We start from the raw sequence: 115,656 nt of genomic DNA on the forward strand, positions 1-115,656 counted from the left end.
CAAGTACATTTACTCAAGTACTGTACTTAAGTACAATTTTGAGGTATCTTTTACTTTCAGTATTTTCAATACTTTTACTCGACTACATCTCACACATTTTACTTTTTAGTCAATTACAATTATTTGACAGCTTTAGTTACTAGTTACTTTTCAGATTTAGATTATCACAAAAAATGTTTTCCACTTCAGCCCTATATATATATATTTCCGCCATTTGAAAATATCCGATCTACAAGCTCACAATGCGTCGCGCCGCAACGCATTGTGAGCTTGTAGATCTGCCATTTTCAAAAGATGCGTATACATTTTGAACTTGTGAAATGGGACATTCTGCACAATGAGTGCATTTTGATACCAATACTTTTGTACTTTTGAATTAAAAGTAAACTTTCAATTCCGGACTTTTGCAGAGTAAAGTAACAGAGAATTGATACTTTTACTTGAGTAAAAGATTTGAGTACTTTTTCCACCACTGGTCCAAACCCACTTAAGTTTTCAAATGGGATATTTCAGAATGTGCTCACGCTGCACGTTGCAAAATGTACCATGTAACAAAGAACAAAGAGACAAGAAATTCCTTGATCAATGTCATTAGTATTGTCATATACGGATATTGACAACAGTGCAACAGAAAGCAGTCAAAATAACGTGTTTCTCGTCGGTGTTAAGTGTTCTAGCATCCGTCTCTCAAGACATATCCCATCTACATATTCATCAGCATTAAAGAACAAAAACAATCCAATAACTACAGAATTTCTTCATACACTTGGATACATTGAGGATACTGAAAGATGTCACCAACAAAAGGTATGCAAACATTTTGTTTTGACAATACTTAGTTGTGTTTGCCTAAGGAATTCAATTCAATACAGTTACTGCATGTGTTTTACTCCCCGTCAAAACCACGATTCACGTTTACACAAGATCTAAATGGTTTTTCATTCTATAATAATAGTGTTGTTGATGACTCCAGCATCATGCACAGATTGTTTACCGGTTTATTTTTTTACAATATATATATATTGCATAAGAAGGATAGAGTAAAAGGAAGATTCTTTCCTTCATTTCTTAAGTGATCCACTGTTGTTTTACACATCTAACATTACTTGGTTCCATCTCATGATGATCTTGTCTCCTGCGCTCCGCAAAGCTTTAAAACAAAACATATTCAAACACATGACACTCCCCTGCCGTTATACAACCCTCCTCTGGTTTTATAAAAACAAACTAAACATTACATCATTTCATATAAAAAAATATTGCAAAAACACTAAAAACAGTTCCGCACAAAACCACAATCGGCATCATTCTACATTTTGTTCACATAAAACCATGGGATACCCTTTCAATAAAGGAAATATAACACTGATTTTCTTAATACTGACTTGCTCATTTCTGTAAAAACTAAAGACTGAATATGCTCATGCTGCTGTCTATGATTTAGCTTCATTGCAGCATGGAGTGTTAATAGTGAATAATCACCATTGATTTTGCTGACCTACAACTTACTATGATCTTTCACATCACAACAGCTCATTGACCTCAAAGTAAAAACCAACAGACCTCATTATGACGACAAAAACATAATAGCACATGCTTTTATAAGACTCTTGATCCATAACTGTAGCACGGAGTGGTCCAGGACGACACTGTAACTGTGGACATCGGACACACTGTATCCACACCTCTGCACAGCACAGTCCATGCCGACCTCTTGTAATGTGCAGTAGCTGTGCTTTGCCGTCCAGGTCAGTGGTTCTCAAACTTTTCAGGCCGTGACCCCCAAAAGAATCCTATTTGTACTGGGGACCCCCCACCCAACCTGATAAGCACTTGGAATTGTAAGAGTTGAGGCATCGAATTTTGTTTGACTCGGGTTCCACAGATAAATATTGTGAAAATAGCAGATCTACAAGCTTGTAGATCAGCTATTTTCAAAATGTTTGCCTCTTTCTTTGTTATTTATTTGACCATTTGGCCATTGTTTTGACCAGTTCTTATAGTATAGTTTGTTGATTACTTTTGATGCAGCAATGGTCTTTTTACTTTTCTTTCTTTTTTATTGAGGTATTAAAAAGATCTTAAAAGTCCTTAAATTATCACTTCATTGTCATCTTGGAACCCCCTCAAAATCATGTGGGGACCCCCCCTGGGGCTCCCGACCCACAGGTTGAGAACCACTGGTCTAGATTAAGTACAGTGTTTCTTTTTACAGCGCAGTGCAACAGTGCAATGTGGAAAACCTTTTCATTTTTTTCCTAATACTAAATATCAAAGATTTGCTTCGTGTGTAAGCCATGGTCCCCTCAGTTCACTCACATTTGAGACTTGTGCTCTATTTGTTCCACGGCGGACAACTAGAACATAAAACATGCAGGTCCACGTGACGTGGTCAAGAGGAATTCCTGGAAAAAAAACCTGAAGACATGTAATAGCACGTAATGCCTGAACATACCTTAAGTCTTTTGCACTGAACTGTCTGTCTTACTGTTCCTTCTGGTGGTCGCAGTCAGCTTCTCCCATAAAAAAAAGGCTATATCCCCTGTCTCATAGAAGAGTCTCAAGAAGAGTACGATCTATTAAAAAAACAAAACTGGTAGGAGTGCACTGGGACAAAAGCAACTCATGGCGGTAGTGTAGTGTAGTGATTCTTAGTAGTAGTGCTGTTTGTTGTGAGTGTGCACGGACGGACGCACACACACTCACACAGAGTTCCACGTCCCTTGTCTAGTTTCTGTGGTTACACTCGCCCGACCTTGGCGTCGCCAATGGCACCCCACACATCAAAGACAAATTCATCCGGGAAGGCAAAGTCTCCCAGGGTCTCGTCTAGAGCCTCTGCAAATTCATCAGGGTTCTTTTTGTCCTTCCCGAGCTCAACCATGGTGGCCGCTGGCAGAGAGACAAGACAGGGAAACAGGCCAAAGAACATGAAGCCAAAGCATAATGAAATTGTGCTTGTTAAGAGTCATAATTTTCTTTCTAGTGATCTACAGCAGTGGCTCCCAGCTCAAGACCCAAAAGAGAAATTACACGCTTGACCGGGACCCAAACTAGTGAAAATAGCAGATCTACAAGCTCACAAGTGAGCTTGTAGATCTGCTATTTTCACTACTTCTTAAAGGAGTAAGTAGTTCACCCAAAAAAGGACTTATTTTCTATCAATTACACACCCCATGTAGCCTTGAATTCATGGAGATTTTTTAGTTTTTGACGCATTCCTAAGCCAATAATTTGATGACCTGCATCCAACTGGAGACTACGCTGGTCAAATTATTGGTCAGGAATGCGACAAAAACAAAAACATCTCCATGAATTCAAGGCTTCATGGGGTGTGTAATTGATAGAAAATAAGTACTTTTTTGCTTTAAAGTTAGAAAGAAGATAGAAGTAGTATGGAAATTAGATTTCTTACTACTTAGGCCTACTTATTGATGAAAAGTTGTAATTGTTTTGTTTACATTTTTTTCAATCTTTTGTAATAATATACATAAAATGTTTTAAATGTACGAAACGGGAAAAAGGAAATATTTACTCGCGACCCACAAAAATACAAGAAAACAGTGATCAACAGTGTCACACACATACAGACTTACCAAGCTCACTGTCTCTGATGCCCATATAGCTCTCCAGGAGGTCGTCCACTTTTTCAATGGCTTTCTCCTCGAATGCAGAGGGCTAGAGAAAAGGAAAAGAAAAAAAAACTCAGATACAATATAAAGTAAAATGGCATATATTGGCCGATCATCACTTCACAACAGAATAATAAGCCTTGGCACACACTCACCAACTCCTCCACAGTGGCGGGACCCTTGGAGCGGAGGCGCAGCGTTCCCCTGCCTGTCCCTAGCTGAACGCCTGATCCCGCCCTGGAGCCTCCAGACCTCTGGCCGATCATGTCTATAAAACAACACAGATGCGTCAGCTCAGAAGACCTGCATCCGTATTCTGAGGGGAACATTAGCCAAAAATAGCCGATCTACAAGCTCACAGATCGGTTATTTTTGGCACAGAGGTTTTGTGTAGAGGGAGAAGAGCAGACCACGTACAGAGCCAAAGGTAAATTTTAACTAAGTATTGAGTGGTTAAATGTCTGATAATACACATCAACATGAATCCATCCGACATATTAACAGATAATCTGTATTAACAAACAAAAAATCACCCCCAGTGTGAAGTGAGCGGTGTTATTTAAAAACAACAGTGGTCATCACAGTAATGGAAGCTGACTTTAAAAAAAAGTAATTTTTTTGAAGTGCGTGGTGCTATTTATAGGTTATTAATTACATAGACAAATTTTCACGACGGAGAATTTCACGACGGTGAAATAATAACCACTTTCACAACGGTCCCAAACCCACTTATAGGAGCGGCTACACCGCTCAAAAACATACATTTACACAACACAGACGTTAGGGCTGTTGAACAAGTCTATGAAACTATCCACGAAATCTATGAAAAATTAGAATCTATACAAATGTAGTGGGGGGGGTCCCTGCTTCATTTCTCTCTCTCTCAGCTAAGGGGCTAATGGCCTGAAAATAATTGAAGACCCCTGCCCTATAGCACTGTCACGTTCCAAGCCTCATACATTTTTTGAAATGTTATTAACCCATTGTGGGGGGGAAACCCTTTTTGTAACTTTTGTAAGGACGGGACGTCCTTTTGTAAGGACGGGAGAAAGTCCTTTCAGGGCGGGAACCCCTTTTCAGAAAAGGGGTTCCTTTTCTGAAAAGTTTTTTTTCCGAAAACGTAGGTCAGGATTTAGAAGGCGTTTTTAGAATCGGCCTCAGGTCTAAATGGGTTAATGTTGACATTTGTTGACAAATACCGGTCAGTGATTTTATAGCTTTTTAAAAAAGAAATAAGGGACAGAAGCGTGACTCTAATAACCACTTTCACCCCTGGCATCCTAAGATTTTTCTAAATTCTTAAACATTCTTCGAAAATAGCATATCTGCTTATCTGACAATAGTGCTAAAGTGGTTAAGACGACTCAGAGAGATTCCCCCTCGCACTTACTTACCGAACGCCTTGAGAGGCTCCACCAGTTTGATGGTAAAGTCCTTCCCCTTGGGCAGTTCCTTCAGCATTTTGGCCACCTCGTAGTGTCGACAGCCTATCAGGCCATGGCCATTGATGGACTCGATCATATCGCCCACATTGATGACCTGGATCTGGTGGATGATACTGCCCACTCGGATTCTCTAAAACAGGAGAGAGCTCCATTATGTGAACTTACAGTTGAATTGGAACTCCCCATTGGAATACAGTTCTCTGCTGTATAATCACAAATCACACTCGGCTACACTATGAGGATTTGGTTAGCAACATTCATTCAGTTTTCTGCCCTACAACAAAGATATTATACCATGGTTACGGGTGCACACACACTCCCGCTTTGTGTTAAAATCATCTATGGCCATGATAAAATCACGATATACATTATACAACAGCCGCCTCTCATGTATTATTGATTATTACACGGCTTGGTTGATTCTGATTGGTCGATCACTGAATTCAGCGGTGTGTTATTTCTGGGTAATGACCGCTGAGCTCAATAACAGGTGTGCTGTCTAATAATCAAAGGCTCAGAGCACCTGCTGCGCTGCTCGATTTTGTGCTGTATCCAACATGGCAGTCATGTAAACAAACGGACTATGTCATTTACAGCTAAACATTGGTCTCAACTCAAGCATATTTTTGAAAACATTTGAAGCGAGAAATAGACATTGCAGTAACCAAAAATGTATTCCATTTTTGATCTGTTGTTTTCCGAGTCGACCGAGTTGCACTGGACGGACAGCAGCACCTGGCATAAATTAATGTAATACTTTCATTACTGTAAGCAATGAAATACTTCGTTTTGTTGTTACTTTTGGGTACATTTATTAAAGGGATATTTCACTTGGGTCATTTTATCATCTACTCAGGCTTTTGGGAGCACCCCGGACAGTTTTTAATGTTGCTGTATTTAGTATTTGATATTCATTTTATCAGACACACCCCCTTCCTATACAAACCCATTGTAACTTCAAACTCCATTTTAACCATGTTAGATTCATCTAAAACACCAGTCCTTGGTTCTGGTGACTGATATTGTCCTTCTAATACATGCGGAGACCGTGTTTTTTCAATTACTTTGTTCATTTATTTTTAATATTGTTTTTGGAAAATGAAAAAAGTTTAATACAATAAAACAATGAAATTAAATAAATGAAAAAAGTATTAGGAGGGCAGGATGAGTCACCAGAACCAAGGACGGTGTTTTTGATGAATCTAACATGTTAAAAATGGAGTTTGAAGTTATAATGGGTTTGTATAGGAAGGGGGCGTGTTTGATTTAATTAATATTATCAAATATCTAAATACTGAATCAAGCAACTTAAAAACTGTCTGGGGGGCTCACAAAAGCCTGAGTAGACGATAAAATTACCCAAAATTTTTTTGAAAGTGAAATATCCCTTTAAGTAGCCGTGTAATAAGCGGGGCTTCGCGTCGGGTTTAATCACACAATGACCAGCTCGCTGTCAATTATCCCTTGCTTAACCACTTGAACTCTAGCGTCTCTATTCTGGGCATGTAGTACGTTGAAAACAGGTCAACATTCGACAAAGAACATTTGGTGTAGAGGGAAAAAAGGAGATATACTGTATATATAGTACGGTATATAAGATTTAAGTGGTTAGGGAGTAGTTAACTCAAAAATGTTTATGTCATCATTATTTGCCCACCCCCATGGCAGTGGCAACACTTATAGGGTGTCTTTGTTCACAAAACAACTTTGTTTAGTAGCAGCTTTTTCCAAGTTCCAATACAACTGAAGTCAACAGTGACCTTTCCTTCCAAAAATAGCAAACAATTGTCAGTGGAATCAACTTATATTTCAACATTTGATCAGTGAATTTTCACCCTCTTGGGGCACCTGAAGCCTGACAGCGCGTCGCAGGTTTGAATCCCGATCCCGGCGACCGTTGCTGCGTGTCACTCAGCGTCTCTCTCTCCCTGTCTCTCTACACTATGTACTATCGATAGGCAGAAAAGCCCCAAAAATATCTTTAAAAAAAAAAAAAGTGGTCTCTTGGGAAGTGGACTGAAAGACAAAACTGCAAACAAACTCTGTGATTGTTTTGTGGACAAATTGATCCATGTTTCCACTGGCATAAGGGTGAGTAGATAAAGACAAGAATTTCATTTTTAGTTGTGAACAACTTTAACCACGTAGGCCCTTGTGAACATGTGAAAAGTTGTGAAAATAGACGATGCGATGTGATTGTGAGTTTTAGTTATTTTGGAATTTTGGAATTTTGGGGAATATTCTTGAAAACATTTTCCTATATTGACATACCCGAAACGGGGACGCCCGGTTGAAAATGCCAAAATAAACACATCACTTAGTGCCCTCTTTAAATAATCATAGCACATAAGGTTCTGTGTCACTGTCACTGGCTGCTGTTGCCACAGGTAATGGCTTTCCTTCCACACGAGCCAGCAACAAACAATGTGCACTGTTGAATAATGCTCACCTTAATGAATGCATAGCCAGCTCCGTTATCAGTGATGGTCAACCCTAGAGCGTCTTCCCCTTTAAAAACCTCGATTTCCTTCTTCTGGCCTTTTATGTGGGCAAAAATAAAGTCCTCCAGCCCAATTTGACCTCCCAGCAGTTTCTCCATGTCCACCTTGTGGGTGTTCAATGTGCAGAACATAACCTTGAAAATGGAAGAACACAGAGAAATCAAAGTGTTGTTAGGAGCTGCGTATAAAAAAAACCCATAACACATCAACTGAAGCAAACATACAGAATGGAAACCGGAACACTCGCCCCATTTTTTTCATGGACCGCTCGCCGTCAAGGTCTTGTATTCTGGTATTCGTTTTACTGAGGTTAAGTTCAGGAATAAGGTTAGGTTTTGGAATAGTTTTACTGAGGTTACGTTTGGGAATAAGGTTAGGTTTAGGCATAGTTTTACTGAGGTTTAGGAATACCTGGAGGCTACCGTTCCGAGGTTGCCCTAACCCTGTTTTGGGGCGAGTGTTCTTGTATTGATATAGATCATATGAAAAATGAATACCATACGACCACACTCCACACACTCACCTCTGACGGAGGGATCCCAAAGGCCTCCCCGATTTTGGCGTAGAGCTCCCGCACATTGCTGAAGCCCTCGATGCGGCCCGTGGGGCTGCCGTGAGCCAGCTGGGTGTGGAAGATGAGGCGAGGTCGCAGACTGCTATGTGGAGGCGGCAGGCCCTCGGGCGTGGCACCCTCTCCCAGGCCGACCACACCTCCATCCAGACCGTCTGCAACACTGAGACCCGCACGGATCGGCTCCGCTTCCTCGTTCTCTACCAACGGGGATGCCTTCTTCCTTCTGCCCAGACCCAGAGGCATAGTAAACCTACAGTTTCAGAGACTAGGGGAGACAGGGGGAGAGGAGGAGGTGCACTGTGGTGGTTGTTGGGCCAGAGGTTTGACGTTTTCCCAGCCAATTCTGGCACTGTGCAGATGAGATGATGCCGCAGTCTTTCGGTCCAGATTTAAAGGTTTGTCGAACAAAACGGGCAATTCTGAATCCAAGTGTGTGCAACACTTACATAGCTAGATCTGAGGAGCTCTCCAGCCTGACATGGGTGGGTGTCTCCTCTGTGAAACAGTGAAAGGTAGAAGGCAAGGCAATTTTATTTGTATAGCACATTTCAACAAGGCAATTCAATGTGCTTTATTTACACAGAACATCAAGCAAAGGAAACACAATTATAATAGGGAGATATAGAAGGGAGATAATTCATTACTTTCACCCAGCTGACAGCTATGATTTTGATAGATATAATCGCTTGAAGCTACCCTACAGCCTAAATCAAGACAGAGGAAATGTGTGCTAACGTCATCATCCTATTAAAAGACATTGTTTACATTAATATAATCATAGTGTATCGACACCTAGTAAGTCAGGTTAGCCATATTGCGTCAACATTAGTCCTTCACAAACAACCAGTATGTTTCAAAGTTGGTAACACACATTACAATACTTACTACTCTGAATTACAAGCCATCTAGTTGCTATGGCGTTAGCTTCAAGTTCAAATTATTGACAGTCCATCCGACTTGATTTCATTAACGTTGCTATTCAGAAAAAAAAAACTAAAATAACGTGGGCTATAAAAGCTCACATTGCTCATATTAGTTAACTAACATTATGACTAGTTGAGCTAATTGTGAAGTGGAGGCCAATGATTCATTCTTACCAGGACAGGAGTTAGCCAAGCAGCTAGCTAGTTGGTAGACCTATAAACGTGACTTCTGAATAGAGAACCAATTAAACGCGTTTAGGGAAAACAGCAGTTATTGTTGGTACATTTGTAATCTTTCTATAACACTTTTAAGTGCATAATTCGCCTAGTTGTTTCTATGAGAAGTTGTAAAAAGGAGGAGAGAGGTAGGAATCTATCGGTATGTTCTCTGCTTCAGCTGCTGTCAGTCTGGCTGGGTGGAACACATTACAGCCTGCATCCCATCGCCTGAGAGTACGCTCGCTCTGCGATTGGCTAGTTGTTGCTAGGCAGCTGTCACGATTGACATAAAGTGAACGTTCTGATGCAAGAGCAAGAAAGATAATATAAAATGAATTCATTAAACATTGTCCAAATGTATAATCTGTCTGTTCTGTGAAGCTACGTTAACAAATGTTTGTTTAAAGAAATGATAGTTCCACTGACTTGTAGATCTGCTATTTTTGAGTAGCCAACGTATTGTATAATATAGTCAAAATGATTGTGACGGCGCTACATCAACTACTTTTACTGGGGACCCCCTAGAACCCCTGGGGGTCTCCGAACCCCAAATTGAGAAACAATTATCTAGATAAGCTACTACGAACCGCCAGCTGATGCCGGGCAACCAACCAACTAGCCAATCACAGTGCTCCTCAGACCGTCCCTCGGGGCTATGGGATTTGGATTCAACCGTTGGTTTGATGGTACATTCTTTAAAAAGGTGCACACCTCCTCCTAGCGTACAGGCAATGGTCCTCTGTCAAAATGTATTGTATCAAATATGATTATTTTTGTTACTGCCTAGAGAAGCCTTAAGAATAGTTGTAGCCTAGTTAAAATAGAATGAAAACAAAATGTGTCGATAGAATTAAGGCTTCTAATGTGCACTCATTAGCAACCCATGGTTGCATGTGAACATTATTTTGTCTAAAAACACCAAAGTAATGTATGGCCTCTTACCCATTAAAACCAGGAAAGCATCTGTGTCATTTTAGCGTTGTCTATTCAAAAATAGCAGATCAACATTTTTGAAAAGATCTTGAAAGTGTGAGAACTGCTGATTTAGAAGGCATTTGTAGGATCGGCCTCAGGTCTTAATGGGTTAAAAGGTGAGAAAACAAAGTTGTCTTCACAGCACACACACAGGTCACTGCTGGAAGGATTTCCTTTTTGTCATGTGTTAAAAAAAACAATAATGTACATTCAAAGTCAAAAAGTATGGTAGTGTCTATTAACTCAGTTTATTACATATTTGTCTGTCTTTTTCATTTCTTGGGCGTTATTTGTCACAACTTAGGAAACATTTATTCAAAAATCTGTAATTGAATAATGAAAGCTATGAAGGTTTGAAGCAAAAATATATTGGATACCACCTTTTAAGCATAAAACATTTCAAAACACAAACAATAGGCAAAAAACAAAATAATGCTTACACTTTAACATAAAAAGGGAAACATTTGCAAAAAAGCAAACGTCCTTTTCAAAACAAAAAAGTAAACATCACAGAGATTACACATCTCTACATTCATGGGTAAACCATGTTCAGGTCAGTTATAAAACCTAAAACTCCATTAGGAGTGAAATTGTGAGGCCAAATAGTGACTGTCAGGGTTCTCTTTTTACCCCCTCTCTGACATTCAGACAAGATAGTATAATGAAGTACTTCAAACATGGTCGACACCAGATATTGCTAGGGATGGGACGATAATCGTCATTGTTTATCGTGATAAAAAAACGCTCACAATAATTGTATCGCAGAGATTTTAATTTCCGTCATACACTAGGATGAAGTAGCTTTTGTTGAGCTGCAAATTCAGCACCACTTAAACCCTCTATACTTGATCAAACGGACCTGTAAAGAGCACATTTGGTATGCTCTTATTTCACTCTACACAAATAAATTAGGCAAAAATAGCAAATCTACAAGCTCACAACCTTGTGAGCTTGTAGATCGGGGGGGTTTAAGTGGTAAGTGGTGCCATTTTAAGTTTTAAGCATATTTTGATTATCGCAATCGTTAATTGCAAATTATTTTTGCCACAATAATCACGATATGTAATTTTCATATCATCCCATTCCTAATTATGACTGTGCCTGGTAGCAGAGACAACAGCGGAAAACAGTTGATTAATCGGATCAGAAAGGTGTACAGCCAGACAGAATCTAACATTGAACTCAACGTTTACCTGGGCTCAAGCTCTGAAACTCTCTACCCATATCCAAATAGCTAGAGACAAAACTAATCTACGGTAAAAGTAAGGTAAAGGTTTGTGAAAGAATAAACAAAGAACTTAGCTAATTTCACAGCTTTAAAAATTACTGGTTAAAGCTTTGCTTGGAACCAGATTCTTACATAAAAACAAAATGGGGAAAAAAGTGTGATCTAAAAATTGCACTGGCTTTTTATAAGTGCAAATGAAAAGTCAGGGCATGACAGTAGCTAACCAGATACTAATGCATAGACTAAATAATCTTTAAAGGATCCCTGGCTAATAAGCCTTATATGCCTTAATACATTATAATTGCCCTCTAAACTAAAATGTAACTGTTTTATTATTAGTTATATAGGGCAATTATGATGTATTAAGGCATTATAAAGCTTATTAGCCAAGGATCCTTTTAATGTCCCTCGTTCGATTCTAGCTTGAGACCTGTGTTGCATGTCTGTTGACTCTGTTCCCCTCTGTGCCTTAGATGCGGTCCTAAATGAAAAAGTTACATATGGTAACTATGCAACTTCAAGTAAAGGAGCATGAACTAACATATGTTTATAATTTGCAAAAGAGGTTAACACCCATGCACTTATATACATACTTTTAGATGCACGCACGCACACACACAGCCCCACACACACACACACACACACACACACACACTTGTGTGTTATAATTAGACAATGTTATTTGGCACAAAATTAGTTTCCCACCATTTGACATACTGTAAGCAAATCAGGTTGTCTGCTGTGTATTCCTACATAAACCATGCCAGCTATTGTGAAATAATAAAAATATTAACATGTTTTGAAAGATGTACCACGTTTAAAATTCATCCCTCTCACTTAGAGGTATAATGAGAACTGTTTTCCTCAAAATAAAATAAAAAAAAACTAAACCATAGGCTAAAGTTAATTCCAATGCTGACCCAGGTTCAAATCCGACCACTTTGCTGCATGTCAATTGCTCTCGCTCCCATCTTTCCTATCTCTCTGCTCACTATCACGATACAGCAGAAATGCTGTACCGTTTTCTTTTTTAAATTCTTAAAATTTGGGACGTTTCTGGGCGTCAGCCTTTAGGAGCAGGGCCCAACTTAGAATGTTGCCTTTCCAAACTGCACCTGAAAAACTAGTACTCGTTATACCTGTAAGATGGAAGACAATTGTCTGAATTCTTAGCCCGCTATGTCTTAGGTTTCTGCCCAGTACTGGAGTCACATACTTCTCACTGCATAGTAATACTGGTAACCAAAAACATATACTGAATAATAATAATATGTGTCGCTACATTCAGACGTGTGTCACTGCACCTGAGGTATCGTTTAAAAGTTGTTGTGTTTCTACAACCATTGCATTGGAAGCACTTTCAAAACAGTGTGAGGGCCAGGTTGGACTGGCCGTAGATTAAATGTTCAAGCTCTGCAGATTTCGCTTAAAACTTGACAACCATCACCAGTGTCATTTTAAAGGCTAAAACCAAGCCTTTCTTGAAGCCAAACTACAAGAGATCACATGGATGGTTACGAGAGGCTTCTGTACATAAGCTCCCCTTGTATCTGACACATACATGTAATTACTGTGACAGAACCAAAGTTCAATGCACATGCACAACTTCACTGCCACTTCCCTAGTTTCAGAGTCTCATGAGACTGTAGTAAAGTGACTTGATAAGATTTGGTAAAGAATGTCGACTTAGTACTTCAAATAACGCTATATAAATCCAACTAGAACACGTCTGTCTCGGCTTAGGGCAAGTCAACGCAAGACAGACAAGAGTGGCATTAGGAATGTGGGCTGACTATCTCTGTGTTTGTTAGACGTTTTTCCTTTTTTCTCTAAACCTGGGTGTTTTTGTTTTTATTCATGGCGGAAGGATCTCTCTCAAAGCATCACGAGTGCTTTGGCCCAACTTGTCAGGGAATTTTACTGTAAAGTCCAGGACCATGTCGCCCCTCTTCTCAGGACACTTGGATAAGGGCAGCCCTTCCCCCACTACGCGCTTCTTCATCCCAGGTTTGATCACGTCCCTGGAGGGCACCGTGATCGTTCTGCCGTCCAATGTGGGGGCACTGACTGTGCAGCCACACAATGCCTGGTGGGGAAAAGACAACAAAAAGGCCGAGACCATTAGGATGATGATGAACCATTGATGACCGTTTGGATAACTCTTATCACGCATCATATGCAGTGGAGGAAAGTAACTGATGTACTCAAGTACTGTACTTCAGTACATTACTGTACTGTAATTTTGAGGTATTTTACTTTACTGGAGTATTTCCAATTTTCAATACTTGTACGCTCACTCCAAAACATGATTTACGATCGTCGGTCTATCGGGACATAACTCGAATGGCGCTGAGTCGGCTCAAATTAACTTCACAACGTTCGGCACGGCGACTCGCTCACTATACTTTATCGGCAAAAAAAGCAGCAGCGGCAAGTCCTGTATAGTTCCATAGCGTTAGGGACACTAGGGAAATACAAGAACGCTCGCCCCAAAACACGCTCGCCCGTGTCAAATCTGACGACCTGAGAACGGTCGCCACCAGGTATTCCTAAACGCAACCTCAGTAAACTAAGCCTAAACCTAACTTTATTCCTAAACGTAAGCTCAGTAAAACTATGCCTAAACCTAACCTTATTCCTAGACTTATCCTCAGTAAAATGAATTCCCGGACCGCTCGGGCGAGTGTGTTTTGGGGAGGGAATTCCAGTTACCTGACTAGGGTTTATGGGTCATTTTTAACAGCGACACATTTATGAACATACTATAGTCTGAATAGAACGGTATAATCTAAAATCAGGGCCATCTGTTCACTTACATCTCTGAGAGATATTTTTGCGGGGTAAATGATATCCGAGCCCTCTCGCCGGAACACTGGATGGGGTTTGTCTTTCACCACAAACACCACATCTGCGGGTATGTTGTTGGCCGTCTCATCGCCCTCCCTGGGGAAGGTGATCTTAGTGCCCTCCTTCCAGCCGCGCTTGATGTCCACCGTCAAGATCTTGTCCTCGCTGCGCACGGTGCAGCCATCCGGATTCAGACGCTTGCGGGAAATCTTCATTTTCTTGGTGCAGCCGGAGAAGACCTCCTCCAAGCTCACCTTCAGCTCGTGGACGACCGGTGGGTCCTTCTTTCTCTCGCGGCCCCTGTGGGGGCCTCCGGGCTGGGACTTGAAAGACCTCTGAAAGCCCCCCATGGGTCCCATGCCCTGCTGCATGCCCTGCATGCCCTGCATGCCGCCGAATGCCGCGAAGGGGTCGTCGATGTCCATGTTGTGATCCCCGTTTCGTGCAAAGAATTGATCGAAGGGGCTACGGCCACCGAAGAACTCGGCGAACATGGCGTGAGGGTCTCCGTGGAAGGTGTAGTTGTAGCTTTGACCATTGTGTCCTTCGGGGCCACCACCGCCGCCGGTAGAACCCTTTAGTCCTAATGGGAAGGAGAACACAACAAGCCAGTGTCAGAGGTTTGGGACATATGCACAAAAAAGTCGAAATGGTCATGCAAGGTGATATCCTGATAAATATAAGGTATGGCTTGACGTTGGAATAGCAGAGCACACTTCCTGAAATACATCAGTATATTGTCATCATCATACATGAAGACATACAAGTTAGTAGCAAAAGCCATCCCATTGATTAAATGCCTTATTTTAATCCATTAAAACCAGGAAAGCATCAGTGTCGTTTTAGATTTGAGCTATATAAATATATATCGTCTCTGTCGGTGGAAGCCACATATGTCCAAAACTGTTACTTTTCAGGATTCAAATTTCGAGCTTGCGGATCTGCTACTTTTGATGCTTTTGTGTGACACTATAGTATGATCAAGTAAGGAATACATTTTAAAAAAAACACACAAAAAGTTAAAATATGGAGATAAGAGATTCATTTCTGCCCAAAAGCAACAATAAACAGCAACAGGTTTTTCACAAAACTGTCAGGATTTAGAAGACATTTTTAGAATCGGCCTGAGGTCTTAATGGTTAAATGGGACGCTTATCAACTTTTTAACCTGCTCAACCAGAGTCCAACAGGGGTTTGAAGTGAACACAGCAGGCAAAGCAGGATGCTTCCAGTATGTTCTCTCTTGCTGAAGCTATTGTGACACGATCTGCAGTTTTTGATTGTTGAAGCACAATGAACTGATAAAGACAGCCCTTTTAAATGGCTATATTAAGATAACGTTAGCGATTAAGTTACACCATAACCACAAGAATACAGGATAGGTAGGCACTAAGGACATCTGGGCACCTCAATGTAAAATTGGCTGTTTTGTCCAAAATGTAATTAAGTTATAATAATGGAAAATGGTCATAAGTAAGGTAAAGTATACATGATGTGAACATGCACGGTACATCATTATCAGACTGAATTTTATCTTTCAACTTCTTGTTGATGCCCCAACATGACTGGAAATACAGGTATTTGTAGCAATTGTAGAAATATTATACGTTAATTGTCTAATATCTAAGCATTTTCTTGTGTAGCTTAACTTAGTGTAACCATTTTTCAATATATATATATTTTTTGTTTACATTTTGGACAAAATAGTCAATAGTTACATCGAGGTGCCCAGATGTGCCTAGTAGTAGTAGTAGTGCGCACTTACCTCGTTCATCATAAACCACAACAACACTCACTCACGGATCATCTACGGAAAGTAGTATTGTAACCAGTAATTATTACCTTCTTCTCCGTATCGATCATAGACCTCCTTCTTCTTGGCATCACTGAGGACATCGTAGGCCTCGGCGATCTCTTTGAATTTATCCTCCGCTCCGGCAGACTTGTTCTTGTCAGGATGATAACGGAGGGCCTGCTTTCTGTACGCCTTCTTTATCTCCTCTTCAGTCGCGCCTTTAGCTATCCCCAACACTTTGTAATAATCCTTACCCATTATTTACAACGACCTTGAGTTCTATGTTTTCATATAAAGATCATCGTTGGGTGTCGACGCAAATCCGGTTGCTTGTTTATAAATAAAAGCACGTCCCCCCCGTGATGTTGAAATGCAGCTGTCAGTCTGTCTGGCTGAAGTTAGCTTGACACTAGCATGCTATGAAGCTACACCAGCAGAGGTTACCACTGGCACTTACTTTACACGCTATAACATGCATAAATAAAGCTGTTGACGTTACGATCTACTGGTAATATGGTATGATGAGACGATCAGCGTCAATATTCCGAGTATACAGGTAGATATCGTTGTTGTTCTGTTTAGGACAGATGCTAGTACTAAGTGGCCAGTTGGCCAACCAACCATATGCAGGGAAACTTCTGGAAGAGGCTCGGCTGATGTGAGTCATGATGATGTTGGAACCTCCTCCCTGTTGTCATCAAAGTCCCATAGTCCGGAGGGACGATCGCGCAGTCATTGGTTAGTCCAGTCAGTGCTATTATAAACCGTACGTAGAGTTATAATATATTGATTATAATAACTCTATGGTCCAGTGGTTCTCAACCTGGGGGTCGGGACCATTTTGACCCTTTATTACACATATCCTGAACCCAAACCAGAAAATGGAGAAAATAGAAAAGAGCACAACTTTTGAAAGGAAACAACACACAGAGACAAATACATTTCCCCCCATACAATTTGGACCCTAGGAATTCAATAAGGTCAGTGGCGCTGGAAGTCATTTATTTCTTTAAATTTTCTTTCACCTTTTTCAACAAATATTTTATTCCCCATAGTTAAATACATCATTGTTTTAATATATATGTGTGTATATAGACTTTTTTATTTTTTTAAGCATCACTGCCTTCACAGGAAGACAATTATATCCACCAGAGGGCAACATCTCATTTCTACAACCACTTGAGAGATCTTCAGAGTTCAAGCGCAAGTCCTGGTTTATCTTTCCAGATAATCAGACCTATGGCTATAGGCTATATCACTTTTGAAGTGATGAGAGGGATAAGTTGACCCTCTAGGCTGAATATATCAGATAAATAATTTAAGCATGTGTAATAATCAGTAATATTGTATGTTTTCACTCATCCAAGACTCTCAAATGGTCTTTAGTCATTGTCATTGTGTTCTTTTGCCTGCTGCTGGCTTGGATTGTTCCCACTTCGTATAGCCAAAAAACAAAAAGAACAAAACAAACAGTCTATCTGAAGTCTGTATTTGTGTTTACATGCTGGAGAAAGAAAAAAGACATCTGTGACCGTCTCATGCATAGTGTTTCCATCCTACCCACCACTGTAAAAAGCTTCTAACTATCAGCATCACAATGCAGTATCATGGATCAACACGTTTGACTACGTATACAAACGCTTAAAAAACAACGTGCGTTGAAATGAATACGTTTGTCTTTGTTGTGGAGGTCAGGGAGAGGAAGGAAAATAGTTATGGGGCCATAGGACACAGGTGGCTTGGGGGAGGGGAATGTGCTGGTATGTGAAGGTTTGGCTGTCTTTCATCCAGTGGATCAAGGCTTTTAGATGGGGCCCATTGCTCTGTACTGTATATGTGACAGAGTGAGGAGCCGAGCAGACGGGACAGGAGAGGTGTCTTGGGTCTTATGAGAACACATTGGGATCTGTCACTGGGTACGGCTGTGTGTCGCTTACCAAGGTTACCAAGCTTGCACAGTGCAAATCAGGCAATTTATATTTAGCCTTGTGAATGGCGCGCTATGGATTATGTCTTGGGGCCTCTCGGGTTTCGTCTTCAGTGGATTTGGGGTGTTGGGAGCAGAGCTCCCGGACATTGGGACGCTGCTTTTCAGGTGAGAGGCAGGCTGAACATATCTTTCTGGACAATCTCTGACACACGGTCTCTGTCTGTCACACATACTAGCATTGGAGAAGGTGTTCATGGTCTCACGGATATTTACCATTCTGCTTCTGTAAGGACTCAGATATTTGGAGTCTAGTCCAGACTGTGGAAAAGACGTTCAAGGAGGACATAGCAGTTGAACTGTCTGGCAGGGCTGTGTCGAGGGTGAGTTGGGAGCGGCTACCCCACAACAACAGAGGACGAGAGATACAGCAGAGATTTGCCGGTGCATGAGAGCATAATTTTTCACCCACTGGAGTCATGGATGTTCTTGCATTAGATGCGAAGAACCAGGGTACTGGTGAAGCTGAGAAGAAGGCTTCAAGCAGGCCCAGGCCAAAACCTCCCAAAAAGGCCAAAAGGATAGTATACTTTGAGGTGGAGATCTTGGACGCCAAGACAAAAGAGAAGCTTGTCTTGTGGGACAAAGTGAGTGTTGAAAGTTGAAAGTGGGTTTCAAATTGGACTGCATAGCCTAACGATTTTTTTTAAAGAAGTGACAGATAATGTTCACGTAACTGACACATTTACGAGCCATTCACTTGACACTTGGGTCACATCCATAGTAACCGATAGGGTACAAGCGGTGTACATAATGGCATGCAGTTGGAAGGAGCTTCTGGGAAGCTCATATTTTATTGTAGTTTATCGCCTCTCATCGTGTCTTTTTTTGGAAAATTCAAAGTCACGTGACGTGAGTGCTTCAAATTAGCTCAGGTAAAGTCAGTGGTTAGTTTGTGAAGAATACAGAGAGAGAGAGAGAGAGAGAGAGAGAGAGAGAGAGAGAGAGAGAGAGAGAGAGAGAGAGAGAGAGAGAGAGAGAGAAAGGATTTATGTTTGTACTCAAGTACTAGTGAGTCATCACTTTGAGGGAGGAGGGGTAATTTTACCTCTAATCATCTCTTGCTTGGCCAAGTGTGACCATTAACAGCTTGGTTTCTGTTGAGGTAGTGTTTCAGTTATTACAGTTGGACAGGATTGTTTCTTTCTCTCCAGTTACAGTACAGTACAGTATGTATCTGTTCCACTAGGCCAATAGGCAGCCAGAGGACACATGCTTTGAACTAGATAGCCAGTGTGAATATATAAAAAACATTTAAAAATAAATGTAAAAAAAGATTTATGGATCACATCTGAAATGCATGACAGGCAAATTCCCAAAGAAATTGAAACATGATTCGCTATGGTGAAATGTAATACTTGTAGTTGCTATTCCACTAGTTGTCTCTCTACTCATGTAACCTATTACCACTCATGCCCTTATGCTTCGTTGTACGACCAATAGCAAACATAGCTGATCTACAAGCTCACAGCTATAAGCTCACAGTTTATGAGCTTATAAATCTGCTATTTTTGCAATATTTGAAAATGTTCACCAATAATGACATGCCAATGGTCACCTATAATGATGCCAAAAAATAGGGTGTTATTGCATTGTTGTGTTAAAATATTAGTGATTGCACAAACATACATATTGGATAGCTTGGCCTGTGGATGAACAACCTCTTTGTGTACAGGTGGAGCCAACTGCTACCATTTTAGATATCAAGGCATTGTTCCACAAGTCATGTGAGTATGTTCTCAAGATAACAGCATTCAATTTAGCTTAGACAATCCTTTAGTCTTTCCTTTGTTTTTTGTAACAAAACAAAATTGAACCGTGCATCAAAAGTTAAGCCTACCGCCCCCCTTTGTTTTTGTTTTTTTTAAAGATCCTATGTGGTATCCAGCCAGACAGTCTTTGCGTCTGGATCCCAGTAAGTCTGTAATATCTCCATAATGCTCAAAGCCACAGATTCTGTTGGAATCACAAGTCAGGGAGTGAACAGAGTTATCTTAACTGCATGGTTTTTGCATTTTCTCATTTCCCTAGAGGCCAAATGTCTGAGGGATGAAGAAATTCTCGGGGAACTTCCGGTCGGAACCACAACCAGCTTTTACTTCTGCGACCTGGGGCCCCAAGTCTCATATGCAACTGTAAGTGCACCTGGACATAAGTGGGTCGCAGAGTTCAAAAACAAGTTCGTTTTTAAGAATTCCATAAAAAAAGTATAAAGAAATCCATTAATTAGAGGTGAAAAAATATATAGTAGTGAAAATAGCCGATCTACAAGCTCACAACACGTTGCGTTGCGACGTGTTGTGAGCTTGTTATTTTCACTAGTTTGGGTCCCGGGGGGACATAAAATGTCTCTTTTGGGTCTCGAGCTAAAACGTTTGGGAACCACCGCTGTACACAATAGTTTTGGTATTGAGAATCGTAACTTCTTAAATATGAACAGACATGCTCAGTTTCCTCACTCACTCAATCAGCCTCAGTCTTGCATATAAATATCCACCCGGGGTGACAGATATGTGACTCTATTCAAGGACACATAATCTCGTGCCCCCATTGCTCTCACAGGTGTCTATCCCTCTGACCACTCAATCACCGTCCTACTGGTGGTGACGTTTCACCAACACTTCACCCATTTTCAACCCTATCTTCGTACAATCGGTCCTCACTAATTATGAGATGTGGCTCCATAGCTGTTCTACTGGCTTGCTCATGTCTCAGAGGTGGGCTGTATCAAAATGACACAACAAAGCATAACCCCCCCCCCCTTTGTGTTTTTCATTTTAAAACATTGTATTAAGTATATATTATTTGTTTATGTTCCCTCATAAAGGATGTATATGGATACATGAATGAAGTGAATTTAGTTACTTTAGTTCATCCCTTTTTTGTATAGGTGAAGGGTTTTTACACACACACACACACACACACACGCACACGCGCGCACACACACACACACACACACACACACACACACACACACACACACACACACACACACACACACACACACACACACACACACACACACACACACACACACACACACACACACACACACACACACACACACACAAATAAAAATAAAAATAAAATGTCTGTTAACGACATGTTTTGACTCAATAAAGCATAAAAAAAAAGAGGTGGGCTGTAGACAGTCCAGAAACCGACCTACCAATGACATCATCAGAAACCGGCCTACCAATGACATCATCAGCGCATGCTGAAATAGAATCCATTGCTCTTGCATCAATAAAAAAAAAGAAGAAGTTTGAAATCTTGTTCGAAATTACCACATAAATATGATAATTTGGTCCCATACGTGAAATTTGTCCTCTGCATTTACCCATTCTAACTATTAGGAGGAGCAGTGTGTGCTATTTATACAGTGCTCGGGGAATAGTTAGGGGTTAAGTGTCTTGCTCAGGGACACTTTGACACATAGGCTGGGGCTGGCGCGCCAACCCGAGGGCCTTTTGTTTACCGGGTGGCCTCTCTGAATCACTGCAGCGTTGGCCACCCATGATGATGTCATCGGTAGGCACCAGTGGTGTAAAGTAACTAAGTACATGTAGGGGAGATTGGGGTCAAAAGTAATACTATTTACATTTTCCTTCATAATTCACAGAATACTTGAAATATACTAGTCCTACTAGTACTAGTTTGTTATAAGACACATATAATGTATATGTGACCTAATTAATAATACAATTTATAAGCTTTTACTAGTAAGGACAAGACTAAAATATTACTTTTAATGCAATAAGTCAGAGTGTTACAATTGCCCTACAAGCTCACATGCGACGTGCTGTGAGCTTGTAGATCTGCTATTTTCAAAAGATTTTTATACATTTTGAAACGGGATATTCTGCATGACGAGTACTTTTACTTTTTTCAAAATGTTAAGTACATTTTGATACCAATACTTTTGAACTTTTACTCAAGTACATTTTGAATACCAGACTTTTACTTGTGAGTATTTCTGCAATAGGGTATTGATACTTTTACTTAAATAAAACATGTGAGTAGGCTACTTCTTCCATCACCGGTAGGCACATTTTACAGCCATCCACTTCTGCGGCGCATTGTTGAAGACCCACATGTGGAGATGATATTGAATAAAGGCAAAATGTTCTTTAAGCCCTACTTTATACTTTGTCATATTATGACGGTGTCACACAAAATTGTGACACCGTATTTAAAACATTTTTGAATATTTCTGGAAATTTCGGAATATTTAATGTAAAATCTTGGCCTATAAAACAACATGCCCAAAATAGGGACACCTGGTTGAAAGTGGCTAATAATGCAACTCTCATAAAAGTGTTGGCATTGAATGGGCCCGCATTGGTTGGCATTGAACAGGGCAGGAAACCGTTGTCCAGGCATAGCGGAGATCAGCACTAGCAATGGTGGAAAGTAACTAAGTACATGTACTCAAGTACTGTACTTGAGTAAAATTTTTAGGTATTTTTACTTTACTGGAGTACTTCCAATTTTCCAAATGTTTACTTCTACACTACATCTCAAAGGCATGCAAATATTGTACTTTTACTCCACTATAATTATTTGAAAACTTAGTTACTTTGCAGATTTTTATTCTTATTACAAAACATACATTAACCACTTCAGCCCTAAATATACTTTAGATAATATATATCTACAAGCTTGTAGAGGTCTGCAATTTTTGAAAGATTTTTATATATTTGAAAACTTGTGAAACGGGACATTCTGCACAATGAGTAGGCCTACCTTCTACTTTTGGTACTTTAAGTAAATATTTATACCAATACTTTTGTACTTTTACTCAAGCAAATTTCGAATTCCAGACTTTTACTTGTAAACAGGGTATTTCTACATTGCAGTATTGATACTTTTACATACTGTAAGTAAAAAGTGTTAGTACTTTTTCCACCACTGGTAGCCATCAGTCAGCTGTGCTGATCCAGGGCTCTGGCAGAGGTGCTGATTCAGAGATCTATTCCATCGCCACCAAGCCCACCGTCAGCTGTGCAGCCTTGCTTGATCATATCACTTGTGGCATGCAGGAATGTCATGCTCTCTCTCTCACTGGCAGGCTCTCTCTCTGGCAGTCGTTCCATGTTATTATTACACAGAAGTTTCTGCAGCAGCCTCCAGTGTGTTCATTTAATTCTGAAAGTGTACAAATGAGAAGTTAAAGGGGGTGTGCCGTGTAAGTGACAGTGGCGTGCACAGACATTTTGAGGGGCAGGTGCTCAAGTAAATTATACTTTTTTTTTGTTTACTTGGTCTGCTCTTTTTCCCCTCTACACCTATACCTCTTTGCCAAAACTAAAGTTCTCCTCAGAAAAGAGATGCTAGGTTTCGAGTGGTTATGGTAAAAAGAAAAATCATATCACATAAAGATTTGGCGGACCCCCTATCGGAATATAGAGCGGTACATTTTGTTTAACAAAAAAAGCTTGAACAGACTTTACTTTTAATTAAAAGCAACTCCTCCTTATGGAGTGGGAAGTACGTTATTACACTTTGCTGTGTAATAATAACAAAGAGATGGTGGTCTTTAATGTTATATTTGGCTTTCCTTTCCTGTGCAGGTGTTCTTCACAGAATGTACCGGGCCTCTGATCATCTATCTGATGTTCTACCTCCGTATGCCATTCATCTACCCTCCGAAATATGACTTCACCAGCAGCAAACATTGGGTCGTACAGTAAGTGTCAGCCTCCGCTATTCCAAGGATGTGGTGTAATTCTGTCACTGTGTATCACCCTGACCCCTGGCTTTGCACATATGTCCCCTTGAACAGCAACGGTAGTGAAGCACATTGCCACACACTGTTGACTCTGAACCCGGGCCAAGTGTAATGGACTGCCAATGTATTAATCAAAAGCCAAACATGTAACGCTGATGGTTCTGAACTGTGGTGTCACATTTCCCCCTCGCTGCAGCTTGGCCTGCATCTGTCACTCCTTCCACTACATCAAGAGGATTCTAGAGACCATGTTCGTCCACCGCATCTCCCACGGCTCCATGCCTCTCAGAAATATTTTCAAGGTAAAAAAGAAAGTCTGACTCGTTTGCTGACCTTTGGACTGTGACTGTGGTTATTTACGGCTGTAACGCGACACTGCGTTACAATTCTCAGAACACTCAAATGTTGAATTCTATATATACCTACTACTTGTAAATATACTACTATATTTACTTATTCATGTAAATAGATACTTACACAGTAACACATACTGCGCAGTGAGCACATAGACATGGATAATATTTAGAAGTAGGACCTAGTATGCACACAGCAGCTTCAAGCATCTCAAATTGTGCTATGACTAATACTTTTCTATTTTTCTTTACCTTCTACTTTTTATTGTTGCTATTCTGATTTATTTTATTGCTGCTACAATGTTGAGGAACCAAAACCAAAGAATTGTACTCTTGGGTACTCGTATACAGTATAAGATGTAACACACACACACACACACACACACACACACACACACACACACACACACACACACACACACACACACACACACACACACACACACACACACACACACACACACACACACACACACACACACACACACACACACACACACTTTAATCTAGAATATGGATATGAATATGGCACCTTGACTTAATATATTGCCTCCTGTGTTGCAGAACTGTGGCTTTTACTGGTGCTTTGCAGCTTGGATGGCATACTACATTAACCACCCACTCTACACCACACCCTGTAAGTGAAGATGAGGTCAAGTCACTCTTAAGTTGAATTTCGATATCCTCATGAACCTTTTATGACCTGCTCGTAATATATTCACAGTTTATGGGCAACAACAAGTGAAAACAGCGCTCTACATTTTCCTGGTAAGTCTGACATGGGTTGTAGTAATTATGCTTTCATACACAGTAAAATCCTCAGTGTTAATATGTCCATTTATGACTCTGAGAATGTACAAATGTAACCAACACTGGACACTTACGGGACCATTTACTTGTGTACATTCTCTGAGTCAAATTCTCTGTAACGGGCCATATTTGTATGTGTGTCTGTCTGCACAGTTCTGCCAGCTGGGGAATTTCTCCATAAATGTTGCCATTCGTAATCTCAAACAAGCGGGTGAGCCCCCTGTCCTTGCATTTGTAACAACACAAATAGGTCATCCTCTGATGACTAAAAACAATACACGCATTCAAGGGAACACTCATTCATCATTTCTGTTTATCTATTATCGCAGGTTCAAAAGCCAAGAAGATTCCATACCCGACAAAAAATCCATTTACGTGGATTTTCTTCTTGGTGTCTTGTCCAAACTACACATACGAGGTGAGAAACCATTCCTGCATCTCATGCCGTTCTCTAAAAAGCAATAATAAAATGTCCACTGCAGTGGACTTCATTAATGTGAAGGGGAATATCCAACATAGCCTATCCTGCTGTTATAGTGCAATCCAATGGCCTACATTTTATCACTGGAATTTCAAATGCAATGTTAACACCATATCTGCTGGTTGCTGTGCTAATATATTACCGTATGTTGGCTTCTACTGTACTATGCGTTGTGTGTGTGCGTTGTGTGTGTGTGTGTGTGTGTGTGTGTGTGTGTGTGTGTGTGTGTGTGTGTGTGTGTGTGTGTGTGTAACCTTCATGCTCACAGCTGGGCTCATGGATAAGCTTCTCAGTGATGACCCAGTGTGTTCCTGTGGCATTCTTCACCATCGTGGCCTTCGTCCAGATGACCATATGGGCCAGAGGCAAACACCGTGGCTACCTAAAGGAGTTCCGCGACTACCCTACCCTGCGCTCTTCCATACTCCCCTTTGTCCTGTAGACCAGTGCAGAGAAGAACGCCGGTCACAGCCCACCCACACACCCGTATCATGGCCCCTCAAGGGGGGGTCAGTCCATTACAGCCGGCTCAGCAAGGGATCCTCCTATTCTGCTTGGAATTCGGAATGCGCGTCCTGGAATTACAGACAGATGGGAATTATGAGGAGGCTGCATGCCATTTACTTACTTGCCACTCCATAATGAAGGAGTTGCTGGAACGTCTCCATTACAGAACCTCAGATGGTTGGACTGGGGGTCGCGGCGCTGAGGAACCTTATAGACTTTAATTTAAATGCAGTACAGTCTTAATGTAATGAAATCTACTGGATGTGGATGTGGCGTCGAGGAGCTTTTCTTTCTTTTTTTTCTTACTCTGCTATACTTTATCAATTGTTTAGCCACTTAACCCATTAAAACCGGGAAAGCATCTGTGTCATTTTAGATTTTAGCTATATTTTTTATATAGAGCAACATAGGTTTTTAGGATTTAGAAGGCATTTCGGGCAGAAACCTCTTATCTCCATTGTGTTTTTTCGTAAATGAACGGCCGACTTGATCATACTACAGCATCGCATCAAAAGTAGCAGATCTGTGCGTTTTGAGCTTGTAGATCTGCTAATTTTGATGGTTTTGAATCTGAATCCTGAAAAGTAACAGATTTGGACATATGAGGTTTCCACCCGACAGAGATGATTTATAGAATCGGCCTCAGGTCTTAATGGGTTAAACCCTATTTTATACTTGGACTATTTGGAAATAGCTGATCTACAAGCTCACATAGGATCGCCATGGATGCGTTGTGAGCTTGTTGGAGATTGGCTATTTTCAAACAATTGTGAACATTTTTACAAATCTTGAAAATATGTGAACATTTTTGAAAAATGTTGATGAAAAATAGGGATGCCAAGGTTTAAAGTGGTTATAGATTATGACTGTTTCAGTAATCACATTTTGTTTTATAGTTTAGGGCAATCATATTATTAAGCATGAAATCTTCTCACCAAGCCAGGCACCAAAAAAAACAACTCAGTAACCATTTCCTCCACTACCAGTTCACTCTCTTTACATTGTACGTACAGTATAGGATGTGTTTTCTCTTGGTTCTGGTAATGGGAGACAGCATTGATTGTTCACTGTGTCACATTGTTATTTTGAATGTACTGTAGTATTTCTCCTTATTTTGGGCAAACAAAAAACATCTAAAATAGTGAAAATCCGATCTGCTATGCGATAAGTTTTGAGCTTGCAGATCGGCTATTTTCACTATGTCATGCGACAATGTATATAGGGCTTAAGTGGTTATTTTGGAGTTGGAAACCATAAGTACTCGTAAATGTATCTTAGATTGTTAACTGATTAGCACTGAAGCGAACTGTCACCACTTGTCACAACCTCAAGTGTGTGCTGCAATAAATACCACACGCGTGAGTGAAAAGAGACAAGTGCTTTTATTGGTGGTGACCCTGGAAGTAACATTAACATAAATACAAACATTACAGATATTCAGTACAGTATAATGGAATGTTACACTTCAAAATGGCTGGCTTAGATCACAACACAAATGCAAAACAGACACCAGACAAATCAAGAGATGATCACAACAACACAGAATATTGCATTTGATCAAAATGTCCAATCTGTAAAAAAAAAAGAAAGGACATTGTGTTGCTATATTGAGTTTGAGAACAATATAATTCAGTATAACAATATTTCTAATGATTATTTGTTTCCCATAACTACATATAGATTCCATGAACCTGCATATTATTTACTGGTCTGAATTTGTGCCAAAACCATATTAAGTTGGGACACAATCATTTGAAAATAAGACGAGAAAATTAACGACAAACAACATATTGCCTTGTCAGTAGGTAGTAGTATATCAAATGGGTTATGTGTCAACATCAGCCAGATATCGATGGTACAATTCGACACTGGTAGCTACTAGTGAGATGAGAGAAGTCACAAGGTTCTACTGTGACTTCTGATGGATGAGACAGGCAGCCCAACCCAACATAAGATCTAATTTAGACTTAACCCATTTAAGGCCTGGAAAGCCTATATGTTATACCTTTCAATGCGGGAAAGATATCGTCATTTTAGATATCGTCGCTGTCCATATTCTACGTTTTTGTGTTTTTTCGTAATGAATGCCCTACTTGATCATACTACAGCGTCACACAAAACCATCAAAAGTGAAGCGACACGTTTTGAGCGTGTAGATCTGCTACTTTTGCTATTTTTGAATTTGAATCCTAAAAGTCACAGTTTTGGACATATGAGGTTTCCGCCCGACAGAGACGATATATAGCAACATATATATTTTTAAGTTTTTCAGAAAATTTAGGCCTTTAGAAGGCGTTTTTAGAATCAGCCTCCGGACTTAATGGTTTAATTGTACGCCAATGTTGCTTGCTGAATGAGTTTCAGCTCAAAATCAGATTTTCGGTGAGCAACAGTGTCATACAACAATATAACTCATGCTTTAATCAACATAGTGTCTCATTTTAAAGTCTCCTTACGAGAGAAAAAAAACGTTACCTTTTAACTGTTCCTGAATAAACAGGAGAGAGTGCTGCCAGAGAACCAGTTTAGGTTAAGGAGCAACAACGTAATGTTGAGAGCAGTCACAACACAGAGCCCACTTCTGATTGGTCTACTACTGTCTGTGACGTCACTGCAGCCACAGCAGTATGTGGTCATCATCAGTCTGTGGGTCCATTAGTCCACAGGCGGTCCAGTTGGTGCAAGGTTAGTCCCTTACAGAGGTCGCACCAGGCCTCCTGTTCCTCTAGCAGAAAGGTCCATGTCAAAACCAATCTGGGAAGCCATTCGTGAAGAAAAAAAAAAGGGAAAATATTTGTTTCCTTTGTTTTTGCCTCTGGGTGCACCACCTCCTTTCTTGTGTAGAGACAGGAACTTGGTTGGTCTCCTCTCCTTTCTTAGTCCACTTCCTCCCGGGTGCATGTTTAGGGCAGTGGTGCTGACAGATTCAGCTGTTAGCGGAATCTGTCTTGGGAGAGATTATGTAAAAACAAACCCAGAGCATCGACAACTGTTCCATCATCGATGCATCGATGGGCATGGCAAAAATAAATGAAATGAACACCCTTCCTCAAAGACCACAATGAGAGAGGTAGGACTAACCTTCTATCAATTGTCACTTTCACAGCCAAAGAGAATGCCACTCCATGTCCATAGTTGACATGGAGATGAGTGGTGTGATGAGACTTCCCCCAGAAGGCAGCCTATACTGCATGTACACATTGTGTCAATGCAGCCGCGTTCTGAACGTTCAGGTGAATGCTTGTGTTGAATCGTAAACTCCTCATAGGTCTTCGTCTTCCAGGAAATGGGTCCTCTGCAGCACCTTCACGTGGCGCTCGTAGATTTTGAGAGCGGGGCCGAGGCGGATGGACAAACCGGTCAACACGTCACTGCGTTGCATTAGGAGAAGAGACTTCCCATCTATTTCCTGTTGGGCACAGAGGGAGAGAATATAAATAGACTGATATGTGTAAAGAGACTGTCCACATTTTACTACCGTACACATTTAACTACTGTACACATTTAACTACAGTACATATTTAACTACTGTCCACATTTAACAACAGTCATTGGTGGAAAAAGTGTTCAAATGTTTTTACTTAAGTAAAAGTAGCAATACGGCAATGTAGAAATACTTAAGTAAAAGTCTGGAATTCTAAATTTACTTGAGTAAAAAGTACAAAAGTATTGGTATCAAAATGTACTTAAAGTACCAAAAGTAAAAAGTACTCATTATGCAGAGTGTCCCACTTCACAAATTTTCAAATGTATAAAAATATTTTGAAAATAGCAGATCTACAAGCTTGTAGATCGGCTATTTTCAAATGGCAGAAATGTATGTATATAGGGGTTGAGGTGGTTAATGTATGTTTTGTAATAATAATCAAAATCTACAAAGTAACTAGTAACTAGTAATAATTGTAGTGGAGGTAAAGTATAATATTTGCCTCTGAGATGTAGTGGAGGAAGTATAACTAATGAAAACTGGAAATACTCCAGTAAAGTAAAAAATACCTCACAATTGTACTTAAGTACAGTACTTGAGTAAATGTACTTATATACACCACTGACAACAGTACACACCTAATGTAGGTCAGGGGATCACATTCGCTACGATTATGCAACAAGTACCAGAACTGGCAGATCAGCACATCGGTTACACATCTCCAGTGAATGGGGGGCTCCACCTTGTGGCAGCTTACGGTTAGTGCACTGACCTGTGTTCGAAATGCCAACGCCTGCTCTGGAAAGCCTGCAGCAGAGAAATAACTGGCTACATCAGCCACACTCCACTGCAATAAGTTCTGGTTCATGTTCTCTTTCTTCACAGAGCTGGAGGTAGAAGAAAGAGAGAGAGAGAAAGAGAGAGAGAGAGAAAAAAGAATCAGAATATGACCAGAGAATATGATTTTATTCTCACCAAATAAAGTCTCCCTTTGTTGTTGTTGTTGCCTTGTCAACCTTGTTGCCTTGTCAACCTTTTACAGGCAATTAGTTCTCCTAAATGATTAGCTAAATGTGCAACATTGTTTTCTCACTCAACAGTGAACAAACCAACATACAGTTACTATCTGCACATTTCTAAAGTGACAATTTAAGGACTTTGAAGACCTTAATACTAAATTGGCCAAAAATATCACAATATTTTTCCGTGGAACCGAGTCAAACTAAATGTAATGCCTACAATTCCAAGTGCTTGTCAGGGTGGGGGGTCCCTAGTTCAAATATGATTATTTTGGGGGGTCGCCGCCTGAAAGGTTTGGGAATCCTTGAAATATGTTGCATGGCTATTTATGTAAAAGACAGCGGTTGCTACTGATGCAGAGTACATGAGAAGGGAAGATAATATATGCTGGCATGGATCTACTAAGATGGTGAAACTCTAGTGGACAACGGCTCTCCATGCTCCACCAGAGTTTAGGCTGTAACTACAGAACACTCACACATCGCCATTTTTGCCACCGTTCAGGAAAACGTCCTCAGCTGGGATGAGTGAGTCCAAATCTAGCTTCTTTTTCGATTTAACACCTAAAAGCAGAAAAACATTATTAGCTATACCGAATATGGGTTAGATATATATATAAATAGAATAGTACTGATTTAAGGGACATAATGCAGTGGTCTGGGAGGCCTGACTCTGAAAATCATGCATTATAACTGAACGCGTCTTAACAATTTGATCACCCAGTGCTAATGTAATGCAGGTGCATAGTTTGGACATCATGTCATGTAATTTCATCCTTGCCTGCGTCATCTTACATCTCCACATGGTGGCAGTGCAGTACACAGCAGCTACGGTGCAACAATACAGCTAGTTGCTTGTATGCTTTTCATTACTGAACACACAATCATGTTACTTATGGCTCTGAAGATTTTGGATGTAATCCAATAATGTTGTTTTGGAGACACTAGAATTGTTGGCTGCTTTGCTATTTATGATGTGAAGATACTATCAGATGTCTATTCATTGCTGTTGAATGTCTCCTCACTGCCAAGCTGTTGGTAATGTTTTGTACTGTTTTCTGGAGTAGAATTCTCACTTATCCACTGCTGCAGTGCTGCCAGTGCATAACATGTCTTGCTGGTTATGAGATCAGTAATGTTGTTATTAGCATACAGCTGAACCAATAGGTATACCGTATGCTAACACTAAATTATATGCTTGGCTGAACAATGTGTTGCCAGCAAATATTGTTAGCACAAAGTTTTGATTTTGAAAGCCAAAATTAACTGACAGTTCAAATGAATGTTACCTGCATAAAGATCAGTCTTAAATTGGCTGGCAGCTGCCTTCCGCTTCTTTCGGCAAAGTTATTTATTTTGTCTTATTTGTTTTGCTTCCATCCTCATCTACATAGATATGGCCCTGCAGTAGGGCTTAATTCATATTGTGTAACTCAGCAACTGAAAGGGAAGTTAAAGGACACTGTACAAGGACTGAACAGAAGGTACAGCTTTCAAACAGAGCTATCATTAGACTGAGCAACACCTGTGAGGCAGGGAGCAACATTCACTTATCACGCACGTCCTTTGAAAAACATCAGGGTAGTACTTCTATCTAATTAATCCCATTAACATTCTGCTGTGTCACTGTAAATCATTCCCCAGAATGAGAAAAGGAGCATGCTATCAGGCCCCTTAATGTTATCTCTGAGTTCTCAATATAATATAGGTAAGCCGTTAAAAGAAAAAATACATAAAAATAACTCACAGTTGTCAGAGGTCAGAGGCAGCGTCTGTGGGCTTCCATCACAAACGCTCTTGGTCTCATCCTGTTGGCCAAAAGGGGAATGGAAAATAAATATGCATGAAAATGTCAAGCAAGCAGCACACTGAATGAATCAATTTATTTGATGATTAAAAGTTAACACATAATAATGCACTGCAGTCATAACATTAAAAAAAGAAATCACAGGATGAAAACACAATAAAGCCCAATAGCTTATTTCCATTGTGGTCCTCTGTGAAGAAGCCGCAGCGCAGACAGAAATGCAGTGCTGTCTATCACAGAGAAATATAGGCCAATTACCAGTTTGGTTCCATTGTCAGGGACCATCTGGTCATAGGAAGGTCCTCTATCGTCTGTCCTCCATCCTTCTTCCTTCTTTACAGTATCCTTTGGGGTACATGGACTTATATCCTTCGGGGTACATGGACTTATATCCTTCGGGGTACATGGACTTATATTCTTCGGGGTACATGGACTTATATTCTTCGGGATACATGGACTTGTATTCTTCGGGATACATGGTGTTGTATTCTTCGGGATACATGGACTTGTAGCCACAGGCTGTCCTGCTGATTTCACTGCCCCTGATAATTCTGCTCCTAATAGTTAGGGTGGGTAAATGCAGAGGGACACATTATTTATTATTATTATTATTATTATTATTATTATTATTATTATTATTATTATTATTATTATTATTATTATTATTATAAAGTGAAACAGCTGTAATTCATGCAACAACCACAGATGTGAATCTAACCTAGTGGATATTCAGTCTATGGGATCTATGCCATTTGATTGGTCGGGGGCAATCACATGGTTAGCTTGCAGCTGGTTCAGGTTAGGCACTGTTAGTGTAGTTAAAGGACCATGCCGGTGGTCTGGCATCATGTCTAGAACATTGACTACGAGTGGACTCACGGTACACTTGACATTACTGCCGTCCATTTTCCAAAGCGTATAGCCTGGTTTGTTTGATTTGCAAGGAAGCCACTTGAATTCCATTCATTTCAGTATGGTATGAGAATCAACTTGCAGAGATTTGAAACTTGCTTGAGAAAGGTAATCCAACACATTAAATAGTTCTTTTTTTGGGGGGGGGTCAAAGTTATGTTATCATTATGTTTTAATGGATTTTAAAGCACAGCTTGATTTCCAAAGTCTAGATGGAAATTAGCCCGTAGTGTCTCATTGTATGTATGTATGCTCATTGGGTTACTGCATACCAGAGCCTGTGCGGCAAAGTTTCCCAAACAGTGGGTCGGGACCCATATGTGGGCCGCGGGACAATTTTTATGGGTCACCAGTAAATGCCCCTTTATTTTTGGTTTCCTACATTTAGTTTTTCATTATTATTATTTCAAAACATTTTCAAAAAAAAAAATCCCAAAACCTTATTTTTTCTTGATTCAAAAGTTTTTTCATAAGAATTTCATTAAGAAAATCCATTAATTAGTGGGAGAAAAATACTTAGAAGTAGTGAAAATAGCAGATCTACAAGCTCACAACGTGACGCATCGTGAGCTTGTAGATCGTCTATTTTCACAAGTTTTGTCCCGGCCGGGGAGACATCAAACTTCTCTTTTGGGTCACGAGCTAAAAGGTTTGGGAACCACTGCTGTACGGAACCCTATTGACTTGTCTCCAAACTGGACACCCGCCACTATTTTATATGTAGGGCAGAAACCGACACATCTACACTCGCCTAATGTATTCAAAAACGTTGACAGGGTAGTTCGTCTCCTTTTACCACAAGGTTCTATATTCACCAAGCCATGTTCTATGTACATTTTCTGGCCTGAATTCTACAGCATCCATTCAAAATGCAGCCGTCAAAGTAAGTTACGTGAAATGTCACTGCTTCTAGCTTTTAAAAACATGAGTTATTATTCCTCTTTATTTATTATTACGCTTTTAGTTTTAGCTGAACTATAACTGAATTATATTTTGGTCTTGTATTGTAGCCTATGCTCATATTTATTACATTTCACATGACTTACTTTGATGAGGCCATGGTCTGAATGACATGTTATGTCATTATAATACTTCCTGCTTCTGTGTTTGAATGGATACAGTTAATAGATTTCAAGCCTTAAAATGTGTTCAAATGTTTTTTAAGGATCTGTTCCCACTCGGGTGGACCCAGCCTTTTGCAGACAGAAAGTCAATGGAGTTGGTGTAGAAGCAACCAAAGTGAGCATCACCGACTGCATAGGCTAGCTGGAATTGGCGACGCTGAGGAAGACCTGTTAGGTTGAAAAGCGTCCGTTGCTCTATCCGTGGAGAGGCGAAAATAAAACTATGTGAAAAGGACATTTACTGTGTGCTGACTCTTTTCTCAGTTTCATGATAGTGTTGCGGGCATTCTGCATTGCAGTGCTTTTTCTTAGTCCCTGGAAGAATGATTGCTTTATGAACCAAATTCAAACATCCATGACTTATTAACAGCCAATTGATGTTTAGCCAACATTTACTCAATTATTCAGGTAAGCTTAGTAACGTTTTAATGAATTTATATAAAATGTAAACAAAAAAGCATGCAATATGTGATAAGCTGCGTTCAGCTCGGATTCCGCTCGGAAATGTTGGACCAACCAACCAGCAGAGTGGCTTATACTAACTGCATGATCACAGCTAAAAATAACACCATTGTCTATGTTTATATGCAATGAATGCAAACATTGAATAAAGCACACACATGCAAAGTTAAAAAGCCAGGTGCTAGGCGGAGACGAATATGAATAAAAAGTCCATGCAGAGTTTCCAGCTCTAAAGGCACTTTTTTATTACCACCAAAGGTGACGTTTCGATTTTCGAGCCAAAGTGGCTCTTCCTCAGTAGGAGCTGGATCAAGTGTACAGACTCCGTTTTTCTTTATATGCAATATATGGCCAAAGTTACGTATAAACAATGACATGTATCGATGGTGGTATGGTCCTTAAACCCATTAAGACCTGAGACTGATTCAACAAATGCCTTCTAAATCAGTAGTTCTCACACTTTCAAGATATTTTAAAAAATGTTCAAAAATAGCAGATGTACAATAAAGTGTCAATAAAGTTATTTGAAGCAGACGGTCCACCAGATTGTATACTAATCTAGATACGATGCAAAGCCTCCATGTCACACGATTTGTCAAATCAGAATGGTATATGTGTATATAGGGTGGTCTATTCTCTTTTTGGTGCTGTGGTTTAACCACATGAACCCTAGCATCCCTCTTCTGGGACAAACACTCGGCGACCTTATAGATTGGCTATTTTCGGCAATGTTATTATAAGCTTGTAGATCGGCTATTTTCGGTGAAGATATTTAATGTAGTGGGGAAAAAGATGGGTCGAGTATAGTCCCCTGAGGGACTCCAGTCAACTAAGTATATTGGATTTAACTGGTTAATGTAAATGTAAGGTATATACAGCTTGATGAGACAGAACGTAAAAGGAGTAGTTCACCCCAAAAATTACTTATTTTCTATCAATTACACACCCCATGAAGCCTTGAATTCATGGAGATTTTTTTGTTTTTGTTGCATTCCTGAGCCAATAATTTGATGACCGGTGGAGGAGACTCAAAGAGTCTCCGCTGATCATCAAATTATTGGCTTAGCGACAAAAACAAAAGAAATCTCCATGAATTCAATGCTTCATGGGTATAATTGATAGAAAATAAGTCATGTTTTGGGTGAACTACTCCTTTAAGGGCGGACTCACACGCATGCGACAGACAACGCATTTGAAACGCAGGCCGGAACGCTGACTGATCGTCAGACGCATCCATTTTCCATGTTACCTTGCGGTTTCAGGTGTGTAGTTTGTTTGATTTGCGTTGTGGGCTCACTGAAGGAAAACTATAAACCAAATTGGCCACAGAACCGACGCTTCACACACACAGACTTCGTGCACTGCAGCGCCTACAACGCTCTGCCCCGTTTCTCCCACATAATGAAAGCGGATGGGAAGGCCGCACTGTGTGAGGCCGTCCTAATGCTTTGCTCTGGCTACACTGTAAGCAGACACAGGGAATAGCAACAAGTACTCACCCAGCAATGAACTAGTTGGCTGACAACTCCAACGACTCCCATCTTATATTACATAACAACAATAATATACCCATCTTCGATCAACTATGTTGCATAATAGGCAGTGTCTAGTCAGTGCAGATACCTACCTTTGTCTTTCTGCATTCCTGGGTGCTGGCGCTCTGCTGGGCAGAAAGCAGAGTCGTAAGCCCAGTCATTGTGTATGAGAGCCCTGGGGCTGGATGGGGGCAAGGAGCTGGGCCTCCCGATAGCCTTCCAGGCAGACACCACACAGTCCAGGCCTGCGCCAGGGCTGGGGCTGACGCTAGAGCTGGGGCCAGGCCGTGAACCAGAGGGAGAGCAGGGTGCAGAGAAGGCATGGACAGGAGCACACTTAACGGCAGAGTCTTCATACGTGGTGTGGCCCGGAGGCCGCCCGCCTGGCCCGTCTCGGCTCCTTTCGTCAGCCCCCTCCTCCTCTGCATTGCTGTCCGTGTCCATGGCCATCGAGCCATCAGCCTGCAGGATGCAGAACATAGAAGCAACTTGAAATTTCAGGGCAAATTTGTGTTAATCCAACATATGGAATATATTCACCATTCAAACAAAACCAGATGATCATTGAGCTATGATGAAGTGGGAACTTTGAGAACAGTGGTTCTCAAAGTGGTGTCCGGGGACCCCCAGGGGGATGGGGGGGTTCGGGGTTCCCCGGGTGGTCCCCATCTAAGTGACTTCTTATTGCATGTACCACTAAATGCAACTAGAGTGCATGGTTATTTTAAGCATTTGTTATCTCTATAACATAACAAAGGAATTCTGGAACAAATGACAGACCTATGACCAAATCATGTCGAACAACAAAAATGTTATTAGATTGTAGTCTCCGAGATAAAAAAATAAATACTAATTTAAAAAAATCTGTGGACTAATGCATATCAAATAGGGGGTCCTTGAAAAAAAAAAGGTTGAGCATCACTGAACGCAATGCAGTGCAGTGTGCCTTTATCCATGTTTGGATCAACACATGGATGATAGCAAGCCTGAGGGGGAGGGGATTAAAAACTGTATTTCAATATTTGGGAGAAACACAAATGGCCCACTGAACATCAATAGGCATTATACTACGGCTCCCTTGCAAAGTGTAATTTTCACTCTCTTGCCTTTGTTGCGATAGCCCTATAGAAGATTACAGACACAGCAGGTTTCGTCAATTTTCCCATTCATGATTGCGAGCAACTTAGGCAGCTAGCAGCAAAATGCAAAAACATTTTATTTAGAGAGTAAAAACTGGACAGTCTTGCAGTGTACGGGAGAGTGTTTTCATGTCAGTGCGCTGGTCCAAGGCTGTGTGTGTCACATGAAGAACACTCATACAGATGTCGCAATTTGACCGCTGTGGTAAATAATTGCCTTTGAAAAAAAAGCCTCGTCCCTCCCCCGTGGTGACACACAACACGCATAGGATGTTCACTCCTTATACTAGAGAATCATGCGCCCTTTCGACCACATTCGGTTTCTTTTAACAAGTCGTCGTTGAAAATAGGATGCCGTCGGATGCATAGAAGTAGTTTTGAGCCGGACGCTTTTGTCGTTCGTTCGACGTCGGTAACCGGCGTCGAACGTGTGTGTGTGTGTGTGTGTGTGTGTGTGTGTGTGTGTGTGTGTGTGTGTGTGTGTGTGTGTGTGTGCGCGCGACTGCGTGTCCAAAGACACACACGGCCGAGCGAGTGCGTGCGGAGCGGAGCGCGCCGCGCAACTAAAGCCCGCCCCGCACCTCCTCTCTCTGAGAAAAGAGACGCTTTTATGGCAGTCAGCCATCAGGGCGCTTCTTATATATTACAACTTCTTTCATTGCGTTGTTGTTGTTGTACCGTATAGTTCCAAGAACAAAACCCACGTTATTCAAGCCCCGCGTGAGTTCTATACAGCCTCTATGCCGGGTTGAATGTAGAGAGAAACTGTGGGATGTGCTGCTCGGTGCATTCCCTCTACTAGGCCTCCTTGTTTGTTAATTAATACAGAAGCGCTTATAAAACAAAAGTCGCGCAAGAAGAAGACATCCCGTTTTCCGCTTTAAAAAAAAGCCCAATTATACTTCGCCGCAAGGCGGTGTCACTTGCCGAAAAAAAGAACAGATCCTCAAGCTAACGAACGACGCGGTAGGCTACACCGCGTCGTTCGTTAGCTTGAGGATCTGTTCTTTTTTTTCAGCAAGCGGCGCTGCCGCCGCCGTGCTTACAAGAGTAGGCTACGGTAACCTAAGCTCCACTCACAGCCCAAAATGAAGCTGCCTGGAGCTTATGAGCGCTCCCCGGATAGGATCGAGCCATTTTGACTAAACATCGCTCTATATTGTAGCGCATTCTTCCCAGCAGCCAGCCAGCAGAGAAAGAGCCTCCTCCATAGCAGCCCAGCCAACCTACTTTGACTTTGCACCGGGTCAATGTTCTGTTCTATAATGCGACGGAACACAAAAAGCTACGGGGTTATGAGTCTGCTTTAGTGCTTTGAGTGCGACATCATCATCATCTCTTCATTCTTTTTTAGACAAGCCCCCCTAAAAAAAACTGTAGCCCCCCTCCTTCCCTCCCTATCCTATGAGCCTCGGACGTTCCTGGGTGTTTGTGAAGACTTTTCTCTGGATCCCCCCCTCCCCCCCGCCCCGCGGTAACCGTAAGACTCGCCCCAAAACACGCTTACCCCAATTTTCTTTCGCGGACCGCTCGCCCCCCAGCGGTTCTTGTATTCTTATATTTGTTTTTTACTGAGGATACGTTTAGAAATAAGTTTAGGGTTAGGCATAGTTTTTATAGGGGTTAAGTTTAGGAATAAGGTTATGTTTAGCCATAGTTTTACTGGGGTTACGTTTAGGAATAAAGTTAGGTTTTACTACTAGGCATGCGTGGTTTACTGAGGTTACGTTTAGGAATACCAGGTGGTGGCGAGTGGCGAGCGTTCCGAGGTTGCCGGGTTTGCCCCGCGGGGCGACTGTGTTTTGGGGCGAGCGTTTTGGTATTCTCCCCGCACCACTGAGTTTGGGGGCTTGAAAAGCGCTTTCGGCTCCCAGGCTCAGGCTGCTGAATGTGATAATGGTGGTTCTGGGAGGGAGGAGGGCTGTTGCAGATGGGACGCAACGCAAAGTGCAAGTTTTTCCCCAATGCATTGTTTTGACTTAACCCAAACGCAACATCAAATTAAAAGTGTATCCCCCCCCCTCCCTGCGTGTGTGTGTGCGCCGTAATAGTCTATTATAACAGTACGCGCACAGCTTTCATTGTTGCTGATTTTTTTTCCTCCGTGCCTTTTTTTTTCTCCGTGCCGAGGTACAGCCGCTCCCCGTCTGCGGCAGTTTTGGGTGCACTTGCGTTCACTCACGTCACCACTCCCCGTGTTGGAGAAGAGAGAGAAAAAAAGCCCGTTTTTTATTTTTCGTGCGATACTCTCGCACCCTTGTTCACTTATTGTTCATGATGTGTCACAATAATAATAATGATGATCATTAATGCATGAGACGTGGTGCGGTACGGTGTGCGAGAGGTCGCGTTACGTTACGGTACCTCCAGATCCTCCGTCTCATCCTGGTCCGCGGGACCCAGCGCGCTGTCCCCGTTGCTCAGATCCGAATGACTGGCTCCTTCTTCCAGCAGCGACCCGCTCCGTCTGCCGCCGCTGCCGCTCGTCACGTTATTATCATCTCTGTTGTTTTTCCTGCTCCGCCGCTGGACCTTGGCGGCGTTGCGGTACGAGATGGAGCCCTTGTAATTAACTTTGAGCACAGTTTGCTCCTGGATCAGCTTCTCGAGTTCCGCGCAGGTTCGCTCGGGCTCGGACCCGTGTCGCCTGCGGACCATTCGACAGATCCGCTCCAGGTCCGGCCGGGCTTTTCTGGAGCGCAGCGAGTCGATCGTGTCCAGGATCCACTCTCTGTACTTTGATTCGGACATTTTTTCGAGGTGTTGGTTTTGCTGTTGCGTTGTTCGTTGGTGCGTCAACCTTGTTCCAGACGGTGTTTTTCAGCGAACCGTCGGTCCGAGCCCCGGCTGAGAAGCAGTGTTGCCAGACTGCGCGAGAGAAATAAGCAACCGGCTCTATGAAAACAAGCCCAAAAGAAGCCACTAGAGCCACATGAGCACTTTGTTGGCTATTTGAAAATAGCCGATCTACAAGCTTACAATGCATCGCATTCACTACGCGTTGTGTGAGCTTGTAGATCGGCTATTTTCAAAAAGATCTTGAAAAGAAAAAGTTTAATATTTGGAATATATTTGAAAGTTAAAATCGTTTTCAGATGGGAGTCTGCAGAGAAATACATTAATTTGTGCGTCCTTGAAATGTAAATGTTTGAGAACTGGTTTAAACAATACCAAACAAAATGGAAGCAAGCCCAAATAATTACCCTTTAAAAACAAGCTAAAAAAACCGCAACCACCAAATATTTACAAGCAACTTTAAAGAAAAAGAAGCCCATTGTCGCTTATGGCGCGGACATGGCAACACTGCTGAGAAGCGGAAACCTCGCTGTATGCCTGCGTTGCGTGTGCGCTTAAGGTGGACCGCTTCAGATACGGCATAAAAGTTTCACCACGAGAGGGATTTTTTTAAGGTGGAATTTTCACTCGTGGTGCGAGGCGCGCGCAGCGTTAAGTACTGACATGCAAGATGCAGTGTTGCCATATTTTGCGAAAGAAACAAGCAACTAGGTGTAGGAAAACAAGCCCAAAAGAAGCGACTATTATAAGCCACATGAGCACTAAACCAAGGCTATTTGAAAATAGCAGATCTACAAGCTCACAACGCATCGCGATATGACGCGTTGTGAGCTTGTAGATTGGCTATTTTCAAAAGAATCTTGAAAAAGTGACACATTTTGAATATTTTTTTGAAACATTGAAACATTCTTTAAAAAAACAATCTTTTAAAAAAAAGTCACTTTGAATACATGGCACAAAACATTTTCAGATGGGGGTTAGTTAGGGGACAACATATTCAGTTGGGGGTCCTTGACATGAAAATATCTGAGAACCACTGGTTGAAATTATAATGAACATTTGGAAGCAAGCCCAAGTAAGCAACAACTACACTTTAGAAACAAGCCCCAAAAAAACGCAACCAAGCAACATTACAGAAAAAGCCCAAAGTCGCTTGTACTAAGCGGACATGGCAACGCCGACAAGATGGTGTGTGACGCTTCAATTCATGAGGTAGACTAGAGAGACATACAGGTGGAGGAGAGTGGAGATTAGTCAGCATAGTAGACCTCTGCTTACGATCCAAAGTGTCCAAAAGTGTCTGCAGACTGTGTGTAGAATAAATGAAAGAAATGGCTGGTGCTGAGACAAAAGGATCTTATTATGGACCAATGCACAAATGCGCTGAATTTATTCTGGGATGTAAGCTAAACATGTGTAAAAAAAAATGATTCAAACACTCAAAAATAGCACATGAGCTTGTATGTTATTTTTAATCTAAATCTGAATCTAAAATCTGCGGTCTTAATGGAAAATTATTCTAAAATTATTCTAAACAATAACTTTCTAAAATATAACTTTGGCTTGACTTTCTCAAATGCGTTGTGAGGTGAGGGCTTACAAATGACCCAGAGATATTAGTCTTAACAAGTAAAACTTTATTGGAATGATACATTTTGCAAAATATTACTTTTTTTTCTTTATTTTTTTTAACATAATATTCATTGTGTCCTAAGGGTTTTTCTGTCAAGTTCTCCAGAGGGTAAGATAGTTAAGACTGTCAAAGGCAGATATACAGTATTGTTTCCCAAAAGGTACAATAGACTACACAATCACTGTACCCAGGTCAGGAGGAAAATAGCTTTGTGTTTTGAAAATACAATTAGAAAATATGAATGCAAAATAACGCCCTGGATGTAAAAAGTGAAGTGTTTGAATGAAGAGTGTGTTAACCAGATGCAATCAGAAGGCAAATAAATGAGAAGAAAAAAAACAAGCAAAAGAAAAAACAAACAAAAAACACCTCAGTCTCTTAAGTGGATCAAGGGGTTTTGCCTTTTATCCATTAACAGATTTGGCCTTTTGTCAGAACATTAGTCAAAGACAAAAGGGTATTACATGTTTTCTCTTCAAAAACATTACATCATGGTTTTAAACTCTCAAATAATGCAAGCATTACCAAGGGATGAACAGCAATGACACTAAATGAATGGGCCGTAGAAACAGAATAGTTCCAATTCCAGGAGTCTCAACATAATCCCAGGTCAGGGAGGTCTCTTCTTGCAGTCAAGTTGTTTTACTACATGCAAGAAAAATGAAGCTCCCAGGAGAAACATGAATTCTAAAAAATACACGTTTGTTTCAAAACAGCATTTTTTTTTCTTCTTGGACATCTCCATCAGACAACTCAAGACATTCAAAGGCATCTTGCATTTTATCTTAATTACATCAATAGACTGCCAAAATAATTACTTAGGCCTATTTAAATTTAGACTGGAAAACATTCTCAAAAATAAGCCATATTACGAGACCTTATGACAAATAGATTGATGCACATCAAACAACTCGCAGAAAAGCATTTAGTGGGGATGACAAATTCTAGCACCTAGGGCTTTATGTAGGGCGGTGGTAAAAGCTTACATCCTTCATTAAAACCAAGACAATGGGTTCAGTCAACAAACCAGCCACTAGATTTGGTCTGAGATTGTCTTGCATCCATAAAATAAAAATAAACTTGGCAAAAGGGTAAGTCAGGGGAACATGTTAAGGATACCCCTCGTAATTAAATTAGAGAAAGCTGAGAAAAAAAAAAGGAAACAAAACATTCCACACTGCAGTCCAAAACGTTTGGTTAAGACTGCAAGTCTATATGAAGGCGTTACATGTAAGGGTATATATTACAAGAAAATAATAATCACGGTGAATAGATCTAGTGTATTGACATTTAGCGGCAAACTGTCTCCCTACAACTCAACACTGAACAAAGCCCGTACAAAGTCAGGACTTCTGACAAATTAAATTGGGTTTTGCTCCATCTTGAAAACAGGGCCGCCAAGAGTCCATTTCAACAGTCACCACATTAACCACAATCTCCGGTACCTCAACACATATAAAGCTTAATGCTCTTTCATCTCTCTTTAAAAGTGATATTGTACAAAAATAACATGCACAATTTGTTGAAACGTTTTGCTACTTTTTTTTGCGTATTAAAATCCACCACCATCAGAGTTACATACAGAAAACTTGCAATGTCCTCACTTTGCAAATTTGGCAGAATTCAAACTTGTTTATTTATGAAATCTTAATTTCCATTTCACAGCTATGAGACAATGTTGAAAAAAAAAGGATATTCCATGTTCTCTATCATATATAGCAATATACATATATAAATGTACTATGAATTAAATAAACAATAGCCAGGAGTGTGTGACCACAATGTTAGTCGCTGCCAAATCACTGCTTTTTTAACCCACCCATGAGCACTAAATAACACACAAGCACAGAGATTGACATAAAGACAAAATGATCACCAAAGGGCTTTAAAATGTTAATAAATGCAGCTAAGAGAAAGACAGGCTTAAAGGATAATTCCTTTCATTTTCAGCTTGTGCTACATTCAACTAGTTTTGTCCAACGTGGCAATTGGTATCGCTTAGAAATTCATCAAACAGCAGCCACCATACTGAGTGGTGCTGAAACTTGACACCAAAGGAAGTGATGAAATTCTATTCGGAACAAATCGTCATGCAGCAGTTCAACAGAGCCCAAGTTGAAAATGGACGGCAATATCATTTAAATGCGGTGCTCATGTACACCATTTCTCAAAGGTCCCGAAAAAATAAAGAGTAAGACCTAGATAAAGTTAAACATGATAAATCATTTTTTTTACTCTGATCAAAGAGGTCGCTACTGCCTTAACTGCAAGCAGTGAATGTCTCATCTACCCAATCAACCATGCCACAACGACCAGACAAAAAAGGCGGTGTGCAGAGTGTGACGCTTTCAACCAAAACGGGCTCTACGGGCTGATGCCACCATAGCCAAAGCCCTGCGCCAATGCTTTCCACACGCCAATTTGCAACAAGTTGGCGTTACGATAGGCACGTCTGTTGGACTTTGTATTGCTTGGACAGATTCAGGATGGAGCAATGGAAGTGGGGGGGGTGGGTCGGGTTTAGGATTAAGCCTGAGTTGTACTTAGTTACACACGGGAACAAGCCCACAATGTATCGCGCTGCAACGCCTTGTGAGCTTGTATATCGGCTATTTTCAGTGCACGACACCGGCACGCAACCAAGTATAAATCAGGCATAACAAGATACAACAATCACTTGTTGACAACGGCTTGTAGGAGGGACCCACTCAGACAGAGCCTATAGCAGATTCAGTACCTAAACATCGATGCCTTCACCTGCAAAGACCGAGAGAATGTCGTTACACCTTCAGAAAGATGCAAAACTCACTGAAGCGTGAGACCTTACGCTCCATCTCTCCTTGAAGCCCTGCCACAAACATAAGAGGGATAAAGTAAAACTAATAGTAACAGTTGAGAAACAATCAGAAAAAGGCAACACTGCTGGTTCTGTTGGATCTTTCTTTCAATTTGCCTATCTCTCCACTGGGGGGTGGGGTGGGGGGGTAGGGGGGGTGGGGGTGGGGGGTTAACATTGTTGTCATCATTACAAAGAAGTAAGTAAGCAGTCCTCCTCAACTCCCGCAAATTCCTTTCATCCCAGGCCCCCCTTTTTCCTTTCTTAAATCCCTGTCTCTTCATCACTACTCCTGGTTGGGTCTTAGAACTCAGCAAACTCCTTTCCACACTTCTCTGTGAAGGAGACTCGGATCTCCTCTTCCTCGTAGTCGTCAAAGTTGCTCGTGTCACCAGGGCCTTTGCACTTGGGAATAAAGGGAGCCTCCACCTGAAACACAGGAGATAATACAATATCCCAGTCAATATCGTGCAATATGTGATATTGTGCATTAAAAGCCGGATGATATTTGATTTATACTGTGTACTGTGTACAGCAGCCACATATGAAGGATGAAACAAAACAAGGTGACATTAACACTATGTAGTTTAGCATTTCAGTTGAAAAATTCCTTCAGGTGGTAAAGAAAATCCCTGTTGGATTTCTGACCATGCAATGATTTCATTTCTGACCGCCGCTCCCTCCCGCAACAAAAAATCAAATGAAATTTAGTCCTGCATAGTATCGCAATATTACCGTCGACCAGTCCTGTATAAGCCTTCAATATTTCCATTGAGATCCAAACACATTACAAAAGAGAATGAGATAGTGAGCAGGTGTGCGTGAGAGAGGGGCCGTTTATTTGTGAGTAGTTGCTCACAGAGAGAGAGTTTGTGTTTATATTGCGACGGTCACGGGACATAATTATATTATGTCGCAACGTGCTAAACACAGTGAGAATGAGAGAGAGAGCGAGAGAGAGACACACACACACACACACACATACACAGAGATATATGTCTACACTCTGCATGTAGACATATTTATCTTGCTAAAGTAGCCTAAAGCATGACCACACATGCTCCAGGTGCTCTATATCTGGTTTATTGCGGGCCGGTGCAGGATTTTGCGGGGGCCGCAGGTTATTTTGACCGCCTGTTCCCGACCGCAGGTATTTAAATACCACCCGCGCCCGCAAGATTTGCGTCGATGCAGGGCTCTAATCTGAGACTTTGTCCACAAGTGCACAGATATTTTTTGTCGCTTTTTCTGTGTTTCTGTCTTTCATCCACATGCAAACTGCATTTTTAGGCCCTGTAAATGGGCTTTTTGGAAAACTTCTTCCAGAGTGAAGAGTGAGTTTTTTGCATTGCTGTATAGACAAGGTAAACAGAGTTTTTGGCTGCCACGTCATGAATGCACCAAAGTTTTTGTGATGTCAGAGTGTGCAGCGTTTTCTCCTTTGTTTACAAGAGACATTTCATGCAATGGCAGATGTGGACAAAATAGTGCTGGTTCTAACCTTGCCAACAACACTTTACACATAAACATAAATGTACAGTTACTATTCCACCATATTGAGGAAAAGAGGCTTCAGAATGAGCTATGGAGGTCACTTCTACATAGGCCGACAGCACACCGGTCCTGTACTGGTAGGTAGCAGACTGTAACAAGGCTATGTAAAGAAGGGGAGTTCACATTCTAGGCACAGGGAGGAAAAAAAAGTTTAATGGAATGCATTGAAGTCAATGAAAGCCGGACAAGCATATGGATTTGAATGTTTGCAACATTTGTCAAATAATTGATTCAGGTAAATAAAAGATGACATCACATGTTTTCTGATTCTTCGGATGCGTTTTGACGGGCACATGATATTTTATTGAGGCGTCTAAAGAGCACAGAGTATGTTTCTGACTGAACAGTATGGGCTGTCATCGTGACACTGTCAGGTGTTGACAGGCTGTCAATTGACAGTCTCATGATGACAGCCATGTTTTTGCATTTTGATATGGATGTTTCTTTACAGTGCTTAACAAGGATTTGTTTTAGGCAAACCCCCTGTTTTTAAAAATACCCAAACCCCCTGTTTTTAAAAATACCCATATGTGTGGACTAGGCCTGAGACTCATTCACCCTAAAGCCATCAGCCTTCCGCTGCAATCACATTTACAGCCTGGCTCTGTGGGAGACTATCCGTGTTTGTCTGCATGTGTTTTCTGGAGGAAATCTGGAGGAAAAGCCACTGGACCGATCACCGCCAAGTGTCTTGTGCACACTGCCAATATGCTAACTTAGCACCTCGAGTACTTTACGTGTTTTATACTTACTTACACTTTGTTTTTTACATTTTATAACAAAGTCAATGGGATCGGGTTGAAACCGTGCCCAGATTTCATAGATGTGTCCGAAGACTGACAACACAGGCTGGCCACATGAAGTACGAGATCCACATTGGAGCAACGCCTTTACTATGTGGATCTGAATCCACATGATTTGATTTTCATTTAAGGTGGCTCTCCACCAAACAGACTACTACAGACTGGCAGTCGGATGATGTCGGATTTTCAGGTATCCAAAAGTTTTGGTCGCACAAACTATTGCGAACGGTCGGCCGACACCTTGTTGTGTGTGTGCGTCAGAGGAAATCAGATTAAATAACTCTCCATACCAGGAGGTGGCAGTAGTCCGCAGGAGCCTGCAGTCCTAAGCTGCGGCAGCTTGTACCAAAACGAAAACAGAGCATTTTTGCGCTAGTCTTAGACGTAGTACTGCTTTGCTTTGGAGTTGATCGGTATAGGAATTGAGAGTTAAGAATATGGCATCTAGTTCAAATGTGCGACGGGCAATGTCTCTGGCTTATCTAGGCTTGCTCCTGCACGAAAGCCTCTACGGCGGCTTTAGCCTGCCTCTCTCCCCTCTCTGCACCATCTCGCTGCTACCAACGGGCAGTAGCTGTCGGTAGCCGACCGAGTATGTTTGGTCGGCTTTCGACGCTTCCCTGCAACTTACGACCCGACAGTGCGCACACCGCCCATTCGAGAAACCGATTTTCGGCCACAGACACTTTCCAATGCCTACGGCCGCCTCCGGTGCGGTGGACTTTAGACTGGACAGCAGATAGACACAAAGTTCTAGGCAGAGAGGAGGGAGGACATGCAACGCAGGCCTTCATTCGGAATTAAACCTGGGGATATTGTGATTATTTGTTAGATGTACTATCCCTAATCTTTCCCAGCATCTGGTCCAGGGCCCACCAGGGGTCCAAATGGACCCTTACTGGGTCTTTAACTTAGAGTGTACAAATGGAACCATAATTAAGCGTTGGGACTGTAGAATATTCAGGGTTACTTTATCTCAGAGTTACAGATCTGTAAGGGGTCCATTTGGAGCCCCTGGTGGTCCCCGGACCCGACGTTGACAACCAGTGTGCTATCCAGTCATCACAAGTGCGCCCTTGTAGTCCCATTTCTAACGCCGAAGTAGACTTCATCCCGCTCCATCTTAAGGGGTGGTTGCCTGTTTTTCATACATCACTCAAGTGGATGCAAAACTTTTACCTTTCTCTGGTAGATGGCGATCCAATCAGTGGTAGCAAACCACTTGTGGCCCTTGATATCGTTGACTCCGTTCCTGAGGTTGCCAAAGCGCTTTGTCAGGTCCACCTGCAGCAGATTTCTCAGCAGGTCCTTCAGGTCCGAGCTGAAGTGCGAGGGGAAGCGAACCTGCAGAAAGGAACGCAGAATGAGCATGCAGTACTGAAACGTTATCGACTCCAGTGTATCTGATTTGATTCGGTGATGGTGCTAATAAGATAGACACATTAAATGCCAATCAGCCAATCGAGATGTAGCCTGTAGGTAGGCCTTGTGTAGCCAACCGATCAGAGATCTCCACCTACTCATGTCTGGGGAAATCTAAGTTCATTATATAGGCTAGAACAGTGGAGAAAACCAGGGCCAACAAACCTATGCCTACTGCTTTGAAAACCAATCCTGATACCGCCACAAGATGTAGGACCACCCTAACATTTTTGCATTGGTTCTGCGGTGCTGTTATTTATATATTAAATAACAGTTTTAGCCCATTCATTGAATTTAGGTCGTATCAGTAGGCAGAGCAACCTGTAGGTAGTATATGTAGTGCTGTGAGCAATGAGCATACATGAGAGAACATTTAACAAAAATAGCAGATCTACAAGCTTCATGGGTGAAGCTTCACTGAGTGTGTGAGCTTGTAGATCGGCTATTTTCTGTGAAAATATTAAGCGTGGTAGAGCAAAAACCGGAAGGGGCCTAGCCTAGTATAGAGCTCATGGGAATCCGGTTAACAAGGTATACATTTTAAGTGCTTAAAATGGATCATGAGGGGAATCTGATCGTCCAAGTAAGGTTTGAGAGAGGCTGTTCCCATGAAGGGGACCAGAGGATCTGACGCTAGTGCATTGGACTTTAATAATCAAACCTCTGCGGGGAGACTTAAAATGAAGTTTGAATATGAAAAAAGGGGATATTTCTCGTAAGCCCCTCAGCAAACTCACCTTCCCTGATACAATCTTCTCGTAAATCTGAATAGGCTGGTCTGCGAAGAAGGGAGGGTAGCCAGCAGCCATTTCATAAATCAACACACCTAGAGCCCACCAGTCCACTGCCTTATTATAACCCTGGGAGACAGAGGGGAAAGGAGAGAGGGAGCCTCACATGAGACACAGCCGGTAACTCATCAACATTAGAATGCAGCAGAACCACAGTTACATAGCTCATGTCATGCCATGAGGAAAAACAATGCTAATAATTCCTCTGTGGTTAACCCGTTAAGACCGGGAACACATCTGTGTCGTTTTAGATTTCTTTGGCTATTAAAAAAATAGCAGATATACAAGCTCATAGTGCGGCACCGAGTGCCGCACTACGAGCTTGTAGATCTGCTATTTTTGAAAAATAGTGAAAATTAGAATATATATATTTTTAAAGCAAACATTTGTAAATCAAATATTTGCTTCTGGAGGTTCCTGGAACAAAATATTTTGAGATGGGGGTCCGCGGCCAAATACATATAATTTTGGGGGTCCTTGACATGAAAAAGTTTTAGACCCCCTGATATAGCAACATAAGTTTTTTCAAAAAACTGTTTTAGAAGAAAATGATTTAGAAGACATTTTGTAGAATGGGCCTCAGGCCTTAATGGGTTAAGTAAAAACTCATCACTTTAGACACAAAGCCCTGAGGCCGGCTGCACCAGCTTGACATGAAGCCGTACATCCTTAGGCTTAGCTACATTCAAATGTACACCTGTTGCACAATCAAAAGTGTACCACTAGTCACCACTATGTCCGCATTGTCCAGCATAGAAGATGCAAATTTCTAGCACTTCTATCATAGGTTACTACCAATGTAAACAATGTTAATAATTGTCTAAGTTTAAGCTTCATTCAATTCACAGCTCTCCTTCTTGACCTGCAAGACTACCATCTCCACTCTGAATTTCTTTCTCTACCATCCAGATTGTGTTTTCTTTTACCCAAGACTAGTTGGTATCTTTTTCTCTATGTTCTTTGGCTGAAGGCCAGGCAGAGTACCCGGCATTAAACATTTAACCATCAGTGCTAGTTCATTATCAACGATTTGGTTTAAGCCTTTCGAGGGGATAATGAGCTCTTTATCTCTCTAGTCTGAAAGCCTGTTGGTGATGAAGTCTGTAAATGAGATACACCATACTGCAGTTGAGATTGTTTTTTATTTAATAAATTGTCACCTTGGCAACTAGTCAGAAAATCCCAATTTATACCTACAGCGTACACAGATGACCTAAGATTCACACCCAGGCGTAGAGCTACGCCCAGATAGTACACAGAGCAAATAATTCAACAACAGTCCCCAGTCTTTTGTAATGTTCATTCAGACCAGACACCAGAAGAATCATCACATCGATTGAATCGTGGGGAACGCGTTCCTGTTTTTCAGCCATTACGGACAAGAGGCTGATGTGTCCGTGGCGTGCATGCACAAAACGTAGGCAACAAGGCGGTGTATCAAAGACAGTCAGCGCACAATAGTTTGGCTGAATTGACATTGTAAAACATTGAGAGGTAGCCACACCTTTTACTCGAATATACTGTGTCAAATATATAGTGTTTACAATCGCTTGTGCATTCTTCCTCCAAAGTCGAAAATTAATTGATGTTTGATCATTTATTTGACAGGCCTAGTTCAAACCTATGTGTTTTTTAGAAGGAATAATCCAACGCAATTCTTGGCCAAGTGTGACAGCCCTAATGGTGCAACAGGTTTAAATTCTACATCAGGCTTTAAGCTTAGTTTAGAACAAATATTCGAGACAAGACGAAACCATTGCTCGTCAAGACGAGTCGAGTTGCTACTTGCAACAGAATACCAAAAACTGTGGTTTGCGACATTCTAAACCTGGACAGTCCACATCAAGGTGACAAGTGGAGACAGTTAGCAACCGTTTCCATAGCACCTTAACCGATTAGATTATATACTGTATATTATAAAACATGTTGATGCATATAACGTTACAACTAGAAATAGATGTGTGCAACATGTTTGTGTTTGTGGGACAATGACAAGCCATTTGCATTGCAACGACAAGTTGAGCCAATGGGGTGATTCAGATTACTCAAATTTGTCTTTTCAACGTTCAAAAACTTACTTTCATCACGCAGCGAGTCTTTGGTCTGAACTAGTCTTATAGGGTTGAGATCCTTTAGGATTTTAACGATTACCTCTTAACTCATATACTGCCTAGAACGACTAAAACGACTTCTGTCCATAAGCCATGCCTGCCAAGAACGACTAAAACGACTTTTTAAAAAAAATTAAAAAATTAAAAATATTTTTTTTTTTTATTTTTTTTTTTTAGATTTTTTTTTTTTTTTTTGACCCAAAGACCAAGGATATATGATTTTTTGAAGATATAGACTCCCATCCACTTCCTTGTTAACTTAAAACTTAAAAATTCTGTATCTCGGCTCCTGAGTACTTTTTTTTTTCAATGAAAAATCTTGGCGGTGTTCAAACAGGCCAGAAATAATTCTGGCAGTGAATGAGTTAACGGTCTGATTCCTTAACAGGTCCCTTTAACCATTCCTATTGGGGGTTCCAAATGGACCTTTACAGGTTGTTTACTCCGAGTGTGTACAAATGGACCTGTTCCTTTTGCACACTTTCAGGAGTTATGGTGGTCCTTGAAATTAAAGTTTGCGAACCACCAATATTGTATTTGTATAGCAGAGTCCACATACCAGCTCTGACAGTGTGATAAACGCTTTCCGGAAACGGTTCCAAATATGATGGAACCTATTCGGGTTCTTCAATGTTGGATCCGGTTCCTCGGAATTCGGAATCCCAACCTTAGTCTTATAGCACATTTGACGTGCAGCCTACTCTTTACACCCAGCTGGTGCAACCCTGGTGCTGTTGGTGTCACTCTCATCAGAACTCATCAGCTGTTGTTTGGACACAAAGCCCTGGTGCTCTTAGTGGCGACCATGACACGAGGTCAGTGCTTACTTTGCTAAGGATGATTTCTGGAGCCAGGTATTCTGGGGTGCCACACAGCGTCCAGGTCCGGCCCTTCACTCTTTTTGCAAATCCAAAGTCTGTTACCTGGAACACACCAACCAAATGACTTGTATTTGCAAACATACATGGCAATAAAAAGTAATTCTGATTCGGGTAGAAAAAACAAAACAAAACAAAACACAGATGAGTGGAAATAGCAGCACAAAAATGTAATACTTTTAGCTCAGGTTCACATTTTGTATCATTGCCACTAACTTCATTCATTCAACCTTTATTTAAAATTCTCAGAGAGATCATTGAGGGAGACACTCATTTACAATGATGACAAGATTACACATATAAATAACATAACAAAGAAAGACAATATGTTGACAACAATCAGTTAAAACAGTAGCATGTTGACAGCAATCAGTTAAAACATTTGCATACAGGTAATGGTTATTAAGTAGATTCCTAAAATGGCCAATAGATGCTACGGTATTTAGTTTAAGATCTTGTTGCAAGAGGTTCCAAGAACCAGGTGCACCAATGCTGAAAGCAGTCTTTACCAGTTCAGATTTGGCAAAAGGAACCAGAAGGACTAGCCAGTCGCTAGAGCGAGTAGGGTTCTGACCTAACATGGATGAAATATACAGTATGGTGGTAATTTTCCAACCAGGGCTTTATAAATGAAGAGGTGCTGAAGCAGCATATTCATCTGGTCTGTTCTTCTCTTCTAAGTATTGACTGTAGCTGAGCACCCACAGCCAAGTAGGCAATCAGAGGAAGCGCACCTGCTTTACATCTTGACATATTTAGTGTGGTTGCCCTAACAGGGCAACCAGACTATAGTACTCTATACACTTTATTCCACTTCAAGATAAACAATATTTCGAACCGCATCTCCTCCCACAGTTTTTATCCCCTAATGTTGTGCCATATATCAAAATGACCATCTAAATCGGGAATCGTGCGCTTGTATTTTGCTAAGAGATTGGTTAAATAGTTTAATTGATATTAATTTATTAGTGCATTAAATTTCCCCATCCACTTTAATGTAAAAGTGAAAAAACTCAAATTCAAGTATTTTTTTCTCAGAAACCGTAAGAGCTAGAGTTATCAGATTTGGAGGGATAATTCATAATATTGTCCGAAATTATTGAAAAAAATATCACACCATTCGGCCCCATGGTGGCGCTATAACAGCCCCCTTTACGTTTTGGCCTGTAACTCTTGAACCGTAGGTCCGAAAATCAAAATTTATTTTCACCTGGATTCCTTGGGTCACTACGCATCTCCCCATATAGGCCACGCCCATTTGCGTCAGGATAGATTTTTTGATATTGATTTATTTGTGCATTAAATTTCCCCATCCACTTTAATGGGAATTGCAAAAACTCCCATTCAAGTATTTTTTTCTCGGAAACCGTAGGGGCTACAGTTACAAGATTTTGAGGGGAGGTTAATAGGTTTTTGCGAAATTATTATGAAAATAATCACACCAGTCGGCCACATGGTGGCGTTATAACAGCCCACTTTACCTTTTGGCCTATAACTCTTGAACCGTAGGTCGTAAAATCAAAATTTCTTTTTCCCTAGATTCCTTGGGTCATTACGCAGCTCCCCATATAGGCCACGCCCATTTGCGTCAGGATAGATTTTCCGCCATTTTGAATTTTCTTCAAAACACACTTTTTGCTCCTTTTCCTACAATTTTTTTCCAAATCTCACACAAATCGGTACACGTGATCTATGGACCCCTGCGATAAACCTGTCCAGACGACATTATGATAGTCCGACCGGCGTCGGCGCAACCACACTTTGCAATTTCCCCGGAATTGCGACGCGTCTAGTTCAGATTTGGTGGTTACGAAGAACATTTAGTCCAACAGGGTATATCAAAGAAACAAAACATTTGTGAAGGGTGGAGAGCAAACCAAAACGTTGCAAAATAAGTACATTAAAATGTGTTCTGATTTCATGAACGAATATGGTACACTCCGATTAGTTTTTCGGAGATGCTTAAATACACCCTATTGGACTGTTTATGCAACATGTTAGCACCTCATTCCAGGCAATACTTGAGCCTGAATTCTCTGTGGGTCCAAGCATTACGGGTATGTAAGAGGCAAATTATATATATTATTATTATTTTTCATATAGGTCTGAAATAGCTGAACTTATTTCCTAAATGCAATACCTGAACATTCTGAAAAAAAGACAGACTGAAAACCTAAATGCAAAGTGCCATACCTGTATGTAGCCCTGCTGGTCAATGAGCAGATTCTCTGGTTTGAGGTCTCTGTAGATGAGATCCAGCGAGTGAAGGTATTCAAAGGTCAGCACGATCTGGGCTGCGTAGAAGCGAGCGTGTGGTTCACTGCAAAGACACAGGGACACATGGATTAAAGCAAAATGAAATCTCACGACTCTCAATCTTTGTACGGCCAAAACGGTCCGGACCGTTTATGGCACTCAATGTGTTAACAATGAGCAGAATAATATGTAAAATGATGATGTTTTAGTTATATTGTTCCTGCTGTTCTACATACTGCCAGCCATGTGAAGAAATAAGAGTGAGGCTTTAACCTTTGCTTTTATGAAATATCCTCAGCCAGGTGAAGAAATAAGACAGGGTGGTTCACAACATTTACTGTCAGACACGGTTGAACACTGAAGTATGCACAGAGAATACCAACGTGCTCTTACGCACCTGAATCTGCCGATTCTCCTTAGGTGTGAAAACATCTCTCCACCAGGTACATACTCCATTATCATGTAGAGATTAGTGTTGTCCTGCAGAGGCAAAAAGAGAAAGGATAGAAAACATTTCAACAGGCTTCAGAGGCGTACTTCGTCGCACATTGAAAATCACAGATCTACACACAGACTCACAACTCGTCGCATTGTGAGCTTGCAGATTGCTGACGTAGCATAAATTGGGCATTATTCAAACGCACAAGTAGAGGTTGAAATACAGCTTGTAATTTGTATAATGGTGAGCATTGCTCCATGCTCGATCCATACCTTGAACGAGTGCTCCAAGCGCACCAGGAAGGGAAAGCTGACAGCTTGCAGGATGCGTTTCTCATTCAGAGTGTGTTCTATTTGCTTCAGCTTCACCACCTAGGGGGAACCAAGACAGATGCAACAGAGGTGACAAATTGGCTTCGCCTGATTACACTACAGGAGTTCAAAGTTTTTTATAAACTATTTTTATCTTTTCTCCCCAATTTAGCTGTTAGGGGCCAAGTTTGTGTGAACATTACCATTGAAACGATCTTGCGATTAAAATTCCCTTACTATTCACATAATAAGTTCTATCTCTCAATGGCACCCTGTAACCAATACAGGCATGGGATGGCTTTCTGGGAGACGACAGCATCCCTTCTGCTTCACAACTGATATCCACGGCTATAAAATGAGACATTGTAACTCAATTTTTCTGTGGGTCCACAAAAAAAACTCTCCCATTTGTGGTCAATGGAGCACTCTAAGCACTGGCAGTGTACACTGTAGATCACAATTTGTTTATATTTTTTGATATTTTGGGGGCTTTTCTGCCTTTATTGCGAACGCGGAAGGAGGCGCGGCGAAGCCGTGCCTCCGCCCAAGTGGAGCCTACTATGTAACTCGGCTCGGCTTGTGTGTCTGTCTGTGTGCAGTTTGTGTGCAGCCGCGCCCCCATGTGACTCACGCTCTCATTGGCTCGCGCCCCCATGTGACTCAAAACTCTGTGACTGAAATATAGCAGCTGCACTACCTGTGTGCAGCCGCTAGAGTGCGCCAGAGTTCACTACTACAGTGTGGCTGAAATATAGAACTGCGTTCGCTTCCAGCGTTCGCGCGTCTTACTTGTTTCAATAGAAGATTGAGAGAGTCGGGGAGCGATGCGCAGCAAAGGTCTGTCGGCTCGGGAATCGAACCTGAGACTCGCTGTCAGGCTGCATCAGAGCCTACAGTAAGTGGTATGCACCTTAACCACTCGGCCATCGGTGCCCCATAGATCTCAATTATTTTATCTCTGTTTTCAGTGTCTAGTTACTACTAGACACCGTAAAACAAGGAGAAAAGGTTGTTGTCTTGTCTACTTGTTCATACATCCACCCCAGTTTTGCATCACATGTTTATTTGAAATGGAAAACTCTCCTCTGGAGTGATGTCATGGAGCTGTGTGTCTCAGTGGAGTGAGCCGTGACCAGTAGAGAAGATTATTGAGTGCCAGTGAATTGATATAAAAACGGTCTAATCTGGTGTTGATAATACTGTTATTATTGTAGTACAAAAAATTACGGTGGGAGTTACAATTCAGGCCTTTAACAGTTATTCATGTCCTACTGTTGGACTATCTCAGTAAACAAAATGAATTCTGGTGTTCATGTGTATTGACATAATGTAGCCCACTCCTCATAGCTGTTTACCTTCTGTTTGTCAAGTATTTTCATGGCAAAATGTTGGCCTGTTTCTTTGTGCTTGACCAACATGACTCGACCAAATGAACCAGTGCCAAGGGTCTTGAGGCGCTCAAAGTGGTCCAATGCCGCTGTTTGCTGGAGGGCAGAAGAGCATGTTAGTAAGTTAAGAAACCTAAGATAAATAAACATAAGTCTTCCTGCATGCTTAACTTTACATTGGGCCTTACGTACACAACACTTCCTCCAATAGAAGTGTACTATGTCAATAAAGGCATTTAGATTGCCGACAGGTATCCAAGATTTCATTGTGGATAAGACTGCATTTGTTTCCATGTCCCAACATTAGATGTGTACTACTAAGCAAATAAATAATATTCCACAGATGTCCAGCAGAGGGGGCATGTGCTCTCTCAAATAAAATTGAAATTTGGACATGGTTGAACTCTAGTGTGTAGCAGGTGGATATCAAAACCTAACAGTTCTCTAAATAACATTCTATCTAAATAACATACTTATTATCTGTAGACAAGCAACCCACAATATAGCATCTAAATAATGTACACAGCAGCACTTGACCCATAATTACAATCTTTCACATACCTGTGCTGGATTCTCCCATTTCTTGAGGAAATCCTCTTTGGCTTTGGCAAGAAACTCCTTCACTGTAAAAGAACAAAATTCAAATGAATTACAGGGCATTACTAGTACTACCACCTGGCACCAGATATAGGCTGTAGAGACATATATAATGGCTGCATATCCCCATGTCCCATAAAAGACCACAACAAATATTCAACAACATTATGTGAGAAAAAGAATGAGCTTATTCTTAACGTGCGTGTCCGTGCACGCCTATGACAACCTGCCTTCCCCAAATTCTCCTTTCACTGGGTCTGGTCCAATTTTCACTGCTGTTTATAGCCCGATCAACGGGGTTCTGCTACCATTGACAGTGCAATGTATAAATAATCAATAAAATGGGCCTAAATGTGTGAATGGATGAAAGTAAGTGCAGTGAAGAGCACTGTCAGGCTTTTTACACAGTACATTCTTAGTCCGGGGCGGGACAAACCTAAGAATAGGAAACAAGCAGTAAAATTCTAATACCGCTCAGTTAAGTCTAGGCTAGACAAAGACTAGTCTGCTGTGAACAGCTAGCTACTACCCCTAAGCTTAACTCAGGGCAAGTGTGCCTATACATTTTTTTTTAGCAAAGGCTACAAACATTTAGGCAGTTATTGGCACTGGTGTGACTGTGAGCCCAGTTAATGGCTTGCCTGGCATATAATGTACATATAGGCCTAAGGCCTAATACACAGAAGCAGACGCATACACACCAGAGCCTGACCAATATACAGTATCAGCCATTATTTGACTTTTTTGACACATTGGCAATTATACAGCCAATGTGTCCTGATTTCTTTCTTAACACTTTCAACCCGGCTTTTCTATTTTGGGCATGTCATTATGGGTGGTATTTCTTTTTTTAATAATTTCAAATATTTTAAAAAGAAAAATTGCACAACGTGTCGGGAGCTTGTATATCTGTCATTTTAAAATTTCCCATTTTTGACTAACTTTAAAATCACCTCCAACTTGTTCGAATTGGTTAGAATTGATTTTGCGCTTTTTTAAATTAAATATCAGTCAAAACATCGGTAATTGGTGAGCTAGAACTCAACAAAATCAAGGTCGCGCTCTAATATGCACATGTGGCATCATATGCACAAGTTCACTTTTCTCACTCACTCTTATCTTTATGAGGCTAATCACAGTCTGTGGGAACATGTAGATAATCACACCTTCCTCATTCCTGCTTTGCTGTGTGTGTGTGTGTGTGTGTGTGTGTGTGTGTGTGTGTGTGTGTGTGTGTGTGTGTGTGTGTGTGTGTGTGTGTGTGTGTGTGTGTTACTGCTACTATGGATGCCAGTTGACACCAGCTAGCGCTGCCTTTTCCACCACTTAAAATGGTGGAGGGTGCTGTGGTGGAAACTACTGGACAAGCACACCAGCAAAAGACCCAACTTCACTGACCCACTATCAGTTTATTGTGGTGCCAAAAATACTCTTTCGGTGAACGCCAAGCAAGGTCATCATAAAATAAAAACATGCTTTCTGTATCAGGAGCGCACAGGTCTCAGCTACGCTATGCAGTTAATGCACCCCATTTAGGAAAGGGTTTCAGTCAAGTCAGACCAAGATAAAAAAAAGCCAGAATCATTTTTGGCCGGTCAACAGAGTGATAAATGTACTTCTAACTTAACCTGTTTAGACCTGAGGCCGATTCTAAAAACGCCTTCTAAATCCTGACCAAAGTTTTCTGAAAAAGGTACATAAAATGTATGTTGCTATATACTGTACATAGCAACAACAACCCCAAAAGGGGTTCCCGACTTCCCGGATTGAAAGGTATTGTTACGTATAGGGGTTCCAGGTCTAAATGGGTTAAGGAATCTGTCTTCAAGTGTGAAATATTTTTTATTCAAAAATAGTGGGGTGGGGGGTGGGACTATGTGGTCATGGTGTAATGTTACAGCAGTATTATGTGTAATGTGTTTCCGAATGGGCCTTAGATACACAACAATAGCATGCCCTACACAGTATCATCTGAATTCAGCCAGCCAACTGCCAAAAGAGTATTAGTATGGAGTAGTATATCATATTCAGTTGTAATAGAGGGACGAGGGAGACAGAAAAGACATAGCGTTTATATTCCATTTTTTAGATGCATGCTCTAAAAAATAATAGGAATCATACTCAGAGCACAAGAATACAACTCAACAAAAGCTTAATACAGATCTAGCTAATGCGATTTCCTGCCAATTCTCCAGAGACCAGCAGCTCCGACAAAAGGATGGGAGAAGGCGTGCCATAACGGCAAAGACCAAAGTTCGCATAAACATGTCTACAGCCACGTTGCTCCCATAGTGAGAGCAGACAGGCCAACAGGGGAAAAAACATTTCCCAGGAAAGTTGCTCAATTTCCACTTCCACTAGGGAATTAAGCATAGCTGGTGCAGCATATGTATTGTTCACATAATTACGGCCAGTCAGAAGAAGCTGTATAAGTCTGCCCTTATAAAAACCTAGCTTGGGCCGTGTTGCATCAACAGCTGGCTTTTCTCAAAGATAGAGGGGTATCCCTTTGGTAGATTTAGGAGGCTTTGCTTCCGGGACAACTGAGAGTGGGGGGGGGGGGCGCCCGACTACCTTAAAGCCTCCATGTCTCCACTCTCCCACCTACCATCTGGAAGGACTATGGGCACCTCTGGTGCTGCAGCCTCTGCCAAGCGCGATCCTGGTTCGCTGGACCGCGAGGATGACTCCCTCTTCCCTGCATGCCTCCTGGAGCTCCTTCTGTCACACATTAGCCCAGCAAAGACTCCCCGTTTACCTACTTCTTCTTCGGCCTCTCGGTCACAGCAACTGACTCATGATACTACGCCCCCCCTCCCCCCCACTCTGCCGAGAGCAACCCTGTCAGGATGCTCTTTTCATCCGCAAAAAAAAAGGTCCTTATTTCATCAGCGGCGGGGCGTTTTTACTCCCGTCCTGTGACTACCGCTTGCTGTGCCAGAGCTCAGAAGGCAGCATCCAACCACTGCCGTTGTGTGGTCAAACATAGCTCTCACAGCAGCACTGCTCCCGTTACACTCACACAGATCAATCGGACCCCTCGCTTGGCTTTGTATCAATATTTATTCTGCACACAGAGTACTCTCTCCTGTTCTCTCTACTGTCAACACACACACACACACACACACACACACAATATATATTGATCTAAACAGGGGCATGGGGAGTGTCACCAAAAACACTACTACATGTTATATTTATCCAACCCAGAGAGGGAGTCCTATGGAAAACTAGGTCTAAGTCAACTCAACTGGACTCCAGTCCAGAGATCAACTAGAAGCATCAATGCTTCCAAAACATCCTCTCATTAGTATTACCATCCAATCTGAAAAGTACCTTGTTCAGATGGCATATCCTCTCTGCCACACACTAGGACCAGAATCAAATAGTGTGTGTGTGTGTCACTAACTTCACCGTGTGGTCACTTTACGGCAACAAACTTGTTTTTGGTTAATGTTTTAATCTCAGTAGAAGGATTTAAAATGTTATGCTTACAACACAAGTCGTGTCCACTTTCTGCTGTCATGGAATACTTTATTTTCCATGTTATTTTATAGGTAATAAATAATTATGCTCATTTATCAATAGGATGTGTTTTTTGCCAAACATAGATGATCTACTGGTACATTACAAGCTCAAAACGTGTGGGGCACTGTTGGATTCACTTGCAGTGAGGGGTTTTCTCCAGTGACAGAGCCATTTTGGCAGAAGAAATGTGTGCAAAATAGTAAATATGCAATTTACAAGTCGTATGGTTCAATATTAACCTCAGATAGCACATAAGATCTGATTCCGAAGTCAGTGTGTGTGTGAGTGTGTGCGTGCGTGCGTGCGTGCGTGCGTGCGTGCGTGCGTGCGTGCGTGCGTGCGTGCGTGCGTGCGTGCGTGCGTGCGTGCGTGCAAAGATTGGACAATTGACCAAATATGGTACAGTACAGCCAGGTTACCGAGGATCAGTTAGAAAGCAATGGTTAATTAAAACTGAAGTGGTTCTACTCTATTCCTAAAAATGCCTGTTGAAGTTAAGAGTCCAAAGGAAATCAATGTTTAAGGCATATTTGGAACCATACCTAGCCTTGGATCACAATAATAATAATAATCACATAATGATATGACCGTCTTGGACTTTTTTCAAAATAGTGTTTGCACCCTCTCCCTTTTTGGTCCGTACATCTACATAAACGTTCAGATTTCCAATATGAAGTGCGGCCCCTCAGAAGTGCCTGTATATTCCGTATTGTTCAATAAAAAGCATTTTCTGTACGTTTATGTAGATGTACGGACCAAAAAGGGGAGACAGTACAAAAACTATTTTGAATATATAACCATACCTATACGGTGTCATCTCACCTTGTAAGAGTACATTATTGGAGTCGACTGTATTCCGACAACATTGAGCTGTGATCAGCATATAACACAATAATATGCCTTTCACTGGAGTCAGGAACAGCCAGACAACACGAATACAAACCAGCTCTTATTACATAAGCCAACCTGTGTACAGGACAGGAACCCCTCTCTTATTTATCAAGGTAGTCTCATCATGTAGATCAGAGATCTCCGCCCTACTGATATGACTGGGTCCATTTTTAGGGATGGGACAACAATTGTTATTATCATTATTTATCATGATAAAAAAAAACACAATAATCGTATCGTAGGGATTTTAATTTATCGTGAAATTGTCCTCTGTCATAAATTAGGATGAATTAGCTTTTGTTAAGCTGCAAATTCAGTACCACATAAACCCTCTATACTTGATAAAACAGACCTGTAATGCGCATTTGGTACATTCACTCTACACTGGCGTTTGGCAAAAATAGCAGATCTACAAGCTCAAAACGCGCTGCAACGGAATATATGGGCCAGAACAATAGAGAAAACCAGCGCAACCTATGCCTACTGCTTTTAAAAAATTGAATGATACCGGCCCAACATGAAGGACGGTGCTAAAAGTCTTAAGGAGGACGTGGCAAAACTATATAAAAAAGTATGTATAAACTCCACAGTGTAATGTAAGAAGGACTGGCACTGAGGAGGTTATAAGCGAACGTTTAAAATAATATAGTTTTACTCTTGTTAAACTTGGCCCCCAATTTACTTCAATTCATCAAATGGATCAGGATATGCGACAAAAACATCTGGGGCGAGTAATTGATTTAAAAAAAGTCACTTTAGGGGTGAACTACACCTTTAAATTTCCAATTTTAGCCCATTCATTGAATTTAGACACCAGGCGTATCAGTTGGCAGGGATCAATGATCAGCTGGTTACGCACAACAAAGAGTAAAAGTTGCTCTTTGACACCATTGCCACTTCATTATGTGACTAGGATAACATAGGAACTGGTGTAGGCAAGTTCAGGGGTTCACTTCCCAGACCCAAATAGCCATAGCCTCTGGCACCCTCACTGTAAAATGGCTTAAAGAAATACATTTAACAAAATTGTGAACATATCTACACGCTCAACACATTGTAAATCTGCTATTTGCTATTCTTGAAAACGTTTTGAAAACACTGGGTTGACAAGTGGTTAAACTGGTACAATGTTATGAATTGAAATTAAATCTTTTTCCCCCCTCTCCTTTCCAATTGGCCCCATGGCCCCCCTCTGGCAGCCCTCCTTGCTCAGATCTGATGGGAACTGACTGCATTCGGATAAGGATTTCAAAGTTATTTGGCAGCCATGTGTATATTAGACACAGGAAAGCGTTCTAGTGGCTAGTGAGCTAAGCTAAATGATTGTCAATGTCAACCAAACAATGATCAACAATGTGTTTCAGGGGGAACATTTATTATTACACAGATGAACACTTTACTACTGTAAATGCAGATAGGGTCATGCAATGGACTCTGTCCTGACACACACTTCCACAGCACATAACAAATGGCTTCCTTGGTAATGTGTTGTAACTAGACAACAACAGGCAAGAGAACAGGCTAATAGAATGGTGTGTGTGTGTGTGTGTGTGTGTGTGTGTGTGTGTGTGTGTGTGTGTGTGTGTGTGTGTGTGTGTGTGTGTGTGTGTGTGTAATGAATATACACGTGCTGCTGGACACAAACACCAGTTCAACCAAAAGTTGTGAATATGAACGACATTGCAACCTTCTCTTTTATCAAATGTGCAAACTTTTCACAGTTGCACAGAGTCAGACACAACAGCTACACATTCACTCAACGGCCCCAAGTCACGAGATTAATCTAGTGACATGCACCAACTAGAATAGAAAAGAAATGTTGTGAATTGTCTGCGCTGCCTATCCGACAAACAACCTTAACTCATGCTCACACCAGCTAAACCATTGGGTCTCAGTGTGGGCCAGACCAGGGCTCCACCCCCTGCTCTTGTCCAGTTCCAGGCTGAAAACTCACTCCAGCAGCAGGCCTCTAGCTCCTCCTGTAGCTGGCAATGCCTCCCATCTCCACTGCCCGTGTCCCCCAGACAGGGCCCTGCTCGCTGAAACAGCCTCTCTGCCAGCCTGGTCAGAACAGACATGATGCAGGGCTGGAGGTAGGCAGCAGACACGTGGCGTTAGTCCCAACGCTGCGGGAAGTCGTTGGAAGCTCTAGCCACAACTAGGAAATCCAGAATACTAATTGAGTTCTTCTGTTCTGAGCACCAAGGCTGTTTGAGATTCTCCCGGATTGGATGGGCTGAGTTTATTGTGCAGGGGAGACGAAGCCCGACTCTGTGCAAAAGCCAGGACAGGGCTGGACCTTCCCTGCTCCTCCACTTCCTGCTGCAGCTCACACCGTCTGTCCGCCCTGCTCCTTCCTGTGGGCCTGATCTCAGTTCTCCGCACCACTGCACCAGCCCTCCATTTCTCCGCTCTGGACAGGGGAAGAACAGGAGCGACGGTCCCTGTGCACCTGAGCCCGGCCGAAGACTTAACTGTCTGCCGTCCCTCTAGAGCGACCTGCCATACTGTTACTGTCCTTTCTCTCTGGCTGGCTGTGTGGAAAACAAGTGCTCACGGGTGTGGGCTTCGGGACCCCTGGTCTGAATCTGCACCTGTCTCTGGGGATCAGGGCGGGCCCCCAGTGATCAAGCCGATAAGGATGTGTGGAGTGTGGCATGTGAACAAACCTCCAGCCGCTAGGACCTCCTCTGTGACTGCTTATAGCCTGCTAATCGTCCCTTTTCCCATTAACCCATTTAGACCTGAGGTTCCGATTCTACAAATGTCTTTCTGGAAAAGGTATGTTGCTATATTATCAGTGGTGCTCAAACTTTTTCATGTCAAGGACCCCAAAAATGATACGTATTTGGCCGCTGACCACCATCTCACAATATTTTGTTCCAGGTACTCCCCCAGAAGCAAAGATTTGAGTCAAAAATGTTCCCTTTAAAACATATTCAATGGGTTAAATATTTGGTTCAATATTTGCACAAATGTTCAAGATTTAAAAAGGAATTGCAAATCTACAAGCTCATAGCGCGGCACTCAGTGCCGCGCTATGAGCTTGTAGATCTACTATTTTTGAATAGCCAAAGTATAATATATGGATAACGTGGTTACACAGATGCGTTGCCGGTTTGAATGGGTTAATGCCAGAGCACTTAAAAAACTAAGCGCTGGGCAGTGACAAGTAACTGAGAGCTCGTCTGGCCTTGTTACCCAGCCAGGGGTTAACATTACAGTCAGACTGAAGGCCACTCTTCACACCCACACTCCACCAGCAACAAGGAGACGAGGCTCATTTCACAGATACCTGTTCAGATCCAACACACTTGAGCGTTTCGGAGTGTTATTATGGATGAAAACATAACCACCAGAGATCAGATTTACTTTGAAAACAAGCAATACGGTTACTGAATGTCATTCCTGGCGTAATCCCTCGGATTACAAAAAAAATAATCTACTGTTATCTCAATATCAAAACACTACAAATTGCACCTTATTACAAAAAAAAAGACGGTCACAAAAAATGTCCAATGCAAATAAATAAACACATTTATCCAATAAGCATGACTTTGTGAGGATAAACAATAGGACCCACTGTGGTCGACTCTACTTTGCAACTGTGGGCCTCACAGGGCAGATGCACTTTTCATGAGTGCATTGTTTACCCCATAAACACCAACAACACCCCCCCCCCCCCCCCCCCCTACAGTGATCCTGTAGGTAGTTAGTACGTAGGCTGTCTTTCACCTCTGGAGAGGCTTCACAGAGAGGCTATGTAATATTTATCTGTCTAGCAGAGGGGGGCATGGGCAGCGGCAGGTGGACTGGACAGCGGCTCAGATGGACGGTGGCGATCTGCATTGAGAAAAAGGGGGACAGACTGTCCTGCTGCTGAGCTCTCGGAGGGCAGGAGTTGAAAATTATTACCATAGATGTAATCAAAAGAATGTTAACTATAATCGAATTACACCAAATGCAATCTGGGATGATTATACTATAGTTACTTATTTTAGGCCATCCGATTATGTAATCCCACTAGTACCAAACACTGAAAATAATAACAGTGTCCTCCCAAACCTGCTCGGGGGGCCAGCAGTCACCCTCTAGGTCAGTGGTACTCAAAGTGGGATCCAGGGACTCTCAGGGTTCCGTTAGGGGGGTCTAAATTGACCCCTTACAAGTCTGTAACTCTGACAGTATACAAATGGAACCAAAAAGACCCTAACTAGTCCATCTGGTTCCATTTGTATACTGTCAGAGTTAAGGGTGGGTCCTTGAAATGTAAAAGTTTGAGAACCACTGCTCTAGGTCATAGAGGGTGACGGCTGGTCGGAGAGTCAAGGATAGAGGGTTTGGGAATGCTGGGTTAAGAGCACGAAGCATTTGTGACGGAATAGTAAGAGCAAAAAGATCTCTCCTTCAGTAGTTACCCTAAGAATGAAAACAAGTGTGCCTCCTTGCCCATAGAAAGTAAGTAGAAAATATAAATAATTCCCTTGATACAAAACATCACTATACTAAAAAAAGAAATGCACGGATTACATTACTATTGTAGTATTTAGTATTTGCATATCAAATGCACTTACATTTCTATACTTGTAATAAGTGATTCATAAATATTTCGACAACACAGAGGTGTTAATGTAATCATGACAGGGACATCTTATGGCGACCGACAGAGCTTTTGAGATAATGGAAACCTGGAGAGAGCAGCGGAAAGAGGTGGAACTGTAATAATAATAATGACAATAATAAAAACAAAGTTATGGGGGGCAGCAGTGGCCCAGAGCAAGGATGGTCTGGGAATCAGACCAACGCACGCGCAGACACACACACACACACACACACACACACACACACACACACACACACACACACACACACACACTCTTGTTCTAAATGCTGCTCATCACATGATGTTCAAGAGACTCCTCGACTTCAAGGTTCTGCCTGAAGAGGATCACACTGCCTGCATCATATGACCCCGCCCTAGTGGCTTTTTCCTACACTGGATAACAACCAACCCCCCTCTCTTCAATTACTGTCAAACACAGTGTGTGGGACTCAAGACTCATGACCACATTACATTAAGGTTCTCATGAGTACCGAGTCAATTATATAAACTTCCTGCAAAGAAAATGTTGAGCTCTCCCCGTTGGTTAAGGATAGCAGAGTGGGGCACAGTGACTTTAAGTCTCAGTGTGCATGCATTTTATAAACAAAAAAACAACAAGTATTGCCTTAATTTGGTACTTCTTGAATCCTTAATAGATGCCACATACAGGATAATTTTGTATACGGCATTTATTTAGTATTCCAATGTACATAAAGGCAATTGGTTAAAAATATGTTTGGGGAAAAAAATATGAAACATCGGATTCAAAAAGATGAGTGAGTGTGATATGAAATTACATGTCACCATCACCTGCATCTCTTGGAAAACAACAGAGGCGGTTCATCAAGAGCTACTGGACAGAATCAGTTAAGAACCGAACACGGTTCTGGAATGTGACGGCACGCCAAACTTGAGGGAAGCCAGATTAAGTTGCTAACATTGCACTTGTGTGTGAGGCTGAATGACATGAGGGTGCTTTGCTTGGAGTATTCTCTAGATCTGCCAGTGAGGACACCCATTATGGAGTCACTAAAGTGTACCAGGTGTAAGCATACACAGTAAAATCCTCAGTGTTAATATTGATCCACTTGTAACTCTACGAGAGGCTGTACAAATCTAATTCACCCTTGTTAACCTTGTAAATGGGACTCATTTGGTTACATTGTGTACGCGCTCCGAGTTAAATTACTGTACCACTCAGGGTTGTACAGTGTATACAGACAGTACAGTCGATGTGGAGGAGTATCTGGGCCGGGGTGTTCTACTGTATCTAGGCTGTTGTTTTGTTTTTACAGTACTGGGTTTGTTAGCCCTGTACACAACAGCCCAGAGGACCAGGGCATTGCTCTTGGTCAGGCGACAGGCACCCTTCGACTCCCTCTCTTTGGTGACCCTACCAGGAGACTGGTCTCCCGCTGGCATTTCTCTAGGACAGTGGTTCTCAAAGTGGGGTCCATGGTCTCCTTGAGGGGGTTCAAAATGGACTGCTACGGGTCTGTAACTCTTAGAGTTAACAAATGGAACCAAAAGTGGGTTGAGGGACCTTCAGCATTCCTTGAGGGTGGTCCAAATGGACCATTATAGATCTGTAACTCTGAGTGTGTACAAATTAAACCAAATGGACCCGTGAGGCTCCATTTGTACACTCTCAAGAGTTATGGGGGTCCTTGAAAGGTACTGCTCTAGGGTTCCCTGAGGCACGCAACTAAACCCCCGACCACAACAAGGTGTTGACCCTAGTGCCCTAACCGTACCAGTAGGCATAAAGGGCAGTAAGTAAGAAGCAACAGGACATTATTCAGTGATTATGTTTTCTCTATGTGATGAAACAGGTGATCTGAGCAGCTCTTTGGCTGCAGGTTTGAGGTGTTAACATAAAAGGTAACGACAAGAAGAGTAGAAGTATTCACTCACCACTCTCCATCTCGTTGCCCTTCTTGGCGGTGGGCGTGTTGCCCATGATTGCAGGCTGATGGTTGAGTCTCTCTCTCCGGGGCTCTGGACAAGACTTTTAACTTTGCCAACCTTTTGAGGTTGCTAACTGCTAACGCTATCGCCGTAGCAAGCTATACTAGCTAACAGCTATCATTATTGACTCACACAGGCGTAAATATATATATGTATATATGCGTTTCCTAGGAGAGTTTTGGGGTAAAAAAAACTCGGCCAAAGTGGGCGTATGTATTTGTATGTGTATCCGTTTAGGATAAGGCTAGCAAGGATAACGGCGTAGCAGAAATCCCAGAGATTTGAGTTTTAGTTAGCTATAGCTAGCTTCGGCAAATCCTCCAACCAGCGCTGGTTCAACGGAGATCGGCGTTTCCTCTCTGTGTCTGCTTGCGGGCTCGACTTGTCCACAATGTCCCCCAGGTTTGGGTCAGATCACCATCTGCGACGTCGAACCCTCGGTCCTTTAACGCCCGCAGCCTGGCGTCTAGCCGTTAGCTAGCAGTCAGCCAGTCAGTCGTAGTGTACCCTGGTGGCCTGTCCACAACTTGGCTAAGTTAGCCAGGTGCTAACCTATGCAGCCAGGCCTTTTTTTTTTTTTTTTTTACAATGAATTCAGACCTGGGTCACCACAAAACCGCTGTCTAGGTTCTAATCCCCCGTGTTATTTCACATGGAGCAGCCAAATCCCTTTATTTGTCAGCCAAGGCGTCACGTCCAGCGGTTTAGTTGGGAGCGAACAGCTTTGTATTGAATGTCTAAAAGCAGCTACTGCCCCCCTCCTCCATTAATCCGTAGAACCACAGCAAGCGAACCAGCTACTCCAGCCATCTAGCCACACGTCGCCCCGCCCCTCGGCGTTACTGGTTGGTCAACGCATGCGTGTCAATCATCGAGAGACGACCGTTTACTGGCTGTGCGGCTACACCGTCCAATCATCGCAGTGATGTGATTTGTCTGTCAAAAGGTCTTTATCCCGCCTCCAGTGTTGCCATGTCCGCTTATTATAAGCGACTTTGGGTAAGACTCTGGTAAGTGACTGATGTACTTTATTTAGTAAGAGATATTGCTTGTACATATTGGTGGTAGCGTTTTTTTTTTAACTTGTGACTATGTATTTGTCTGCGGACCCACGTCTGAAAATCTATTATGCCAGGGACCCCCATACAAGATTTGTGTTGTTAAAATGTTTTTTTAAATATTCAATTGCCCCCCAAAATGTATTATTTTATTTTTTTCAACTACTCAATGTATATGTTAAAAGGGCAAAGGGCTAGCTTCTTTTGGGCTTGTTTTCATATAACTGGTTGCTTGTTTCTCTCACAACATCTGGCAACACTGCCCGCCTCTTACAATGGCAGATCAACCAATACGTCTAATGCCAGTAAATTATGTTTCTTTTCCCCAGTTCATCCAGCTGCCCTGGCGCAGATTAACTGACTGCATTGAACACAACACCGTTAGTTATGGCATAAAACAACAGAATTATACCGCTCTCCTCTCGAACCACACTGGTATTATTGGGGAGCAGTAAGTGTTCAATGCCAAAGCTCGAACCTTGCCACCCCTCCCACTCCACTGATCTGTGATTGGATGTGACGTTAAGATGGGCTATTTTTAGTAAGAAATGCCCAAATTTAAAGGGCCACGCGCACAGTTTTGTCGGGGGGGAGAGTGGGGGGAACTACGTGTTTTCCAATTTTGGCACACGCTATTGTAATGTCTATTTGTGTGGCATTTGATGCTGTTGTTGCTCGAGCTCGGTCTCTGTGATGGACCAGTGCAGAGAAGACAGGAGACCGAGGGCAGAGACCGGCGTCAGGTTACAGTTCCACCTGAACCCGGCCCCTCGTCGTTCGCCTTGAGTGTGGTCTGTGAATTAAAACAAGTGACTGAGGCATCAGCAAGGCTCATGAGTAGAAATGGACTACACATAATCTGGATTATGTAATCAGATTACATTTGGAAATATGTAATTAGATTACAGTTACATTTGTCAAGGAAGCTTCATTACATTACATTTGGCCACATGGCTAATGTGACAGCCATACAATGAAGGTATCTCAACCTACATATTTTAATATTAGGGTGTTTATACTAGCACAAAAGACAAGCTGCCTTTCATTGTTAGACCCCCCCAAAATGGTCTTTCAGGATGCTAGATATAAAGGGTTGTATATATGGTATATCCAGAACTATATAATTTATTATTGGTTAATAACAGTATTTGATTTGTAGGTGAGGCTGTGACCTGTTGGAGTCAAGAGAGTGAGAAGACAGTCACTAACAGCAGGATGGCAAACCCTTAAATTTGAGTACTGATGTTTTTGCATTTTGATTAAATCAGTTACCCCCTGAGGATCCTGGTCTTTGTTCTGCAACAGCAGAGCCCAGCTTTAGGTGTGAACTAAAAACAACCAAGCCTTTTGTCAAGTGGCTGATTTCAATACTATTGTCTTTATGCAAGGCTGATGACAAAAGTGAAATGCATCTCTCTCTCTCTCTCTCTCTCTCTCTCTCCAAAAAAACTCTGGTAAAGTCATGTAGACTCAGATTGAATTCATACTGTATTATTCTTATCTCTTGGTAAAAGCTTATTTTGTAGTAAGTACACAAGTGTGAACAAATGTGGTTGGGGAGAAACCAGTTAGTTGCATGTAAACTGTTCTTGATTCTAAGGAAAATGTCAAGTCCTCTTAAATCATCTCTTTTTGTTTAACTCAAGGTTGAATACATACATGTGTGGGCTTATATTGAAGCTAATAAGATGTTAAACAATGATTTCATAATATGAGCTTGTGTAAAAGTATAGTTTTAAAGATAAGAGTTAAAGTAAACAGTCACATGTTTAAATCTAGGCGGAGGCTAATTCCTTATGCTGACTGAGAAAGGCTGGCCAAGAAGCCTTTTGTTCCTGGAAACCAGTTTGTGAGTGGTCAAGAAGGAGATAGTAGGATGGTCCTATGTGAAATGTCAGTCTGTATATATTGTAATGTTGTTGTGATTTAAGTACGCTCTGTGGAGGATTGGCAATGCAGATGTCACGTCTGTAGAAATAAAAGCATTTCTGTGGACAAACCCTCTTTTCGAACTGGATCCTTGTTCTTCTTGCACTCAGGGAATAGTTATGGAATAGTGTTTTTCTTGTCTGATCAATGGACCAATATACGACATATATCAGATGATTCTCTCACTCCACTGTGTATTGTGAAGCTAATTCCCAGATATTCTAATTAGTCTCAAAATAGAAGGGATTTCACCTCTCCTCGAGTCCTCCTCTTCATCACTTGTGTTCAATAAAGGTGAGGACCGTCGTCTCAATGTGTTCCCCAGGGTAAATAGCGGTTACATCAAAATAAGTGTTTTTTATGCCTTCAAAAGGAATATTAAATTGGCCATACCAATTAAAACCTGGCTAAAAATATTGGGATTTATAGAACCATTTCCCTTTAATGGGGTATCCACAGATCTGGGGGTCCACAAAGTGGGCTTGCCACTGAAGAGCTATGATCTGACATAACAGAGTTCAGGGCAGGGTTAAGTATTCCAAAGTAATCAGATTACAATTGGTTTCTAATCCAAGGGATTATTAGTTATTTTAAAAAAAACGCCATGTTTGTATTGAGTAATTGGGTTGTGATTGTTTCAACTGACATTTCAAAGTACTCTGACCCAACTCTGGCAACCAGGAACCACTATCTTAAACAAGCTTAGTGCTTAATGAGCCTCCCAGTTTAGTAGACCTTGTATTGTGAATTTGTACTTCCATGTACTGATGTTCTCATGTCTTACTAAATAAAGTACATCAATCCCTAGCCACGTGTTTTCCTTGCTTACTGTAAATCGCTCTGGATTAAGAGTGCCTGCTAAATCGTAAAAGGACATGTTCAAGTCCTTTTTGGATCAAAGACATACAATCGTGATTGTTCCTCCTTCAAATTATAATTTCCTGTTGTATATGCTATGCAAACTTTGCAAATGTGTTGATGTATTTGTTGGCATTTTTATTCTTTATTTCAGATAAGTCATTGTAGAGTGACAGGAAACCAAGGTCCAGGAGAAAGGAGAGACATGTGAGACAACACAGGGTTCGAATTGGAACCCGGCTCCTCGCACTCACGAGGAGCATAGTCTGTGCACTAACTGGCTGAACCACCAGGCACTCCCAAACTTACTAACCGTTATGGGATACCATTACCATTCTCCATGTCACAAGGTCATATGCATATGCCATCACACATACAATATATTTCTTTATTTTGAAAACAAACTGGCAGACAAAAAACAAAAACAATTGAAGACAGAGATATACAGTACCACATCCAAGTCCCAGCAATAACCTATATAGGAAAAAAGTATGATGTTAAGTGCAAAAAGGAACCTGAATACAGTGGGTGATTATCAAATTCTTGGACAGCAAGTTTTTTTTTTACATTTACATTTACATGTACTTCAATGCCTAAATCCTCTTAAATGACCCGCGGTGCAAAAAGGAAGCAAGCTGAATCACATCAGCTTTCTGTTTTTTCAGCAGAATTTTTGAGTCAGTGTTTCCCCTTCCATGAAATTTAAGCAAGTTAACCTATTGTATCAATATTGTTCAATAAGTCATGTAAAAACCAACTCCCTATGCATACTGATGACTTGTACCAGTAAGGTGTTTATCTTCTTCCCAAAGGAGCAGTTCCCTGAAGTCAAACCGAATGTTTACTGTTGACAACAAGTTTCAGGGAAATAAGGGCACCTGTGAGGCAAAGTTGTCTGTACATCCGCACTAGAATGTCCATGGGCATTCTTTAAAAAAAAAAAAAAAAAGAGGGAAAAAAAGGCGTACGTTAGTGCTGTGAAAGATCATCCATCAGACAGGGAGGGGAGTCTCTATAAGCAGTCCATGGAGTTGTCTGGCATTAGCCCCAGGGGTGGAGCCTTGCCTGGGAGGCAGGAAGGAGGAAGCATGGAGTTTGGGGCAGGGTCCACGTTTTCAGAGTCCTCCATTCGTTCTGCACAGCCTTCCCAGTTTATATGAAATCTTGTCACACGTGGGTTTGATGCCAAAATATTTCTCTGGAGCTGAAAGGTGAAAAAGACAGACAGCAAGGAAAATATTAAACATAGTACTAAGTAAAATGTTTATAGTAAAATGTAAGCCAACAAATATTCACATTCAAAAGTAAATAGCTCATATATCCACACTCAAGTCAGGCTTACCTAACCTATATTATATATATTTTTTACTTTATTGACACAAGTATATAAAACATTGGGTCCATACACATTCTGGGTTCTGACCTGTGTGTAGTCAGGTTTGATTGGTGGGTTTTCACGCAGCTCAGGGTCTGTGTACTCATTGTTGACATAGTAGCCGATGCGAATGAACTCCTGGCCACGGTACGTGCAGGTAATTAGCACCACAGTAACACCTACAGCATCACTTTCTGGTATTAGACCCGTGGTTGGAGCATCAGCCTGTGGAGATCAAAACAATACAGTAAGTACAGACTCAAGACATCTGAACCAACTGGTTGACCAATCTGAATTCATTAACCCATTAAGACCTGAGGCCGATTCTAACAGTTTTCTGAAAAAACGTTATGTTGCTATATCAGTGGTGCTCAATGCATTTGGTCGCCGATCCCCATCTCAAAATATTTTGTACCAGGGACGCCCAGATGAGTTAAAAATGTTCGCTTGAAAAGAATATATATTCAAAGATTTGCGCACATTTAAACATTTTTCTCAAAAATATTAGATCTACAAGCTTGTAGCGCGGCATGAAGTGACGCGCTATGAGCTTGTACATCTTCTATGTTTGAATAGCCAAAATATATAACAATGGTTAAAGTGGGTAAAATCTAAAATTACAAAGATGCTTTCCCAGTTTTAATGGGTTAAATTGTGGCATGGTGAGCATATCTGACTAACTTTAAAAACTTGTTTTTTTAATTGAGTGAATAAGTACATGGTACAACATATACTTCTTGACAAATCACAAAACCAGAGGCACATTCATCAAACACAAATTCAAGGGGCAACAAGGGTTTGGTTTCTCAACACAGTGCACGCTTAATGTTTTGCTCTAACATTGTAGCCCCACCCACCCAAAGCTCTATCTTTTCTTCGCACCATCCACTCTCATACACAGATTACACGCATGCACATTCGTGCTCAGACCGTCTCTCGCATATCTGACTAACCATGGATCAGTTTTCTCCCCCATGTGTGTTGTTGAAATGAAAACTTTTATTCTTAACCACTTAAGCCCTATTTTCATAAATAGCAGATACAAACTCATAATGCTTGTTACTGTAGATCTGGTATTTTTTAAATATTTTGCTTATAATGACATGTTTAAAGTGGTTAAACCAAACGTTAAAGTTGTGTTCTGATCGGCCTACTAAAACATTTTTTCTTCCTATCAAAGTCATGGTGTCTAATTGAAATTGAAAGTGCATTTCAGTTTATGGAGTGAATTTGTGGAATGGACTGAGTGTGGCGGTAGAGGTACAACAAAGTCCAAATATGAATTACTTAAAGATCATATTTAAGAGGTATTTGGATGAGGAGGGGCTGTGTTGACCGATTGAGTCCCGGCATCCCTGTTCTGGGGCTGGTGCTGGGTGGGGAGAGGAGGATCTGCAGGCTCGTGACGAGTTGCAGTGCGGCCCGTCGTGGGCCTGTGGATCGGCTGTTTCCACTATTAATGTTTTTTTGAAAGTATAAAGTTGTTAAATATTTCTTTGTATATTTAGGTTATTTGTCATATCTGCACTTGTGCAATTTCAAAGCCTACTGTACAAAACAAACAAATGTAGGCCACAATTTAGTCCATGAGCCAGACAAGATTTCATTATCGAAAGAGTGGGCAAAACCACTATATTAAATTGTTCATAGGGTCAATACGAGTAAATAAATATATGATAACCTCTCCACAGGAGTAGCTTTTTCATAGTTATCACATATTTTGTTATTTTCCCCATACGTACATGACAGGTGAAAAAATGACAACATTTAAAAAAGAGTTATCATAATGAAACTCTTTTTCTGAAATTGTATATTTAAATATGCAAATTAGGCACTACGAAAATATGCCCAAATTTGTATAACTTTCCAGAATCAACATTGGAACATTGGACAAAGCCAGAGTGAACATTCTTATTTCATTTTGTTAAGATGTTGGAGTCAAAGGTTTTTAACGAGGGAATATTCAATATCTGGCTCAATTTTGGGGCTCTGGCTCATGGACTAAATGCCTAATTTGCATATTTAAATATACAGAAAACTTGTAACACGATAAATCATTGTCTTCATGTAAGTAATCAACTCAGGAAGTTTCATTATGATAACTCTTTTTTAAATGTTGTCATTTTTTCACCTGTCATGTACGTATGGGGAAAATAACAAAATGTGTGATAACTACGAAAAAGCTACTCCTGTGGAAAGGTTATCATATATTTATTTACTCGTATTGACCCTATGAACAATTTAATATAGGTTTGGTTTTGCCCACTCTTTCGATAATCATTGCTCAATTTTGGGGCCCTGGCTCATGGACTATTTCTAACGACAAAAACACAATCAAATTGTTAATCGCAATAATGTGTGTGAAACTGTAAAATGTCATAATCGGGACGGCTCTAAATATTGTCTAACGTTGAAGGCAGCTGTAGTTCTGCATGAAGCAGCAGTGTTTCAGTTTTGGTCAAACAAAGCACACACCTGGAACACAAACATGTGTCTTCCAGCTGGTACTGGTCCGACCAGGACAGAGTCCAGGGTTTGGTCGTACTCTTCACTTTCTGCAGAGCCCACATAGATGATCTTCCACTCCAGGTCTGCAAAAATAAAATACATTTAGGAAAAAGGTTAGGTTTAGGCAAAGTTTTACTGAGGTTACGTTTAGGAATTCCTGTGGCGACCGTTCCGAGATCGCCGGATTTGACCCGGGGCAAGTGTGTTTTGGAGTGAGCGTTCTTGTGTGTGTGTGTGTGTGTGCGTGCGTGCGTGCGTGCGTGCGTGTATATATATATATATATATATATATATATATATATATATATATATATATATATATATATATAGCTTTTTGTTAAAGTAAGTGTTAAATTGCTTTATATTCTGATAGTACTCATTGGTATAGACTATAGAGTGTTTGTTCCATCCAGCTCTTGATTAGGATACCCAATCAGGAGAGAGAACTCAGTGGATTTGGAAGTGATGACACAAAGAAATGAGCAGACAAAATTTGAATACTATAAAATTGGAGCAGAATTGGTACTTTCTCCTGATTGGCCCCCCACCTGAAAATGTACTTTCTGTTTATTAAAGACCTGGAGAGATGCAGAGATCCCTGCTACTGAACAAACACTCTATACTATATCAATGACTATCACAATATAGTGGTTTAAACTTTTAACAAACAACTTTTGGTTGTAACCAAAAGACATCACTTACCCTACATTTAAAATGCTTGAGCTTCCTTTATTATGCAAAGACATCAGTGTACATAATGAAGTGCCAAAGTAAGACTGATTAACAAGATGCCCACTTTCCCAATGGGATACAGGATAGGTGGGCACTAGGGACATCTGGGCACCTCAATGTAAAATTGGCTATTTTGTCCAAAATGTAAAACAAAAAAATGCTTTAAAAAGTATCCTAAGTAATGTAAAGTATGCATGATGTGAACATGCACGGTACAGCATTATCAGACTTAGTTTTATCCTTCAACTATTTGTTGATGCCCCAAAATGACTGGATATACAGACTTTGTAGCAATTGTAGAAATATTCGACATTAATTGTCTAATGTTTAAGCATGTTCTAATCATGTATACTTTACTTTAGACCATTTTTTAAATATTTGATTTGTTTACATTTTGGACAAAATAGCCAATTTGACATCGAGGTGCCCAGATGTCCCTAGTGCCCACCTGTCCTGTTACCCTTCGGGATATATCCTCAAGATGGCGCACTTGCAATATATTAAACCATATACCTGTATAATTGCTGTGACATTTAAAGTACTAGTAGTGGGGGGCATAGCATTTTAGAGAAGAAAACAGGAATGGATCTATTCTACACATTGAAACACATGAGACATTCAATGATCTGATCACATGTGTAGGGTCAAGTTAAACGGTACATTTTCCAACTGCTCCATTGTACATTAGCTAGGGTTGCTAGGCTAGCTCTGTGTCCAGCAAGTAGACTGAGCCACAACAACGCAATGCCTTTGACTCGGAAACGAATCGACAGCGACTTTGTGTTGATATATTTACCTTCAGGCAGGTCTTCCATGCACTCGAACGTGATCTCGAACTGAAAGGGATTTCCAAAGGGACTGGGGTTATCCAACACGGCCACATTCAACACTTGTACCTTCGCCATTGTTTCAGACGCGGCGCTAAAAAAAGATTACCAGAACAATTGTTCAAAACAAAAAAATTCCCGGGAACCCGCTTTGTTCCACAATTATCGCTACGGCAGCACGAGTGACAAATAGTAACACTGGTATTTATCAACTACAAAATGCGAATAATGCCTCGTAAATGCCCGGATACACCGATTAGTTAATATAAAATAAGTAAACGGTGATGATTTGTAATATGTTTATGCCGCTGCTACAGAGAATACTACTATTCTCTCCCGCCGGTTTGACAGAAGCACCAATGTTGCCAGATTTTGTGAGAGAAATAAGCAACCATGTCTAGGAAAACAAGCCCAAAAGGCCACATAATAGCACTTCCCAGGCCCGCGTCGGCTATTTAAAAATAGCCGATCTACAAGCTCACAGTGAGCTTGAGACAGAGCAGTGAGCTGCTATTTTCAAAAACTCTTGCAATAAAATGTGGAATATTTGGAATATTCTTTAAATGTCATTCTAACCACACAAATCGCTCCCTGCCTGGGCACAAAACATTTTCATGAAAATATTTGAGAACCACTGGTTTAAATAGTTTTTAAAAAATTGGAAGCAAGCCTAAATAAGCAAGTACACGTTAGAAACAAGCCCAAAACCACAACCCGCAACTACCAATATTTACAAGCGACTTTACAGAAAAAGAAGCCCAGAGTCGCTTATATTAAGGCGACATGGCAACGCTGAGAAGCACCACGGAGGCGGAGCTGCCAAGTAAAAAAACAACAACAGGCAATTGCATTATCGCTCCCTGGTGGCAACATGGATGTATCAAACTCGGGTGGCACAGCTATGATAACTGCACCATAACTGGATAGTGGATACTAGGATACATAGTACATACTACAAAATAAATAAAATCATGTTGATCTTATTTATTTGTTTTTTAATTATTATTTTTTTTTTTTGGGGGGGGGGGGGTCCCCAGCTGAAATTAAATAAAAAAATAAAAAAATGTATTAATTTTTTATAATAAGATAGCCGATCTACAAGCCCACAACGCCTCTTGTGAGCTTGTAGATCAGGCATTTTCACAATATTTATCTGTGGAACAGAGTCAATCTAAACGTAATGCCTCGACTTCTACAATTCCAAGTGCTCGTCAGGGTGGGGGGGTCCCCAGTTCAAATATGATTCTTTTGAGGGGTCATGCCCTGAAAAGGTTGAGAACCACTGTATTAGAATACCACGATTAAAAGTCTGCAAGAAATTAAGTATGAAATAATTACAGACAAAGACAGGCGAAGGGTCGCGGGTGATCAAAGTTTCTTTACTTTTATTTCTCCATATGCCTTTAGTTACAACAAACGTTTCAGCTATCCATTCTTTGTCAATGTGTGACACGCGCATTAAAATAAATGCTTTATTTAATGACCATTTGCCTCTCATATTAGGCCGAATTTGAGAATGCTGGAATGTCATCCCCTCATGGCAGCCAAAGACAACACTTCAGCCCATAAGAATTCATAATTTCCATGAATTTGAACATAATGGTAGAGTATCTCTTAGATATGGCCATGCATGATGATTGCTGCATTTGCTGCTGCCATCTTCCTTGGTAGCAATAAAGTACTGACCAGGCTGAACATGCAGACAGCATTAATAGCTTGAAATGGATTTTTGCATTGGTTTGGAATGCCAAGGTACTTTGAGGGTCATGGGGAAATGTATTAGAGTGGAGTAAAAATGTAAGTAGGCAAACGTACGCAAGTAAAGTACATATCCTCAGAAAAAGTATTTAAGTAAAGGAGTGCCGAAGTTTTACATACCACCTCTGCCTCATAATGCAAAATTTTCAGGACCGCAAAATCTACTTTGTAAGTCATGAACTCCCAGTCACCTTTCCCATTTCCTCTGAATGTTTGTGTCAGTAAATCAATATGACTTCACAAGATAGGTACGGTCTCTTTTCATTAGCTCTTTTCAGCAGAAAAATAATTGAATGTTCAGTCATTCCCATCATTTATATTAGACATTATGTTGAGATAATGTTTAATGAAAAATAGCTTTTTGATTGGCCAATGTCATATTTTTGGAGGATTGTAAATGGTGGAGATTCTAAGAAATTATGACTTGACTATTCTACAAAACCTTCAGTGGCATTTACAAAAAACAGTAAAAAAAAAATGCCGTGCCTTGTAAAATAACACAACAGCGCAATGCACAGGTAGATCTGACGTGACATTAGAAATGATGTGACTTTAAATTATTACAATTATAATTAATTTAAATATATGCATACGTAATATATGTAAACAATTATTCAAACTTGCTTGAAATAATGTGTTAAATATACAGCAGATGTATCTAAAATCAAGAGTTATCAAGAAGAGTTGCTTAAGGCAAGATGTTATTTAATATGACGCCAAAAAAAGTCCAAGTTTGATACAAAATGGACTCATCGTGGACTCTTCATAAAAAGAAATGAGTTTGAGGTCAAAGATAATGATACACATACGTACATAGTAAGTTTTGCCGTGAAATGATTTCAGACGATCAATGTTTTTCTTGTAAACAAAGCTTGCATGGAGACCACAATCAAAAACACATGCACTATACGTATCTTATGGTAACATGTGCTTGTTGTCATATAAATATTAGCAGGTATCATTTGAAGTGTATTTAGCTACCACACATAACAGAAGCTTGATTAAGATTAGACAGCGTTAAGGCATAATGTTTAAAGATAGGATTATTTGATTATATTAACATAAAAATGTTATGAAATGTTAAAAGATGATCATCTGTGGTGATGAAATACTGCAGCTCTTATTTTTTCTTACGTTTTTTTACATTTAGTGCAGAAGAATTGTCCAGAACGTCCTTGAATTGTAACAAGTCATTTTGATATTCTACATGTGACACTTTAAGGTATTCCAGTGCTTTCATGGTGGCGCCTTGTTGGGAACAGGGATGCAGTTGAAGTTGAAATAAAGTTTCCCTTATTCCTTAGGAGATGTTCCATCATTATCCAGTTCAAGAGAAGGAACTTGTTCCCACAGGATGTAAGCCTGTTCAGCCCAGGGCCTGATCAAATATAGATATTTGATAGAATCTAAAGGCACAACAACTCAAATAAGTCTTTCCTCCTTGGGCAGTTTTAGTGCATCGGGTGTTTCCACACCTTTTGTTCCAGACTGTTCCTCAGCACTGGGTCTGTACGTCCCCTCAGTCTGCCGTTTCTTCTTCACCACGCAGAAGAGCCAGGCCAGCAGAACAGCTGAGACGATGGCCAGTACACCCAATGTCACTGTAGGGGCCACAATAGCTGCTATGTTGGGTCCCTGGAAAAAATAAATTAGTATGAATGAATGAATTAATAATTTTATTTTCGTGTCTGGCTGCCTCAACACAGCCCATCCCTTACAGGATTATTAAGACACATTTTAAATAACACAGTATTTCCAGTGCCAACATGCTGACACCAAATAATAAACAAAATAATAAATACCACATGTGTATACATGACTCTGATCAAAAGTACAAAGACAGTTTACTAGACACATTTTCAAACTAGAGAGTGGCGGGCTCTAAGTAAATAAACAAGACAAATAACCACATGTAAAATAATAATAATATTGTCTGATCTTATTGACTTGTTGACAGAATACTGGAATGTATTTTTTCACTCACCGTGCTGTTATTAGGAGCTCCTCCATTTATAGTAGTAGTATTTCCTGTGAAGAGAGTAACCACAGATCAGCACTAAGTAGAAAATACATAACTTTTTCCAGGCCATTTACACTGGGATATGTCCACATCTGCACCTGCAACAGTCAGAGAAAGACTTATCCAATGCACTTATAACAAAACCTGTGTAGTGTAGGATGCATAATCTGTCTTTCTGCTAACGGTGACATTCATGGGCAACAATACAAAATAAAATACACATAACCACTTACATACTTGGTTGAGCGGGGCCTCCTATAGGGCTCTATACTAGGTCCTCTCCTTTTCCTCTTCACCGAAAATAGCCGATCTACAAGCTCATAACGCTCGGGTTGATGTGGTTAAACTATTGATCAAAATGCTTATTTGAGAAACTAATGAAACAAATGTAACAAATCAATACACCACCTTCTGAAAATAATGGCCTATGTCATTTAAAAAAATATGTTTTTCAGAAAACAGAAAAAACTGAATCAAAACAAACTATATGATATCTCTTTTATATCTCACTCAAAACGTTTATAACAATATGTGACTATTGACCTACCAATAACGCTGCCTGTCAGTTATGTAACATGAGAGGATTACAGTAAATGATTTGTGTTTTGACTTAGGCAATTGTAAACCTGACTTAGGCCAAATTATTTGTGGAGTAACTGACTTACTCCAGACTTTAGGCAATTGACGTAGCCAAAAGAAATTGGCCTAGTCACATTGTCTTTGAAACATAGGCCATAAAATGGCCACAATCTTGAGATAGGCCATTATACTACTGGGGTGGGAACAGCATGATCCTTTTCAATAAGGATATAGACAATTGTACAAGAGGTGGCCATTGTCATGAAGAGCTGATTTAGGAAAAAATACATTAAAAATTACTTGGGCCATTATTTTAAGACGGTGACAAATGTATATGTGCACTGTGCAGTACTGCTATGTAGCAAGTTAAGTCCAGTCAGAGCCATTCTTTTGCCAGCCACATTCTCCATGACCACCCATGTGATCACTCAGTGACATCACGTAACTACACAGTAACAACTTTACTACTTGGAGTGGAGAATGGACTGTGTGTGTGAGAATGGAGGGGGAGAAGGACTTGCCACTAGTCGGGGAGTACAGGCTGTGCTTGCCACTGGTCAAGCACAACCTGTACTTGACTAGTGTCAGCGATCAAAAAAGATAACTCCAACCCAAAATGTGTTATACATATAGCATTACTTCAAGTCAGAGCTCCATGGAAAACGTTTTCCTTTTTTAAGCCCGCTGAGGATTTCCTAACCCAGTCAATCATTCACTAGGCAAATTGTAAACAGTTCTCAAGGACAAAAGTACACCTCCTTGATAACAAAAAGCATGGGTTGAGGGAGGGGGTAGTTTGACTAGTTTCTACTCAAAATCCTGTGGTAATCATGTCTATAACAAGCTAATACGTCCTGCAAAGCTAACACCATCACAAGTGTATAATAAAAAATATAGTGTTAAAAAGCAAAAACATTGAATTTCACGTCTGAAAAGGAATTATGGCATTCATTCAAAGTCATTTCACAAGACCCTGGTGTATGTAGAATTGGTAAATGAAACGTAGTGTCAAGACACATTATGCCAGGAAAGAGACCACATTCCTTTGTTCAACATCTTCAATTGAGGTGCTTACTGTGTGTACAAGCATCTGCATGTTTCAGATTATCTATGCAATGCCTGTTGTATTTTTATCAGGATAAAAACAGCAGCTGTGTGTGTGTGTGTGTGTGTGTGTGTGTGTGTGTGTGTGTGTGTGTGTGTGTGTGTGTGTGTGTGTGTGTGTGTGTGTGTGTGTGTGTGTGTGTGTGTGTGTGTGTGTGTACAGAATGTCTGGTCAGAAGGTTTTGTGTGGGAGTGTGAGAATGAAGGGTGGTAACTGACTCACCCCAGACGGGATTACTGGCCAGAACCAGAAGTAAGACGCCCCCGACCACAAGATCTGGCCTCATCATCATTATATCTGGAAGTGCTGCCATCTCTACCCTTAACTAGGTGCACCTAGTATGGGTAGACTGGCATATAGGGCCTCTCTCTGAGCATCAACTTGGACCCATTTTGTTGGGATCAACATTTGCTAAAGGTTCTTTTGAGAAGAGAGGGAACATCATTTATTATCAGACCACAAACATTTAATTTAATGAACTTAGTACTAAGTAGTCTAATGCATATGATATACGTACTTCATATATACTTTCATGAGTTATTCTAATCTGATGATACTTAAGCATTATCAACAACAGAACATAACAATAATATGAGTAATATGATGCAGTCATGCAGCCTGATGTTGAATCATAACTTCCTTCAATTGGAGAGACTGCATCCTAGTTCTGTGGCAGACAGTGTAATAGCTATTAATAGACCAACTATTCAAACATCATTAAAGTGAATATTAGGCTAAACTACATTAATTCAATCCACAGCTCGTTCGATTCATAGCAGCAGCATACAACATATATGTTTCATTATAAAAGAAAGTAACAGATAATGAAATATACAGCCTAATAGTCAACGAATGAACATCCAGTTTACATACCTCACGTTGTTTTCAGGTAGGTGATCGAGGCGGACCAGTTCATTCCTCACGAACGAATGAACCGTGATAGTCGCTTCCGCCTCACCTTGTCAGGATGAAACTGTCCAGGTCATTCATAAGAAATGTATTCGTAAAAACCTAATCCAGCAGATGATCAGAACAGATAGACAATCATTGATTAAAACTACGCCTAATTTGTAATCGCTTAATAGGCTGTAACTGGCTCCAGCGCTGCTGGTCTGACTCTCTCGACTACCTGTCGGTTGGTTTCTATGTAAAACAGTTTTTTTTCCTCTACCCTCCACAAATCGTCGCTGCTGATCACGTGACTCAGTTTCATGTTACAGTACCTGAGCAACACAGTATCAACCTGTTGCGGCTTTAAACACAGACGCTCCTTTGTCTGCGCGCCTTTGCGCATCAAAGGATTTTTTTCTTCTGTGCGTGATGTATTCTCCCCCACATCTCATCTCCTCTCTCTCTACAAAAAGTGTTCAATTACTGAATACTACGAGCACGAGAGTCCACCTCCATGATGAAAAAGAAAAACAGAAAAAAGTCCCTGGGGGGCATGCTTAAGGCTTAAGCCAAAGTTTGATAGGCTATTTACATATTGAGTTTACATTAAATAACAAATACAATAGGCCTATATATCCCTGTTTCACTCACCTGTTCGTTCACTGGACTGGAGAAAAACCTGCAGACCTTTCCAAAGTTTCACTAGAAGGTTGCATAGGCTATCTGGATGCTGGGAAACAGCGCCCCCTATCCATCAGACATTACATTTTCCAACATGAAAACGACAGCATTCCTGAAATAGTTGAAGGCTGAATGCGGCGGGTAGCCGGTCCAATGGTCCCTAATCCGCATCTAATCTCACTTTTACTGGCACAAAGTGGCAAAGGAAGGGTGACCTGTAATAATCTATTATGACTATGGTCAAAAAGACTTGGAAATTATGTGTTTTAGTGAGAGAAGAACAATACAGAACAGGCTTGTTGGCCGTGACTAAACGGGCACAGCACATGCAGGTTACAATCAAAAGATTATATTTGCACAATCGGTGTTTCTATTTAAAGATATGTCCCATAATATGCATATTGCATGGAGCCAGGAGGAGCCTCAACGCGGAGGCTACAGTGGATGGTTGAGCAACTTGACCAAAAGCTGATGTTTGTAATCACTTGAATTAACTGGTTGTTTTTGTATTGGTCATGAAAGGCAGTGGTTCTTCTCAACCTTTTCGACACCCCAAAATAATCATATTTGAACTGGGGACCCCCCACCCTGACAAGCACTTGGAATGTAGGAGTTGAGGCATTCAATTTAGTTTGACCCAGTTCAGTTCCAATAGAAATAGCAGATCTACAAGCTCACAAAGCTGGTATTTTCATTTGTTTGCCTCTTTCATATATTATTTGACAATTTGGCCAATGTTTCTCCAGTTTTTAGATTAGGCTATACTTTTGATGCAGTAATGGTCTATTTCTTTGTCATTTATTTTCTTTTTCTTGGTATTAAAAAGGTCTTAAAAGTCATTAAATTGTCACTTTACTGTCATCTGTCATCCCCAAAAAATCATGTGGGGACCCCCCTGGGGGTCCCGACCCACATGTTGAGAACCACTGTTCTAACAGAGGAGTTTCAGCTTTACCAGAGTCATTTTCGAATGAGATTGATATCTCTGCCTTTACTCAAGTGTGGCTGTCAGGTACTTTTCCCACCACTGTAATGAAATAAAGGGTGCCTGGCGGAGCACTATATCTTATCTTAGCAGGTCACATATCTTAGTAATTAGTTTGAGCTGACTCATTAGCTAATTGAATGGGTACAAAAAATCACATGAAAGAAAAACATTTGGCAAAGTTAAGCAAATTAAGTAGAAACATGAAATTGTGTGAGTAACTATGATCACATTTCTTCACTGCCAAGATGACCTGCCAGGAGTATTTGCAGGTCTGCAGATATCTCACTACACCCTGTAGTTCCACTGAACATGAAAATGATTTCCAAACACTAGCTGTAGGCCTATATGTAAATTATGTTTTTGAATAAAAATGATTGATTACATTTGTCAATAAATGAATCTCCAACATTTTAATAATATATAGTTAGACCAGTTATTAATAACAAAGTATAATCAGTGAGATTTGCAAATGATAAATGATGGTCTTGAAGCTTATTTTCAATTCAGTTAATAGATGTTGAATGAAGCAAAGCGGGAATGAAACGAATGAAAAGAGACTGGCCCTTGGAAGCTACTTGACAGATAACTCACAACAGACATATGTGTTATACCAGCCGAGGAAATAAGGAATATTTTTGTGCACTGGGAAAAAACAACAACTTATTTATTACGGGAACTCATTGGCTCAGGAGGTAGAGCGTCCATTTTAGAATCAGAAGGTTCCTGGTTAGATCCCGGGCTATCCCTGTGTTATTTTCGAAGTGTCATAGAGCAAGACACAGAACCCCTAACTGCTCCTGACGAGCAAGTTTGTGCCTTGCCTTGCATGGTTTTCTCTGCCATCAATATGTGTGTGTGAATGGGTGAATGTAATGCACATTGTAAAGCACTTTGATAAATGCACCATTTACTATTCAAAGAAGTGAAGTCTTGTGTGGATAACATAATGTCATACTGAGGATCAATTCAAAGTTTACCTGACACAACTCATAATTTTAGCATTGCTGAATTTGTATCTATCTAATCTATGGGGGAAGACCAAAAATGCTTTAAGGGCTACAAATTCATATAGGCACTCACAGAGCTAGGAATGTTTTAATAAACTTAGATTTATTTTTGAAGGTCTTTGAGGCTCAACAAGGTTACACACTTCTGCTTTTAGATGCCTCATATTGCATCAGTTAATATCCTTGCATTTTCATTATATGTATGTATGTCACTTACTCTCTGTAAACATTGCCTATACCTGGATTATACTGTATTTAGGTTGCTTTAAAACAGAGGCACTTCATATCGCTGCCCCCTAGTAAGCGTCAAAGGAATGACATTCACAAATAATGCTGCAACATGTCAATGGCCCATGATGAATGAATAAAAACACTGAGGCAGAAATGACAATTAATGAGTAAAAACTTTTTTAATCCTTCTCTAATTTCAAGGCTTCACACTTAAAATCGCTTGCTTTTGAATATAAAGGGAAAGGACATATGCATTCACAACAGAAGAACAAGAACCAATTGTTTTAAATGAAAACCTCACTCGTTATCAGTAACACTAGCGTAATAGTGAGTGAGGGTTACACCCTTCGATTCAACGACGAAGACAATGGAGCTGGGAATTGGCTAAAGGAGAGATGAGACCTGGGTTTCAGGCGACCTCCTCCTCTCCCTCCTCCTCAAACTCGCCCTCCTCGGCGGTGGCGTCCTGGTACTGTTGGTACTCTGACACCAGGTCGTTCATGTTGCTCTCCGCCTCGGTGAACTCCATCTCGTCCATGCCCTCTCCGGTGTACCAGTGGAGGAAGGCCTTCCGGCGGAACATGGCGGTGAACTGCTCCGAGATGCGCTTGAACAGCTCCTGGATGGCCGTGCTGTTGCCGATGAAGGTGGCGGCCATCTTGAGGCCACGGGGCGGGATGTCGCAGACGGCCGTCTTCACGTTGTTGGGGATCCACTCCACGAAGTAGCTGCTGTTCTTGTTCTGCACGTTGAGCATCTGCTCGTCCACCTCCTTCATGGACATGCGGCCGCGGAACACGGCCGCCACCGTCAGGTAGCGGCCGTGGCGCGGGTCGCAGGCGGCCATCATGTTCTTGGCGTCGAACATCTGCTGGGTGAGCTCGGGCACGGACAGGGCGCGGTACTGCTGGCTGCCCCTGCTGGTGAGCGGGGCGAAGCCTGGCATGAAGAAGTGCAGGCGGGGGAAGGGCACCATGTTGACGGCCAACTTGCGGAGGTCGGCGTTGAGCTGTCCGGGGAAGCGCAGGCAGGTGGTCACCCCGCTCATGGTGGCGGACACCAGGTGGTTGAGGTCGCCGTACGTGGGCGTGGTGAGCTTGAGCGTGCGGAAGCAGATGTCGTAGAGGGCCTCGTTGTCTATGCAGTAGGTCTCGTCGGTGTTCTCGACCAGCTGGTGGACGGAGAGCGTGGCGTTGTAGGGCTCCACCACGGTGTCGGACACCTTGGGCGAGGGCACCACGCTGAAGGTGTTCATGATGCGGTCGGGGTACTCCTCGCGGATCTTGCTGATGAGCAGGGTGCCCATGCCGGAGCCGGTGCCTCCGCCCAGGGAGTGGGTCAGCTGGAAGCCCTGGAGGCAGTCACAGTTCTCGGCCTCTTTCCTCACCACGTCCAGGACCGAGTCCACCAGCTCAGCGCCCTCCGTGTAGTGACCCTTGGCCCAGTTGTTGCCAGCACCACTCTGGCCTATATGTATAGAAGAGATCCAAAACTCAATGAGCTGACTGGTCATCAAATAACCAGTGTAAAGTAACCAAGTACATGTACTCAAGTACTGCACTTAAATACAATTTTGAGGTACTTTTTACTTTACTAGTATTTCTAATTGTCTATACGTTTACTTCTACTCCACTACATCTCAGAGGCAACCATTGTACATTTACTACAATTATTTGAAAACTTTAGTTACTAGTTACTTTGCAGATATAAATTATTACATTATAAAACATACATTAACCACTTTAGCCTATTTTATACCTATTTGAAAATAGTCGATCTACAAGCTGTTGTTAGCTTGTAGATCTGCTATTTTCAAACATTTTAGTACTTTTACTGTTGATACTTTAAGTAGCCTACATTTTGATACCAATACGTTTGTACTTTTACCCAAGTACATTTTGAATTGTGGACTTTTACTTGTAACAGAGTACTTACTGTACTTTGACTTAAGTAAAACATTTGAGTACTTTTTCCACCACTGCATATAACTAGTTAAGTCCTGAGTGTTCATTTAACTCTGAGAGTGTACAAGAGGACCCGGGGCAACTTGTACATTCTCAGGGTTAAATTAACACACAGGAGTTTACAATGTACCTGACAGTACATGATCATAAAGAGGGTCTGTGTGTTCAGTTCTGAGTCAAGTTTCAGTTTACAGTTCCTGTCATGCTGAATTCTCAAGACTTACCAAAGACAAAGTTGTCAGGCCTGAAGATCTGACCGAAGGGGCCGGACCTGACCGAGTCCATTGTGCCGGGCTCCAGATCCACAAGGATAGCACGAGGCACATACTTTCCACCTGAAGTGGATGAGAAATCGATCATCAGTGGTGTTTTCCAAATCTATAAAACTCGCCAATCATTTGTTTTGTATTCTTTGTACGACTAAAGCGGTGTATACAAAATAATACACTGTAGCGAGATATACAGGGGTCTTCAACGTTTTTCAGGCCAAGGACCCTTCAGATGAGAGACAGATGAAGCAGGGACCCCCACTACATATTGAATCAAATTGTATCGTTGATTAAACATTTTCTTAACATTTCTTTAACTTAATCCGTCAATACTTAGTAAACTTGACCATTGGCTCTGTACTTGGTCTGGTCTTTTTTCCCTCTACACCAAACCACTTCACCGAAAATAGACAATCTATAAGCTCAAGACAATCTGTGAGGTTATAGATTGTCTATTTTTGGTGAATGTTCCCCCCACAATAGGAATGCTAGGGTTCATGTTATTAATGTAAAAAAAAGTCCTTATCATACAAAGATTTGACGGCCCCCCTGTCATAACTCTGAGGACCCCCTGTTGAAGACCCCTGCAGTAGGTGGATGGAGACATGGGGCTAAAGATAGGGCTGATAATTCTAAAGTTCTATACAGGTGTGTGCACATGTGCGTGCACACACACACACACACACACACACACACACACACACACACACACACACACACACACACACACACACACACACACACACACACACACACACAGCATACTCCCTATAGCTTCAGCCATTTGTAACAATATACCTGAGGCCTCATTGTAGTAGACGCTGATCCTGTCTAGCTGCAGATCGCTGTCTCCATGGTAGGAACCAGTTGGATCAATGCCATGTTCATCACTGATCACCTCCCAGAACTGAGAGTGGAAAAAGAAGGATAGAAAATATGAGACAGATTTATTATTTTAAGCAAGGTTTACCAGCAGAAGGAGAAGGCATTGATTTGCATGTGCAAATCAATGAAAATCTGATGAGTCACCCTCCTGAGGTAATGTAGCTTCACTGTGGAAATCTATTAAACGGGGGTCTTCAACAGGGGGTCCGGGACCCCTAGGGGGTCCTTAGAGTTACTACAGGGGGTCCGCCAAATATTTGTGTGACGGGGAGAACATTAGCCGAAAATAGCAGATCTACAAGCTCACAATGCCTCGCGTTGCGAGGCGCTGTGCGCTTGTAGATCAGCTACTTTCAGAGAGTTAAAGGTATAGTCAAATTGACTTTAATATTGAGGGTTAAAAAAAGTTAACTATTATCTGAAAATACACATTAACATGAATCCAGCTATCTATGAAATCTATGGAAATGTTTAATCTGCAACACAATTTTTATACAATATGTTGTGGGGGTGCTTCATCTCTCTCTCAGCTAAGGGGTCCTTGAGCTGAAAAACATTGAAAAATAAACAGGCCTTTTTCTACTAAACTTAGAATATATAGGTCACTTGGCCACTCTATCAGACCTAAATATAGAACATATCAGGGTTAAATAGGTCGCAAGCTATGTGGAGGGGGATGGGTGAGTAGCTAGCCATTATCACATAGTCACAATGGGATAATTGCACATAAAATGTCTGCAAAAGTATAGATAAAGATATTTGATACTGTATTTGACATGCAACAGTCTGTTTGCTATTGCTGTAATATGTTCACATTTGAATGAATGGACATGTGGCTAGTGGTAGCCCTATAATGGCTGATATGCTATAGCCTACATTTCATGCAATAGGCCTATCAGCCATTCTATAGGGCTAGGCTAGATCGTTGTGTAATCCATGCAAAATTGTCTTTGCAGTTGCACGTGATTTTATAAACACACATTCAATGGCTGCAGAAAAACTAAAGCATTAGCATGCAACTGGCTCCTTAATCTATATTTTAATGTTTGCACGACTGCTTTGATTGATTGATTCTTTATTAACAGATTCGCAAATAGTACAGTCGGTGGTACGATTATACAATGGTGCTGCTAAAAGGATAACACAAAAAGCCCTGAGGGCTTATTTCCATTGTGGTCATGTGTAGGCTATTCAATTCCAGAAGGACCGACATTTCTAGGTTTCTATACCGTATAATTCAAGATGAATAACATGCTTTCACACCGTGCAGGGCTCCTGCATTGAATCCTAAATAGGCTAGTAGCCTATAGGCAGCATTATTCATTGATTCCAAACCTATAGCATAAATATGATTGCCTTACCTTGGCTCCGATCTGGTTCCCGCACTGGCCAGCTTGCAAATGCAAAATTTCGCGCATTTTGGATATATTAACTGGAGAGTGGATATGATATGTGAGTGATGTGATGATCAGAGGATCTATAGGCTGAGAGAGTCGCAACTATGCCTGCTTGCCTCAATGTCCAAGATGCGCCTTCACCGTTGCCAGATGTTGTGAGAGGAATAAGCAACTATTTATATCAAAATAAGCCAAAAAGAAGCGACTAACATGCCACATGAGCACTTTAACCTATATACATTGGCTATTTGAAAATAGCCAATCTACAAGCTTGTGAGCTTGTAGATCTGCTTTTTTTTCAGAAAGATCTTGAAAAGAAAAAGTGAAATATTTGTATATAATATGTATTATGTTAAAAAAAGAAAAGAAAAAAGAAACGGGGGTGGGGGGAGGGGGGGGGTGTGTGTCTGCGTGGAGAAATACATTAGCCTAATTTGGGCTTCCTTGACATGCAAATGTTTGAGAACGGGTTTAAACAATAATCACAAAAATCGGAAGCAAGCCCAAATAACTACACTTTAAAAACAAGTGACTTTACAGAAAAACAAGCCCAAAGTCGCTTATAATCAGCAGACATGGCAACGCTGTGCGTTGCCTCTCAGGCAGACGTCGACTGGGCCGAGTTGGTGGTGCAACTTGACGTCATCCCCATGGCAACCAAAGACTGGAGGAGAGGAGGGAGGAACCAATGCTCGTGGAGATGGAGGATAGGATGGATGCCACGATGCAGCACCGACTTCTATTCGTGAAAGACAGACAATGACATATGCTACACCATCCTCAAGCCTTTTCAAGGCAATGTTTGATATTGATTTTTGGCCACAGACCCACGTACATCTGAACTGACTTAGCCCTAAATGTATAGTACTAGTGCTGTGGTCCTCAAAGTGGATTGAGGGACCTTCGGTGTTCCTTGAGGGTGGTCCAAATGAACCATTATAGGTCTGTAACTCTGAGAGCTATGATAAAATAAAACGTTTGAGAACCACTGTACTGGTGGACTCCCAGTGTGCCATAATGTCATAGTAAATCAGTACATATTCTGAAGAAAACCTGACATTCAGTAGGCTAATTGGGTCTTATGATCAAAATAAGAACATTATAGTGTTATGTAAAAAAAGAAATACAAAATTTGCCATGGACAAGGACAAGTCTTGCCACGGGCACATTTGGCCGTGTATGGACATATTGATGACCCCTGGCTTTGTGCCTTTGTGTTGATTGATGGCAATCCATAGTGGAAGCAAGCACTGGATCATTGGTCCATCTATTTAAGGGTGGGTGGCTAAAACAAGGACTTACTCATATTTTCTTTTTGAATGAGATATTCAAAGGTTATATATGTCCCATTTCTGAATATGCTGGTACGTCAACCATAGTCGCGACATCCCTTGATTCCAGCTGGGGAACCTATGTTGCATGTCTCATCCAAATTAAGTAAAAACTGCTTAAAACAGTTGACATAATTGGTCCAGAGATCCTGTGGCAGACAGATTAGTACAGCAGTCATCACATACATTTAGAAGAATTAGATATTATTAGGCCTATATTAGATATTAATGCACATATGATGTGTAATGCACTCTTGCTATTTCAACTCTTTTACTAGTATTGTCAAATTTGACATTCAGGCTTTGGATGCATTTTACAACAGACATTTAGCAGACGCTCGTATCCAGAGTGACTAACAAACGTTCAAGAGCAGACTAAAAATGGTCAGGGTGAAAAGAGAACAAAGTAATAGATTATGAATTTAAAGGTAAAATAACTTAAAACTAAATTGTATTTAGTTTTATTTACTAAAACTGTATTAGTCCCCCTATAAGGGCAAATAGTTTGGAGCAGCTTGTAAAAAGAGAAAGTAAAGTAACAATATACAAACAAACACATATGGCAAGAAACTAAATGTGGAATGAAACAATATTTTATTTTATGCATAAGCACATTGTCTACTACGCCTGTTGTATGAAATGTGCTCTATAAATATTAATAGGCTACACAAAAGACTACTTGACTTGACAAAATAAGGTAAAACATTAAAAACGAAATAAAAAAGGACAAGAAATAATAATAGCAGACCCCCACATTAACAGAAAACAGGAAAGACACCAGTATAGAGCCCAGTATAGAGACTCCAGTCAAGTCAACCATGGTTAAAGTGGTTAAAAGTCATATTGCTGAGAGGATGAGCAATTTAGAATGGAGACTAGTTTATCAAGCGGCTCCGTATAACATAATAACACCCCGATGGCAACAGAGATTGCAGTTTTCTGGAAGATATCAATCAATCAATCGATCGATCAATCAACTTTATTGTCACAACACAGTTACAGGTAAAAGTGAGGTGAAACTCTTGTTTATGCAGGCTTTCACGTTTGCAGTTCAAGGGATAAAAGAGATTTAGAAAATAAAAAGAGCACAAAAAGCATGCAAATAGCAGCATGTTAAAAAAAAATCAGTATTCTGTCATATAAAGAGGTCTTAAATCACAAATGTAATGCATTCAATAAAGCCTATAGATATATTGGTTACAGAAAGTAAGTTGGGCAGGTTGTTTCACTTAATCTTGGAACCGATTTTGACAATGCTTTTCGGTCTGTTTCTATCTTTTACTGTGAGGTTGTGAAGCCAGCAGATTAAAAAAAGCTCAGAACGCTCACAAATCAAATATTGATAAAACGGCAGAAGATAACGGGCCTGACGGATTTTTCTTTTCATTTAAGGTGAATTCTCTGTTAAAGAACAGAAAACTTTAGTTACTTTACCTTATTTGTTTATTTAGACGGGACACCGCATATTAACGAACAATGCATATCAATGTAATGCAAAGATGCTAATTTACCTCTGCAGTCCCCACAAAAAGCATAAAAACAAGTAGACAATAGAGTACATTATACAACACAGGGAAAACAAAGCATGAATACAAAAACAGAGGAACAAAACAGGTACAAAACAAGGGTGTGTGTTTGTGTGTGTGTGTGTGTGTGTGTGTGTGTGTGTGTGTGTGTGTGTGTGTGTGTGTGTGTGTGTGTGTGTGTGTGTGTGTGTGTGTGTGTGTGTGTGTGTGTGTGTGTGTGTGTGTGTGTGTGTGTGTGTGTATGTGTGTGTGTGTGTGTGTGTGTGTGTGTGTGTGTGTGTGTGTGTGTGTGTGGGGGGGGGGGGCATTGACTCGAAAGCTTTTACAGAATGACTACCTCAAAACAGAAAAAGTTATGTAAATATTGGGACTGACAGGCTAGCCTGAGTAACAGCAACTCCCCATAAATTGCTCCAATTAGGCTCAAGTGTCAGCCTTGAGCTCTTTATCCAAACCAAGACACATTTACATGTATATCCTGCATGAATATATTCCAAACATGAAACAGGTTACTAACCAGTTTTAAGTTATTCAGCTGTCAGCCAATAGGGCTTTACTTCCTGTTTCCCAGGGGCATGCGATGCTGCCTCACACACACACAGCTCTTCAGTTTGCACATACTCCCACAGAAGGCAGACACAGGAAAACCAAAAGCATTATTGACTCGCGTCAAGAACAATGGAAGGCAGGCCTGAGCTTTCCTATTAAACTAGCTGGAGACTAGTCTAATAGAGAGAAAAAATAGAGTGCTTTACTGAGAGTGCTATATCACTCTCATATCTAAACCTGAGGACTTTTAATCTCTGGAGTGACTCTATTGTACATCTCAAGTTGGAGATCATGATGTCTCTGCCAGAAGAGGATCTTTCATGTCCTATATGCTTCGACATCTTCACAGACCCTGTTCTGCTGTCATGCAGCCACAGCTTCTGCAGGAGCTGTGTGAAACGCTGTTGGGAAACCTCAAGCTTGCGCGAGTGCCCGGTATGCAGGAAGAAAGCCTCAAGGTCCAGTCCACCATCCAACCGGGCTCTGAAGAACCTCTGCGAGGCCCATGTGAAGAATAGAAGACACAGTGTGGGAAAGGAGGTCATTGTCTGTGACCTCCACGGGGAGCAGTTCAAGCTATTCTGTCTGGTCGACATGCAGCCCATCTGTGTGGTGTGCCAGTCTTCCAAACTGCACAAGGACCATGACTGTGTTCCTATTGAAGAGACAACACTGGATTGCAAAGTAAGGAAGCTCATCGTGACATTGTGTTGCTAATATGACGCAGACTAACTAACACAGACTCTTCTTCCGTAGATTTATAACTTGAAAAACCATAAGGTGTAGGCCCTGAAGGCTGGAATGCAGTTTGTCAGGTATATGTACTGTATGTGTACTGTACAGTATGTGAAAGCACACCATATACTTATGATGATGAGGCTTGTTGGCTATACTAAACCCATGACTGATTTATACATAATTGACAGGGAGGGGTCCCCCAGGGGTCTTTAGCCTTCTTGGCCCCCAACGTTTTTCCATCTACACCAAATCTCTTTGCTGAAAATATCAGATGTGCAAGCTTATAACCTCTCGGGATGCAATGCGTTGTGAGATTGTGGATCTGCTAATTCTTCCAAATGTTCACCTATTAGGGTTCATGTGGTTAATCTCCTTCATTTATTTTCAGGATGAAGTCACCACAACCTTGGAGAACCTGCAAGATCAACAAAAAAAACTCAGTAGAATTCAAGAGAACTCTGGGGTCATTCTCAGTCACATAAAGGTACTTTTTTAACTTGTAAAGATCATGTCTTCCATTCAGATGCTATAATTGCAAAAATAATATATCTCAGTCACATTTAACTTTTCACTCCCTTAGAACCAGGCACTGGAAACACAGAGACTGATCAGGAACCAATTTGAACAACTCCACCAAGCTCTCTACGATGAAGAGTCAGTCAAATTAGCTGCCCTGACAATGGAAGCAGAGGAGAAGATCACAGCAATGAAGGACAAGATGTCAGAGACTGCGGCAGAGATACTGTGTCTCACTGAAACCATCCAAACCCTGGAGGAGAAGCTGAGAGCCGATGACATGATCTACATGCAGGTTAGCACTGCAGGCTATAGTTACACAAACGTCACAAGTTACACAATCTTCCCAACCTGATAGTCATAAAGATACCGTTATGTGACTATTTTGGTGTCAGCATGTTGGCACTGGAAAAACTGTTCTTTAAATTGTGTCTGAATAATCCCATAAGGAATGGGCTGTGAAAGGCAGCCAGGCACGAAAATAAAAGTATTCATTAATTCAGTCTCTTTATTTTTTGCAGAACTTCAAAGCCACACTTGAGAGGTATGTCATTTTCTATGAATCTTCTTAAAATCGAATATTTTATGTCATTGAGAAACAAGTTTCAGTGCAGGATGAATTGTCATCATTACAGAGGCAACAGCATGAAACATGGCTCAGAGAATATGCCTGGGGCGCTGATTGACGTGTCAAAGCATCTATGCAACCTCAAGTACAGAATCTGGGAGAAAATGCACGACCATCTTCAGTACAGTGAGTACAGTACACGTACAGCCTAAAAATACAATTTGGTGGTGGTGATACTGATAGTAATGTATTCAAGTAAACTGGTTAAAAGTAACATGATATGAGACAAACCCTTCCAAGTATGAGCAAAATACGTGCTCTTTGACCATCTCCAGTGGTGGAAAGTAACTAAGTACATTTACTCAAGTACTGTAGGCTACTGTACTTAAGTAGAATTTTCAGTACTTTTACTTCTACTCCACTACATCTCAAAGGCAAATATTATACTTTCACTCCACAACAATTATTTGAAAACTTTAGTTCCTAGTTACTTAGATTTTGATTATTATTACAAAACCACTTCAGACCTATATATACACTTTGTCAATTTGAAAATAGCCGATCTACAAGCTCACAACGTGTCGCAAAGCGAGTGTTGTGAGCTCGTAATTCTGCTATTTTCAAAGGATTTTTATACATTTTGCACATTTGAAAACTTGTGAAATGGGACCTATGCAAAATGAGTACTTTTACTTTTGGTACTTAAAGAACATTTTGATGCCAATACTTTTGTACTTTAACCCATTAAAGTTTTGAATGTAACAGTTTTACTTGCAACAGACTATTTCTACAATAGGGTATTGATACTTTTACTCTAAACGGGAGTACTTCTTCCATCACTGACCATCTCCCTCCCCCTTTAGCTCCCTTGACATTGGACCCAAACACAGCACACCCATGCCTCATCCTGTCTGATGACCTCACGTCCCTCCATTACTCCAGCCAGCCCCTCTGCTTCCCCAACAACCCAGAGCGCTTCCATGTCAGCGCCGAGGTGGTAGGCACGACCGCCCTGGGTTCAGGAAGTCACCGCTGGATTGTAGAAACGGGAAACAACCATGATTGGCTCCTAGGCGTGGCTTCTGCGTCCGCTCCAAGGGACGTGGAGGTCTCCGCCCGACCCGAGAACGGCTTCTGGACCCTGTGTTTACGGGATGGGGAGCTCAGAGCCATGACCTCCCCACCGACGGCCCTGGCAGTGACCAGGAAACCCTGCCAAGTCAAAGTGAAGCTGGATTATGACAAGGGGACTGTGTCTTTTTTTGACTCTGCTGATGATGCGGTCCTTTATTCGTTCACACACAAATTCACAGAAACATTGCTTCCCTATTTCTATACACAAAGCACGTATCCACTAAAGATCCTACCAGAGAATGTGTTGTGTGTCACAAAGTTGCATAGATGAGAGGATGGCTGTGGCATCATATTTGATAAACTGTCATATCAATGCTGCAGTATTTGGATAAAGCATGTCACCCCTTATACATTTTATGTAGAATTGTAGGGAGAATAGTACTGTTACACCATTGTCCTCACATTACCCAGACAGCAATCACATCCACTTCTATCAAGCAAGGTAAGCTCAATCAAATTATCAAAAAATTGATAATCTAATCCAATTAATTATAATTTGTCAATATAGTCAGACCTATTTAATTCCAAAAAGGTAGTGATAATTAGCACTTACTTAACCCTAGCAACCCAATTCTGGACATGTCATAATAGGCGAACATTTGCTGAGCACATCTTGCAAAGCTTGGATATTTTCGTCAAAGAGATTGGTGTAGAGCAGGGGTCTTCAACAGGGGGTCCGGGACCCCTAGGGGGTCTTCAGAGTCACAGGGGGGCCACAAATCTTTGTGTGATGTTTTACATTAACCACTTGAACCCTAGCAGTAGTAGCAGCCCTATTCTGAGGAGAACTTCAGCCAAAAATATCCGATATACAAGCTGTGAGCTTGTAGATCGTAAATTTTTGGCAAAGCACATTTACATGAATCCAACATACACTGTTGAACAAGTCTACGAAGCTTTCTATGAAATCTATGAAAAAGTTTAATCTGCAACACAATTTTATACAATATGTAGTGGGGGTCCCTGCTTCATCTCTCTCTCACTTAACCTTGAAGAGCCCTGGTGTAGAGGGAAAAAAAGGATGGGGCCAAGTGTAGACCCTTGAGGTATATATAGCCTATAGGTTTAAGTGGTTAAGTGATGTAGCATTGACATGTTTTGCTACTGTGGTTTTGTCTTGACTTTCTTTCATGTTGTATTCATATTGTACACATGATGGCGCCCTAGCACTTCCAAATTCAGATCCAACAGTGGCTAGTGGGATGTTGCCAGGGATCGCAGAATAATTATTATAAACAATGGACACTTCAGTGGATGATTACAATTTCTATTTTATTGAAAATATATGCAAAAAAATGTGTTCATGCATTTTGTTTTTTCAGTCACGTATGTTCTAAAAATGGACCATAGACCAAGTTTTGTTTTGTTGTTTTATTATTTTATTTCATAATTTTAATGTTCTCTCAACCTCAGCACTGAAAAAAGACGTCCAAAAATGTGTTTTATTACGTATGTAAGTGTAACTAAATGACTAAAATAATGAATAAAATACATTAGATCTGTAAACCATTTCATACTCTTACACCTGTTGCAGTGCCATGCATTTGTATCCTTGTTGTCCAGCATGTATATGGGCTACATAAGATATTTATTTTAAACCTTTGCAATTTTATGCAGACGGTGCTATGTTGGAAGATGGGGTGTTTTTCTCCTCCTTTTTGGTACTCGAAGAGCACCTTTTGACACAGATCTCAGGGAGGAAGCCAGTTTCTCCAAATGCCACGGAACAGGTAAATGAGTGGCTGGAAGCTGCTGCTGAATAAACATGAGCACTTTAGCTATGTGTCTGCTGCCACTGTTGTTGTTTTTACTGACTTGTTACCATTAGTATTTGGCCTACAGGTCGTTGACAGCTGTGTAACATTTGCCAGGTCCTTCATTACAACGGTCATAGTGTTTTATGTTGTAGTTATAGTAGTTATATATACTGTAGCCCAGTGCTTCTCAACCTTTTTCAGGCAGCGACCCCCCAAAATAAATCATATTAGATTAGAACTGGGGAGTGGGACCACCCAAAATAATCATATTTGAACTGGGGACCCCCCACTCTGAAAAGCACTTGGAATTATAGGAGTTGAGGTATTGAATTTAGTTCCACAAATATCTTGTGAAAATAGCTGATCTACAAGCTCACAACGCTTCACGTTTCGAGGCGGTGTGAGCTTGTAGATCAGCTATTTCAAAATATTTGCCTCTTTCTTATATTATTTTACATTTTTTATAGTATAGCTTGTTGATTACTTTTGATGCAGTACATTTTTTTAAAGGTATTAATAGGGCCTTAAAACTCCTTAAATTGCCACTTTACTTTCATCTGGGGACCTCCCCAAAATCATGTGGGGGCCCCCTGGGGGTCCCGACCCACAGGTTGAGAACCACTGCTGTAGCCTATGTCACATGCAACATTTGTAAAGATGTCTATAGTGACATGTTTATGACATGGTTATGTCAGTCTTGGGACAGGAGGGTTCAGGTGGAGTGTTGCCTCAAAAAGTGTTACAACTTTTTGCATGCAGTTTTCTCCAGATTTGACAGGAGGAGACCATGCAGTTGTTGCTGTTATTATTAGATTCTGTCTTGTTTTGCACCTCATCTCATTATGCTGAGGTGTAAAACATGCTGATGGTCATACAAATGTCCAATTTAATATGAGCTGTGTGGGACATGCACCAGAAAGAATAACACATTACAAACTGTAATGTGTAACAAACTGTCAGGGCATATCCCTCCAGGCTGTTTTTTGTATTATATCTTGTCTGTGGACTCTCCACAGGGATCCATGGCGCACACATGAACCTCTAACTCACCTAGGGTGGCCATTTTAAAAAGTACAACCCGTTTCATGGCAGGATAAAATGACAGCTAGCGCTGCATTAAAATGGCAAAGTTCACATTCTGCATGTAGACAATAGTACAGACTATACAGTTTTTAATGGAAGTGAAAATTGTTAATTGTACAACTACCGTGCATTCAGACGTCCTCTGACATTTTTGTATATATATGTGATGGATGATGGAGGGTAACAAATAAAGAGTTACAACAACGGAGGCGCGCCATCTGAAGCGGACTTGAACCACGAGAGGCACCACCGAGCGAGCTCTCGCAAGCGCGTCGCCATGCCGAACGCGGGTCCGACCGTACCGAGGTCACTGGATTTGTGGGCCCGACCGTTCCGAGGTCGCCGGATTTGTGGCTCTGACCGTTCCAGGCTCGCCGGATTTGACTGGGGCGATTGGACTTTGGTGGCCAGACATACGTGGGTCTGACAGTTCCGACATCTTTTGTCTTGATGCCCCTTATGTCATGCCTTCCTCTGGATCCTGGGGCTGGGACACCTTATCCATAAAGGTGGCATCCTACGCATCCAAGCCCAATTATACTTGTTGCTCACTGAAAATAACTGATAATACAAGCTACTGATGACACAGCGCTTTAGCCTCATGGATTGTCTCCTCTCACTGTACAAACTAAAATGTTTTTGCTGAAGCGAGAGATTGTGATAATCTTTTCTACAGCCATCATGGGGCCTGGTGGTGCATGGCGTATCTCTTCCCCTCGTTAATTCCCTCCATGGGCTGTAGCCTACGTGTCTCACCTAAGCTCTGTTAACAGGAGGCATGCACACACCCCCCTCCCACTCCTGTGGGGCTCAGACAGGAGAGATGCTGTTTGCCACAGATCCTGGTCCCTGAAGATACCAGACTGTATCATTAGTGTTTTTCTCTACATAGATCAAATGGAAATAACACTGCATGTATATTTGCACATATTGTACTGAAATTTGTCCTCTGCATTTACCCATCCTAACTATTAGGAACAGTGGAAACAGTTAGGGATTGAAGTGTCTTGCTCAGAGACACTTTGACTATGTTTGGTATATAAAACATACAAATAGAAAATATATAGACTGGAAGCCATAAAGTTACACAAAGATAACTAAGTGAGAAGAATGTTTGAAGTTCTTGACTACCAAGGCCCCAGTTGAGATCTTGTTTTTGGAATTTTACATTTAGTTGAATAGCTCATAACAGGTTTTCTATATCCAATGTCTATTCACACATCATTGGAGTCAGTAGAGGATGATGATTATTATTATTTTAAACAAGTGACAAAGGTCAACAGATTTATACTGTTAAAATGCATCATTCTGGCCTGGGCCGTAGCGTGGCGTTCCCAACGACCTTTGCTGCGTGTCACCCCCATTTCCTGTCAGCCTACTTTCCCCATCTCTCTCTAAATAAAGGCATAACAAAGCCCCCCAAAAAAAGCATCATTCTACAAATATTATAAACACACTTGCCAGTATATACTCCAAGTCTGTGTATGATGACCTCTGTCCATCAAATCTCAAAATGTTTCCACATTCTTTTGTTTTGGTGGGGATGCGACCTTTAGTTTAAAAGTTTTAAGTGATTTTCATGTTTGGAATTATAAGCAAATACAAAAAGTACATGATTAGAAATGACAAATAAGGCTTTTTTTAAGCAGCGACACTGACATACATCTGAAAGAAAAAAATATATTTAAAAGATATTTATTTACCACAGAACTCAGCTGAAATGTTAATCGTTTACATACCAAAGTGGAACAGGCAGAGGAGTAATAGCCCATGTGTCAAACATTGCTTGGCAGGCACATAGGCAGACCTTAATAAGTTCTCCAAGGTGTTTGAGGACTCGTTGACCATGGTTAAAAGTGTTAATTTAACTCTGATAATATACAAATGTGTACACTCTGAGTTTCAAATGGATAAATTACCACTGAGGATTTCACAACGTATGCTCATCAGATCAAACACCATCAAGTGAGAGATATGAAAAGATTGGATCATGAAACAAAACAAGAATAGCAATTTTTGTTATTGTCGGTGCTCTTGTGACACAATAGCACATTTGTGTGCAATAGCTTGTGTCTACAGGTAGGGCAGAGAAACTTTGGGACTGAGGACCTAACATAGTGTTAGGGGTTATGGTTGTGTTTTCCACTTTTCCATGTTTGTTTCCCACGCTTGTCTTGTCTCCTGGGTCTTCAGGACATCATCATGTCGATCCAAGGTCAAGGGTCCAAGTACTCACATGTTTTACTGAAGTAAAAGTGTCAATACTGCAACATAGAAACACTCTGTTACAAGTAAATGTCCAGTATTCCAAATTTACTTGAGTAAAAAATACAAAAGTATTGGCATCAAAATGTGCTTAAAGTACCAAAAGTAAAATTACCCGTTTTGCAGAATGTGCTGAATGAAAATAGCAGATCTACAAGCTCACAAGCTTGTAGATCTGCTGTTTTCAAATAGAAGTGGTTAATGTATGTTTTGTAATAATAATCTGCAAAGTAACTAGTAACTAAAGTTTTGAAATTATTATAGTGGAGTAAAAGTACAATATTTGTCTCTGAGATGTAGTGGAGTAGAAGTAAAAGTATTGGAAATTGGAAATACTTCAGTAAAGTAGAAGTACCTCAAAATGGTACTTAGGTACAGTACTTGAGTACATGTACTTAGTTGCTTTACACCACTGCCAGCAGCGCTATAATATGTCACCCCGTCACCCTTTCCTCTTGATGTTGTCTGGAGACAGTGAACGCAGCTGCACAGAAACAAAACAGTATCGACTAGAGTGAATGTCACCGTTAAATATGCTGTTTTTTCTTCTTGTGTGGCAGGATCTGTTTTGCATGGGTATAGCTTTTTGAAGCTATATTGCATGCGACGTGTCCCATTTGTATGCACATAATTATTAGACACACTAATACATTTTTGTTCAGTGCACAGTGGAATATAAAAAGCCCGCACTGTGAACTGAATTGCACAGTATATATTGTTCATTATAGAACAATTGGAAGTGGGGGGGGGGGGGACGCTGTTTGGCAGTGTGAAAGGCCTATCTGTGAGTGAGTGTCAGAGATTATTGGTATTGATTATTTTACAGGTTGGTTAATTGGATTTGGCCCTCTACGTGGATAAGTGGAACCCAATGTTCTGTTCCCGTGTGAAAACAATGACACTGACTGGGTCACATGTAAAAGAGAGAGAGAGAGAGAGAGAGAGAGAGAGAGAGAGAGAGAGAGAGAGAGAGAGAGAGAGAGAGAGAGAGAGAGAGAGAGAGAGAGAGAGAGAGAGAGAGAGAGAGAGAGAGAGAGAGAGAGGGAGGGAGAGAGAGGGAGGGAGGGAGGCAGAGAGAGACAGACAGACCGACCGACCGACCGACCCACGCACGCACGCACGCACGCACGCACGCACGCACACACACACACGCTTTCCTTAATGTATATGGTTCTGTGTCGGTCCTGTTCTTGTGTGATTATGTCCATGTGTGTATGATCTGTCTCGCAGATTATAGATCTTCTTAAAAAATCACATTATGCTGCTGTAACACCTCAATTTCCCTTCGGGGATTAATAAGTATATACAGTATACAATATATTAAAAGTATATATCATCTCATTCATAATCCTTATTTAATGCAGTGGATGGCCAATACTTTCTGTAGACTATACAGTTTTGATTAGGTAATTTATCTGTATTGAATTTGATGTCATTGTTAAATATGTCTGTTGGCTATTGTGAAATGTGGTTTCATTTTCAAAATATGGTTTCATTTTGACGACCAATGCCAATAAACCACTTCTGTTGAAATGATTGACAGGGACTGTAACATAGACAGAGTTGCAGAGAAAGGAGCAGAGAGAGACAATCATGGACATGGTGAGAAAAAAACAACTTTTAACTGTGTTGCGCAGTAACAAGGCAGTAACAAGCCAGTAACAAGCCACAGTTAAGATGTTTGATAATTGGGATAGAAAGTAAAAGTGAATCTGAAGCTTTCCCCCCTCCCTAATAGTGTGAAGGAAGGTGCAAACAGTCTGTCCAATCAGTACATGGTTTTCAGAAAAAGGTCACCACACAGCTGGATGGTTGGTATATATGATGGGGGAAGGAAGGACCTCCAGCATGCAGGTGTCGATTTGATTTCATAGAAGAAACCAATTTATTCAGACACGCCACCAACCACTGACAAATATGTCTCTGACCCTCCACATTTCTGATGAGGAAAAACTGTTTTCTTACACAAAAGGCATATACACCTTTGACTGCATATGGCATCCATATCCCCTCGTTTGGAGCTAAATGTTATACCCATTTGGACTTTTACAACACTAAATTCACCCTATCAATTACAGTATTTGTGAAGTTGTTAAATGATAAAGATTCCCTTTTTTCGAACTAACAACACAACAAGAACAATCAAAACAAACAAGATATTTTCACTTTGTTATACTCCCGAGTCCCGCCCAACACTCGTTGCTGTGCATATAAATGTTGATCAGATGAACGACAGGAATGGACACCTTCCTTACCACTGATTCAAGGAAATGACATATTGCAAATGTTATACCCTACATTTACTCAAATAGTAATATTCAAGCAATATTCCTTCCCAACGTCCAAGTTATGCTCTGTCATACAACGGTGTCGTGTGCCAAAAATGCAGATGTGACACGTTGTAAGCTTATAGTTCGACCATTCTGGTCCTATAATAAAGTGTAAATCAGGCTTAAGTTTGTTATCCTGCGTCTCTGATGGATGGAGGTCAGATTGTGGCAGCTGGTGCAGAAAGCCGAGGGCTTTACAGGCATCTCATCCAAAACAAAACCGTCTACAAAAATCAATATAAGGTGAAGTGAAAAACAGCACGACTTTTGATTGTTTACTTGACTTCTCTTTCTCAGGTGAGCTAGCAGCAGTCATTGGAACTTAACTCAGTAACAACACCTAAAACTGTCTGAAAGAGATTGATGCTTCCCTTCCAAGTTCCTTGAGGCTATGATAGTGGTAGAGGAGGTCACTAGAAGCCCATTGGCAGAGATTGTTGTTTCTACCAATGTTATGTTACCTCAATTCCGCCACTGAATACATTTCCAAAGGCCTGAATTGCGTTTTTTTTCTCCCCCTTGCAATTCCTGGTACTGTATATATATCTCAATATCTCAGTTTTCTTTCTCACAGTGTGATGTTATATCTCAAATTTCTGAGGGTTTTCTTCCTCACAAATGTAAAATAGCCAATTACGAGAGAAAATACGGAGAATCCCTGACATACTGTATGTTGTCACCACTGTGAGGAAAACCGCGCAATTATGAGAAACAAAAACAACCCGTGGGTGCTGTAATATATGCACAAGGCTTGACACACATTCCAGACATCAATATCATTTGGGTACATTAAACTGTGTTCTTCTCGGACAGAATGGGTGGCAGCACTGGCAGTGTGTACCAGTGGTACTGTGTTCAATCATTCAACAGAGAAGTTATACCACTGCTCTGCTGGCACTTAAACCACCAAACAGATCACCCACCTGTGTACTGTCAAGGAGATTTCATCCTAAGTGCCTCGTCTGGTAGAGACTCCATGTGGATAGTGAGGGCCTGGTACCTAGAGAGATGGCCAGGACAGACATCCCTAAAGAGCTGTTAGGGACCATTTATCTCTGAGTTACAGAATGTAAAAATGAATTCTGAGGATTTTACTGTGTAGATTCTGTAGAAGGTGGGGCTGGTCTATCTACTGGAGCAGAAGGACATTATATTTCTGCGTCACCCCTGATTTTACTTGCATTGCACAGTGTCTGTGAGCTTGTAGATCTGCAATTCTTCAGTGGGCGACACCTGTGCACAAATAAGTATGAATCAGGCTTTAGGAGTAATGCTGAAAACTGCAGTGGTTTACTGATTATGGGGTTGAGATTACCGTTAGTAGCGCTGATGTTCTGGTAAAGTGAAACATCACTTCAAACCTTCACTCTACCTGGGGTCGTTTCAGCTATTGTTTCTGTATTGTTAATCCTATGAGAGACGTTTATTAACCAGTTTCATCCTCCGTTGTATTCAATATAAAATTTCCCCTTCGCATGTATGCATGCATGCATGCATGCACACACACACATCACACACACGCACCTCTGGGATTAAAAAGAAGAAAAAAATGTGAATCTACTGTATGGTGGGTTTAGAAAAAGCATTCAACTGTACATTAGAGATGAGAAGGTCAAACAACAACATTATGCAACATTATGAAGCAGAGCGTGTACGTAAGCCAAACAAGAAAATGCAATCTCCTCTATTGCTTTTTCAAAATCAAACTCAGTAATATCAATTGCTGGGGGCAAATGTGCATGTATAAAACATTTTTAAGGATACATACATTTCCTCATATGGTACACTTATATTTTTAAGAAGGCACATCTCCTCATATGTTAAATGCACATTATTGACAGTGAAGATAACAGTGAATGGAAACAATCACCATTCAAAGGTTCAATGACAGCTAATGCCCTTCTAATCCTATATTAAATTTGGCTTAAGGGAGGACCGGCCGGTGGCTTTGGCAGTGCGACGTAGGTGTGAGGGCAGCGTAGTTACAATAAGGACTATGAACTTGGTTTGTTTGCATCGCTGGGTGCAAGAATGCATATAGATACACAGCACAATCCTGAGCCTTCATTTAACTATGAGTGTAAACGTTTTTACCATTTCGGGTCCATTGTACCACTCCAGGCTTTAAACCTTTTCTTACTATGCTTCCTCATAATGGTCATACATGTAATTGCATAATTATTGCAGTGCTTGTTGTTGTTTTTCAGCCCTTCTCCTTTTTTCTATGAAATGGCTGCTAGAGATTAAATTGTCCATAGCAGAACCCTATTTGCGATGGTTGAGAGAAAGTGAACCGAAATTAGAAACAGGACTGAAACATTTTCTATTTTTAAAGCAGATATCCGTCTGAAAGCATAATCAATCACAAAGCCTGCTGTCTCAGACAGAAGAAAGAAGAACATATTAAAAGAGAGAACATTCAGTGAAGATAGATGGGTAAAAGGGAGGACAAAAAGTAGATAAAAGGACAGAGACAGAAAGGGGCGCATAAGTTATTGTAACAAGTGGCATCAGGAAAGGTTTGGTGGAGGGAGTAGTGTGGGTCACAGACACAGTTAGTCCATGAGCCAGAGCCCCAAAATTGAGCAATGATTATCGAAAGAGTGGGCAAAACCATACCTATATTAAATTGTTTATAGGGTCAATATAAGTAAATAAATATATGATAACCTTTCCACAGGAGCAGCTTTTTCATATTTATCACACATTTTGTTATGTTCCCCATACGTACATGACAGGTGAAAAAAATGCCTAAATTTAAAAAAAAGTTATCATAATGAAACCAGTTGATTACTTACATGAAGACAATGATTTATCGTATTACAAGTTTTCTGAAATTGTATATTTAAATATGCAAATTAGGCATTTAGTCCATGAGCCAGAGCCATCATTATGATAACTATTTTTTTAAATTTTGTCATTTCTTCACCTGTCATGTACGTATGGGGAAAATAACAAAATGTGTGATAAATATGAAAAAGCTGCTCTTGTGGAAAGGTTATCATACATTTATTTACTTATATTGACACTATAAACAATGTAATATAAGTATGGTTTTGCCCACTCTTTCGATAATGAAATCTTGTCTGGCTCATGGACTAAGTCAGGCCGACATTGTAGTTCCCCAGAGGACAATGGCTAGGGGCTTTTATTCAGAAAACAGAATTTAAACAGTAAACTTCAAACACAGATAATACCGGCCGGCCCCCATGCAACTATACTGTCTAACAAAACTCGGCCGGGCCGCTACTTGGCTAACCGGTCTCTAGAGAGTCTTTAGTCTGGCTGTCTCTCCAGACAGCTCTTCTCTCTCCAGTTGCCACACACACACACACTGAGGGCAGCTCCACTCAGCTTTTAAGGAGATGGCCTAATGGAAGGATGGAATGGAGTAGGTGTGGAGCCGTCCATGGAGCCAACGAGCTGGAACAGCCTTCAACCACCAGCCCCCCTCAGGCCCACCCACACCCCTCCTCAACCTCTCACATTATTATATAGAATATTATATTTGCTATTTAATGCATGTATGTCCCACAGCCACACTCTTATACTCAGGGCCAGCTTTTCAGTTCTCAGGCTTTCATTAACATTTTAACCTTTACGGCATAAAGCACACATCTTCTCATTACTCTTGCAGCCTGGAGAAGTTGTGTGGATTAACCTCTCTAAGTTATTTACTGTGAGGGACATATAGACCCCTTAAAAGACTACGTCACACTGAAAGAACCAGTATGCACGAAGGCCGGCACCAAATGAAACCCATTCTGTCAGGTCTCGCTAGGACGCGCCTCACTAGCCAACACACAAGAGGAGGTTGAATGAATTGAAACCAGCACACCCCGAAACAATATGTTGGGAATTAATTGTATGAAACAATCACCTGTGCGTCTCAATGTTGGTAAACAAATAATTGGTCTATAGCACACAGTGCTATAGACCATTATTTTTTAATAATTCATAATAATATATATTTTTTAAAATCATGTTGCTATAGCCTATCGTTGTTGTCGGGTGGACACCTTGTATGTCCAAAACCGATCCTTTTTTAATATTGTTTTAAAATAGTCGAAAAATAGATAGTTATAATAAAGATAATAATAGTTGGAAGTGATACAAGGAAATTCTACAAATAATTGATTAATTATGGCATTCTAAACACAGAGCATTTACCATAATTATAGCCATTAGTCAAAGGGATGCTTAACCAACCAACCAACAGTAAAGTAACTCATTTGGGATTCGCTGCTTAATAGCGTTCATTATGGAATAAATCAGCAGGTAGTGATAATTCAAACGTTAAAGATAGAGCAGGATGTACTGCAGCACTATTTGCTTCAGGAGTGCAAGTTTGCTCATCATCACTGAATTAAAGTCAGTGTATGCTTTAATATCAACTTTCAACTTGAACCATTATTCTGTAAATAAATTATAGCATGTCAATTAGAGTTGGCTTAGTGTACATTCATGGATTTCTATCCTTACACCCTGTGTGATCAGAATAAAATGTCACGATCTATGTGTACTTTGTGTATACTTTGTGTGTGTGTGTGCGTGCGTGTGAGAGAGAGAGAGAGAGAGAGAGAGAGAGAGAGAGAGAGAGAGAGAGAGAGAGAGAGAGAGAGAGAGAGAGAGAGCAAGATATGTTTAAAAAGCTTTAAATGGAGTGTTCAGTGTAATATATAGGAGTGGGTTCAGGTGCATATTACATCCCCTGATCCTCTGAATTATCTGTCACTTTCTCCCATATGATCTATATCAAATGTGCAAATATCATTTGAAATGCATTGGCTCCTTAGAGCACATTTACAGTACATTTGTGAATATATGGCAGGCTCAGCATACATCATGCATGGGTAATTAGATTCTGAAAGATCGGCTGCTGTTATGCTCTTTATCGTGAAAACGATACTAACAAGACCACTTCAGTGGAATTATATTCATTTGTTTGATGGTCATGATTTTGTATGTTATATTCATCAATATCCATAAAACACTTGAATGTTTAACTTATGCTTAAACAATTCTGGTCTTCGTCTGCAGCCATTTAGACCCCAGTTTGATGTACACCAGGGTTCCCCAATAGGTGGCCCGCAGACCATTTGCGGCCCGCGAGGGGCAACTGTCCGGCCCGCACCAACTCCTGTCACTTGGCTAGTGAAAGTTGCAGGTATGGTGTGTGTGTGTGTGTGTGTGTGTGTGTGTGTGTGTGTGTGTGTGTGTGTGTGTGTGTGTGTGTGTGTGTGTGCGCGTGTGTGTGTGTGTGTGTGCGTGTGTGTGTGTGTGCGCGTGTGTGTGCGCGTGTGTGTGTGCGCGTGCGTGTGTGTGTGTGCGTGTGCGCGTGTGCGGGCGGGCGGGCGTGCGTGCGTACTTGTCACTCAAGTGATGGTGTGTATGTTTCACAGTCAGCAGTAATGGAGGGGTGTTCAGAGAGGAGATGACAGATGTCTAGTCAGACTGAAGAAGCCATCAAAGCTGTTCTCGCCCTGTTGCCTTTGACAGAGAGCGGGACAGAACATGATTCCCCTGAGAGGCACCGACAATGGCTACATCTAACAGTCCTCTCCCTCTTTAAGCACATGATTCCTATATAGTGTCTCTATTCTGGGCATTTCATAATAGGCGAAGAGATTTGGTGTAGAGGGGAAAAGGAGGGGACCAATTATAGACCCCTGGGGGACCCCAGTCAATGAAGTATATAGGGTTTAAGTGATTAAGCCCTGATTATCTCTATGCATAATGAGTGCAGTAGCTTTCCTTTTGGGGCTTTAAGTGATTATATTAACACTAGAGATTGAGATCATAGCACCTGGAAGTCACATGGCGTATTGCACTGGTTCTCAACATGCAGGTCTAAGAACCCAGGGGTCCTTGGGGGGTTACAAGGGGTCCCTGGTAAATGGCTGATAGTTAGGAACCAAATGAACTTTTGAAACGGGTCTGTAACTCAGAGGGTGTACAAATGTACCCTCTTTAAATAACCCTACCACCCAATCCCTACAGCCCATGATCACTGTTGCGGTGTTATGGTAATGCATTTTATATTGGGTTTATTGCATTTGTCTTTTCTATGTATTAATTATGTTTTTATTGTTTGTATACTGGTGTGCCATAGGAAAATGCGATTTTTTTATGTCAAATTGAATGGACAATTAACAGTTTTCTTCTTTATCTTTATCTTATGTAACCAGGTCCATTTCTCTCACAGTTAAATGAACTCTGAGGATTTTACAGTGTGGAGTGGGAGCTAGAGCTCAAAATCATATCACATGGGGGTCTATGATCTAATGCATACGGGTCCTCTGTTGTATATTTTGCATTGCAGCATTTGTTTGTCTCAAGTCAACTTTCTTGACCAGAACTGCCTCGGGGTCAGAAGACAAGGCAAAAGCAAGGCAATTTTATTTGTATTGCTCATTTCAACAATGAGGCAATTCAATATGCTTTACACAGAACATCAAGCAAAGGAAACACAATTATACAATTATAAAATGATATTAGGATGCATAAAACAAAAATAATTAAAACATTAATAGATAGACAGAAAGGTCTTTAGAGTGGCAGCAGACCTGCAGTTTTCTGGGAGTTTGTTCCAGATATGTGGTGCATAAAAGCTAAATGCTGCTTCCCCACATTTATTGTTGGTTGTAGAGACAGAAAGCAGACTTTTCCCAGATGACCTGTATTTTGTCCCTAAACCATTTAAAGCTTTATAGACCAACAATAGCATTTTGAAATCAATTCTTTGACAAACAGATGGCAGATGAGAAGTCAATGGTCATGCAATATTCAATCAGCCTCCTATAGGTTTCAAACGCGTTGAATTTTAAATTCAATTAATACTTAGGATTCCACTGTGTATTTGAGAATGAGAGTGGCGCGGTGGCTGACAGCAAAAGGCTCCAACAGATTCCAGTGTGTACAATCAGTCTGAGAACTGTGGCAGGTGTTTATTCTAGTGTACCGTCAGATAGAATAGAGCTCTGTATTGCCCAGCAGCACCTCCTGTTACAGACGTAGAGCGTGACCCTGACCATAAAAATAACTGTTTGTTTGGCAAGTTGCCGGTTATCTCTCTCCACATGTCACCACCTGACTGTCTATTATTCGATATCTTGCCCAGTGATGGAAGAAGCACTCATATTTTTTTCTCTGTTACAATTAAAAGTACAGTACAGTACAGTACAGTACAGTACAGTACAGTACAGTACAGTACAGTACAAAATTGACTGTTTAAAAGTGCAAAAGTATTGCCATCAAATTATACTTAAAGTTTATTTAAAAACCTTTTTTAAAACCTTTTAATACACGTTTGAAGGACCATGATAAAGACTTAATGTTTCGTAAAACCAGCATGTCATGAAACCTTTAAATCCTGTGTTGAGGGCCACACAAGGACATAATGCACTCTTGAAAGTTGAAACTAAATAAGTTGAGAACCAACCATTTATTTGGTTGTTACAGTGTGCTTAAAAAGTATGCATCTTCAGCAGCTAGTGATGGCCAACCGTTAACCGGTAATCGTTAAGAAATTGGTAACCGGTTAATTCTAACGATTAATAGTTAACCGTAAAAATGATGGAGCAATGATGCACTTCCAACACACAAGTCCACTGTGAGAACACACTTGTGTATTTTCAGGTGATCTAACTCAGTGAAACTCCTGTTACACTGTTTACAGTAGAAAGGTTTTTCTCCAGTGTGAATACGCTGGTGTTTGTTTAAACTACCTAACTCAGTGAAACTCTTGCCACACTGTTTACAATGGAAAGGTTTTTCTCCAGTGTGAATACGCTGGTGTTTGTTAAAATTACCTAACTCGCTGAAACTCTTGCCACACTGTTTACAATGGAAATGTTTTTCTCCAGTGTGAATACGCTGGTGTTTGTTCAAACTACCTAACTGGCTGAAACTCTTGTCACACTGTTTACAATAGAAAGGTTTTTCTCCAGTGTGGACACGCTGGTGTGTCTTCAAGTGCGAATTGTGACTGAAACTCTTGTCACATTGTTTACAGATGTGAGTTTTCTTTCCTGTGTCAGTCAGATGATGTCTCTTTACTTCCGATTGAGTTAAAGTCCTGGTAAAGCTGCGCTACTGAATCTGTCGGGAGCCCCGTTCAGAACGTGTCATTGGCCTACAAGTGGGCGTGCCTTAGATCAGGAAGCGGGCCGCGCTTTACCCAATCAAATGTAGTGGGCGGGATTTACATCCGTGCGTTCCCTCCCCACTGGAAACAAACCCAAACTCATTTAACAATAGCGTCCTCGGAGCCGACAAAACCACGGAAAGTTAGTAACATTTTAACTTGTTCTTCTATTATAGAAACAAGTGGGCTTATAACCAAAACGATCCATGTTCCGTGGGAGAAATGTTGTTAGTGTTTCGTGGAGAAATGTTGTTAGTGGGAATGAAAACATAGGCGCCCCCACAGGAAGAGGAGGGCTGAGGGCAGACCAAACAGGCCTATTTCCTGTTCCCCCATTCTATCGGAGAGCCCCCCCCAGAGTCAAATGCAAAGGTAAAAACAGCAGAGGGCGCTGTTTTTCCCTTTTCTTTGATGATGGGTTCCCAGATTGGCTGGACACACACACACACACACACACACACGCACACGCACACGCACACACGCACACACACACACACACACACACACACACACACACACACACACACACACACACACACACACACGCGGTGCCTTGAGGTCGGCGGAATGGGAATGCCTTTGTGGCATGCAGTTATCATTTCTCTGCCAATCAGCAGCTAAACTTTCCATTAGCTAAAGTAAAATCTGCCTTGAGCTTCACTTCTTTTCAAAGTCAAACGTGCAAAGGTTAATTACTTTCATTTGCTGCTTGTTTCCTTTTACGTATATAGTATCTGAATCGTCGTCACGGGGCCTATTTAGCCGTGATGAATTTGTGGAAGTTTTCTAACCCATTAAGACCGGGAACGCATCTGTGTGTCATTTTTAGATGTCTTTGGCTATTCAAAAATAGCAGATCTACAAGCTCGTAGCGCGGCACCGAGTGCAGCGCTACGAGCTTGTAGATCTGCTATTTTTGAAAAAAATGAAAATGTTTGCAAATCTTTGAATATATATTTTGAAGCGAACATTTGTAATCAGTTTTTTTAAAGAAACATGTGTTGCTATATATCAGTGGTGCTCAAACTTTTTCATGTCAATGACCCCCAAAATGATATGTATTTGGCCGTGGACACTGGACCCTCATCTCAAAATATGTTGTTGCAGGGACCCCCATGAAGCAAAGGTTTGAGTTACAAATGTTCCCTTTAAAAATATATATTCAATTATTTGCACAAATGCACAAATGTTTTTTTTTAAATAGCAGATATACAAGCTCATAGCGCGGCACTCAGTGCCACGCTATGAGCTTGTATATCTGCTATTTAAAAAAAAACATCTTAAAATTACACCGATGCATTCTCTTCCTGGTCTTAAAGGGTAAGACCACTTTGGTAGAGGTTTGGGTTGTGTAGTTACCTTGCCATGATGTAACTCCAAAGTTGGGCAAGAAATCAAAAATAATTGCTCCATTGATTAGAAATTGATAATTCAAAATATGCTCCTCATTGACTTACATTGTACGGTAAAACAGATCTCAAAGTCACTCTTTTAGCACGTAAATGAACCCAAACAAAGTTGATTCAGACAATATAGAGCATCACCAAACCCAGTACTGTTTGTTTTTTTAATAAAAATGTCAACTTCCTGTTGATTTTACTATTTGAAGATCTGGATCCGGATCCGCGGATCCAGTCCGGGTTTTCTACTTATTAAAAATGTCAAAATCAACATGAAGTTGACATTTTTATTTAAAAAAAAAAACAGTACTGGGTTTGGTGATGTTCTATATTGTCTGAATCAACTTTGTTTGCGATTGTTTACATGCTAAAAGAGTGACTTTGAGAGCTGTTCTACCGTACAATGTAAGTCAATGAGGAGCATATTTTGAATTATCAATTTCTAATCAATGGAGCAATTATTTTTGATTTCTTGCCCACCTTTGGAGTTACATCATGGCAAGGTAACTACACAACCCAAACCTCTACCAAAGTGGTCTTGCCCTTTAATGGGCTAAAAGAGCACAATAGCTGAACCTGTGCCCTGCATTCATGGCTCAGCTCTTTTTTTCATTAGTTTGAAAGCAAAAAGACCTGGCTGAATCATACTTCACGCCACCCTCTTATTCCTCACTACACACTGTATACCATAATATGCAACGTTTTGTGTGGGTTCATATGAATAACACTTAAGTCTTTCAAATGATATGAAAAGCAAGGAACAAGTACAGTATGTGACCTTCACATCAATAGGCATACTTCAACAAAGCCCCAGCCGAGTCCTACATTTCATACCTCCGTAGGGTTTCTAGGAAGGAGGAGTGAATGGCGAAGTATGCAATTACAGTACGATTGTGTGTGGACTGAATTATTTAACTGATGCAACTCATTCTTATGCCGCATATACAGTAGAGCTTTTGTCTTGTGATGTGACGGAACACGAGCAATCACATAAACAAAAGACCAGGTCCAAC

At 41.0% G+C, this 115,656-nt stretch overlaps 9 protein-coding genes across 17 annotated transcripts; 2 read left to right on the forward strand and 7 right to left on the reverse strand.

Moving 5' to 3' along the window:
* Positions 1 to 412: 412 nt before the first annotated feature.
* gipc1 (GIPC PDZ domain containing family, member 1) lies at positions 413 to 9,472 on the reverse strand. 2 transcript variants are annotated; one of them, XM_084071748.1, is made up of 8 exons: positions 9,250 to 9,472; positions 8,599 to 8,647; positions 8,102 to 8,417; positions 7,527 to 7,712; positions 5,027 to 5,207; positions 3,788 to 3,900; positions 3,597 to 3,678; positions 413 to 2,892 (listed from the first exon to the last, which is right to left on the reverse strand). In XM_084071748.1, exons 3-8 carry the CDS (start codon positions 8,393 to 8,395, stop codon positions 2,741 to 2,743), a joined length of 1,008 nt encoding a protein of 335 aa, XP_083927874.1. In that variant the 5' UTR covers positions 8,396 to 8,417; positions 8,599 to 8,647; positions 9,250 to 9,472; the 3' UTR covers positions 413 to 2,740. The 2 variants fall into 2 exon arrangements, with proteins under 2 accessions (XP_083927874.1, XP_083927873.1); XM_084071747.1 differs by having other exon boundaries at positions 8,102 to 8,647.
* A 1,026-nt stretch (positions 9,473 to 10,498) lies between these two features.
* Positions 10,499 to 16,764, reverse strand: dnajb1a (DnaJ heat shock protein family (Hsp40) member B1a). The gene is made up of 3 exons (XM_084071735.1): positions 16,187 to 16,764; positions 14,314 to 14,927; positions 10,499 to 13,583 (listed from the first exon to the last, which is right to left on the reverse strand). The coding sequence occupies exons 1-3, from the start codon at positions 16,395 to 16,397 to the stop codon at positions 13,353 to 13,355; spliced, it is 1,056 nt and encodes a 351-aa protein (XP_083927861.1). The 5' UTR covers positions 16,398 to 16,764; the 3' UTR covers positions 10,499 to 13,352.
* Positions 16,765 to 18,189: 1,425 nt separating this feature from the next.
* LOC311054989 (very-long-chain enoyl-CoA reductase-like) lies at positions 18,190 to 27,248 on the forward strand. Its single transcript, XM_084071034.1, has 11 exons — positions 18,190 to 18,713; positions 19,802 to 19,853; positions 19,997 to 20,041; positions 20,158 to 20,261; positions 23,700 to 23,815; positions 24,054 to 24,159; positions 24,775 to 24,847; positions 24,935 to 24,978; positions 25,174 to 25,231; positions 25,350 to 25,438; positions 25,770 to 27,248. Exons 1-11 carry the CDS (start codon positions 18,546 to 18,548, stop codon positions 25,941 to 25,943), a joined length of 1,029 nt encoding a protein of 342 aa, XP_083927160.1. The 5' UTR covers positions 18,190 to 18,545; the 3' UTR covers positions 25,944 to 27,248.
* A 149-nt stretch (positions 27,249 to 27,397) lies between these two features.
* Positions 27,398 to 40,275, reverse strand: samd1a (sterile alpha motif domain containing 1a). 2 transcript variants are annotated; one of them, XR_014601745.1, is made up of 8 exons: positions 39,798 to 40,275; positions 36,387 to 36,756; positions 32,520 to 32,818; positions 32,202 to 32,262; positions 30,934 to 31,018; positions 30,208 to 30,322; positions 29,090 to 29,417; positions 27,398 to 28,951 (listed from the first exon to the last, which is right to left on the reverse strand). XR_014601745.1 is itself a non-coding variant. In XM_084071033.1 (7 exons), the coding sequence occupies exons 1-7, from the start codon at positions 40,182 to 40,184 to the stop codon at positions 29,271 to 29,273; spliced, it is 1,464 nt and encodes a 487-aa protein (XP_083927159.1). In that variant the 5' UTR covers positions 40,185 to 40,275; the 3' UTR covers positions 27,398 to 29,270. The 2 variants fall into 2 exon arrangements, 1 of the variants encoding a protein (XP_083927159.1); XM_084071033.1 differs by having other exon boundaries at positions 27,398 to 29,417.
* A 1,574-nt stretch (positions 40,276 to 41,849) lies between these two features.
* Positions 41,850 to 69,028, reverse strand: prkacaa (protein kinase, cAMP-dependent, catalytic, alpha-a). Of its 2 annotated transcripts, none has more exons than XM_084071524.1 (10): positions 68,185 to 69,028; positions 57,213 to 57,274; positions 56,619 to 56,747; positions 55,225 to 55,323; positions 54,911 to 54,993; positions 54,451 to 54,577; positions 52,207 to 52,302; positions 49,215 to 49,337; positions 48,235 to 48,399; positions 41,850 to 45,127 (listed from the first exon to the last, which is right to left on the reverse strand). In XM_084071524.1, the coding sequence occupies exons 1-10, from the start codon at positions 68,228 to 68,230 to the stop codon at positions 45,002 to 45,004; spliced, it is 1,056 nt and encodes a 351-aa protein (XP_083927650.1). In that variant the 5' UTR covers positions 68,231 to 69,028; the 3' UTR covers positions 41,850 to 45,001. The 2 variants fall into 2 exon arrangements, with proteins under 2 accessions (XP_083927650.1, XP_083927651.1); XM_084071525.1 differs by lacking the exon at positions 68,185 to 69,028 and adding an exon at positions 63,622 to 63,906.
* A 3,429-nt stretch (positions 69,029 to 72,457) lies between these two features.
* Positions 72,458 to 77,862, reverse strand: LOC311055267 (histone chaperone asf1b-B). The gene is made up of 4 exons (XM_084071394.1): positions 77,495 to 77,862; positions 75,934 to 76,049; positions 73,507 to 73,683; positions 72,458 to 73,287 (listed from the first exon to the last, which is right to left on the reverse strand). The coding sequence occupies exons 1-4, from the start codon at positions 77,601 to 77,603 to the stop codon at positions 73,096 to 73,098; spliced, it is 594 nt and encodes a 197-aa protein (XP_083927520.1). The 5' UTR covers positions 77,604 to 77,862; the 3' UTR covers positions 72,458 to 73,095.
* Positions 77,863 to 78,892: 1,030 nt separating this feature from the next.
* On the reverse strand, positions 78,893 to 83,329 carry crb3a (crumbs homolog 3a). Its single transcript, XM_084071140.1, has 3 exons — positions 83,210 to 83,329; positions 81,268 to 81,311; positions 78,893 to 80,918 (listed from the first exon to the last, which is right to left on the reverse strand). The coding sequence occupies exons 1-3, from the start codon at positions 83,298 to 83,300 to the stop codon at positions 80,706 to 80,708; spliced, it is 348 nt and encodes a 115-aa protein (XP_083927266.1). The 5' UTR covers positions 83,301 to 83,329; the 3' UTR covers positions 78,893 to 80,705.
* A 3,865-nt stretch (positions 83,330 to 87,194) lies between these two features.
* On the reverse strand, positions 87,195 to 91,393 carry tubb4bl (tubulin, beta 4B class IVb-like; the record flags this gene model as incomplete). Of its 5 annotated transcripts, XM_084072558.1 has the most annotated exons (5): positions 87,195 to 87,314; positions 88,173 to 88,252; positions 88,974 to 89,084; positions 89,817 to 89,925; positions 91,265 to 91,393. In XM_084072558.1, the coding sequence occupies 5 exons, from the start codon at positions 91,319 to 91,321 to the stop codon at positions 87,195 to 87,197; spliced, it is 477 nt and encodes a 158-aa protein (XP_083928684.1). The 5 variants fall into 5 exon arrangements, with proteins under 5 accessions (XP_083928684.1, XP_083928681.1, XP_083928680.1 ...); XM_084072555.1 differs by having other exon boundaries at positions 87,195 to 88,252; XM_084072554.1 differs by having other exon boundaries at positions 87,195 to 88,252; positions 88,974 to 89,127; positions 89,770 to 89,925.
* Positions 91,394 to 94,789: 3,396 nt separating this feature from the next.
* LOC311055284 (zinc-binding protein A33) lies at positions 94,790 to 99,168 on the forward strand. 2 transcript variants are annotated; one of them, XR_014601778.1, is made up of 7 exons: positions 94,790 to 95,390; positions 95,833 to 95,928; positions 96,025 to 96,255; positions 96,482 to 96,504; positions 96,596 to 96,714; positions 97,392 to 97,999; positions 98,306 to 98,354. XR_014601778.1 is itself a non-coding variant. In XM_084071415.1 (6 exons), the coding sequence occupies exons 1-6, from the start codon at positions 94,998 to 95,000 to the stop codon at positions 97,931 to 97,933; spliced, it is 1,404 nt and encodes a 467-aa protein (XP_083927541.1). In that variant the 5' UTR covers positions 94,790 to 94,997; the 3' UTR covers positions 97,934 to 99,168. The 2 variants fall into 2 exon arrangements, 1 of the variants encoding a protein (XP_083927541.1); XM_084071415.1 differs by having other exon boundaries at positions 97,392 to 99,168.
* The last annotated feature ends 16,488 nt before the right edge of the window (positions 99,169 to 115,656 follow it).

The sequence above is a fragment of the Gymnoscopelus microlampas genome (assembly GCF_963454915.1).
Source record: "Gymnoscopelus microlampas genome assembly, chromosome: 11".
Lineage (NCBI taxonomy): Eukaryota > Metazoa > Chordata > Actinopteri > Myctophiformes > Myctophidae > Gymnoscopelus > Gymnoscopelus microlampas.

Coding starts and splice junctions, on each gene's coding strand:
- LOC311054989 (XM_084071034.1), top strand. CDS start 18,546: ATGGATGTTCTTGCATTAGATGCGAAGAACCAGGGTACTGGTGAAGCT. Junction 19,854..19,996: donor GGCATTGTTCCACAAGTCAT/GTGAGTATGTTC, acceptor TTTTTTTTAAAG/ATCCTATGTGGTATCCAGCC. Junction 23,816..24,053: donor AGCAAACATTGGGTCGTACA/GTAAGTGTCAGC, acceptor CCCTCGCTGCAG/CTTGGCCTGCATCTGTCACT.
- crb3a (XM_084071140.1), bottom strand. CDS start 83,300: ATGGCAGCACTTCCAGATATAATGATGATGAGGCCAGATCTTGTGGTC. Junction 81,312..83,209: donor GGCCAGTAATCCCGTCTGGG/GTGAGTCAGTTA, acceptor CTCTCTTCACAG/GAAATACTACTACTATAAAT. Junction 80,919..81,267: donor GAGCTCCTAATAACAGCACG/GTGAGTGAAAAA, acceptor TATTTTTTCCAG/GGACCCAACATAGCAGCTAT.
- samd1a (XM_084071033.1), bottom strand. CDS start 40,184: ATGTCCGAATCAAAGTACAGAGAGTGGATCCTGGACACGATCGACTCG. Junction 36,757..39,797: donor ATGAGACGGAGGATCTGGAG/GTACCGTAACGT, acceptor TGCATCCTGCAG/GCTGATGGCTCGATGGCCAT. Junction 32,263..32,519: donor CTGACAATGGAACCAAACTG/GTAATTGGCCTA, acceptor TTTGGCCAACAG/GATGAGACCAAGAGCGTTTG.
- LOC311055267 (XM_084071394.1), bottom strand. CDS start 77,603: ATGGCGAAGGTACAAGTGTTGAATGTGGCCGTGTTGGATAACCCCAGT. Junction 76,050..77,494: donor CATGGAAGACCTGCCTGAAG/GTAAATATATCA, acceptor TTATTTTTGCAG/ACCTGGAGTGGAAGATCATC. Junction 73,684..75,933: donor GACACATGTTTGTGTTCCAG/GTGTGTGCTTTG, acceptor TGATCTCCACAG/GCTGATGCTCCAACCACGGG.
- prkacaa (XM_084071525.1), bottom strand. CDS start 63,745: ATGTCTGTTCTGACCAGGCTGGCAGAGAGGCTGTTTCAGCGAGCAGGG. Junction 56,748..57,212: donor AATGGGAGAATCCAGCACAG/GTATGTGAAAGA, acceptor TCTGCCCTCCAG/CAAACAGCGGCATTGGACCA. Junction 54,994..55,224: donor GCTTGGAGCACTCGTTCAAG/GTATGGATCGAG, acceptor TTGCCTCTGCAG/GACAACACTAATCTCTACAT.
- dnajb1a (XM_084071735.1), bottom strand. CDS start 16,397: ATGGGTAAGGATTATTACAAAGTGTTGGGGATAGCTAAAGGCGCGACT. Junction 14,928..16,186: donor TGATCGATACGGAGAAGAAG/GTAATAATTACT, acceptor CCTTCCCATTAG/GACTAAAGGGTTCTACCGGC. Junction 13,584..14,313: donor CAAAAATATCTCTCAGAGAT/GTAAGTGAACAG, acceptor TTTCCCCACCAG/GCATTGTGTGGCTGCACAGT.
- gipc1 (XM_084071748.1), bottom strand. CDS start 8,395: ATGCCTCTGGGTCTGGGCAGAAGGAAGAAGGCATCCCCGTTGGTAGAG. Junction 7,713..8,101: donor TTGGGATCCCTCCGTCAGAG/GTGAGTGTGTGG, acceptor TCCATTTTCAAG/GTTATGTTCTGCACATTGAA. Junction 5,208..7,526: donor CTGGCTATGCATTCATTAAG/GTGAGCATTATT, acceptor CTCCTGTTTTAG/AGAATCCGAGTGGGCAGTAT.
- LOC311055284 (XM_084071415.1), top strand. CDS start 94,998: ATGATGTCTCTGCCAGAAGAGGATCTTTCATGTCCTATATGCTTCGAC. Junction 95,391..95,832: donor AGACAACACTGGATTGCAAA/GTAAGGAAGCTC, acceptor ATTTATTTTCAG/GATGAAGTCACCACAACCTT. Junction 96,505..96,595: donor TTCAAAGCCACACTTGAGAG/GTATGTCATTTT, acceptor TCATCATTACAG/AGGCAACAGCATGAAACATG.